Source organism: Lissotriton vulgaris, chromosome 6 (genome assembly GCF_964263255.1).
Source record: "Lissotriton vulgaris chromosome 6, aLisVul1.2, whole genome shotgun sequence".
Lineage (NCBI taxonomy): Eukaryota > Metazoa > Chordata > Amphibia > Caudata > Salamandridae > Lissotriton > Lissotriton vulgaris.
In genome coordinates, this window is record NC_141694.1 from 1,676,473,699 (window position 1) to 1,676,617,877 (window position 144,179).

Here is a 144,179-nt window from a genome sequence, read left to right on the forward strand (position 1 = left end):
CAAAGCATATACATGGTTGCCCCCTGATTTTTCGGGCACATGTTTTGCTTCCTTCCTGTTGCCTCCCACTTTTACAGCTGCGGCGGATTACCATAAGACGAGAGTTGCTAGAGGTGTCTTTAGTCAGGAAGACACTGCAGAGAAAGAGTTGGGAGATTTCTTTAAGGGTTTTCTGCCGTTCTGGGGACCGATGGCTAACAGCAGGAATATTCGCCAGTTGACGAGAGTGGTTGAGTCCACCATAGTCGAAACTGCCGGTGCCCTTGGTAACTTGACTGCTGAGCTCCAGTCGGATAGACTTATGACACTTCAAAATAGAGTTGCCCTTGATGTCAGACTAGCAGATCGAGGTGGAGTTTGTAAACTGATTCAATCGAGCTGCTGCGTTTTCATTTCAGACAACGCTCTGTCAGTTTTCCAGGCCATTTCCAAGCTACATAAGATCTCTGATTCTGTCCATTTGGACAAAGGAGATTGTTCGTTGATGGGATGATTATAGGGATTGATATCCACTTGGGGTTGGAAGATGTTGATGGTCATTGGGATGGTCTTAGCTATCCTTTTCCTGTTCTGTCTCTGTGTACAGTGTGCTCCTGCCATTTGTGGCCTCTGTGCTACTTCGTGTGCAAGGAGACCTGCCCAGAGAGAGGTACTAAGTAATAGGATGATGCTACAGCAACATATCGATGATCTGATGAATATAGATCCAGATTCAGATTGACATGGGTTTGGGTCTGTTGCCTATGTAAGGGCAAAAGGAGGGTCTGTAGTTCCGTGGTTCGTGAGTGAGGTTCGATGGTTCCGAACCCGTTCAATAAAGGTCGTCGGAAATAGACGATTTTGGTGTCAGCAGACCGCAAATGACGAGTATAGTGTGTCTGAGTGTTTTCGCATAAATCGATCAATGGCAACACTCCGTATTTAAGGATTTCGTTTGGACCTTCGGGTTCCATTTTGTGTACGGCAGCCATTTTGTGTGGTTGCCCTCACATAGGCCGATGACTACGGCCGAACGAGTCCTTGAGACACGTATGCCTTAGCTGACTTCTGAATGACCTGGCCGAACTGACTCCTTGCCCGAGGCTGACCTCGCTGAGCCAGTTCCTTGTTAAGCAGCTGGTCAGATAAAGATCGAAGAGTAGGGCAGGCCCGAGCTTATGGTACACTGCTCCCACCTTTCTATCTCACTTCCAATCTGTTTCTGTTCCTTCCTTTACGACATAATCACTGATTTGGGTTGAGGGCTTTATGATGGGTTTGTCCGGCCTGATCCGACAAGAAACCTGGAATGTGCTTGGTCATTTCTGGTGGGCTGGACAACGGAAAGTGGGATTGTCGCCATACGCTACTTTTGAATTGTCACATTGCGATTGGTCAGTTTGTATGAACCCAATGCTAATTTGAAATGTTGCCTAAGGCTTGATTTTTGGCATAAAAGATCATGCTCTGCTCATTGAATTTGTGCAGTCTCTAGCGAACCACCCGTGTGTGCTTCATAGATCTCTGTTCCTGGTTGCAGCCAATAAACTTTGGTCTTTGACGTCATCAAGAAGTGTCCCGTGTCTCTGTTTGCCAAGACAAGGGAACTCGAAGGCATCGGGCGGTTTCCCTGACGCCGCTGGGTCCTAAAACCCGGTCCTTCAACGTGTAATTGCCACGCCAACCTACTGTGGTTTTAAAGACGTTATTTGGACAGACAGCGGCATTCACCTAAAAGACAATACAGAAGAGCACTACAGGTACCAGACTCCTCTATGCCTAATCGGGCGGGAGGACACGCCTACTAAAGCGGGACCGTTTATACATTTGAATGGTGCTCAACATGCCGCATGTGTTGTCTGTGTCGTCCTGCTCTTGAGGAAGAATGTTAAATTTGAAACGCGTTGAGCCACCATATGGCTTGGCATTTCAACCCTTCTGTGCACCATTCTCCAGAGCTGGGTTGTAATCTCCCCGGAGGCCGTTCTCACCTGGGGCAACCTGTTATGAACTTTATATATATATATATATATATTTATATTTATTTATTTAGACTGAATAATAATGAGGAACTTTGGGTTCATTTATAACTCCTGTTTTGTCACTAACATTTGGTAATGAGGGGAAGAATATGAATTACAAACCAACTAATATGCCCCATTTTTACAATGAACTGCGAACCTTGCATAAATTAATCTGCACTGTTTGTGAAACCGCCCATTCAGGGCTGAATAACTAAGTCATGCACATTGAGTAATAACTTGTTGCAAAAAATTAATGGATGATGAAATCATTTTTTGCTGTGTTTAAATGAATTTATCTAATATAGTTATTGTGATTACGTTACAATGGTTTTAATGAGCACTATGCACTTTTCACTTTAGTCGCCATTATTTAGCCTGTTATCTTTAGTGTAATTTGCACATTACAAGATGGCCACCGGATTTTTTTATTAATTGTCCTTTCTCTATGCTTATGAAATGGATTGGGCCAATGGTTTTAAATAGCGACTCCAACTATGCACAAACGTTACACTGACGAAGCCTGCAAAGGCGAAACGCGTCTGTAAGGGGTGAGGGGGGTTCGGTGTTATTAAATTCATGAAACGGATACCAGTGTGCCAGCCAATCTTTTTTCTGAAAACCGGTATTGGAAAACAGAATCGTGCAGTAATATATATATATATATATATATATATATATATATATATATATATATATATATATATATATATATATATATATATATATATATATATATATATATAAGAGCACAGGTTTCCCTCTCTCCAGATCTGCGTACGCGGTCAAAGCCTCCACGCCAACCACAGGAAGGAAAAACGGACCACCAATTCAGCAAGCATATTTGTTTATTTCAGTTCACAAGCCATGTTTCAGCGACGCGTTTCGAGCACAAGTGCCCTTGTTCACGCTGCAGTGAAAGAATAAAGCAATCACAAGCCATTTTTAAATGCAGTGCACCGGTGTGTGTTACCGCCCCCTGGTGGTATTTTCTCATGTCACGTGAGTGATGATAGTGAAAAAAGACTATTGCTGCCAAGTCAATATATCAGGGGCACACTTGAAAAAGCTAATCACAGGTTAAATCCAGGATTATGTCAATGAGTTGTTGAAGTCAAAAAATAACCGGTTAAATCCATGATACCTCATGAATGGTCACAGTTTCTAAAATCAGGCATTGATAACTATCACCTCGACCTTTCACTATCATGATTACATAAACAACAAATTGTATACAGATTGATATTGCTGATGCAGTGATAGGGATTTAAAATTTTTTCAGAAACAGGAGAACCAAAGCTTAAGTGTGCAAAATTCAGCAATGTACTACTAGCAGCAAATAGACCTTAATAAAGTGCATGTGTGAAAAAAGTGCAAAGATAGTGATTGCGACGAAAAAGTATATGTACATATGAAAGTGCATCATGAGCCGCATTACCACCAGACTAGAGAAGCCAAATAAGCAAATCTCATAAAATTCAGAGCCCTGAATTAAAAATGATTATAGATACATTTAGGCTATCAATGTCATACATGGTAAAAGTTAGTATCAAAAAAGTGTAGTGTTAAAAAAGTGTTAACAAGTGTAAAAAACGGGTGTAGATATATACAGAAGTTAACAAAACTTTCAGTATTTAAAAACCAAATAGACAGATCACTTTGTCATTAATACATAGATATATATATATATATATATATTCCTGCAACACGAAAAGTCCTTCCGGGATCCTTTCTCCCCAGTCAGGTGGTGCATAATTTCGGCGGACCTCTCACGGCCGAAAATTCCATGAATTCCGAAGAATGCTTCAAAGCAAAGGTGCGCACTCGGGAAGTGTTAGCAAAATAATTTTTATTTCTTAGTTACACGCTACGCGTTTCAGCACAGATTGTGCCTTGATCACACGATAGATCAAGGCACAATCTGTGCTGAATCGCGTAGCGTGTAACTAAGAAATAAAAATTCTTTTGCTAACACTTCCCGAGTGCGCACCTTTGCTTTGAAGCATACTTTGGAATTCATATATATATATATATATATATATATATATATATATATATATATATATATTCGGTATGTTGTCGTCCCATCAACCATTCGTTCGGTAAAAGACGAGGCAAACCCAATTTCTGGTGCGTGATGATTTATTTCAAACCCAACACCATTCTGCCATGACGCGTTTCGGCCTGGCGAGGCCTTGATCACATGACAGCGTCATGGAGGCGGAATAGCAAATTGAAAGTGCACTGTGCCATTAATAATCATAGACATAAAGAAAATACTTCATGACTTAATGTCTTGACGCCAAATGAAGTGCGTAGCTATTGTTATGATCACAATTAGCGGCTTTTGCACATTATTTACACAATGTAAAGTATAATTGATTGACATTTGCAATTAAGAATAATAATAAAACATAATAAATACTGTTCTAAAATGTTTTAAAATATAAATATTCACTATCATTGCAAATACAAAAGACTAAGCTTCCCTGAAACCATGGTAAAATGCATATGTAAACTACGGTTGGTCATTGCATAATATCAACTTATCCAACTAGTTTAAAACGCATATTTACAGGGAGGCTAAAAACCAATTCCGTCACTACTACAAATTTGACCAGAAGGTCCATTAGGCCCAAGTGGGCAAACTTGGAGTTATGTGCAAAATAACGCACGTCATATTAAATACATGAATATGTCTATTAGCAATGGCATGTAAATAAATAATGTGAAATACATTTGTGTAGGTGGAATAGAAAGTGCTACCAGTGAAAATAACAAAATTAAATAGTGTGCTAAAATCTAATATGGACGGCATCATTTCATTGTAACTAGGCATTAATAAATAGTTAAGATGATGATTTACACAATTGCATACAAAATTACTCCTGTTCAGTTAACAAAATCAAAGATAGGTATAACAATCCTCGCTCGCATTAAGACCGTTAGGTATTTTGGTATCGAGCTGGATAATGTATCTCGTCTCAAGCTTACGTAGTTGGGCTTCACGGTCACCACCCCTTCTCTGAGGTGGCACTGTGTCTATTACATAGTATTTGAGCCCACTAGTATTCTTTGCATGACACTCCTCAAAATGCCGCGCAACAGGATATGCTGCATCGGCATTTGCGATGGCTCTAAGGTGTTGCAGAATCCGTTTGTACACCTGTGGCCTGGTGCGTCCCACGTACCTGAGGCCACAGGGACATTCCAGAATATATACAGCGTATTCGGTTCTGCAGTTGAGTTTGTGTCGGATCTGTATGGGATAAGAACTAAATGGGGTAGTGTATTCTTTCGTACTTATGCCATTTTTTCAGGCTTTACAAGCAAAGCATTTCAGAAAGCCCCTACTGCTATCAAGCCATGATGTGTTAGTTCTGATTTCCGGGCTGCTAGAGACAAGGCTGTCACGCATAGATCTGGCCTTCCTATAAGTAATACTAGGAGTACTCTTCATTAGATGGCCAACAACCGGATCACAAGTAACGAGTGACCAGTTGTTTTTCACAATCCTGTGAATGGCCTTATGTTGAGTACTATAGCCAAAGATGATACGTGTCACATTATCAATTACTTGGATAGGAGTACTATCCACTATAGGAAACAGTAACTGCTGCCTATCTTTGGAGTTCGCTCTGTTGATAGCTTTGGTCAGAATTGCATTGTTGTACCCTCTGCCAAGAAACCTAATCTGACATTCTCTTTGGGCCTTGTGGCATTCCACATCAGTGCTGCAAATGTTCCTAATACGGAGCATCTCCCCATAGGGTATGCTCCGTATTAGGTGTGCTGGATGCTGGCTGGCAGCATGTAAGACGCAATTCCCTGCCGTGGGTTTCCGAAAAAGTTTAGTCTCCAAACTGCCATCAACTACTGCTATCTCAACATCCAGGAAGCTGACTGACTCTGCACTAATGCTGCTAGTAAACTGTAGATTCAAATTGTTTACATTCAGTTGTTGTATAAATTCTGCAGCCTCACTAGCAGAGCCGTCCCAAATAAAGAGGAGGTCGTCAATATATCTTAACCACCTCTTTATTTTGGTGTTAACAATGGGACTAAAGTCTATGGCCAGGACCTGCTCCTCCCAATATCCCATATGTAAGCAGGCATAGCTTGGGGAGAAGCAGGCCCCCATTGCTACACCCCTGATTTGCTGAAAAAGCTGATTGGAAAACAAAAACACATTGTTGTTAAGACATAAGTTAATCATATCAATGATCATTTTGGAATGTTCACTTTGATTGGTAGGTCTTTTGTTCAAATAATATTGAATGGCTCTGGTACCGTCCCTGTGAAAAATGCTCGTATACAGGGATGTTACATCCATTGATACCAGTAAATATCCTGGTTCCCATTTGAACGTTGACAATTTCCTCAACAAATCTCCAGTATCTAATATGAAAGAAGATAGGTTTTTCACATGTTCTTGTAAGTAATAGTCAACGTATTTGCTTACATTTTCAAGGATACTGTTTCTGGCTGAAATAATTGGCCTGCCAGGTGGTTGCAGTTTGTTCTTGTGTACTTTAGGAATAAAGTAAATCACAGGCATGGTCGGTTTGTCATTCTTTAAAAATTTATACTCGTCCATACTTAATAAACCTTTACTCCTCCAGGCCATCAATTTTAGATAGATGCCATTATGTGCCATTTAAACCTCATTTAAATTAGTCCTTTTGTAGCATTCACGATCATTCAATTGACCAAGGGCCACTTCCATGTACATTTTACGCGGCCACAGGACCACGTTGCCTCCCTTGTCAGACTGTCAGACTACAATGTTAACATTAGTTTTTATTTTCTTGATTAATTTGCGATACTCCAAATCTTTGTAGTTTCTCCGTTTTGCAGCATTGGACACTTTTGTATGCAGTAATTTCAATTCAGATACAACTTTATCATGAAAAGCGTTGAGGTTGTCCTTGATCATAAGAGGACAAAATTTGGACTTTGGCTTGAAGATGCTTGGGGTCAGTGCTGATGCCACATACTGGCTAGGGGCTGATGTGGCTGACAATTCCTCCTGTTGTAGATCGAATAATTCCTGTGTAAGGGCCCCTCCCATCAATAATACTTAAGCCCCTCGGCACTCTTCCCACTTCCAAATAGCCAGTGAGAGAGCTATGCTCCCACCATTTAGCCTGTTCGCTTTTCATGCATTTCTCCAGAGCTCTGAACAGATCCTTTAAACTATTATTCTGTTCCTGCTGCGGACTTGGTGTAACTGTCAACGCAGATTCCCCAGCCGGGGAATCAGTAAACATGCCTTTAGAAGCCTCCATTCGCCCCCTTAACGTGTCAGCAGACATGGTGAGTTTGGGTAAAGGTAAACCAAGTCCGTAACTGTGGTCCAAAGTAAATCAAGGACACTCAGTTACACGCACACCCCACACGGGACTTACTGCGGTGCTCCCTGCCGCGTCTCAGGTACTCCCGATGCCGTTCCTGTCGTCGACCAGCTCACCGCCGACCTTCAACCCGGAACTGCTCCAGACCTCCCAGGCTGAAAGTTCATTCAATGTTTAATTATCGTGATTCAGAAATCAAACTTCAAGAAACAGGACGCGTTTTCGGCTTCGCGCCTTTGTCAACTGTTAAGTTTCTAATGTCTTTGACATTCTTAAATAAAGTTACACATACAATAAAAAAAAACAATGTGACTTCCTCTTAGTAATCAACAAGAAGGAAGGACTAATTCATAGTTCCATTGCGGTGGCCATCTTGTAATGAGTTTAAATTAAATACATTTTCAATTCATTTTAGTGATGACCATGTTGTTAGCAGTTTGCACAAAGTTATTAAGCCCTGGATGGGCATTTTCAGAAAAAACATCAATTGAATCTACATAATTAGCAGAGTAAATGCAAGCAATATGACATACGATTTTCAAATTTCATTGTACTGTTAATATTTTGTATTTAGACAAAACAATTATTTTTTTAGAAAAGGTGAAAAAGTAAACAAGTTTCTAAGCCCTGTATGGGCATGTGTACACATGAAATTGTGTCTATTCATGATTGCGATATTAATCTGCTGCTATAGCCAATTGGCAATTTTATCAATGTGTTGATAATTTTTATCAGATCAGTAATTAAAAAGAAGAAATCTATAGTAATACAGAGCCAGTTGTCTATATGTTCTGTTCTAGTGGACTAGATGTATGGCTAATTCCTCTTCGGAATTTAGCCCTCTGGGAATTTTGGTTTGAAGATCTATAATAAATCTAGACTCCAATCTCCGTAATTGTAATACCCTGTTTCCTCCCCTATCTTTTGTGGGAACTTGGTCTAGGCAAAAGAACTTTAGAAGGTTACGATCACTCTGATGTTTTAACGCAAAGTGTAGTTCGGGGCATTGTGTTGAATGGCTCTGGCATGTTCGAGAATTCGTTTTTTTACTGGATGAATTGAACTACCAATGTACTGAAGTTTGCACGGACATTCCAAACAGTAGACACAAAATGGGCTTGTACAGGTCAAAAATTTGTTAATACGTCTTGTTCTAGATGTTCCTGGTATAGGATAAGATACAACTTTAGAACTAGATTTACAAGATTTGCATTGTTGGCAAGGAAAAAACCCAGTAAGGTTTCCAAGTCGTGGTGACCTGACAATAGGATCAAAGTGACTGTGTACAAGAAGATCCTCTAGTGATCTATTTTTCCTGTGGGAGATTTTGGGATAGCTGGATAAATCCCTACCTATTATTCCATCACTTTTCAAAATATTCCAGTTACGAACCATGGTTCGATGGATAAGTGGTGAATCTTTGGAAAAGGTTGTAATAAAACGAGGGGTATTATCCTCTGTGTTGCTGGTTCTACTGTGTTTACTAAATAGACTTCGTCGAAGGATTTTGGCCCACATGCATCATTGTTTCATTTTGCACTTCCTAATTTGCGATTTTTAGGGAATCGCAAATTAGGAAATGCAAAATGGGATGCATGTACATTTTCGCAAAATATTTGAGAATCAGTAAAAATCGCAATTTTTACCGATTCTCAAATATTATGCGATTAGCAAAGTGCGAATTCGCAATTCCCATTCATTCCTATGGGCTAAAATGCCCATAGGAATGAATGGGAATTGCGAATTCGCAATTTGAAATCTCAATTCAGCAATGCATTTCAAGGGTGGAGAGGGGGGTCCAAATGACTCCCCCCTTCACCCATGAAATGTACTTTTGAGTATAAGTTACATACGCACATGTCCTAAGGACATGTGTGTCTGTAACTTTACAGTTTAAAAAATGCATGTTTGTGCTTTTTTAAACAATTTCGCAAATTACCACGAGGTTCAACTTCGTGGTAATTTGCACTTGCAATTTCAAATTTCGCAATTTGAAATCAAATAATGCATAGCATTTTAGAAATCGCAAAATTGCGATTTCTGAAATGCTATCGCAATTTTAGAAATCGCAAAAAAGTTGCGATTTCTAAAAAAGCATGATGCATCTCAAAAAGCATTTTTGGAATCGCAAACGGCCGATTTTAAGGAATCGCACCGTTTGCGACTCCAAAAATGCTTGATGCATGTGGGCCTTAATGACTCGGTCATAAGCTTGTTTTAATGTTTCATCCGAGTGGCCTCTTAACCTGAATCTTTCCATAGATTCTTGTGCTGCAATTTTAAAGTCTGTTTCCAATGCGCAGTTCCTCTTCAACCGCAATAACTCCCCATAGGGGATACTGCAGATGAGGGGGTTCAGATGGCAGCTACTGGCTTCTAAAGTAGAATTCCCAGCAGTAGTAACTTTTCGAAATAAAGATGTACAGATTTTACCGTCTTCAATGAATACTTTGAGATCCAAAAATTCAACCTGTGTGTCACTAATAGTGCCACTAAAGTGTAGATTCACATTGTTATTGTTCAACTGTTGGATGTATGCCTCTGCTTCAGATTTAGGACCTTACCAAAAAATAAACAGGTCATCAATATACCTGTGCCACCCAATAACTGACGAGACCCAAATTTGATTTTCATCGGCCCAGGCCACCTGCTTCTCCCACCTGCCAACGAACAAGTTCGCGTAGCTGGGGGCGAAGCAGGTTCCCATCGCCGTCCCTCTCTTTTGCCTATAATATTGCTTCTGGAACAGAAAAATGTTGTTATATAGACAAAACTTCAGAAATTCGATCAACATAGTATTGTGTTTTACCCGTCTCAACGTACGAGTATTTAGGAAATATTGTACTGCATGTATTCCATGCTCATGTGCTATGCACGTGTACAACCCCGTCACATCCAACACTATCATCAACATGTCAGATTCCCACATAATATCTGAAATAGTTCGAATAAAATCAGATGTATCTCTTATGTAAGAGGGTAGTGTTTTCACATAATCTACCAAGAAAGAATACAAATACTGGGACATATTTTCTGTTCGACTGCCTTTTGAGGAAATAATTGGCCTCCCTGGAGGCAGTGTTGCATGTTTGTGCATTTTTGGCAGATGATGAAATGTTGGTGTGATTGGGTCTTGGCATGACAGAAACTTGAATTCATTGTTGTCCAGCATTCCCTCTGAGACCCATTTGTCGAGTAATTCATGATATTTCATGATGCTGGAATTATACTCTTCTCTGCTAAATTTTGTATAGCAGGTAGTATCATTCAATTGTCTGAGTGCTTCTGAGCAGTAGTATTCTCTAGTCATTAAAACAATATTTCCTCCTTTATCGGATGGTTTACATATGATGTTTGGATTGGATTTCAATGTATGCAATGCTGTTCGTTGAGCTTGCGAGAGATTCCATTGTCTGTTGTTAACATTTTTGGCTTCCTGAACTCTTAATTTGTCCAAATCATTTTTACTGCTTCTTCAAAGACGTCAATTGCGTCATGCGGCATCGTTGGTATGAACTTTGATGGCGGCTTGAATTTAGTCACTGTCTTAATTTGTGATATGCCATACATATTTATATATACATACCATGAGAGCAATAGATATCTACTCAGAAGGTTATATATATCCCCACACAACAAGATTTGCCATATTTAGAAACGCCAGCACAGTGGGAGGGACTTTATCTTTTCCTGCTCCGCCCCAGTGGGATTTCATACCTAAGTGGCTGCTGGGAAGAGTAGTCCGCTGCTCACAGATGTTTGTGTGTCACTGTACTCCCCCAGTGGGTTGAAAGGAGGAGCATTTGGCTTGCCACATGCTGAAATAAATCACTTTGCATGAATGGAATTGGGCTTGATCATCATTTTCGTCAATACGAAATAATTGGTGATTTATTTAGAGGACTCACGCCCTCGCTCAAGCCCGCCGCCATTAGCGCCGGAGAGACTCACGAACTGAGTTGCTGTGTATATATATATATTCACTGAAAAAACCATAGGTTATAAACCATATATAGTTAGGGATTAGCATTTACAAAACCTTATTTTACTCGCATAAAACCATTGAAATTCCATATATAGTTAGATGCGCTAACTATATATCGCGCACCCGCAATCCACTGCTGATGATGTCACATATTACATCATTCATGACATGGTTAGTGACATCACTGATGACATCACTGATGACATCTCAAATGACATCACTGATGACATCACTGATGACAACATCCAGTGACTGTATGTTTCTGTAAAGTTAAAATATGTCTTACATATTGAAGAATGAGTGGATGTATAAGTGTCTGGATGAAGGATTTAGTAGCTGCATGACTGACTGTATGAGTGAGTGATTAAATGTGTCTCACTGAGTGCATGGGTTAGTGACTAAACTGTCTGAATGTGTGCATTATTATGTCTGTTGTTCTGTAAACTGTTGCATGTGTTGATAAGTAGCTATATGAGTAACTATATGGGTTATTGATTGGTTGCCCAAGTATTTGTATGGGAGACTGGGTGTGTGTGTGGGTGGCTGGGAGGTGTATGACTCTGTGCATAGATGTGTGAGCAGTTGATTCACTAGATCTATGGGTTCAAAACTGCATGTGGAAACAGCTGTATGGGCGGTTGACTGTGTGCATGAGTGTATTGGTGAGTGAATGGATATCTCAGTGCTACATGTCAAAGTAAGTACATATGTAAAACACAGTACATGTGAGAGTTGACATATATAAATAACTGTGCATAAGAGCCAGTGAATGTGTGAGTGGCTGTATGGATCATTGTGAACTTGTATCAGGGATTGTATAAGAGAGTAAATATGTGTTAGTATATGTTTGAATAAGTAAAGTTTGTATAACTGTGTTTTTGAGGAAATGGAGGTGTGATTGATTCTTTGCATGACTGACTAGGTGTGTGAGTAACTCCATGGATGAGTGACAGTCTGTGAGTGTCTGTTTACACTGATTGTATCTAAGGTTATATTAGAGTCTGAAGAGGTTCATCGTATTATCACATGAATGATATCATCAGTGATGTTATCAGTCATGTCAAATGAGATGTTTTCAGTGATGTCATCAGTGATGTCATTTGAGATGTCATCAGTGATGTCATCAGTGATGTCACTAACCATGTCATGAATGATGTAATATGTGACATCATCAGCAGTGGATTGCGGGTGCGCGATATATAGTTAGCGCATCTAACTATATATGGAATTTCAATGGTTTTATGCGAGTAAAATAAGGTTTTGTAAATGCTAATCCCTAACTATATATGGTTTATAACCTATGGTTTTTTCAGTGAATTTTCAAGGTTTTGTAAATGCAAATTCCTAACTATATATGGTCTATAACCTATGGTTTTTTCTGTGAATTTCATTGGTTTTTTAAAAGCTAACATTTGTAGCTGTAAAATGTATTCTTCTTTAAATCCAAAAATATATTTTAGATGTCTATTGATAATTTTTTTTTTTATATTTTTTTTCTCCGCTTCCGGTAAGCGAACCGGGAAGCTTTCCGTTAGCTCATCTTGATGCCGCGATCTAGTACGCGAACCGGTAAACGTTTCGTTAGCGCAACTGTGACGCGTCGCGGAAGCGCGACGTATCACGTTGTCGCGTAATGCGTCTTATGACGCGCCGCGTTAGCGCTCCCGGAAGTGCTCCGGACCGCGAACGGGAAGCTATCCGAGGCGCGGCGCGCTCCGCGTAACGTGAGCGGAACAGGTCATGTGACTTGTTTATTAAAGTTTTCATTGGTTCATTTCACTTTCGGTTTCCTAATGATGTAAAACTAGGTCATGTGACCTAAAAATAACACTTTTCATTGGTTTAGAACTATTTCTTTTCCCAAATGATGAAAGCCCCCACCTTTTTTCTCACTCTGACTTTCAACTTGACTGCAGAACAACCTTCTCCCACCATGTTTAAGGTCTGGATTGTTGGACATAGTTACATCCACTGGGCTCAAAGGTATGCTGAGAACAGAAATTTACACAACCTCAATTTACAGGATGTGGAAATTAAGTGGTTGGGCCAAAGAGGATTAAAATGTCACCAATTGATACCATTGGTGAAAACCTTTATGCATTTGCCAAAACCTGACCTGTTAATAGTGCACTGTGGAGGTAATGATTTGGGCACTTTGACTGGGGTAGGTCTGGAAATGCTTTTAAAGGACACCTTTGAGCAATTAATGGCACTTTTTCCTCAAACTGCTTTGGTATATTCCAATATATGCCAAAGACAGAAATGGAGGTGGTCCAACCAATTTTCTCCACAAATTGAGAAAGCGAGGAAGCATGTAAACAAATCTGTTTCAGCTTTCATGAGAGACCATGGAATGGGCTCTCTGTACAACAATAACTTGCGTTACTACATGCAAGATATCTACAGAGGAGATGGAGTTCACTTCTCAGATGAAGGCAACAGAATTTTCATTCTGAATTTAAGACTGTGCATTGGTACCTACTTATAAGTACCTAAATGTACCATAAACCCAAAAGCTCTTCTCAGAGCTACCCTTCATCTGATCACACACTTTTATTATTTTTTTTCTAACTTTTTTCTGTAATTTTCAACAAACTACGCTCAAAGAGCGCTATCCGGTACGCGAACTGGAAGCTAACCGCGCAAAATTTTTAAAAAAAATGTTTTTTCTTCGCACATATAGTCCTCCTCAGCCACCCTCAGAAAACGTAGGGGGGCAAACTACTTGTACCATGCCCCCTTCTACCCATTCAGAACATTATTTACCCTCCATTTTATACCTTGATGCGACCGAAACACAAAATGGTGGACTCCCGTTACGCTCCTAGTTCGCGGACCGGACCGCTTTCCGGGAAGCGGTCTAAAAAAAAGGTGGGAAAGTGATTCACAGAAAAACGACTAGAGACACTCTCACCAAATATAAATTAGCTCATACTACATAACAATCCCTTTCATTTTCACAAATTTGATTGAAATTTAATTTAGCCATTTAGCCTGTAGACCTCTCCAAGTACCGTGAGGTAAATTACTTCACAAAACACATCTGAAGTGTTGGAATTGACAACCAATGAAAATGTTACTTTCATTTTCTACTTTTATTACCTGACATTTGATTGGTTATATACTTGAATATATATAAAGGAAGAGAAGGAAACACAGCCATTTTGACTGCTACTTCTTGTTGTACATTACAATTGAATTATCACTAAACTCTTCAACTTGTTTGTAAAGGTAAGTTGTTATTTTTAAAACTGAAGTATATTGTACACTATAACTTAATATAGTAGACTTTTTCTGCTAGATATACACTATCCCTCTGTACTAGTAATGTATTTAGATAGACTTCTCTGTTATAGTTATGAATGGAGTTGACTTGTCTTGGTTAAATCACATACACTTTTTTATAGTCCTATTTCCACTCTGATACTATACACTGCCAAAAGATAAATTCACTGATAAAAAATGACTATCTAAAATTAATCCCAACAGTGCCCTATCTCTACTAATATATATTGTTTTAATCCAAATTTCAAGCAAAATGGAAGGCGAAAACCAAGTTTCTTTTGAAATGGACCTGCAAGAGAGCAGCCAGGAATTGATTGAACAAATTGACATGGAATTTATGGATGAAAGCTTGGATAATGAACTGCTGCAATGTGTCCAAGCAGTAGATGCCCTCCTTGCAAATGAGGACATGTTACAACCTCACAGCTTGCAAACAATATTTCAAGAAAATAATGACATTTCAGACACTGAAATGTTAGAAAGTTTAATAAATTATGAAAAACAATAAAAATTAAAAAAAAAATTAAAAAAAAAGAAAACAAAAAAAAACAAAAACAACAAACAAAACAACAAACAATTAACATTTAGTCTTTGAAAAGTATATCATTCTATTATCCTTAAAGTACGCTGCCTAGAACGCTTTCCGGTTCGCGTACTAGGCGCTCATCGCGAAAAAAAAAAAAAAAAAAAAAATGTTGAACCCTGCTGGGCCCTTTTAAAACCTCCACATAAAACCTAGGGGGTCAGGGAGGATCTACTATGCCCCCTTATGGAAATTTCCCCCTTTGTTTTGGCCTCCTCTTATCTCTCGATCCTACCGAGAGACAAGATGGCGGCCGCACCGGACTGTTTAGAATGTTGACAGACACCGAAGAGCCAATCAGCTTTCCGTGCGCAAAGTTCCGTTACGCGAAAAGTACGCGAACCAGATCGCTGCCCGGAGCGCTGTTACAGATATATATCTTGATTTAAACGTTAATTTCTCAAAATCCACTGGAGCACATATATTGAGACCTAGCAAAGGCACATCGGCCTAACAGTCCCTACAATTTTGCCAAGTTTCGTGCAAATCCATTCAGCCGTTCGAGCTAAAAGTGAGTCCAACCGCCCTATGGAAAACTCAATGTTAAAAACGCGTTTTGGGACCCCCCTTTTTTCTCAACCCCCCCTTGACGACCCCCCCCCAAATTTCCTGGAGCTGCTCAGAAACAAAATGTGCCATTTTCCTGAAAATTTCAGCCAATTCCGTCCACAAACGCCAAAGTTATTAGGCATAGAATTTTCAGAAATCCCATAGGGAAAAAATCCTAACTATATATACCTACTGGCGACCGCCAGTAGGTAATATATATATATATATATATATATATATATATATATATATATATATATATATATCCAAGGAATCAGCGATAGATTTCCGCAGGGCGAGGCGTCCCTCCCGCTCCACAGACAGACGCAGACACGGTCCAATTTAGTGCAAATCGTTTTAATTCAGTGCAAGCACATCGTATGACGTTTCGGCTCCGAGGAGCCTTGTTCACATGACAGTGTCCAACTAGATGAGCTGTTCTTTTAAAGAGACAGCCTCTGTTGAAAAAAAGAGAAAATTGATCACATGCTTGGTTTTAAGAGTGGACATGGAAAAAATACTCACTTTTCAAAACCCGGTCTCCCAGTGTATAGCCACATTGTTATACAACGCTAGTAATATAGCTTGAATGATAAGTCAAATACCCTGGACTGTTCAATAAAAACATATCTCCGTTCATTAATTGTGGTCAAATACAAAATTATATACTTTTCAATTTTTAGTGCAAAATTTATGTCTCCTAGAAAAATATGCATATATATAGAAAAATAGAAAAAATACTATTGCAATATATTTACATATTAACATATTTACATGATATATACTATCCATCTTGAATAAGTCCTGCTAAAGTGCTTAAATGTTTTGTGCAAACTTATGCAGTAATGTACTACGATTGCTCATATGATATCAATTAAATATCCTATCATACCCTTAGTCTAGCAAGAATTATTGCAGGTTCAAAATTTATCTATAAATATGACATAGTCCTAGGGTACACCTCAAAAACTGATATTTATATTGGTTGTCTCAACTCAACTAGTCCTATTTACATGGTGATCATTCATTGGTTCTATGTAAGCAACGTTGTATTTATATCTGTCCACGTCCACTGTAAAGTGAAAAAGTGCAATGTATTAAAAACAAGAGCATATAAGACCTATCAGCTACTTAGGAATAACGACCTTTGAGCTAGATATACTGGGCCTATATGCATACTGATATCTATATTTTTAAACTTTTTAAATTTTTGCTCTTTTTAAAACTTATTTTTCTTTCTTACTTTTTTTCTAACATATAACAGTAGCAGCTCGGCTCCACAGTCTCACAATCAGTTTATAACGCAAACATTATTATGTGTAAACAGCACAAGAGACCCCTGTCCCAGCCCAGAGGTCGTCCTAATCTTACAAGATTTTTCAACCAGTTTGTTTTATACTTCAAACCATTCAATCATTGGTCGTGATTCTGTTACAGTAAGCAAGTGTACATATCCTCAGTTACATTTAACCCTGTTGGAGCCTTTGTATTCAACATGAGGATATATCTTGTCTCCAGCTTTCTTAATCTGGTTTCCCTATCCCCACCCCGTCTATTGGTATTAACGCTGTCTATCACAAAGTACGTCAGTGATTTGTTGTTGCTTTGATGTACTTCGCGATAGTGACGGGCCACAGGGTAGGTATTATCTCCATGGGATATTGCTCTAAGATGTTGGAGGACACGTTGGTGCACCGGGAGTTTTGTACTTCCAACGTACATCAGTGGGCAGGGGCATTGTAAGATATATACCGCATGGTCGGTTTTACAAGTTAATACCTGTGAGATTGGATGTACTATGTCACTTAACCCCTTATATATATATAATTGCTCCGCAGCTTTCTTCACAGATCCCTGGGTAGAAGAAAAACGGCAGCACTCACGGGTTTCTTGGCAGTTTCCAACAAACTTTATTCAAGACAAACGCGTTTCAGGAAGCGTCCCTTCCTCAGTGTCATAAGGGAACGCGATGCATGGTGCCATTTTTAAAACAATCAAAACAGTGTAATACCAGTAGACAAAGGACTACACTCTGCACGATGATGGGCGCCATCTTGGAGTGTGTTTTGATGCGCTTTAAGCAAGCATTATCTGTATTTAAGCAAAAGCATACAGTTACACTTCAAAATTGCCGTGTATCGGCATTGATGTCTCTCCATAGAGAGACATATGTCCCTTGTAAACATAGTGTTACAATTACTGTTTATATGACTAAGATCGCGGGTGCGCGTCCAGGGCATGTCTCTCTTCATGAACCAAATATATGAAGATTATGTATCACTCATTGAATTATTGAGTGACACCCATGCAGGTAAAAGCCTGCTATTATTCTATCGCACATAACGTGCTTCCAGGAATTTAAATCTTGCCGTGGATCGGCAATTGCAGCCAAATGGCTGCTTTTCCTCAATATATAAGCAGGAAACATTTCAAGAGACATGTTCTCCAGACACACACCACTCCATCTTGTCAATTAAAATTCATTACAGGATTCTCAAAAATATACCTTCGAATACTTGCAAAAATTACATGTCTGATTCATTCTACAAATTACATTTTCTTGTTGAAAGGAGCTGTCGTAGTAAACACATCATAAGACATCGAATGACCAGGTCTAAAGCATCAATTAGCTTTGATAAAGATTCTCATACAGAGGTGATTAGATTGACATAAATCACATTTCATTGGTTTTACCCGAGATGTGAAGCCATCTCTTCCCCCGTATTGAGTCCCCCCGGTGTTTTTGTTTCAAGATCTACTATATATCGTGATTCAAGCCTTCTTAATTTTTGCAATTTATTTCCTCCCCTGATGTTTTCGGGAACGCAATCTAAACAAAAATATTTTAGAAGACCTCTATCACTATTGTGCTTGATGGCAAAATGGCGAGCGAACGGATAGGAGAAATCCTTCTTCACAATCGCTTGCATGTGCTCGAGAATTCTTAACTTTACCGGGTTGATTGTACTGCCTATGTATTTTAAGTTACACGGACAGCTGAGGCAATATACTGCATGGCTAGTGTGGCATGACAAAAACTTATTGATCCTCCTCCCTCCACTGCACTCTCTTACTTCATAAGAAAGGATACTTTTACTGGATGCGCAAACTTTACATCTTCCACAAGGGAAGAACCCTTTTGCATCTTTTAACGTCCCTGGTTGTTTTGCCATTGGATTTAGTTGGCTATGTACCAGATGGTCTCTTAATGACCTTGCTTTTCTGAAGGTGATCAATGGTGCAGGGGGAATATCAGGTCCAACGATGGAATCAGTTTTGAGAATATGCCAATGTTTGATCATAATAGATCTTAATCAGTGAGAGTCCACAGAGTATGGCGTGATTAATCTAAATTTACCATCATCAGAAGTGGGACCATTTTTCTTTTTGAATAAGTCTTTTCGAGGTAGTTTCCTCACACAATTAAGTGCATCTTGTAGCAGATGTTGTTTGTAGCCTCTCTGTAGGAATCTCTCCACACTTCCTTGTGCTGCTATTTCAAAATCATTGTCAAGTGTACTATTCCTTTTTTTTTATTTGGTCTAAATCCGTTAAGTAGTTTTTGAGAAAGAAAAAAAATATTTGTATATATAGAGACACGGATCCTCAAAGAATCCAACAGTCCTGATGCTGAAATGTGATTAGCTGTTAACACTTCACCCATGAAGTGTTGGCAGCCATCTTGGGAGTCTGCTTCAGCTGAGTCCCAGAAAATACATTAACATTTTTTAAAAAGGGGCAGGGTAGGAATACTTGACCCCATAGGCCTCTGGGGGGGGGAGGCAGAAACCCTGCCTTGGTCAAAAAGGCATTTCTTTATTTTTTATTTTTCAGCTGGATTTGTGCTGGATCCACGGCTCCCTCCAAAAAATAAAACATAAAAGAATCACAGGCTCCCGCGCTTCTCTAATATTAGGCTCCCAGGTGGGTCAGGTCCCAGAGGCATGTAGAATTAAAAAAAAGGAGGGGGGCGCAAGCGGGCCCACACCTCCCCGGGTCTTACCTTTTAATCTAGGGGGGGCGTTTGGACCCCCGAGCCCTGGGGTTGCTTATGACGTCACATATCACATCATTCATGACATGGTCAGTGACATCACTGATGACATCACTGTTTACATCTCAAATGGCATCGTTGAGGACATCACTGATGACACCATCCACAGAAGCACTCACACACACCTATACAACCTCTCATACACCCACTCAAACACCCACACAACAACTCACATACCCATTCACAGACTAATACAAATACTCACACAACCACTCACTCACACTTGGAGCCACTCACACACCCACTCACTCACTCGTACAGGAACTCACACAACCACTCACTCACCCATAAAACTACTCATACAACCAGTCAGCTACCCATACAGCCACTCACAGAGTCACACACTCATGCAAACAGCTACTCACACCCACTTATTCACCTATACATCCGCTCACACACCCACTCGCTCACTCATACAGCTTCTTAATACAACCACTCACTCACCCATACAAGTACTCACACAGTCACTCACACACCCACACAGGCACTCAGACATCCACTCACTCACCCATACATCCATTCACACAGACACTTACTCTACAATGCAGCCTCTCACATACCAACTCACTTATCCAACCACCACTCACTCTACATACAGCCACTTACACAGCCAGTCACTCACTCATACAGAAATTCAGATACCCCCTTACTCACCATACTGTCACTTACACTCCCACTCACCCACCCATTGGGCCACTCACTCACCCATCCAGCCACTGACGCACCCACTCACTCACCCATAAAGTCACTCACTCAGCCACTGATCCATACAGCTACTCCCATACCTACTTTTACACCCATTCAGGTACTCATACACCCATACTGGCACTCAGACACCCACCCACAAATGGATACACACAGTTACACATATTATATGTTCGAAATACTATCACTCATTAGTAGTACAGAAAGTATAGTATTTTAACTTTTGTAGTACGTTGGTATATATGTTTAATAGGGATGGGTGGAGTTTGTGTAATTGCACTATGCGGAATTCTGCAGAGTTGCATAAAAACTGCATGCAATTCTGCCTGGTTCCGCTTCGCCCTCGTACAAAGGGGCTTCTGCCAGCAGTAAAGGGAACTTCAGAGGTAAATAACTTGAGATACTATTGTGGAGCCTCTAAAGATATGACAAGACATGTTTCTCTTCCACATAGGGTTTGGAACAAACAGTGCACACCAGCTGATGCAACTGTTCATACGCCATACCACCAAGGGTCATGAGAAAGTAGCCACAAGCCCACGGCAAGTCATGCTCATTAAAGCCACCCAGTGACACAGCTGGAAAGATTGGTGCCTGTGTCAGAGGGTCATTAATGCCCTGTGAAGCCTGGGTCTTTCCGGGTCTCATTTAGTGTAATTATACTGTGACGCTTTCTTCGAAAACCAAAAACGGGATTCGCATAGAGTATTTTTGGAGAGACGTAGAGGGTGGGTAGATGGTTTTTCTGACCACCGGACTGCACCTCGCTTTGTCCCACCGCTGCCACAAGGCTCAAAGAAATAAGTGCTTTATAGAATTTCACATACTCTGACACGCATCAACTGTGTGTGCACCCCGCACTAAACACACCAGAACCTACAAAAACGACACGCTGCTTCTTTTCATTATTTAGGAAAGAAAAAAGTGTCTACACCACAAGCTCAACACAAGGGCACCTACTTGTTCTATAATAAATCAATGCAACAAAGCAGTCAGCCTGTCACACATACCCTGCCGCTGACCGCGTGACCCGCAGGGGAACATGGGCGGGGCAGCGCTTTAGTCCCACCCGGCAAAACTCCAGCGGACACTGGTGGGGCGCCCCGCCCCGCGTCCACCATTCACAGGCCAGGGGAGGGCCTACATATGGGAGGGGCGAACCCGCTATATCTACCGCGGTGGCCAAGGCTCGGCCTCTCTCCATCCCAGTCCTCCCTCGGCTCAAGCGCTGTTCGGGTATTCCTCCTGGACGTACAAGAGGCACGAAACAGTGACGGGAAGTAACTAGGTGGGTGGGGGGCTCTGTCATCGACGGGGGCCTCCTCCAGAGCTGTGGCAGAGTACAGGGCGATCTGGAAGCAGACGGGTACAGTAAGGGTACCTCTGCGGCAGAAGGGTACAGTAAGGGTACCTCTGCCTGGCACAGTAAGGGTGCCTGAGCCAAGGACCAGGAGCCGAAGGAGGTTCCGGGAAACCGCGACGGCGCCCCGTTAGTCCTTCGGGCGGTCGGGGGCCTGAACCGACCGGGGGTGTGCCACACCGCTCCGCCCCGACAGGGGGGGCGGGAGTATAACGAAGTTGGTAATGTGCTGCACCGTCAGAGCATCGACTCGCCGTGCAAGATGGCTCCTTAGGCATGCGGGACAGCGAGGGGCTGCCTGCTTTGGATCGCCCGTAAGATGACCCACATTAAAACGTCATACGTGTGTTGTATGAAATTAACCTGCAGCAGTTCTTTCCCATAAGTATGTCTCCAGAGTTTCATTGGGGAGGAATTGTGTATATGTACAAGCGGGCAGGAGTGAATGGCGGTGTGGGCACTATCAGCGGTGATCTAAAATCATGTACGGCACTCTCCAAGAGGTTTTCTAGACACAGGCAGTGTATCTGGTTTATTCAGTCGGTGGTTGCAAGGGATGAGGCAAGATCCTCCCTACACACCAGTGAACACTCATTTGATAAGCTCTCTCTAGCCGTGTATCATTTTTCCAGAATCAGTTTTAAGGCCACATATGCAATACAAATCTCCCAGCAGCCCATGTGTGGGAGGCGAATGGGGGTCTGCTAGGAGTATTTAGAGAGCGGTGAGTAACCCTAATGTGTACATGTACAAACCATGCCATTATCACTGAGATTGTCCCTAGCCCGCAATTTAGCAATGGTGTGTATGGGACCACCAAAGGACATTTATTAAGGGGGACTTTAAAATTGCCCAACGACAAACACTGGGGACATTGAGGGTGGGCAGGAGTCAACCACCCAGGGGTTTGCCCTAGCAGGTACAAAAGTTATACTTTCATGGTGCAGCAGAACAGAACAGTACATCAGGTGAAGGTTGTACGCCTGTTGCATAACGTGGCTTGAGGGGAGGGGTGTGTGAGCTAGTCTCGGGTACGGGCTTCAGGACGCTTGTGTTAGCCGCGGGCAGAGCCGGTTGTAGGTCTGGAGATCCCTGGAGCTCACAGCCTTCCACCAGCAACAGGCTGGGGGCTCCCGGTGGAGCCGACGCAGAAAACTTACACCAAGAAATAAACAGTACATTTCTCTCGCCCTCTGTGGCCTCTTGTGTGCCCCCCTGAAGATCATGTCTGCACCCACCACTGGGTTGTCACCTTTCTGAGAGAAATATACTGGTCATTTGTGAGTATTGGGGCTCAGGAAAGTGGGGGAGTTGTGGCCTAATGGCTCCAGCTGCAGACTCTTTCGCCTGATGTACCATAGAAGCCATGCCCCATTAGAAGTGGCTTGGTAAAATAATGCATTCACATTTTGATTCATAACTCGTCTTATCCTCCAGCAAGTCATGACCGTAGATGACATCAGAGAGAACTTGCCAATGGATAACTGCCGGCTGCTGGCATGTAATGCACTTCATGCCCTGAACGGAGGGGCTACAGTTCTGTAGCCACAGTGTGGGCATTCCATAGATAGGGTCCCCATGAAACGGGAATCGCATTCCCTCCACTCCCTTGCGTTGTCAGCCGATGTGACCTCTGTGTCATGGAGAACCTATGCTATACAAGGAGGCGACCTGACCCTAGAGGATAATACCACAGATGCACCTGAAAGGGAGCTCAGACTAAGAAGCCCAGTCTCTAAAGCAGCACATAGATGTGCTTACAGATATTTTTATCAAGAAGTATTGCATTGATATTGGATAACAAATTCCACCTTGAAAACGTGTAATCAAGCAGCTGTACAGAAAGTGAAGTAAGCCCACACAACCACAGATGATGGGTCAGATCTTATTTATTAGCCATTAGTCACAAGAGCTCCCAGGAACTGACCACACAGGAACATTGAACAGTATTCAAAGCCCAACATTCTGTATCCATAGGGATGAACAAGACATGGTAATGTTCTGATAAAACATAGAGATAGAAGATGGAAACTAGATTACTACAACATTTCCCTTCTTTCACAAAGATCAAAACCTAAAAATTTAAGAATGAATAAAAACCCAAAAAGAAGAAACAATTGAAATAAGATAGAGAAGATGAGAAGAATAAAACATTATAAAGCAAAGAAAAAGAATCAAATGGCACATGCATTTTAAAATTTCACTAAAAACGAATTACATTCAAAGACAATAGAGCATTTGTGATTTAAACTTACATTCAAAAATTACATAGCATTATAAAACTACAAATCCATGCGTTTAGGAGAAACCCTAATCCTACTGCTCCTCCTAGGAGAAACATGAACCATCTTAGAATGATTTTTATCAGCAATTTCAGCTTCTTTATTTTTTCCTCTGGTAGCACATCCCAGCTGAGAAACAACCTTCTGAGGCAATTTATAGACACAAGCAAGATTCCACCAGTTTTTGCCATTAACTCTCACTGCAAACTTTGAAACAGCATCAACTTGAACTGGTGAGCCAAATTTGGATAAACCTTTAGGAACATTATGTGGTGACTTGATCTTAACCCAGTCACCAACCTTTATGTTGGATACAAAGTCTCTCTGAATGATAGTTTCTTGATGACTTTTAACAACTTGTCCTCCTTGATGCTTATTTACATTCACATCAGTGTGAGATTGATTATTCGTCAAAAAACTCTCTTGTGTTGACTTATTATGTAAGGATGAACCCCATTCTCTTATCCAAGCTGGACACAGATGGAATGAAGCCTCTCTTCCTCTTAAAAGTTTGAACGGACTTGAACCAGTGGTTGCATTTGGAGTTGTTCTATGTGCCCACAACATACTCTGCACAGCCTCCTTGATATTTAAATCAGAAAAGACTGCCCATTGTATACACTCCACCAAAATATGGTTATTCCTCTCAATAAAGCCATTTGCTTGTGGATGATAAAGGGTCACCCTCGTGTGAACAATATCCGACTGGGACAAGAAAACAGACATTTCCTTTGAGGTAAATTGAACTCCATTATCCGAAACAATCTCTTTCGGAAACCCATCCCTAGCAAATAGACTATGAAAGAATTTGATAACCTCATTAGAATTAGGATCAGACATAAAATGGACCTCCCACCATTTGCTAAAGTAGTCAGCCACAACTAATGCAAATTTACATTTGTTCGGTAAAATGTTGAATGGACCCACAAAATCCACCGCCAATTTCAACCATGGACCATCAGGCAACGACACATGTTGAACTGGAGGAGAAACAATTTTAACTACTTTATCACTTGAATTGCAGATAATACAATCCTCCACAATAGAAGTGATCTGCTGGTCCATGGAAGGCCACCAGTAAAAATTATGAATTCTTTTCTTTGTATTAGTCTGCCCTAAATGTCCTTCATGTCCAAAGTTAATTATAGCAGACCTTAGTTTCTCTGGAGGTACACATTTCTCACCTCTCATAATCATACTCCCTCCTTCAACAGTTAACTCATCACCAACTTTCGCAAAAGGATGAAATTCTTTATCCAGCAAATTTTCTTTGGGCCAACCAGTGATAATATAATGTTTGACTCTCTTCAAAACATTATCTTGTTCCATGGCAGCAAACCATTCTTTCTCAGAGAAACAACCAACTAAACACGCATCCACAGCAGCAATCAAGCAATCTTCATCTATGTTTTCTTTGAAATCGTTTTCAGACATAGGTACTGGGAATCTTGACAAGAAATCTGCACGAGTATTCTTTCCACCTAGTATGTGCGCAACTTGAAAGTTATACTGTAAAAGTTTTCTACTAAGTCTTGCTATACGCGGTGTGTGATCTTTTACAACCTTTCCTTGCAGAATGGGAATCAGCGGTTTGTGATCAGTAAGAAGGTTTAAATTCCTACCCCACAAAAAACTTTTAAACCTCTCAATTGCCCAACAACAAGCCAAGAGTTCACGCTCAATTACTGCATAGTTCTTTTCACTAGGTCTCAAAGCCCGTGAAGCAAAGCCAACAGTAGATTCCTTCCCATCTTTCACTTGTGAAATCATACCACCTAAGCCATACAAACTCGCATCAACTGACACAGTACATTTTATATTAGGATCGAATGGTGTTAAAATGTTACATGATCCTAATTCTTTTTTTAAATTCTTGAACTCTCTTTCACAGATGTCATCCCAATTAAAAATTGCCCTTTTTTTAAGCAAGTCTCTCATATGTGCGGTCTTCATAGAGAAACTGGGAATACATTTTGAATAAAATTCACACATTCCCAGAAAAGAAGAAACCATCTCTTTTGTAGTCGGACTAGGAGCATCTACAATTGCTTGTCTCAAACCTTCCCTTGGTACTATACCTGCTCCAGAAATCTGATGTCCTAAATACTCAATTGATTGCACACCAAAAATGCATTTTAACTTATTTGCCACAATGCCATTCTGTTAAAGCCTTTCCAACACCCTAGACACATTAGAATCATGTTGAACTTTAGCTTTCCCAGCTACTAAAATGTCATCCTGATAAACAACAGTCTCCATAACACCTTCCAAGACCTTCTCCATAACACGTTGAAAGACTGAAGCCGCACTAGCTAAACCAAATGGCATTCTCCTAAATTGAAAAGTCCCAATAGGAGAAACAAAAGCTGTGATGTGTTTACAAGTAGGATCTAATTGCACTTGGTGATAAGCAGAAGCTAAATCAATTTTTGAAAAATATCTAGACCCTGCAAACTTTGAAAGAATATCGTCTATGCGAGGCAAAGGATGAGAATCTACCCAAATTTCACTGCTGACACTGCGAAGATCAATACAGACTCTCAAACTACCATTGGGTTTGCGTCTGACAACCAAGGGAGACAACCAAAGAGAAGACTCAATAGGTTCAATTGCTCCACATTCACACATTTTCCTGAGTTCATTAGCCAAATCATCCCTGACACTATGAGGTACTGTACGTAATTTATGTTTGATAGGAATAGCACCTTCTTTTAACCTTATTAATTGTTTGAAACCCGAAATGCATCCTAAACCATCACCAAACACCTTTGGGAACCTATCCAACCATGAACTACATGTATCCTCTAACCCAAAATCCTCAACCACCGAAACTTGATCTTTCGTGCCAGGTCTAAGTTCCATTTTGAATAACCCTTGATGGTACCAACCTAGAATATTGAGTCCTTTTTTAGCTACATAGACCTTACCTTCAATGGTTCTATGTCTAAAGACTAAAGTAGCTTCAAAGAATCCTGATAATTCTATTCGCCTACCCTCATAAGAGAGCGGTCTCCTGTCAGGTGGATAAAGTGACCTTTCCTTCCATGTCTTTTCAAAAAGCTCATCAGTCATCATCGTTATCCGTGCCCCCGAATCAACCAAGAGATCTAAGGGTTTATTGTCCACCAAAACTTCAATAACAGCATCTACGCAATCATCAGTTTCATCCTTCCCAACCACCACCAAATCTGATAATGAGCTCACAACTTCCCCATCACTTTCATCATCCTGTGTTTTTTCTCTGTTGACAGAATTCACAGTATTCTTTGAGTTACAAACTTTTGCAAAATGCCCTTGTTTACCACACTTATGGCAAGATGCATTCTTGGCTGGGCACATTTTTGCATTCGGAAAATGTTCAGCAAACCCACACTTTGTACACACATTCCTTTGTTTGATTTTATTTTGAAAAGGTTTAGTACCTTTTGAGTCAGAACTACCTTTATATTCTACCTTAAAAGGCACTTTTGCTTGAGTTTTTGTGCTTTTCAGACTTACCGACTCTTGTACAACACTAACAGAAGAATCTCTTTCTGGTTTCAATTCTTTTTTAGCTTTCTGTGAAAGCTCAATACTTTTCACAATTGATATGGTCTCATCCAATGAAGGATTTTTTAGGGTTAATAACTTCTCTTGGACTTTCCCAGAATTGGTATGAACAACAATCTGATCCCTTATTAGTTGTTCAGTAAATTGTTCAAATTCACACTCTGACGCTAGAATTCTTAAAGCTGCAACATAGGCAATTATGCGTTCACTTTCCTTTTGTTTTCTAGTAAAAAATGTATGTCTTGCGACAACCAAACTACTTTCAACGTCAAACTGTTTTTGTAAACTCCTAACTATTTTCTGAAATTCATCAAGTTCCTCCCCGTTTTCAACTAACTGTGTTGCAGGTAAATGTTCTAACACTGCTTGCCCTTCAAATCCGAGATTACGTTCCAGAATAAAACATTTTCTTTGTGCGTTAAATCTGCTTCCGCCACTTGCCCCTAAATATTTCTCAAAGGCTCTATACCATACTTTCCATTTTACAGGAGGGTCACCTGGGAGCTGTAGAAATGGAGGGGGAGCTTGAACATTTTGCATATTTTCAGTTAAATATTAAATTACCAATGTCTTCAGTACAATGATAAAATAAATTAATTAACTGTAGATGCAATCTTACCAAACATACAGTAGTTATAATATATAAATACAGATCAAGGCACCAGAAGTCATGGAAAACGAAATTGAACTTTTCTTTCAGAAAAGTCAATATGTGATAAATCCAATAGATGGCACTGTTACTACAAAAATAATGAAGCTTAATTTTGTATTATAATAGCTTCGTTGTTAACTTTGAACTCCCACAGAAATTATGAAGCTTTATTTTGTGTTATAACTGCTTCATTGTTAACTTCTCGTAAATGCCAGGTTGACAATCAGATAATGTTTTTGACAAAAGATAATGTTAAAACTTTACCACAGAAACAGAGAAAAGATATTGCTCTTCAAAGCTGAGAGGTTGTGCTGCTGTTTGAAGAACTGGTCCGTGCTTCACCTCTCGAGCTGGTTTATATTTAAACAGCAGACAATGAATCACATACTGTCCTTTAGATATATTGTGCGTGAATAACTGGCAGATCCACAACGTTTTCAACAATACTTGTGATTTAACACTTTCATTCTTTAGTTTTCTCCGTTCCTCACTTTCTTCACAAATAAATGAATTATTTCAATAACATGCAGCTGCTCGGTTCCGACTTGTTTAAACAGATTACCATGTTGATAAATCGTGCAGTTCTCTTCAAAACAAAATCCTCACTCCTCCTGCACTGACGTTGACAAATGACGCACTGACTCCAGCGACGTTACCTCAATGAAGCAGAAAACGTGTGACGTTGTGAAATGACACGCTGACACCACCGACGTAAGGCAGAAACAATCACCGATACTCACAGAAGATTCCAAGACGTCACCATTTACTGTAGGACACCGGAATGAAGAGATCTCAGCTTAAGGAAAAAACCATTGGGCAGCGAACGGACATGTGAATTGTTATTCACCGAAGATACGGTAACAGCACAGAGTTAATTATGCGAGAAAGTATAAATACATGAATGATGTTTTCTCAGGCCTCGCAAATGTTTCAAATAGAAGCGGTAGAATAAACACGCCTATTATTGCCAGATTTATGCTGTTAAATAGATCTGCCAAGTTTTCCTTTAAAACTGAAAATATATGAAGTTTACTCACAGTTTGTTTCACGTTTTCAATTAGACCATTCAAATGATAGTGGTATAAATCGTTTATAAGGAAGAAAATTAGAAATAAAAGCCTTCACCGTTTTTAAAGCATTCCACGGAGATTGCAATACTGTTGAAGACACACTGAGATGCTTGATCCCATCAACGTTGAATACAGTTCTTGTTACACGCTGAGATCCTTGATCCCATCAGCGTAAAATGTAAACACAGCTTTTGACACAGCTTCTGATACACGGTGAGATCAGTGATCCCATCAGCGTAAGAAAGGATATATTCCGTTATTTCTTGCAATATGACTCCAAAGACAGATGAAAAGCTGTTACACAAGTGGGTTAGGTGACTAATGGTCAGACCTCGTCGCCAATTTGAAGTAAGCCCACACAACCACAGATGATGGGTCAGATCTTATTTATTAGCCATTAGTCACAAGAGCTCCCAGGAACTGACCACACAGGAACATTCTGTGTCCATAGGGATGGACAAGACATGGTAATGTTCTAATAAAACATAGACATAGAAGATGCAAACTAGATTACTACAGAAAGTGAATTCCACATTAAGAAAAACACTTCTTGGAAGATTAGCTACGATACCAATACAGATAGGGAAACTATACATTAAAAGGAAATGACGTTCACATAAGGCCTGATGGAGCGCAATGTGCACAAAACACGTTTTGGCTATTTAAGAATTTACTACATGTATGGATTAAAAAAGTCATCATATAAGATTCTACTTTCAGACACAGTTATTCTTTGTACAGTATTATGTTCAGTCTATTTACCAACACTGGTTGGGTACCAGTGTACTGAGAGTGAAGAGTCAGGCATTATTCCTCTTACCAACAACTACTGTGATATATATATATATATATATATATATATATATATATATATATATATATATATATATATATATATATATATATATATATATATATATATATATATATATATATATATATATATATATGAAAATCCACAAGTTTTGCCCATAAGCAAAGTCGCGCACTCAAGGAGATTCAGTCATGAAAGTTTATTCCCCGGATATCGCTACGCGTTTCGACACACCAAGGTGTCTTGATCACACGATCGTGTGATCAAGACACCTTGGTGTGTCGAAACGCGTAGCAATATCCGGTGAATAAACTTTCATGACTGAATCTCCTTGAGTGCGCGACTTTGCTTATGGGCAAAACTTGTGGATTTTCATTGAAACTTTTCGGCTGTGGGTTTGCCGAATTTCCGCGCCACCTGACTACGGGAGGAGGTACCCGGAAAGACCCAGTGTGCTTTGGAGATATATATATATATATATATATATATATATATATATATATATACACATACATACATATATATATATTCAACTCTATATATGCGTTTTTCCACATTGCAGCTAACAAAGGACATAGATGGGAATTAGAATGTATAGGTTTTTTAACCTTTCATGAATACATCCTTGATAAAACATGAATTGTGATACATTTAATTGTGAAATTAGAACAGTTAGTTGGCAAAGTTAGTCACCCAAGTCCCATGCCGTAACTTGTGTAACTGCTTAGCAAATGAAATGCTTGCCTTTAGAATGTAAAACGCTAGTAATCATTGTTATCCTGATACTTTGGAAATAAGTTTAAAACTTATCGTTGTGCTCTCGCACTCATGTCCTGACCTGAGCAATCAGTCCCACCTGTGTCCATAATTCGTAATGGTACGGTTCATTCGTTTTGCCTATCTTTTAGATTGAAGGTAATTTTGCAATGCTGTAATAATTTACTTTGGCCAGTAGATGGCAGAAGCATCCTTTACACACAGGTTTTCCACGGTCCGTTCTTTAGAAGCAGCCGTGATGCGACTGTTTTTAGGTCTCGTCTAAGCCATTACATTAGCGATGCTTGGCGATATATTTAGTGGGGCTTTCAAAAGTGCACCCATAGTCTGCAGGCGGATCGGGCACAGTGCATGTGCGCCTGCCGCGCGCACCATTTGTCCGCCTGCAGCCTTTGGAGGCACTTTCGCTGCCGCTTGAGAATCGCGTGGCCACTGAGACCATCAAAGCGGCGGCGAAAATGCTCACCATTTGCCACCCCCTCCCTTATCACACTTCCTTCTTGTTAACTCGGGATTTGGATGGGGCTCAGCCTCGCAGGGCTGGCCAAGGTCCAGCCGTCAGATTGACCACATAGACCCGTGAATTGCAGTTGTCAGCCTCGCACACATTTCTGAGCCATGAGTCACAGCCATTAACATTATAAGAACACTCAAACCCCCTCCCCTTCCTCAGCCTTGCTTTCCTGCAGTTTAAACATGGTCAAAAGGTGAAAAATACCAGTAGTGAAATAAATAATATTTTCCAATTTGTTTCTTAAGCAAACTTAGGCATGAGTCTCTGAATATTCATCCTATCTTCTCCGCTACCCCCTCCAAACTAGTTTACCTATAGCTCCTCCCCCGCCTTTCTCCGCATCTTGCAACTGACCTCTGGCTTTAGTTTCTGTGAATTCCCTTTCTGCTTTTCTTACTTTTCACCTTTTATTTTCCTCCTCATGCTCCCTGTTCAAGCAAAGTGTGATACACATGTATAATGTAAAAACATATAAACTGTAATGTGTATTACTAATCGTGAAGTTACACCCCCTAAAAACAATAATAAATTATAATACAGCATGTCCACTTTTGTAGTCAACAGCTTTTTTATCTCTTAAAACAACAGGATAATCATCAGAGCTCCATTGTAACACGAGCCAGAGTGGAATCTTCTGAGCATTGCTTTATGTAGGACATTGTGTTATCAGGATATGCCAAATTGTTCGTAGACCCTCTGGTCAATTGGAGGTGGGCTACTGGACATCTAAAACATTAAACCCGGGATTGGAACAATTGTCCAACATGCTCATATAATATGGGGAGCGGGTCTTCAGGGAGCGACTGCACTCAAAGGTTGGGCCTGTGCCCTATCGTGAAGATGCCGATGTGTGAGCACCTATGATTTCTGTCTACAGACTGCCAAATCACCAGGCCACGGGACACATCCCTAACACCACTATGTCCACAACCACCATGTCCACCACCACCACTACCACGTCCACCACCACCACCACCACCACCACCACCACCACCACCACACCTACCTCCACCGCCACCATGTCCACCACCACCATGTCCACCCCCACCACCACGGCCAACACCACGTCCACCACGAGGCCACTACCACGTCCACCACCACCATGTCTACCTCCACCACCACCACATCCACTACCACCACCATGTCCACCACTAAGTCCACCACCAAGTCTACCACCACATCCACCATTACATCCACCACTGCCACGTCCACCACTACAACGTCCAACACCTTGTCCACCACCACCAAATCCACCACCACCATGTCCACCTTTACGTCCACCACCACCACCATGTTCACTACCACCACATCCACCACCACCACTCCCACCACCACCACCATGTCAACCACCACCACATCCACCACCACCACGTCCACCACCAATATGTCCACCACATCCACCACCAAGTCCACTACCACCATGTCCACCACCACCACGTTCCACCACCACCACGTCCCATCACCACCACGTCCATCACCACCATGTCCACAGCCACCACGTCCACAACGTCCACCACCACTCTCACCACCACCACCACATCCATCACCACATCCACCACCACCACATCCACTACCACCATGTCCACCACGACCGTGTCCATCACATCCACCACCACGTCCAGCACCACCACGTCCACCACCACCACACCCACCACACCCATCACCACCATGTCCACCACCACATCCACTACCACCACATCCACCACAATTACGCCCACCACCATCATGTCCACCACCACCATGTCCACCACCACCACATCCACCACCACTACCACCACATCTACCCACACCATGTCCACCACATCCACCACCACCATGTCCACCACCACGTCCTCCACCATCACCACATCACCACCTCTATGTCCACCACCACCATGTCCACCACGTCCACCACCACTACAACCACCACCACATCCACCACCACCACATTCACCATCACCACATCCACCACCACCATGTCATCACATCCACCAACATGTCCACCACCAACACGTCCACCACCACCATGTCCAACACCACCACGTCCAATACCACTGCGTCCATCACCACCATGTCCACAACCACCATGTCCACCACCACCATGTCCACCAACATGTCCACCACCACTACGTCCACCACCACCATGTCCACCACCACCACCACCACATCCAACACAACGTCCACCACCACCACACCCACCACCACCATGTCCAACACGTCCACGTCCACAACCACCACACCCACCTCCACCACCACCACGTCCACCAACACAACCACATCCACCACCACCATATCCACCACGTCCACCACAACCATGTCCACCACCACCACGTCCATCACCACCACATCCATTACCACCTTGTCCACAACCACCATCATGTCCACCACCACCATATCCACCAAACCACATCCACCACAACCACCACCATGTCCACCGCCACCATGTCAACCATCACCAAGTCTACCACCACCGTGTCCACCACCACCACATCCACCACCATGTCCACCACCAACACCACCACATCCACCACCACCACCACCACATCCACGGCTACCACCACATCCACGTCCACTACCACTACCACCACATCCACAACCACCACCTCCACCACCACAACATCCACCACCACTACGTCCACCACCACCATGTCCACCACCACCACCACACCCACCTCCACCACCACCACATCAACCACCACCACCACCACATCCACCACCACCACCACATCCATCACCACCATGTCTACCACATCCCCCACCACATCCACCACCACCTTTTCCACCACATCCACCACCACCATGTCCACCACCATCACCATGTCCACCACCACCACTGTGTCCACCACCACCACCACCAGAGCCACCACCACGGCCACCACAAGGCCACTACCATGTCAAACTCCACCACCACCACATCCATTACTACCACATCCTCTACCAACACCACATCCACCACCAAGTGCACCACCACATCCACTACTACATCCACCACCACCATGTCCACCACCACCACGTCCACAACCACCACGTCCACCACCACTATGTACACCTTCACATCCACCACCACCACGTCCACCACCACCATGTCCAACACTACCATGTCCACCACGTCTACCACCACCACCACCACACCCACCTCCACCACGACCATGTCCACCACCACACCCACCACCATGTCCACCACCACTACCACCACCACATCCACCACCACATCTACCAAAACCACGTCCAACACCACCATGTCCACCACATCCACCACGACCACCACGTCCACAACCACCATGCCCGCCACCACCACGTCCATCACCAACACGACCATCACCACCATGTCCACAACCACCAGGTCCACCACCTTCACCACCACCACATCCACTACCACCACATCCACCACAATTACGCCCACCACCATCATGTCCACCATCACCATGTCCACCACCACCACATCCACCACCACTACCACCACATCTACCCACACCATGTCCACCACATCCACCACCACCATGTCCACCACCACGTCCTCCACCATCACCACATCACCACCTCTATGTCCACCACCACCATGTCCACCACGTCCACCACCACTACAACCACCACCACATCCACCACCACCACATTCACCATCACCACATCCACCACCACCATGTCATCACATCCACCAACATGTCCACTACCAACACGTCCACCACCACCATGTCCAACACCACCACGTCCAATACCACTGCGTCCATCACCACCATGTCCACAACCACCATGTCCACCACCACCATGTCCACCAACATGTCCACCACCACTACGTCCACCACCACCATGTCCACCACCACCACCACATCCAACACAACGTCCACCACCACCACACCCACCACCACCATGTCCAACACGTCCACGTCCACAACCACCACACCCACCTCCACCACCACCACGTCCACCAACACTACCACATCCACCACCACCATATCCACCACGTCCACCACGTCCACCACAACCATGTCCACCACCACCACGTCCATCACCACCACATCCATTACCACCTTGTCCACAACCACCATCATGTCCACCACCACCATATCCACCAAACCACATCCACCACAACCACCACCATGTCCACCACCACCATGTCCACCACCACCACGTCCACCACCACCACATCCACCACCACCATGTCAACCATCACCAAGTCTACCACCACCGTGTCCACCACCACCACATCCACCACCACCACCACCATGTCCACCACCAACACCACCACATCCACCACCACCACCACCACATCCACGGCTACCACCACATCCACGTCCACTACCACCACCACCACATCCACAACCACCACCTCCACCACGACAACATCCACCACCACTACGTCCACCACCACCATGTCCACCAACACCACCACACCCACCTCCACCACCACCACATCAACCACCACCACCACCACATCCACCACCACCACCACATCCATCACCACCATGTCTGCCACATCCCCCACCACATCCACCACCACCTTTTCCACCACATCCACCACCACCATGTCCACCACCATCACCATGTCCACCACCACCACCATGTCCACCACCACCACCACCAGAGCCACCACCACGGCCACCACAAGGCCACTACCATGTCAAACTCCGCCACCACCACATCCATTACTACCACATCCTCTACCAACACCACATCCACCACCAAGTGCACCACCACATCCACTACTACATCCACCACCACCATGTCCACCACCACCACGTCCACAACCACCACGTCCACCACCACTATGTACACCTTCACATCCACCACCACCACGTCCACCACCACCATGTCCAACACTACCATGTCCACCACGTCTACCACCACCACCACCACACCCACCTCCACCACGACCATGTCCACCACCACACCCACCACCATGTCCACCACCACTACCACCACCACATCCACCACCACATCTACCAAAACCACGTCCAACACCACCATGTCCACCACATCCACCACGACCACCACGTCCACAACCACCATGCCCACCACCACCACGTCCATCACCACCACGACCATCACCACCATGTCCACAACCACCAGGTCCACCACCTTCACCACCAACACATCCACCACCACCATGTCCACCACCACAGTGTCCACCACATCCACCACCATGTCCACCACCACTATGTCCACCACCACTATGTCCTCCACCACCACGTCCACCACCACTACATCCACGACCACCATATCCACCACAACGTCCACCACGACCACACCCACCACCACCATGTCCACCACCACCACGTCCAGGACCACCACACCCACCTCCAACACCACCACGTCCACCACCACCATGTCCACCACATCCACCACAACCATGTCCACCACCACCCTGTCCATCACCACGAGGCCACTACCATGTCTACCTCCACCACCACCACGTCCACCACCACCACAACCATGTCCACCACCACCACGTCCACCACCACCGTGTCCACCACATTCACCACCACCACTATGCCCACCAACAACACCACCACATCCACCACCACCACATCCACCCCCACCACCAAGTCCACATCCACCACCACCACGTCCACAACCAAAACCTCCACCACCACCACATCCACCACATCCACCACCACTACATCCACCACCACCATGTCCAGCAGCACAACGTCCACCACCACCACACCCACTTCCACCACCACCACATCAACCACCACCACCACCACGTCCAACACCACTAGCACCACCACCAACACATCCACCACCACCATGTCCACCACATCCACCACCACGTCCACCACCACCTTATCCACCACATCCACCATCACATCCACCACCACCATGTCCGCTGCCACCACCATGTCCACCACCACCACCACCACCACAGGCACCACGAGGCCACTACCACATCTACCTCCACCACCACCACATCCACTACCACCACATCCACTACCACCACCACCAAGTCCACCACCACATCCACCACTACATCCACCACTACATCCACCACCACCACATCCGCCATTACCATGTCCACAACCACCACGTCCACCACCACTATGTCCACCTTCATGTCCACCACCATCACGTCCACCACCACCACATCCAACACTACCATGTCCACCACCACCACATCTACCACCACCACCACAACACCCACCTCCACCAACCCCACGTCCACCACCACACCCACCACCATTTCCACCACCACTACCACCACCACATCCACCACCACCATGTCACCCACATCCAGCACCACGTCCACCAGTACCAAATCCACCACCACCATGCCCACAACCACCTAATCCATCACCACCACGTTCATCACCACCATGTCTGCAACCACCATGTCCACCACCTCTACTGCCACCACATCCACCACCACCATGTCCACCACCACCGTGTCCTCCACATCCACCACCACCATGTCCACCACCACCACGTCCACCACCATGTCCACCACCACCACATCCACCACCACATCCATCACAACGTCCACCACCACCACCATGTCCACCACCACCACGTCCATGACCACCACACCCACCTCCTCCACCACCACGTCCACCACCATAACCACCACATCCACCACCACCATGTCCACCACATCCACCACAACCATGTCCACCACCACCGTGTCCATTACCACCACATCCATCACCACCATGTCCACAACCACCATGTCCACCATCACCATGTCCACCACCACCACATCCACCACAACCACCACCATGTCCACCACCACCACCACATCCACCACCACCATGTCCACCACCACCATGTCCACCACCACCGCGTCCACCACCACATTCACCACCACCACCATGTCCACCACCAACACCACCACATCCACCACCACCACCACATCCACCACCACCTTGTCCACAGCCACCACCACGTCCATGTCCACCACCACCATGTCCACGACCACCACATCCACAACTACCACCTCTACCACCACTACATCCACCACATCCACCACCAAAACGTCCACCACCATCACACCCACCTCCACCACCACCACATCAACCACCACCACCATGTCCAACACCACTACCACCACCACCACATCCACCACCACCATGTCCACCACATCCACCACCGTGTCCACCACCACCTTGTCCACCACATCCACCAACACATCCACCACCACCATCTCCACCACCACCACCATGTCCACCACCACCATGACAGCCACCACCACGGCCACCACGAGGCCACTACCACGTCTACCTCCACCACTACCACATCCACTACCACTACCACTACCACTACCACCACATACACTACCACCACCACATCCCCGATCAAGTCTACCACCACATCCACCACCAACACATCCACCACCATCACCACCAAGTCCACAACCACCACATCCACCACCACCATGTCCACCTTCACGTCCACCATCACCATGTCCACCACCACCATTTCCACCACCACCACGTCCAACACTACCATGTCCACCACCACCACGTCTACCACTACCACCACAACACCCACCTCCACCACCACCATGTCCACCAGCACATCCACCACCACATCCATGACCACCACATCCACCACCACCACGTCCACCACCACCATGTCCACCACATCCACCACAACGTCCATCACCACCACGTCCATCACCACCATGTCCGCAACCACCATGTCCACCATCTCCACCGCCATCACATCCACCACGACCATGTCCACCAGCACCGTGTCCTCCACATCCACCACCACATCCACCACCACCATGTCCACCACCACCACGTCCACCACCATGTCCACCACCACCACATCCACCACTACTACATCCACCACCATGTCAACCACCACTATGTCCACCACCACCATGTCCACCACCACCACATCCATCACAACGTTTACCACCACCACACCCACCACCACCATGTCCACCACCACCACGTCCATGACCACCACACCCACCTCCTCCACCACCACGTCCACCACCACTACCACCACATCCACCACCACCATGTCCACCACCACCATGTCCATTACCACCACATCCATCACCACCATGTCCACAACCAAAATGTCCACCATCACCATGTCCACCACCACCACATCCACCACAACCACCACCATGTCCGCCACCACCCTGTCTACCACCACCATATCCACCACCACCACGTCCACCACCACCGCATCCACCACCACCACATCCACCACCACCACCACATCCACCACCACCACCACATCCACCACCACCACATCCACCACCACCACATCCACAACCACCACCTCCACCACCACTACATCCACCACATCCACCACCACTACATCCACCACTACATCCACCACCATCACTCCCACCTCCACCACCACCACGTCCAACACCACTACCACCACCACCACATCCACCACCACCATGTCCACCACATCCACCACCATGTCCACCACCACCTTGTCCACCACATCCACCACCACATCCACCACCACCATGTCCACCACCACCATGTCCACCACCACCACACTATGTCCACCACCACCACAACAGCCACCACCGCCACCATGAGGCCACCACCACGTCTACCTCCACCACTACCACATCCACTACCACTACCACCACTTCCACTACCACCACCACCAAATCCCCCACCAAGTCTACAACCACATCCACCAGTACATCCACCACCAACACGTCCACCACCATCACCACCACATCCACAACCACCACATCCACCACCACCATGTCCACCTTTACGTCCACCACCACCATGTCCACCACCACCACGTCTACCACCACCACCACAACACCCACCTCCACCACCACCACATCCATCACCACCACATCCATCACCACCACCATGTCCACAACAACCATGTCCACCACCTCCACCATCACCACATCCACCACACCACGTCCACCACCACCATGTCCACCACATCCACCATCATGTTCACCACCAATACCATGTTGTTGGACTTGGCCCTTCTGGCAGGTTCACCCCTGAACTTTTTGCCTAGTGACTTCTGGTCTTTACGCACTTTGACACTGTGGCGCAGTGTAAAGTGCGTGCGCTCCCTGAGTGTGTGTGTGAGACTGGCCTGCTCTCCCATAGGAATGCATGGGGAATGTCTGTGTCCCTCGTAGTTCCTGATGCGTGAGGTGTGCATGGTCAAGTTTGGTATGTGCACACTCGTGTGATTGAATGCTCCGCAACGATGTATGTGACATGACTGTCTTGTGCGGAAGCGCCACTTCTAGGAGTTGGCATATTAGTGTAAAATATGCCTGGCGTGTGATTGGCTGGAGCTGGCTGGGATGCCAGGCTCCAGGAAGTCTGTGTGGGTCTGCCCCGGTGGTGAATGGAGAGATTAGCATGCTGATGTGAGGGAGGGGCTGCGCCTGTGTCCTGAATGAGGCTGGGTTTCCCCCACACAATGCTGGCTCCGCCCCCTGTGGTGCGTCTAATGACCCTAGCCTGCCTGATGAATGAAAGGGGTGGTTGAGCCATCAACAGTGCTCACAGACCAGCTGCAACTGGTTCTGCCCCCACCCTGCACCTACAGACAAAAGAAAAGGTGTATAAAAGAGGGGCTGTGACCCCATGAAAATGTTCTTGTTCTCAACTGGAATCTGACCAGGGGCATGCTGCTGCTGGGGCCCGGGGAAGGCTTGCCTCCCTGGGCCCTGCCCAGCCCCTGGACTCGGGAAGAACTTTTGCTGGACTTTAATAGGGCTTATAGTGCCTGGAAGCACTGTATTTGCTGTCTAGCGCTTTATCTTTCCCCCTCGGCGCTGAGAGCGCTTTGTTTGGCCCCTTGGCGTCGGAGAGCGCTGTACTTTTAGCCCCTAGCGCTCCATAGCGCTTTATTTTGCTGATAGCGCTCCGAGCGCTTTATTCTTGGAAGCCGGTGCCCACCCGTCATTGGCCCAGAGGTTGCCGCTGTTTTTGCCGAGCGAGTGCCCACCTCGCTTTATTGTTATTTTAAAGCCGGTGCCCACCCGGCATTGCCCCGCTGAAGTGCCACCTCGTGCCAGTTATTTAAAAGGAAAGCCGGTGCCCACCCGGCATTTGCTGCTGTCTACTGCCGGGCCGCCGCTCTGCCTGCGACGACCCGGAAGCGGTAGGGCAGCCGGCCAATCCCGGCGCGGCCCCAACCGGAAGTCCCGCCTGCCGCCACCGGCAGGTGAAAGAAGCCGAGTGATGGCCGCCCGGGGCTCCCGTGAGCTAGGGAGAGCCAAGGGCCCGCCAGGAAGCAGCCGCCGGATGTTGCGGGGCTCCCAGGACCAGGAGGGAGCCCCGGTGGAGGAGGAGAGCCGCCGCCAAGCACCAGAGACCCGGTGAGTGTGTGCGGAAGGGAGGGGGGCGTCGGGGCACGTTGCCGGTGCCCGCCCCTCCCCTCCAGAGCGAGACCCTTGTCCAGAGAGGCCCGTGAGGCCTCGAGTGCTGCCGAGTCCCCCGAGAGGGACTCCGCCTAACCCCCCACCTTGAGCCACGAGCCCGAGAGGCTCTGAGGCGCCATTATGCTTTTTGAGCCCAGGAGAGGCTCATGGGGGCATATTGGATCAGAGCCTGAGAGGCTCCTTAAGGCGCCACCATTGTTTTAAGAGCCCACGAGGCTCAAAGGGGCATTCCTTTGTTCTTGAGTCCCCTGGAGGGGGACTCCAACGATGCCCGCAATTGTGCCTACAGCCTAGAGAGGCTCAGGGCACCCCCAGTGTTCCCGGGTCCCCCGTGGGGGACCCCACCGCCCAGTGAGGCTACATCTTTTTGTTGAGAGCCCCGAGAGGCTCAGGGGGACATTTCATTTCTACAGAGCCTGTGAGGTTCTCAGAGGCCACATTTGTTTAAAGAGTCCAGCGAGGCTCCCACATTGGCCCCATTGATGTTCTTGAGCCCTGGAAGGCTCCAACGTATCCCCACCAGCGTTCCTTCAACTGCCCAGCACTTTGTGGGCAGTTGCACCGTTTAGGACCCTGACATTGGGACTGCCACAGGTTGTGGTTTACGTGACTGTGTTGCATAGTTGCTTGTCCTTACACCTCTGAATGGGTAGATTATTCATCATGTGTGTCCTGCACTTCTGAATGTGTTTTTATATGTCATGTGCTTTGCTTTTACACCTCTGAATGTTTTTTTAGGCATCATGTGTTTTCCCTCCTTACACCGCTGAATGTATGTTATGCATCATGTGTTTTGTCCCCAGGTCTATGCCCCTACTTGTATTGTGATACTTAGGTGGTTGTTCTTGCTAGTATAGGTGGTGCTAGTGAGGTCCTGGTTCCCTGCGTGACCTGTTCCTAAGGTGGTTAGGATTGCGTAGGGGGTACTTACCTGATTACCAGTAGTTACTTGTTTTGTGCTACAGTGATTTTCTGTTATGTTCTAAGTGATATTCCAAGGGCTTGATACTGAGCTCGCCCCCTGACCAGAGTCCCAGGACCAGTGGACTCTATTGTGCCTTCCCTGACAAATTGCTGGGACTTGTCTGATCTCCCTTGGGCCCCTGGGGCCTCACTGAAGTGTGCCTCGCTCACCCCCCTCGGCAGCTCGTGCACAGCAGCCCGTCCAAGCCTCGAGCAGCGCCGCTCTACCCTGAGCCGCGCCGCTTCGCTGGGTCGCCCGCATCCTGCCTTCCCCTCTTCTTCTGAGCCGCACACACTGGTCACCCCAAAGAAACGCTTGTAGCTAGCCGGCCGCCCGCTCAAGTTTACTAAGGAGGTCACTCGCATTATCCTGCGCAACCAGGACGGAAGGTACTGTCCGATAGGCTCTATGTTCTAAGTTCTAGGCCTACAAGTATTGTATTCTAAGTTCTAAAAGTGTTGATTCCTGACAGTGGTCCAGGTGGCCCTCTCTTGTACATATCCCCTGTAAATTCTGCCCGTGCCTGTTGGCACATTGTAAAGTGTGTGTTTTTATCTAATGTGTTTTGGTGTAATACAAAGGCTATTTTTACATATAACCTTGTGTGGAGTTTCCTTTGGGGTGGGCCTTGGGTGTTGTTGCTGGGGTGCGTGCGCAAATACTTAACTCATATCGCCTCCAAGTTTAGCCTTGCTGCTCGCGCCACGCTACCTAGAGGGTGAGCAGGGGTTATCTTGGCGTGTAACTCCCTTGCCCTGACTTAGGAGTGGTGGTCTCTGACTGACTTCGGCGCAAGCCCTGGCCAGCCAGGGATCCCATTTCCAACACATGTCCACCACCACCAAGCCTACCACCACCACGTCCCATCACCACCACGTCCATCACCACCATGTCAACAACCACCATGTCCACCACGTCCACCACCACCACATCCACCACCACGTCCACCACCACCACACCCACCACCAGCACACCCACCACCAGCACACCCACCACCACCACGTACACCACCACATCCTCCACCACCACATCCACCAACACTACATCCACCACCACCACACCCACCTCCACCACCACCATGTCCACCACCACACCCACCTCCACCACCACCACGTCCACCACCACTACCACCACCACCACATCCACCACCACCATGGCCACCACATCCACCACCACCATGTCCTCCACCACCACATCCTCCACCACAACCACATCCCCCACCACTATGTCCTCCACCACCATGTCCACCACATCAACCAACACTACGTCAACCACCACTACAACCACCACCACCACATCCACCACCACCACCACATCCACCACCACCACGTCCACCACCACCATGTCCACCACATCCACCAACACGTCCACCACCACCAGGTCCAACACCACCACATCCAACACCACCACATCCATCACCACCACGTCCATCACCACCATGTCCACAACCACCATGTCCACCACATCCACCACCACCATGTCCACCACCATGTCCACCACCACGTCTGCCACCACCAGATCCACCACCACCACACCCACCTCCACCTATGCCACATCCACCACCATTACCACCACCACATCCACCACTACCTTGTCCATCACGTCCACCGCCACCATGTCCACTACCACCACGTCCTCCACCACCACCACGTCCACCACCACATCCACCACCACCACATCCACCACCACTACGTGCACCACAACCATGTCCACCACAACTATGTCCACCACCACCATGTCCACCATCACCACCACCACTTCCACAAAAATGTCCACCACCACCACACCCACAACCACCTTGTCCACCACCACCACATCCATGACCACCACGCCCACCTCCACCACCACCACATCTACCACCACTACCACCACCACCACATCCACCACCACCATGTCCACCACGTCCACCACCACATTGTCCATCACCACCACATCCATTATCACCATGTCCACAACCACCACATCCACCACGTCCACCAACACCAAGTCCACCACCACCAAGTCCACCACAAACACCACCATAACCACCACCACCACGTATACCACCACTGCATCCACCACCACCACATCCACCACCACCACCACCATGTCCACAACCACCATGTCAGCCATCACCACGTCCACCAACACAACATCCACCATGTCTACCACCATGTCCACCACCACCATGTCCACCACCACTGCATCCACCAACACCACATTAACCACCGCCACCACCATGTCCACCACCAACACCACCACATCCACCACCACCACCACGTCCAACACCACGTCTACATCCACCATCACCACGTCCACCACCACCACCACCACGTCCACAACCTCCACCACCACCACCACATCCACCACATCCACCACCACTCCATCCACCACCACTACATCCACCACTACCATGTCCACCACCACCACATCCACCACCACCACACACACCTCCACCACCACCACATCCACCACCACAACCACATCCACCACCACAACGTCCCCCACCACCATGTCCACTACATCCACCACCACATCCACCACCCCCTTGTAAACCACATCCACCACCACCACCACCACCATGTCCACCATCACCATCACAGCCACCAGCACATCCACGGCCACCTCGAGGCCACTACTACGTCTACCACCATCACATCCACCACCAAGTCCACCACCACATCCACCACTACCATGTCCACCACCACCAAGTTCACAACCACCATGTCCACCACCACCATGTCCACCTTCGTGTCTACCACCACCATGTCCACCACCACCACGTCCAACACTACCATGTCCACCACCACCATGTCCACCATATCCACCATCACGTCCACCACCACCACATCCATCACCACCACATCCATCACCACCATGTCCACAACCACCATGTCCACCACCTCCACCACCACCACAGCCACCACACCATGTCCACCACCACCGTGTCCACCACATCCACTACCATGTCCACCACCAATACCATGTCCACCACCACCATGTCCACCACCACCACATCCCATCACCACCCCGTCCATCACCACCATGTCAACAACCACCACATCCACCATGTCCACCACCACCATGTCCACCACCACCACACCCACCACCAGCACACCCACCACCACCACCACCACATTTACCACCACATCCACCAATATCACATACACCAACACCACGTCCACCACCACCACCATGTCCACCACGACCATGTCCACCACCACCACACCCACTGTCGCAGGGATTCTGTGCTCAGACAGACTGTGCATAGAGGCTTGGAACCTCAGTGAATTAGGGTGTGCCAAAACTCACCTTAGTACCCAAAAATCCCCTACCAGACTAGCTACAGTGTCTCATTGGTCATCATAAACTCCCAGTGCTTAGACAAACCAGAACATGAACTTAGTACACCTCAGGTAACGTGGAACACATGAACACTCTTTCGTTATACAATCATTTCAATCCAGAACAAGGAGTAAAAGAGGACACGTGCATATTTAAAATGTTTATTCACTAATGCAGTGTTCTCAAACGCAGTATCTTAGCTACTACAAGCAAACATAATATAAGAAACAAAATAATCAGCATAGTCACTAGTCCATAGAACACAAATGGTGCAAGCATAGTATTATGCTAAAATGAATAGGGTTTAACAAAACCTAATTCTCACCCTCCCTAGCTAGTATATTATATTATATCTTAGAAGGTTTCTTTTGGGTTTTAGCAGAGCGGCCCCTTACCTCAAGATCCTAGTGGTAAGGGATCACATCATCAGCAACCAGCTCTTCTGCATGTGAAGCACCATCAAGTGTGTTTGTATGCTCTTGTGCAAAGCGATATAAAACGTGCCTAAAGCCAGAACTTGGCTGCAGCTGCATGTATGTTATGTTTAGGAACGTGCGGAGATCAGTGCTCACAATAACTACTGTGTTGAAATATCCTTGAAGGTTTCAGCACTCACTGTACAGACACAGCTCGCCAAGCAAGGCTGATATCAGTGTAACAACATATTATTCGCGTATGAATCGAAAATATTCTACTAGGCTCAAAGCTAAAGCAACAACTAAGTGTTGTGTGCAAAAGCAGCAGAAAGGTAAAATGGCGTTTAAACTCCTAAAAGGCTCATGCTAACTTAACACAGCATACAGGCTATATATAACTATATAACACCCTCCCTTGATCCGAGCACGTATCAGATAAGATAAGATAAAAAAAGGGACTCAATTGTTGAAAGCAGAGTTCAATAAAAACGTTCAGTTCGAAATTAAGTAGGTGAGGAAAAAAAATTATTTAGTGCGCTCAAAAATCGAAATCTCACCTGCATGACATTGTAATGTCCAATGTTAGTAAAGCCAATCGGTCTGATTTAAAAATAATATCCATCATAACTCGAAAAAAAATCTTGTGAGGGAGAAAAAAATCATGACACGAAAAGCCTCAATAGGAGTCAGCCTAAAACTGAGTATGCGAAATAAGCCGCAACTGCTTCCAAAAGGAAGTCACTGCTATCATCCGAAAATAACTCAGCCATCCAATTTAATAATGAGAAAGAACATACATGCTCTTCAATTACCGGAGCCTGTAGTATCATCAGAGGACAACTCTGTGGGTTCTCAATGAAGCTGTGTGCCAAGAAATCTTGCGCCGCTGTGAAAATATTCCAACGACCCAGAACTCCATGCATCGCTGCAAAGGCCATAATCCCTCCGTCTGAACAAAGCAATTCATGAGTAACTAAGGGACTCATGAGATGATCATAATTCGCTTCAGGAAACACCAAATTGCAGAGACACAAATCCAGGGCCCAATCGAAATCACAGCTCTGGCAATGAAATACAGGCTGGACACAGGTGAAATAGGAAAATCGAAACTATAATCCATCTGATGCACTTAAGGTGGCAAGTGGCAGCACACCATAGTATTCAAGCATCCTGTTGTGAAACAGTGTTAACTGCTCCCCCTCGTTTGCGAACACAGGACGGGCATCCATTCTGAATTAAGCAATACAGCAACAAAAAGCCAGCAGCCAGCGCAAGTAAAACTGGAACTCCACCAAATAGGTTGGAAAAGATCGAATGGAAGAAAGCAGGAATGACTCCCAATATCTTTTGGAAATAAGTCACTAGACCACTGCTCACTACTTTAAAAAAATGAGCCAGCCCCGAAGTGGAGGACGCGTTAAAGATTGTATGTATCAGCTCACCAAAATGTAAAGGAAGGTAAGTATTCAATAAGGCCTGCACTTCTGTGCGGGTGTTAGCTACGTGAAGGACAAATGTTTTGCGAGCAGATGTCAGGGCAACTTCTTTTTGTGACAATAAGGCTCTTATTCTGCTCATCTTATTGAACTCAGACTTCAAGGCCGGAATCCTCGGCCAGATGGAAACAACCAGGTTCCCATGCGGGGGTGGATACAGCACATTTTTACAGCAAACTACACGCTCACTGACTGTTACAACATAAGCAATGCCTTTCAATAACCCACAATAATCCTCATTATTGAAAAGCAAATAACTCCCGTTTACTAACAAAGTGAAAGTCGGGACAATGGCAGGCACCGGTGTACCTTTCAAAACACAAGCCAAATTAGGGCGGTCTTGGTTACAAGAACCATGTAATTGGATGTGTCTACAAATCAATGAGTGATCTGGTGTTTCTGTACACTCATCCCCTTTCAGATAAACCTCTTTCCCGTCTCTAAGACACCTATAAGTGAAAGGGAGTGACCAGGCTTCATGTAAGTAGGAGGTGCCGAGCTGTTCATACCTGCCAAGGGCAAAATACTTCATGCAACTGGTAAATTGAAAAAGTGCAAAAGGTAACGTTATTAAGCCGTGGATAAGCCACGTTGCAACTGTGGCCTCTGCTACCGAAAAGGGCAAAGACTCTAAGCGTTCAATTTGTAACATGGAAAAAGAAGCATCTCTCATCGAAAGCAGACATTGTTTTTCAGTTAAATTAAAAGATGCAAATAGAGATGTGACATTAATGTAATTCCAAGGCACTTTTCCATTTATCAGTTCTGCAGGGTCCACTCAAACCGCATAATAGAACGCAATTGATTTTGACCATGGTACAAAACAGACACTTCATCCTGTACAATTTCAACAACAGATGACACAATATTGTCCAATGTGTAAATTCGGGAGGAAAGGGTGTTAATACTGTTATCCATAACTGCAAGCACGTTTTCCAAGTTAGCTTGGTCAATAGCCCTAAGGCGGGTAGCCGCTTCAATCTGTGATATTTTCCAGAGTTCATTATAAACGGCATAGATTCATCTTTTAGATCTACCCTTAGCCGGACCCTTTATGAAGTAATTCAAGTCAACCTCGTCAGTCAGTTTAGACAAATGCAATTTTACTGACGCCAATGTAGAGTGTTTGAGTCAATTCTGACACAATTTGCCTACAGAGCAAGTGTTAACTGAATGGTCACTCTCAAAACGGGGATCTACTCTGACCTGTGTAAAACCTTCAGTCAGGCCCAGAAAACGATGCTGGCACAAATCAGCACTTCTGTGCCACATCAACCAACCCTTGGGATCCAAACTGGATATGTTAAAGGATGCATTTAGCAAAAGGGTCTGCAACTCTCTAATTGAAAGTTTAGTTGAATTTTCCCAACCCAAATATTCTTCCAAATCAGGGAAGGAAGGACTATTTATTTTTTTGGAAGTAGCCAATCCAAAGCATGTAGTCTGTGAAATAGTAGAATTCAAAAACAACATATAATTTGGGATGAGACATGCACGGTGCAAAGCCTCAGTGTCATGTACCTGCCAACTTTTTGAACCCCAAACCGATTTAAGGTCAATATTTTCCTTCCACAACTCGTAGCCACCAACAGCTAGCTGGTCTAGAAAGAACTTCGAATACAATAATTTAGTATCGGTAAGTCTAACTTTGGACATGGATTTGTCTGTTACTTTAAAATAAAAGGAGGCCGGATTGGACTGATTAAAGTCAGTAAAATAAGTGAACTTTTTCAAAAACGTGTCTGAGCTGCCCCTTAAAGGAGCTGGGCAATGTTCCCACTGGGTAAAATTCACAGTATTCCTCCTAGAATTAGTTTTGTTCAAGTAATGAATGCCATAATGTTGGAAACAAAACAAATCACCATAATTAGCAGATTCTAAATAGAAATCTTCAGCATCAAACTCAGCATAATACTTTAAATCAGCAAACAAAGCCTCTATGGCCTGAACATCCCAATCATCAGAACGTATGTTTTGTTGAACCACATCCCCCATGTTAACTCTAAGCACATTAGGAACATTAATAACTTCAATCGGACCATGGATTTGAAATTTAACCGCATCCCAGACTATTCCATCCAGGACAGTCCATGCGGTGATGTTAACAAAGGCCTAGTCTCTTTTCAATCTGTAAGTCTCTTTTCAATCTGTGGGCTGAATGTGAAGAGGAGTGTGGTGCCAATGTTCCATTTAGATGTCTAATGCATGTTCTCTCCTCGACATAATGTCCATTTATAATTTGAAAAAAATAAAACACAAAACCAATTGACATAAAAAGATAGAGAGCAAAACGCCCCAGCCAAATGTAAGTCCAAGGGGGTATTAAAAAATGTTTTTTAAACAACGTCACGTAGGCTCTTAACCTTGTGGGCTTCTCCGACGTATGTGAAACAGTGTCAAATGAAAATCTGGATTCTGTGGCTAAACGAGTTTGCAAATCAGGCATCGATAAGTCAGTTGTGTAGGTGTAGTCTGTATCATCAAGGCGAGTACCAGGCAAAGCACTCAATAAAGGTCTTGAAACTGCAGGCATCTCGAGGGCCACCTCTGGAGCACGATCTGAACTAGTGGCCAAAACAGAATTTCTCACTATCGAAGGACATGAGACTGCCGGTGTCATGCTAAGAAGAATCGGCCACTCTGTGTATTTTGACATTGTCAATGGAGATATACCTGTTCTCTTTACGACCTGGAAGTGGTGGTAAAATGACTGTTCTTGTGCCCTTCAGTCCAAGCACGGGACCCGGGGCACGGTATGAGGAACCAAATTCCTTTTTGTTATCGATCTTCTCCCGAACCAGTTCTCCAACTTGTGTAGCCAGCCAACTACCGGGATCTGCAACACATCATCCGAGTTGGAGGGCAAGTGTTCCTTTGCAAGACTGTCTCTGGTCTCTTGTAGAGTCTGTAAAACATTGCAATGTTCATCTACGTGAAAGGAGACAGCCGAACCGACCGCGTCTAGGCGGTCAAGGTCCGGGACATACATCTTGATACCAAAGAGCATTTCGTATGGGGTCTGCCCACCCAGAGACCTTCTAGGGAGATTATTAAGAGCACGCTGCACGCCATTAAGATGGGCCAACCAATTTCTGCCAGTGCCTATAACTCGAGCTGTCAGTGATTGCTTTAAGTCACGGTTCATTCGTTCCACAACACTATTACCCTCAGGTCGGTATGGAGATGAAAACTTGACTTGGACCCCCATCGAAGTCATGGCATCCCTATACGCCTTAGAGGCGAAAGCAGGACCCTGATCCGAATGGAAGGTACCACAGGCAAAAATCCCTACAAAGACACGCAAATCCCTGATGACAGTTTGTGAATCAGCGCTGCGATGAGGCCAGACCCAAACAAAGTGTGTGCATGAATCAACTGCTACTAAGATGTACTTATACGCAGTATCAGAAGAAAAAGGACCGCAGTGATCTAAATAAACACAACCAAATGGTTTATTATGTTATGTTATGTTATGTTATTGTTTTTTATTGTGCGCACAGCTACTCCAGCCAAGGAGCGTCCTGGCGCATAGACAAGGAGAAACATAACACAACAGGGAAAAAGAAGACTAAAAGGGACAGCTAAAACAGAAAAGTTTTTATTGCTTTCCGGAAATGAACAACTGTGTTTGGGGCGGACGCATATCAGTTGAAGGCTTAATCTGCTGGCATATGTCACATTGAAGGACATAGTCACGCGCCTGTTTGTACAGTCCCCGCCACCAAAAACGTTGTTGCAACTGAGACACAGTAGCTGAAACGGCCGCATACGCAGACGCAACCCCTTCATGGGCCGCCGTGATCAGTGAATGTCTGCGATCTGAGTTGGGAATCAATCTCTCTCCAACTTCAGGTATTTTCACATAAGGAACCTTATCGGGACTTAAGTGGTATGTGTACTTCGAAGGGAACCCCTGAGGATATTTATCTCCCTTCTCAGTGGCAGCAACAGCCGCCAAGATATCATCGTCAATCTTACTTTTGGACCGTGTGACTGCTGCAACTAAATATGTCGATACAGCTGATTTCGCTGCTTCATCAGCAAGCGAGTTGCCGACAGCGTGGACTCCAACGCGCTGGTGACCGAGAGTATGAATTACAAACACGAGTGGCAACTGCTCTTTAAGCTCAGCCACTCGGAACCCAGATCATTTTATGTTTTATTGTGCTACCCTTGGAATCACGAAAATCATTCTGAATCCAAAAGAACAAGTTTTCATAGTAAGACTGAACACAGTAGTAAGAATCACTTACGATAAGTGTTGTCACACACAGATCAGCGTACTCCAATGCAAGCATCAGAGCATGAAGCCCTGCCAATTGTGCGGTGCAGTCCCCTAGAGTCTGCGTGTGCACTACTCTGGACTTGAACTCATCGTTCACCATGGCACCTACCACAATGGCGGAAGCGGAAACGTAGGTGTGTTTAGAACCATGCGCAACCTGCGCCGAACCATCGGTGTATATGATGCAATGGAAATCCTCCAAAGGCCCCATGGCCAAAGGTGCAGGATGAACAAACTCATATTGCAAAAACTCCTTCGACTGTAAGGAGGCATAAAAAATGAACGTGGCATCCGGAGACGTCAATGATGCTGCCCATTGTATCCACCGAGGGTACAAAGCTTTAGAATTAGGTACACTGGCTTTCGTAACTGCTTCCAAAGCAGGACACGGGGTTACAACCAACATGCATTTTCCCTGTGACAGAGCGCGTTCCTTTAGAATCGCCATTTGCACAGCCGTCAAAACTTTCTCCACAGTGGAAAATCGCATTTCAGCCGAAGTGTACAAGTGTGACTTGTAAGCAATAGGTACTGTATCTCCTTCATTAAACGTAAGGTATGTGAAACCCACCGTCCCAGGGATGATTCTTATCACCAGGTTGGTGTGATTATCACGAGTCAATAAGTATTTAGAAGCGAGCAGATCAGCCTGCAAAGACTGCAGTATAGCCGAGTGCTCAGGCAGCCAGTTCGATTTTGTAAAATTTGGTTGTATCAATGCATACAAGGGCTTGATACGCTGAGCATAATCCGGAATGTATGTCCTTCCGAAATTTTTTCAGAGTTGTCGGAGCGCGCAATTGTGCACATTTCTCCAAGAAGTGAGGAGCCAATCCGCGTTCTTCATTGTTGAGCTCGTAGCCCAGGAACAACACTGTATACTCTGCAATGTGTGATTTTGCAAAGTTGAATTTGTAACCAAAAAGAAGCATCTCTCATCGAAAGCAGACATTGTTTTTCAGTTAAATTAAAAGATGCAAATAGAGATGTGACATTAATGTAATTCCAAGGCACTTTTCCATTTATCAGTCTCTGCAGGGTCCACTCAAACCGCATAATAGAACGCAATTGATTTTGACCATGGTACAAAACAGACACTTCATCCTGTACAATTTCAACAACAGATGACACAATATTGTCCAATGTGTAAATTCGGGAGGAAAGGGTGTTAATACTGTTATCCATAACTGCAAGCACGTTTTCCAAGTTAGCTTGGTCAATAGCCCTAAGGCGGGTAGCCGCTTCAATCTGTGATGTTTTCGAGAGTTCATTATAAACGGCATAGATCCATCTTTTAGATCTACCCTTAGCCGGACCCTTTATGAAGTAATTCAAGTCAACCTCGTCAGTCAGTTTAGACAAATGCAATTTTACTGATGCCAATGTAGAGTGTTTGAGTCAATTCTGACACAATTTGCCTACAGAGTAAGTGTTAACTGAATGGTCACTCTCAAAACGGGGATCTACTCTGACCTGTGTAAAACCTTCAGTCAGGCCCAGAAAACGATGCTGGCACAAATCAGCACTTCTGTGCCACATCAACCAACCCTTGGGATCCAAACTGGATATGTTAAAGGATGCATTTAGCAAAAGGGTCTGCAACTCTCTAATTAAAAGTTTAGTTGAATTTTCCCAACCCAAATATTCTTCCAAATCAGGGAAGGAAGGACTATTTATTTTTTTGGAAGTAGCCAATCCAAAGCATGTAGTCTGTGAAATAGTAGAATTCAAAAACAACATATAATTTGGGATGAGACATGCACGGTGCAAAGCCTCAGTGTCATTTACCTGCCAACTTTTTGAACCCCAAACCGATTTAAGGTCAATATTTTCCTTCCACAACTCGTAGCCACCAACAGCTAGCTGGTCTAGAAAGAACTTCGAATACAATAATTTAGTATCGGTAAGTCTAACTTTGGACATGGATTTGTCTGTTACTTTAAAATAAAAGGAGGCCGGATTGGACTGATTAAAGTCAGTAAAATAAGTGAACTTTTTCAAAAACGTGTCTGAGCTGCCCCTTAAAGGAGCTGGGCAATGTTCCCACTGGGTAAAATTCACAGCATTCCTCCTAGAATTAGTTTTGTTCAAGTAATGAATGCCATAATGTTGGAAACAAAACAAATCACCATAATTAGCAGATTCTAAATAGAGCAGAAGTGAGGAGCCAATCCGCGTTCTTCATTGTTGAGTTCGTAGCCCAGGAACAACACTGTATACTCTGCAATGTGTGATTTTGCAAAGTTGAATTTGTAACCAAAGTCCGCAAAGCTACAAATTAAGCGGTCAACTCGACACAGATGCTCCCACAATTCATCATCTGTGAGATAAATGTCATCCACATATGAACAAGCATCTGGGTCAACTCTCTCTAAGAGAGAGACTATGCGGGCAGCAAACGCTCCAGGACTATTCTTGTAGCCCATTGGCAAACGCTCGAAATGTTTATGGACACCGCCGCAAGTAAAGGAGGTCCATTGGGAACTAAGACCATCCAAATGGTGGGCATAAAAACCGTTGGAAATGTCAAGCGTGGTTTCAAACCGCTTACGCACGAGACTATCCACTAAAGCAGAGCCGTGTGTATTCTGTACTGCACAGGTACGTCAATGCGAGTATAAATGGCAGTAATCCAATACCAAACGATACGAACCGTCAGGTTTGGTTACAGTAAAAAGAGGGTTATTCATTGGTGACACACAAGTTTCAATAATACCCTGAAATTCCAATTGTTCAAGGATTTCCGCAACGGAAGCCTTCGCTTCGCGCTTCAAGGGATATTGGGGTTGAGGCTGAGGCATAGACCGCAAAGGAATCTCGTGGTGAGGGGAAAATCTATCCCATCCACAGTGAGTACGGTACAGAGCCGGCGCAAGGGCCTTAGCCCACTCTTCTGCAAAATTCAGCGCATGCTCCTTCGAGACTGTGTGCGCGAAACTAGAGAGGATTACCTCCTCCCCTCTCGGAGCTGTGAGCACAAAAGGTGGGGGCCAGTCAGCCTCCGCTAACAAAATATCGTAGGTAATCGTAAGATTCTCCCAAAATACCCCTTCTATGGTGCGTTGAATGTCACCCTCAATGAATAAGACTATTTCATAGATCCTGTTAGGGGGAGCTACTCTAGTGTCAGCTGTCTCCACAACAACATAACAGTCAGTCGCTGTCACCTTCAGTAGAGGACGCAGGGCCTCTCGTACTATGGTGATCTCCGACGCGCTGTCCAGTAAGGTCAGAGCCCATGTCTGATTCCGAAGCTGGGTTCTCACTATCTGTGGCATATCTATGTGCTGTTAAAGCAGCAACTTTCTTTTTCTGAAACTGGGGTCTTTTCAGTGTAGAATCGTCCTGCTTGCCTTTGCCGTCTTTCGGGCGGGGCTGGTCGCGTCCTTGCTGGCCGCCCGACCCTTGCCGCCTCCTCCACCACCGGATGAAAAAGCCGATGACTCCTGAAAAGAACGAGGAGAACGTTGATCAGAAACCTGAAAATGATCAGGTGATTTTATCATCGGGCGATCGCGCAAGTCATAAACACGTTCTGTGGGCGCAGGCAATGGAGACGCAGGTCGTGACTCCTGTTTCTGCTTTTGCTGTTGCTTTCCCTGTTTTTGTTTTTTAGGCCAATTTTGTTTTTTGGACTTGGGCTGTTCGTCGGATTCCGACTCCTGCCCTTGGGGTTGTTTTTCCTCTTTAGTAGAAAAAGGCTTGAGACCCTACTATTGCGGCCCATGGTTTTATAAGCCGCCACAATAATCCTCGCCAACTGCCGGGGTTTTTCGGCATCGGGAATCGCCTGCAAAGCATTGGCAACCTGAAAGTTCACCGCATCTCACTTGACATTAGCAAGTATGAGATCGGAAACCACATCAAAGGTGCCACAAAGACGCATAACCAATTCAACAGCAGCCTCCGGTCCGTGTTCATCCTGAACACGTTTAAGGACCGTCGGCAGGACAGTCATAGACAGAGTGCCGTAACACCTCGCGTAGACCGCTGCAAACGTTTTTCCCCAGGTCTCACTGTCACCGATTTCGGGGGTTAAGTCCTTCGGTAAGCTAATTGTCAGAATCCTGTGTTTTTCACCAGGAGACGTGTTAGGAAATACTGCTTCCAGTTGGTCAAACTTTTCGGCAAGCCAGAAAGGAAATTCATCCTGTTCTTGGGGACGCTTTCCCATCACAGCGTTGACCATAACGGGACTGAGCTTCATTCCGCCATGTCGGGTAGGAAGCGCTGCACCACCCGGAGCCCCGCCCGGGAGATTGCGGGTAATGTATTGCACTAACGACCTAATCACGCTAATTGCGACTACATGTAGTCGTCTTAACTCAGCTACGTTACATGCTCCATGTAGAGGATGAGGGGTAAACCCAGCCAAAACAGGCCAAGTTGCGCCTGGAATGGACAAAGGACCCAACCTCGGAGCTGCTAAAGAATGTGGTAGGGTGCCATTAAACCAAACTCGATGCTGCCAAGTATCAATAGGAATCTCCTGTTCCCTATATGGTGCATATTCTGCTGGCACAGCCGTTGGAGTGTATGCGTCGAACACACGAGTTTGTGCATTCATAGCTGGGAAGGTCACCCATGAGTAAAAAATCTCATACGGGTAAGCCACCTCTGCACTCACCACCATGATCACGGCCATGCCATCTTCAGGGACATTATAAACCTGCAAATGATTGCGCACCGCAATGCGGCTATGTTGCGGAATGTCCACCGCAGCCATAGTGACAGAAAGAAAGAGAAAAGGTACCAAGGAAACTTTGTAGCACAACTGGGTAGTAACTCAATGAAACCGTTTTAGAAAGATTCAAGTTTGAAAGGACCCATACGAATACAGGTAGGTTTGTCCGACACCACTGTTAACCGGAAACAATAGTGAAGGTGTTAAGGACTGAATGATGTACTGCTCAAGTATCATGCTATAAGACCACCAACGGTTGGGCGCCATATCGCAGGGATTCCGTGCTCAGACAGAACTGTGCATAGAGGCTTGGAACCTCAGTGAATTAGGGTGTGCCAAAACTCACCTTAGTACCCAAAAATCCCCTACCAGACTAGCTACAGTGTCTCATTGGTCATCATAAACTCCCAATGCTTAGACAAACCAGAACATGAACTTAATGCACCTCAGGTAACGTGGAACACATGAACACTCTTTCGTTATACAATCATTTCAATCCAGAACAAGGCGTAAAAGAGGACACGTGCATATTTGAAATGTTTATTCACTAATGCAGTGTTCTCAAACGGAGTATCTTAGCTAATACAAGCAAACATATTATAAGAAACAAAATAATCAGCATAGTCACTAGTCCATAGAACACAAATGGTGCAAGCATAGTATTATGCTAAAATGAATAGGGCTTAACAAAACCTAATTCTCACCCTCCCTAGCTAGTATATTATATTATATCTAAGAAGGTCTCTTTTGGGTTTTAGCAGAGCGGCCCCATACCTCAAGATCCTAGTGGTAAGGGATCACATCATCAGCAACCAGCTCTTCTGCATGCGAAGCACCATCAAGTGTGTTTGTATGCTCTTGTGCAAAGCGATATAAAACACGCCTAAAGCCAGAACTTGGCTGCAGCTGCATGTATGTTATGTCTAGGAACGTGCGAAGATCAGTGCTCACAATAACTACTGTGTTGAAATATCCTTGAAGGTTTCAGCACTCACCGTACAGACACAGCTCGCCAAGCAAGGCGGATATCAGTGTAACAACATATTATTCGCGTATGAATCGAAAACATTCTACTAGGCTCAAAGCTAAAGCAACAACTGTCGTGTGCAAAAGCAGCAGAAAGGTAAAATGGCGTTTAAACTCCTAAAAGGCTCATGCTAACTTAACACAGCATACAGGCTATATATGTAGTGCTTGTCGCGATTGTTGCCTCAGAAGCACCAGGGAAATGCCGCTAGTTCCACTATTTCCCCTAACCGGTTCACCATGTGCCAGAGTAGAATGACTGGATACAAATAGTGATGCCCGTCAGGGAAAAACAGGGAAACAAAACAAGGAAAGTGGGGGAAAACACAGGTGTCTTTATACACAGGAGGACTGGCTGATGATCCTGGGGGAACCAATAAACTTCTGAGATAAGCTGTTTTCCTATAAGTGAGAACAAGGAATACAGGTTAGTGCAGCTCTTGGAGATAGGTAAAAGAGAAGGTAAGAGAGTTGAGAAATATGCGTACTGTTTAGAGTAGATAGGGTGGACTGGTCTGATATGCAGGAATGACAGTTCTCCGTGCACCCTGTAATGGTTCCAGAATAATTATTCTAGCTACTTGTACTAAACTCCACAATATAACCAATGTGCTTTTGTGCCTACCTGTGTATGTGTTAGGGGACAAACTAAAAACTGGAACTAGAATCAATGCTCCTCTAATTCCAACAACAATAAATCACTGTCGGGACTAGTATTAATACTCCACTAGTCCCAATGAATACATAAGAAATGATCTCTGTCTGTCACAGACTTTATAATCACAACAAAAAAGACACAAACCGAAACGGTCCGCTAGAAGGGATCTATACAATAATCCTCTCAACTGCTGATCCCTTAGACATTCAGGGATAGTGAACAAAGCTCATACCAGAGCAACCAATGCGGCTTGAAGACACAACCTCGTAACCGCCAAACAAAAATAAGGAAAATAAAATAAAAGTACCGATCAAGAAACTAAGCTTGGTACCTGTTCCGATACGACCCGACGCCAGCCGCAGACCCGACAGGACCCGCTAAACCCCACCACCGGGACCCGATTCGAATACACAGGACCCCGGAACCGGAAAGGAACGCGAAGCGTTCTGAGAAGGGAAGGGAGTGGCTAAATGCCGGAACAGGAGCTCTTGCGCATGCTCAGGTCTTCGCGCATGCGTGTTACACTGCCAACCATCTGGATGTGGTGTTTGCCAACCACGATCTCGGTGACAGGCACGACAATATATAACTATATATCACCACCTCCACCACCACTACCACCACCACCATATCCACCACCACCATGTCCACCACATCCACCACCACCATTTCCACCATCACCACGTCCTCCATCACCACCATGTCCACCACCACTAAGTCCTCTACCACCATGTCCACCAACACCACGTCCACCACCACTATAACCACCACCACATCCACCAACACCACATCCACCACCACCATGTCCACCACCATCACCGTGTCCACCACATCCACCAACGCATCCACCACCACCACCACGTCCAGCACCACCACGTCCATCACCACCACGTCCATCACCACCATGTCCACAACCACCATGTCCACCACGTCCACCACAACCATGTCCACAACCATGTCCACCACCACCACATCTGCCACCACCACGTCCACCACCACATCCACTACCATTACCACCACCACACACATCCACCACTACTACGTCCACCACCACCATGTCCACCACCACTATGTCCACCAAACCAGTTCCACCATCACCACCACCACCACTTCCACAACAACATCCACCACCACCAAACCCACCACCACCACCATGTCCACCAGCACCACATAAATGACCATCACACCCACCTCCACCACCACCACGTCCACCACCACTACCACCACCTCCACATCCACCACCACCATGTCCACCACGTCCACCACCACCTTTTCCACCACCACGTCCACCATCTCCACCACCACCAAGTCCACCACCATCATGACCACCACAGCCATCACCATGTCCACCACCCCCACGTACATCACCAGTGCGTCCACCACCACCACATCCACCACCACCATTTCCAAAACCACCACGTCCACCATGTCCACCATCACCACGTCCACCACCACCACCTCCACCACGACCACCACCATGTCAACCACCACCACGTACACCACCACCACGTCCACCACCACCACATTAACCACCACCCCCACCATGTCCACCACCAACACCACCACTTCCACCACCACCACCATGTACAACACCACATCTACATCCACCACCACCATGTCCACCACCATCACGTCTACCACCACCTCATCCACAACCACCACCACATCCACCACATGCACCACCACCACATCCACCACCACAACCACATCCACCACCACAACCACATCCACCACCACTACCACCACCACCACGTTCACCACCACCATGTCCACCACATCCACCACCACATCCACCACACCCTTTTAAACCACATCAGCCACCACCATGTCCACCACCACCACCATGTCCACCACCACCATCACAGCCACCACCACGTCCACGGCCATCTCAAGGCCACTACCACGTCTACCTCCACCACGACCACATCCACTACTGCCACATCTACTACCACCACCACATTCACCACCAAGTCCACCACCATATACACCACTACATCCACCATGTCTACCACCACCCCGCCCACCTCCATGTCCATCATCACCACATCCACCACCACCACGTCCACTACCATGTCCACCTTCACGTCCACCACCCACGTCCACCACCACTACATCCACCACCACCACATCCAACACTAACATGTCCACCACCACCATGTCTACCACCACCACCACAACACCCACCTCCACCACCACCACGTCCACCACCACACCCACCGCTATGTCCACCACCACTACCACCATCACATCCCCCACCATCACATCCACCACCACCATGTTCACCACCCCCATGTCCACCACATCCACCACCACGTCCACCACACTCTTTTAAACCACATCCACCACCACCATGTCCACCACCACCATCACAGCCACCACCACGTCCATGGCCATCTCAAGGCCACTACCACGTCTACCTCCATCACCACCACATCCACTACTGCCACATCTACTACCACCACCACATTCACCACCATATCCACCACTACAGTCACCATGTCCACCACCACCACGTCCACCTCCACGTCCATCATCACCACATCCACCACTACCACGTCTACTACCATGTCCACCTTCACGTCCACCACCACCACATCCACCACCACTACTTCCACCACCACCACATCCAACACTACCATGTCCACCACCACCATGTCTACCACCACACCCACCGCTATGTCCACAACCACTACCATCACCACATCCCCCACGATCACATCCACTACCACTATGTCCACCCCACACCCACCCCTATGTCCACCACCACTACCACCACCACATCCCCCACCATCACATCCACCACCACCATGTCCACCACCACCATGTCCACCACATCCCTCACCATGTCCACCACGTCCATCACCTCCACATCTATGACCACCATGTCCACAACCACCATGTCCACCACCTCCACCACCACCACGTCCACCAGCACAACACCCACCACCACCACGTCCACCACCACATCAACCACCACCACATCCACCACCACTACGTCCACCACCACCATGTCCACCACCACCACATCCACCACCACCATGTCCACCACCACCACGTCCTCCACCACCACAACATCCACCACCACTACCACCACATCCACCACAACCACATCCACCACCACCACGTCCACCACATCCACCACACAACGTCCACCACATCCAACACCACCATGTCCACCACCACCACATCCACCACTTCACGTCCACCACCACCACGTCCATCACCACCACGTCCATCATCACCACATCCATCACCACCATGTCCACAACCAGCAGGTCCACCACCACCACGTCCATCACCACCATGCCCACCTTCACGTCCACCACCACCAGGTCCACTACCACCATGTCCAACACTACCATGTCCACCACCACCTCATCTACCACCACCACCACAACACCCACCTCCACCACCACCACATCCACCATGACACCCACCACCACCACATCCACCACCACTACCACCACCACTACCACCATTACATCCACCACCACCACCACATCACCACCACTACGTCCACCACCACCATGTCCACCAGCAACACATCCACCCCACCACATCCACCACACCCACCTCCTCCACCACCAACTCCACCACGACTACCACCACCACCACATCCACCACCACCATGTCTACCACGACCACCACCACCATGTCCACCACCACCACATCCTCCACCACGTCCCCCACCACCACATCAACCACCACTACGTCCACCACCACCATGTCCACCACCACTACTTCCACCACCACCATGTCCACCACCACCACCACACCCACCTCCACCACAACAATGTCCACCACCACCACACCCACCACCACCACGACCACCACCACTACCACTACCACCACGTCCACCACATCCACCACCACGTCCACCACCACCATGTCCACCACCACAATGTTCACCACCACCACGTCCATCACCACCATGTCTATCACCACCATATCTTCAACCACCATGTCCACCACCACCACCATGTCCACCACCACATCCACCACCACTATGTCCACCACCACCATGTCCACCACACCCACCTCCACCACCACCACGTCCACCACCACTACTACCACCACCACATACACCACCACCATGTCTACCACCACCATGTCCACCACCACCACGTCCACCACCACCATGTCCAGCACCACCACCATGTTCACCACTAAGACATCCAACACTACCATGTCCACCACCACCATGCCTACCACCACCACCACAACACCCACTCCCACCACCACCACGTCCACCACCACACCCACTGCCACGTCCACCACCACTACCAACACATTCACCACCACCACATCCACCACCACCACAACCACCACCACGACGTCCACCACATCCACCACCACGTCCACCACCACCATGTCCACCACCACAATGTTTACCACCACCAAGTCCATCACCACCATGTCTATCACCACCATATCTTCAACCACCATGTCCACCACCACCACCATGTCTACCACCACATCCACCACCACTATGTCCACCACCACCATGTCCACAACACCCACCTCCTCCACCACCACTACTACCACCACCACATACACCACCACCATGTCTACCACCACCATGTCCACCACCACCACATCTATCACCACCATGTCTACCACCACCACGTCCACCACCACCATGTCCAGCACCACCACCATGTTCCCCACTAAGACATCCAACACTACCATGTCCACCACCACCATGCCTACCACCACCACCACAACACCCACTTCCACCACCACCACGTCCACCACCACACCCACTGCAACGTCCACAACCACTACCACCACCACAACATCCACCATCACCACATCCACCACCATCATGTCCACCACATCCACCACCACGTCCACCGCCACCACATCCACCACCACCATACCCACCTCTACCACCATCATGTCCACCACCACTACGACCACCACCACCATGTCCACCACATCCACCACCACCATGTCCACCACCACCATGTCCTCCACCACCACCACATCCACCACCATGTCCACCACCATCACATCCACCACCACTATGTCCATCACCACCTTGTCCACCACCACTATGTCCACCACCACCACCATGATGCTCACCTCCACCACCATCACGTCCACCACCACTACCACCACATCAACATTTACCACCACCACATCCACCACCACCACATCCACCACCACCACATCCACCACCATGTCCACAACCACCATGTCCACCACCACCACCACGTCCACCAAAACTAGGTCCACCACCACCACCACCATGTCGAGCACCACATCTACCACTACATCCACCACCACCATGTCCACCACAACCACATCCACCACTACCACCATGTTCACCACCACCACGTCCATCACCACCACATCCACCACCACCATGTCCACCTTCACGTCCACCACTACCATGTCCAACACTACCATGTCCAACACTACCATGTTCACCACCACCACATCTACCACCACAACACCCACCTCTACCACCACCACGTCCACCACCACTACCACCACCACATCCACCACCACATCCACCACCACCACATCCACCACCACCATGTCCCCCACATCCCCACCACATCCTCCACCACCACATACACCACCACCACGTCCACCACCACCACGTCCATCACCACCACGTCTATCACCACCACGTCCCTCACCACCATGTACACAACCACCATGTCCACCACCTCCACCACCACCATGTCCACCCACACAACACCCACCACCACCACCACCACCACATCCACCACCACCACATCCACAACCACAACGTCCACCACCACCATGTCCAACACCACCATGTCCAGCACCACCACTCCCACCACCACCACTCCCACCTCCACCACCACCACTACCACCACCACCACAACCACCACCACCATGTCCACCACTTTCACCACCACCATGTCCACCACCATCATGTCCCCCACCACCATGTCCATCACCACCATGTCCATCACCAACACGTCCATCACCACATGTCCACAACCCCCACGACCACCACATCCACCACCGCTACTTCCACCACCACCACTACCTCCACCACCACCATGTCCATCACCACCACCACCACCATGTACACCACAACATCCGCCACCACCATACCAACCACCACCATGTCCACGACCACCACACCCACCTCCACCACCACCACATCCACCACCACTACCACCACATCCACCACCACCATGTCCACCACGTCCAGCACCACCATGTCCACCACCACCACATCCATCACCACCATGTCCATCACCACGATGTCCACAACCACCATGTCCACCACCACCACATCCACCACCACCACATCCACCACAACCCCCACCACGTCCACCACCACCGCGTCCACCATGAACACATCCACCACCACCACCACCATGTCCACTACCACCACGTCCATCATGTCCACCACCACCACCATGTCCACCACCACCACAACATCCACCACCACCATGTCCACCATTACCACGTCCACCACCACCATATCCACCACCACATCCACCACCACCGCATCCACCACCACTGCGTCCACCACCACCACCATATCCACCACCAACACCACCACATCTACCACCACTACGTACACCACCACCATGTCCACCACCATCACACCCACCACCACCACGTCCACAACCAATACATCCACCACCATGTCCACCACCACCATGTCCACCACCACCACATCCACCACCACCACACCCACCTCCACCACCACCACAGCCACCACCACCACAACCACATTCACCACCACCACCACCACGTCCATCACCACCATGTCCACCACATCCAACACCATGTCCACCACCACCTTGTAAACCACATCCACCACTACATTCACTACCACCACGCCAACCACCACCACCACCACAGCCACCACCACCACCACCTCCACCACCACCACGTCCACCACCATAACATCCACCACCACCACATCCACCACTACCACGTCCACCACCAGGGTCGGATTGGGATTGAAAATCAGCCCAGGCACACACAAAAAAATCACTGCTTTGGCGTAATTGCATTAAAAAGAAGGAGGGGGGCTTAAAAAATGCATGCATTAGTTTACACTAGTGAAACACAGCTGAAAACAAGTGAGGCCACTTCTACTGGGGCCCCCTGCCCCACTCAGTATGTGCACACATTAATGGTCCGGCCAGTGAGACAAAGGGAGTGATACATCTGCCTGTTGCTAAACCGGGGGTGGGGGACCGGCGGTGTTGATGGCAGGGGTGTTAATGAGCGCCCATCTACCCGCAGAAAGGGCACTCAGCCACCCACTGGGCCTCTGGCTATATTCCAAAAATAGAGACACCCCCTAAATCAGCCCCACACTGCTCAAAAAAGCAGCCCACAACAGGAACTCAGACACCGGCCCCATGGGCATTGCCTGAGTGCCCGCGTTACCAATCCGAGGCTGTCCACCACCACCACATTCACCACCACCATATCCACCACCACCGTGTCCACCACGTCCTCCACCACCACCACCATATCAACCACCAACACCACCACATCCACCACCACACCAACCACCACGTCCCCCACCACATCCACAACCACCACCACCACCACATCCACCACCGCAACCATCACATCCACGACATCCACCACCCCTACATCCACCACCACCATGTCCACCACCATCATCACACACACCACCACCACATCCACCACCACCACATCCACCACCACGTCCACAACCACAATGTCCACCACCACCACGGCCACCACCACGTCCACCACAGGCCAACTCACTCTTTCTATCGCCCTCACTCTATCTATTGCCCTCACTTTATCTATCGCCCTCACTCTATCTATCGATCGCCCTCACTCTATCTGTCACCCTCACTCTATCTATCTGTCGCCCTCACTCTATATATCTGTCGCCCTCACTCTATCCATCTATCTATCTATCTATCTATCTATCTATCTATCTATCTATCTATCTATCTATCTATCTATCTATCTATCTATCTATCTATCTATCTATCTATCTATCCATCGCCCTCTATCTATCTATCGCCCTTATTCTATCTATCTATCTATCTATCACCCTCACTCTATCTATCTATCTATCTATCTATCTATCTATCTATCTATCTATCTATCTATCTATCTATCTATCTATCTATCTATCTATCTATCTATCTATCTATCTATCTATCTATCTATCACCCTCATTTTAACGCCCTCACTCTATCTATCTATCTATCTATCTATCTATCTATCTATCTATCTATCTATCTATCTATCTATCTATCTATCTATCTATCTATCTATCTATCTATCTATCTATCTATCTATCTATCTATCCATCGCCCTCTATCTATCTATCGCCCTTATTCTATCTATCTATCTATCTATCTATCTATCTATCTATCTATCTATCTATCTATCTATATATCTATCTATCTATCTATCTATCTATCTATCTATCTATCTATCTATCTACGTCCACCACCACCATGTCCACCACCATCATCACACACACCACCACCGCATCCACCACCACCACATCCACCACCACGTCCACAACCACCATGTCCACCACCACCACGTCCACCACAGGCCAACTCACTCTTTCTATCGCACTCACTCTATCTATCGCCCTCACTTTATCTATCGCCCTCACTCTATCTATCGATCACCCTCACTCTATCTTTCACCCTCACTCTATCTATCTATCGCCCTCACTCTATCTATATATCGCCCCTCACGTTATCTATCTATCTATCTATCTATCTATCTATCTATCTATCTATCTATCTATCTATCTATCTATCTATCTATCTATCTATCTATCTATCTATCTATCTATCTATCTATCTATCTATCTATCTATCTATCTATCGATCTATCACCCTCACTCTATCTATCTATCTATCGCCCTCTATCTATCTGTCTATCTATCTATCTATCTATCTATCTATCTATCTATCTATCATCTATCGATCTATCGATCTATCTATCTATCTATCTATCTATCTATCTATCTATCTATCTATCTATCTATCTATCTATCTATCTATCTATCTATCACCCTCATTTTAACGCCCTCACTCTATCGCCCTCACTCTATCTATCTATCTATCTACCTATCTATCTATCTATCTATCTATCTATCTATCTATCTATCTATCTATCTATCTATCTATCTATCTATCTATCTATCTATCTATCTATCTATCTATCTATCTATCTGTCTATCTATCTAAGGTAATCAGTCAATTGAAGGAAGTGGAGGGTTCACTAGCGTCCCTAGAGAGTGAGGCTGCAGGCACGAATACACATTTCACACCACTACAGGATGCTCACATCCTACATTAGACATGCAGAGCTACTAGAAGACCTGAGGCTGCTAGACTATAGGGAATACACGAATAGGCAGCATACGCAAGCCGATAGAGCAGGCCCCCTACTGGCCCGTCTTATACGTGACTCCCCAGTTTGCCACCCGATTCTGGAAATACAAGATCAAGCAGGCAATCCGACCTCAACCCAAGCAGGGATTAATACGGCATTCAAAGACTATTATACTACACTGTACAGCCCCCCCGGCCCCTCTCAGAGGCCGCCTTCGAGGCCTTCATGAGGGAACTGGACCTACCCCAACTCACTGACAGGCAAAGCGAAGTCCTGAAGCGCAACATCTCAGTAGCGGAAATTAGGCAGGCAATACGAGCTCTCCCGAAGAGCAAGGCCCCCGGAACGGATGGCCTACCGGCCGAATTCTATGCAACGTTCCTTGGTCTTCTAGCCCCACGATTACACACTGTCTATTTGGAAGCTCTGCGGACAGCCTCCCTACCGCAATCATCCATGCAAGCGTTAATCACGTCCCTCTTAAAACCAGGCAAAGACGGACTGCAGCTGGTCGACTACAGGCCCCTATCCCTCCTCAACACCGATTACAAGGTTTTGAGCAAAGTGCTGGCGACGAGACTAGTGCAGTACATACCACAGTTGATCCATCCAGACCAATGTGGTTTTGTACCGGGCCGCAACACGGCCATGAATCTCAGGCGCTTAGCCCAGCTGATGGGCGCGGGCTCAGAGGGCTGCATATCGCTGGATCTAAAGCAAGCCTTCGATTCCCTTAGATGGGACTACATGTTTGCCACACTTTTGAAATTCGGGATACCGCCCGAATACATCGCCTGGGTCAGACTACTATACTCCCTCCCCACGGCTAGAGTGCGTACCTCCAGGCACATTTCAGGACCCATAGCTATAGCGAGGGGCACCCGACAGGGCTGCCCACTCTCCCCTCTCCTATTTATCCTGGCCCTAGAACCATTGCTCTGTAGGCTTAGGACGGCGCCCCCCCGCTGTGGTATTCAGAGGCACGGGACGGTACACATTGTGTCCGCTTATGCTGATGATATCATTTTATACCTTCGGGACCTGCAGGGCGACCTGGGCCCTATACCCCAAATATTTGAGGACTTCAGGTCGATCTCGGGCCTCACCATAAGCGAACCTAAGTCTTATGGATTCACCTTTAGGGATGCGGGCTTGTCTGCTCCCCTACCCTTCGCCCCACACGAATTCCAGATGGCGGGAACCACCTTCCGATACCTTGGGATGCACATCTACAGGGAAGCTGACATGATGATAGACGGCAACCTTGAGAGGGCCATAAGAGCACTGAAATCGCAAATTCAATTCTGGCTAACATTGCCCCTTTCAGTAGCCGGCAGAGCGGCCGTCTCTAAGATGGTGATGCTCCCTCGCCTCATTTACCACTTCACCAACCTACCATTCCTGATCCCAGCAGTGACCTTTAAGACTCTCGACACACTACTTACGGAACTTGTGTGGGGACACGGGTGCAGACGCATAGGCCTCGCTAAACTACAGCTCCCCTCTGGCTCCGGTGGTATGAGCCTACCGGGCTTTAGGGCTTACAACTATGCGTGCCAGCTGCAATGGCTGGCCTACTGGGTGGCAGGTCGCAACCTTCATGAGATCAACATGTCGGAGGAGGAGCATGCAAAAGGGGGAGTACACACATTGCTTTTGCCCCGATCGGATCTGCCGGGAGACACCCCTCCGCTCCTCCGGCTGGCAGTGACATACTGGCGGAAGGCATTAAAATACACGTCCCCCACGACATCTTCCACCCCCACGATCCCGCTTTTAGGTATCCCACTGGGATCGGGAACACTTACGACGAACAAACTGATGCCCTGGCATGACGCAGGAGTGTCGCATGTGGGTGACCTGTTTGCTGAGGGGCGCCTATTGTCCTTTGAAGACTTCAGAGCCGCACATGGCGTTCCTAGGGGCTCATTCCTTTTACACGCAGGCCTTCGCCATTATATAGCACACAAGTGGTCACCTGAGGGACGAGAGCCAGATGTAAACCCCTTAATAACAATGCACTACCTCATGGGCACGGGCGGCCACCTGACCAAATTGCTCACTGCTAGCATCAAAACGGGGAGGGCGATCCCTCTGTCACCTCTCAGGGCGGCATGGGAAGGAGATATAGGGAGGCCACTGAGAGACAAAGAGTGGGAGCGTATCCTCCAGTTTCCCAAGTAGGTAGCTAGAAACCCCAAGTTTAAGTTTATTCAATTGATGTTGCTACATAGAGCCTACCTGACCCCACATTGCATACACATGATGTTCCCTGATGCGGATGGTAATTGCCCCCAGTGTGACACTAACGACGCATCACTAATACACATGCTATGGCAGTGCCCTAAGTTGGGTTATTACTGGACCACTATCAATGAATTGCTTGAGGGAGCTGGCACCCTGTCCCAATCACTCACCCTAGAATATACACTGTTAGGGCTAGGACCGTCAACACGTACAAGAAGCGTAGCGACACGTTTTACAGACATGGCCCTATTACTAGCGAAGCGAGCAATCACTATGAGGTGGAAGTCACCCAGACCACTCAACCCTGATTTATGGAAAGCAGAGGTAATACGGTGGGGCAAGGCGGAAGGCGAAGCACTACAGCGAGAGGAACGCAGAGGTCTCAGGAAAACACTGCTTTCACTGGATTGGTTTGCCATAGTGGGAATGTTTGAAGCAGGGGATGATGGGGACGATGGGGACACAAATAACTCGCTGCATGTAGGATGAACATGTCCAGCTCTCCTTGACATTTCATGTATCGTCACGGACTGTGGTGCACTGTAAGGTGGTACGAGGGACCTCGTGCCATCGATCATTCTACCCCTGCCTGCCTGTGTGTGTGGACACAACTGCATTTTACGATGACATGGGTGACTCAGATGTGAACACTGCAGTTATACGCATTCGAAGGAGTGTCGGGAGGGATTCTTGAGGGAGGGGGGCGGGTTCAGGAACAAAAAGGGATTGTTATGTTAAAATGGTTCTGGAAAACAAAAAATCAATGATAATATGTACTTGTACGCCCTGAGCAAGCAGATGCATGTGACATCCTGATTATTGCTGCGCTCGAATTTGTATTTATCTGCTCCAACTACTATGCCAATAAACAGATTTTCAAAACAAATCTATCTATCTATCTATCTATCTATCTATCTATCTATCTATCTATCTATCTATCTATCTATCTATCTATCTATCTATCTATCCATCGCCCTCACTCTATCAATCGCCCTCACTCTATCTATCGCCCTCACTCTACCATTTATCTATCTATCGCCCTCACTCTATCTGTCTATCTATCACCGTATATCTATCTATCTATCGCCCTCACTCTATCTATCTATCACCCTCACTCTATCTATCGCCCTCACTCTATCTATTTATCGCCCTCACTCTATCTATCTATCTATCGCCCCCACTCTGTCTATATGTCTATGTATCTATCGCCCTCACTCTATCGATCTATCACCCTCACTCTATCTATCTATCTATCTATCACCCTCACTCTATCTATCTATCTATCTATCTATCTATCTATCTATCTATCTATCTATCTATCTATCTATCTATCTATCTATCTATCTATCTATCTATCTATCTATCTATCTATCTATCTATCGCCCTCACTCTATCTATCGCCTTCACTCTATCTATATATCGCCCTCACTCTATCTATCTATCGCCCTGACTCTATCTATATATCGCCCTCACTCTATATATAGCTCTCACTCTATCTATCTATTGCCCTCACTCTATCTATCGCCCTCACTCTATCTATGTATCTATCTATCGCCCTCACTCTATATATCTATCTATCGCCCTCTATCTATCTATCTCTATCTATCTTTCGCCCTCACTCTATCTATCTATCGCCCTCACTCTATCTATCTATCACTCTCACTCTGTCTATCTACCTTTCGCACTCACTCACTCTATCTATCTATCTATCTATCTATCTATCTATCTATCTATCTATCTATCTATCTATCTATCTATCTATCTATCTATTGCTATCTATCTATCTATCTATCTATCTATCTATTTAGTGGAGAAGTGTGGCTCAGTGGTTAGAGGCGGCAGACCTGGAGGCTGAGAGCGGCCGTGGACCAGGGTTCGATTCCCGACGCGGCAGGGTCTCGGGCTCAAAAAATTCCATGGACTCGTTAATTCTCGCGCCAGTGCCTACTCAACTCATGGGGTCACACTCTGCAACTCTGGGCAATAGCTTGCTTAATCTCCACTACGGCCCCTCGCGGCGGGATGCCTGGCTTTCACCTTGTGGATACCCTGCCGGGGGTATCTCACAAGGGAATACCAGGACGGGTTCCCTAAGCAAGCGCCCTGAGACCTTCGGGTGATTTGTGCGCTATATAAGTCAAATTACATTACAAATTACATTACATCTATCTATCTATCTATATCTATCTATCTATCTATCTACTGATTGCACCTCCAAGGTCTGCCCTTCTTGCCGTTTTGGGTTCCACCCCACCACAGCTGGCCCTGTCCAGCAAATTATCAACCATTCCACAATTTCAGCTGCGTTAATCAATGCCCGGTCCTTGGTTAAACAAGCGACTGATGTCTTTGAGCTTCTGGCAGATGGCCAACTTGATCTACTCTTTATCACTGAGACATGGCTAAATGGTTCCAGTGCCCCGGTGGTGGAGCTCGCCATTCCCAGAGGCTTTAAAATTATGTGGGCGGACCGCTCTGTGGGGAGACGAGGCGGCGTTGCTGTGGTAATTAGGGATAATTGGGCCTTTTCCTATGAGCCATCAGAAGATCTGGGTGAAGGGGAGGCTCTTCATTTCTCTCTTGCTCTCACCCCTCATTTTACGTTGGGAGGTTCGCTGGTGTACCGGCCACCAGGATTTGCAGGGCCGTTTATTACTGCTTTGGAGGACGTGATTGTGCCTTGCGCACTGAGGTTTCCTATGTTTCTCCTTCTCAGGGATTTTAATATCCATGCAGACGTTCTGGACTCTTCGGAATCAAGATGCTTAGTTGACTCCCTGAATCTTGCTCAGCTTAAACAATGGGTTAAGTTGTCGACGCATGTCTGGGGGCACCTACTTGATCTAGTCTGCTCCAATTTTAGCATTTCTCTGTCCTGCCCTGAAAGTGTGACATGGTCCGATCACCATTTGATCAGATTTTCCTGTCCACTAGATAAACCCGCTGGGGTCTGTGCTATCTCCGCTAGAGCTTACCCCCAGAGGATTAATCTATTTGCACTCTCGGATACTTTATCCGGGAGCCGACCGCTCTTGGGCTCTGAGGTATCAGATGCAGTGCAGAGTTTTAATGCCTGGATTGGGAGGGGAGCTGTGTCCTCTATGAATCAGGGCTCTGGTCATAGAGGGTGTTCTTCCCCCTCTAATCCATGGTTTTCTCACGCTCTGCGCAAAATGAAATTGGGCAGTAAAAAACTTGAACGGTGTTGGAGACTTGGCTATCAGCCCGCTGCTAAGACAACTCTCCGTGCCACCCAGAGAGAATATTATGCTGCCATTAGGACAGTAAAAGGCATTTATTATGCTGGAAGGATTGCCAAGGCTAATCATAACAGCAAAGAAATGTTTGCCATTGTTAAGAGTTTTCTCTCTCCGTGTGCTGAGCAACCTCTGTTGCCTTCCTCTGAACAGTGGTGCGAGGATCTGTCCTCTTTCTTTACAGATAAAATTGTGAAGATCCAGGACAGCCTGCGCATAGCATGCCATAATCAGAGGACCTTGCCTTCGCTGCCCTCTTTGCCTTCCCTTAAATTCCCCAACTGTCAATTTGGGGAATTTTCTCCCTCTCCTGAAGCAGACATACTGGCCGTTTCGAGGTCCATGAAATCTGGGTCTGCCACTGATCCGTGTCCGGTCTGTGTGTTAGGAGGGGTGGCAGTAACGGTATGTGCAGAGGTTACTCAGATTGGTAACCTCTCCTTTACAACTGCTACAGTTCCGATTTGTTGGCAGCAAGCCAAACTATTGCAGCTCTTAAAGAAATCAGGTCTGGACCCATCAGTTCCGTCTAACTATCGACCTATTTCCCTGCTACCGGTGCTAGCCAAGGTTTGTGAAATAATTAAGTTTCGCCAGTTGGAGGCTTTTGTGGAGGCCTCTAATGTTTTACACCCGGCTCAGTCGGCTTCCGTGCTGCTTATAGCACTGAAGCAGCACTGGTAGAGATGGCAGAGGCTATTCGGGAGTGCCTGGATGGAGGCAGCAGAGCGTCATTGGTTTTGTTAGACCTATCTGCCACCTTCGACATGGTGCCCCATCAGCTTCTTCTCGCCAGGCTGTCTGCTATCGGCATTGCTGATTCCGCCTTACAGTGGCTGACGTACAAAAGGGGGTGGTGATGGACGGAGCATCTGAATCAATCAAACACTCACACCCAGTCAAAAGATCTGGGTTTAATCCATCACCGTTCTTTAGCCCACTCTGCCACCCCAGTTCAGACATGGCTATATGCAAATCAGTCTGACCCTGTGCCTCATGGGAACAGTCCAGCCCGAACTGCCAAGCCATGTCTTCCCTGGACCGGAAACAGGCACAGGGTCAGACTGATTTGCATATAGCCATATCTGAACTGGGGTGGCAGAGTGGGCTAAAGAACGGTGATGGATTAAACTCAGATCTTTTGACTGGGTGTGAGTGTTTGATTGATTCAGATGCTCCGTCCATCACCACCCCCTTTTGTACCGCTTTTGGCCGCTATAAGTGTGGCAGGGTATGCTCAGACGTGAGTCCCTTGCTCACTTTGCCACTGGATTCAAGCAAGCCGGGCTGAAGACGGCTGGAATGCCAGAAACCGGTCCTCGGAAGCTTGTTTCCGGTCCAGGGAAGACATGGCTTGGCAGTTCGGGCTGGACTGTTCCCATGAGGCACAGGGTCAGACTGATTTGCATATAGCCATGTCTGAACTGGGGTGGCAGAGTTGGCTAAAGAACGGTGATGGATTAAACCCGGATCTTTTGACTGGGTGTGAGTGTTTGATTGATTCAGATGCTCCGTCCATCACCGCCCCCTTTTGTACCGCTTTTGGCCGCAATAAGTGTGGCAGGGTATGCTCAGACGTGAGTCCCTTGCTCACTTTGCCACTGGATTCAAGCAAGCCGGGCTGAAGACGGCTGGAATGCCAGAAACCGGCCCTCGGAAGCTTGTTTCCGGTCCAGGGAAGACATGGCTTGGCAGTTCCGGCTGGACTGTTCCTATGAGGCACAGGGTCAGACTGATTTGCATATAGCCATATCTGAACTGGGGTGACAGAGTGGGCTAAAGAACGGAGATGGATTAAACTCAGATCTTTTGACTGGGTGTGAGTGTTTGCTTGATTCAGATGCTCCGTCCATCACCACCCTCTTTTGTACCGTTTACAGTGGCTGACATCATTCCGGAACAATCGGACCCAACAGGTGTGGATTCCTCCGCACACGTCCTCTGCCAGGGCACTTTCTACTGGGGTGCCTCAGGGGTCTACTCTTAGCCCCCTGTTGTTTAATATTTACTTGACCCCTTTGATTTTCCTGGCAGAGCAATTAGGTGCAAAAATAATTGCCTATGCCGATGATACCCAGCTTTTGTTTACCAGGTGATAATCTGGACACCTCCCGTGTCCAGCTTTGCCTCTCATCGGTCTTTCGTTGGCTTGCATTTGCCCAACTGAAATGCAATGAGGAAAAATCTGAAGTCCTCCTCTATGGTGATTTTCCTTTTTTTTAAATTAAATTTGTACTTTATTGCACCATCGATGGAAGCACACAGCACTCAACGCCTACAACCCGGAGGCCGGCGGCAACAATAAATAACATCCAGCACAGTGATCAGTAGTATCATACACAGCAATAGTGCCAGCAGCCCGAGGGCCCTGCAGCGCCAACAGGAAAAGCGTTTCACAGGTAGAACTTTGCCGTGTATCAGGAGTGAAATAGTCAATCCAGGCATCGACTCCCATGGCCACGGATTGAAGTACAAATACAATGCAGCAAGCGTGAGTGTGCAAACGAAGTCTCGAAGCCATGTGAACAAGTTACCTAAAAAGGAAAAAGTGCAAGAAACCCACAGCCTAACAAACCCCCTACCACCCAAACAACCAGCCTACCCGTACCTGTGTCCACCCTCCCACCTACCATGTCTGTTGAATCTAAAATTTACATTGCACTTATAGCCAAGGACCCATAGGCCCAAGGGTGCAAGAGAGCACTTTAAGAGAGCCACCAAGTACCACCCTCCCTGCGTAACCTCCTTAGGGACACTCTCCCCCAACATCTCAGCTAACAGCAACAAGGAACCAGGAGACCACCTCACGAAAAAGAACAGTCAGATGTGTAGCATGTCAACCTCCAACGCCTCCACCCCACCCTCCTGCAACTCATCCAACTCCTCCCCCTCAGAGTCTGACTCGCCGCCCCCCTTGGCACACTGATAGTCCCTATATAGCCCCCAGAAATTCTTAGGACGACTCTTCGGTGGAAGCAGTTCATTATACACCTCAGATTGTGTACAGCAATACAGTAAGTCCGCCTCCCAGCATTTTTTAGTGGGAATCGGTCCTCTCATCCAGCACAACGCCACCAGGCGCTTGGCCATCAGCAGCGCAATATCCGCCAAGCGCCGCACTGCTACCGGCAGCGGTTTGGAAAACCCCAGCAGCGCCAGAGCCGGGCACGGCAGGACCTCCATTCCCAACAGCACACTCAGTTCCGAGAATACCCCCTGCCAGAATGTATGAATACTAGGGCAAGTCCAGGACATGTGTAAGAAATCAGCAGAGGGAAAGTGGCACCTCTCGCACTCCGCCGACTCCCGCAATCCGTACCTGTGCAGTCTTTCCGGGGTGTAGTAGACCCGTTGCAAATATTTAAAGTGTATCAAACGATGCCTACTATTAAGTGAAATCTTTCTAGTGTTCATACAACAGTAGTGCCACATCTCATCCGAGATCGTCAACTGGAGATCACACTGCCAAGCTAATCTGGCTTTGGAAAGCGGGTACTGCCTGTGGCGGTCCCCCAATTTCTTAAGAGTCGTAACCAACTTGCGGGATAACGGGCTCTTAATAACATATGTGAGCTCCAGCACCTCCTGCGGCTCCGACAGTTCCGGGCCCAGCAACACCTGCAACGCCCTACGGACCCGATGATATTGGAAACTGTGCAACAGCGTCATCCCAGAGTGGGATTGCATGACCTGCTGCAATGCCTTTACCGTGCCGTTCGAGAAGAAGTCCCCCATCTTTTCTATGCCCAAGTCCCGTAATGCCTTAAGGACCCCCTTCTCTGTCAGCGGGGCTAACCACACCGCCCATTCCACCCGCATGAGGGGGGAGTACAGCAGCTCGCTATCCCGAGAGCAGACTAGTTCATGCCAAGCGTGGTTCGTGGCTGCAATAGAATCTAAATTACCAACCCTGCGGTCAACAGGGCAGCATATTGTGGCCGGAAGCGGAGTGGGATCTGCGAAGAGGCGCTCAAGCTTCATGTGCGGGATACCAGGATCCCCATGGATCCAAGTGTGTAGATGAGCCCCCTGCGCTATTCTGTAGTACCGTTCCAAATCTGGAGCCCCCAGGCCCCCTCGTTCATAGGGGAGCATTAAAGTTTGCATTGAACCCTCGGTTGTTTGCCCCCCCACGCAAGCTTGATGAGCGTCTGCGTGAGCTGCCGGAAAAAAGCCATCTAGAGCACTACGGGGATATTAGCAAAGAGAAAGAGGAACCTGGGGAGGACCACCATCTTCATTATTGCTATTCTGCCCATAAGGGACAGCGGGAGCCTGCACCACACCTCCACATCATCCACCAGTCTGGAGTACGCAACACCATAGTTTTCGCGCACCAGTATCTCAGGATCAGTGTGAACACGGATCCCTAAATAGCGGATAGAGTCCGTGGTCCATTGCAGCGGGTACTCCGAATCAAACGGAAGGGTCACCGCAGTCAGAGGAAGCGCCACAGACTTGTTCCAGTTGACCCGTAATCCAGACAGGGCTCCAAACCTCACCACTTCCCGCAAAACAGAGGACAAGTTCTCCTCCGGTTCGCGAACATATAACAGGGTGTCGTCAGCATACGTCGAAATGCCAATTTGGTAGGTAGGGAAGTTAATCCCCTCCAACCCATGGTATTCCCTAATAGCGCACGCCAGGGGTTCCGCCACTAAAGCATACAGAAGCGGGGAGAGGAGGCAACCCTGTTGGGTGCCCCTGCTGATCTCAATCGGGGCAGTGACCGAGTTGCCTATCTTCAATCGTGCAGTCGGCTTATAGTAAAGGGCCCCTAGCATCTGTAAAAACGGTTCGCCGAGCCCATACTTACGCAGAACCCTGAGCATAAACGGCCACTCCACTGAATCAAAGGCCTTTTCCATGTCCAGGAAGATAGCCACAGCCTTATTCTCCTGCCGAACATGTTGAATGGTGCCTAGCACCGTACGAATGTTGTAGGTCAAGTTCCGAGCGGGGACAAACCCAGCCTGCTCCGGTGCAACTAAGCCCGGGACTAGCAAAGCCAAACGCGCCGCCAGAACTTTTGCGTATAATTTAGCGCCCACGTTAATCAGGGAGAGCGGCCTGTACGAGCCACACTCATTGGGGGGTTTCCCCGGCTTCGGGATGGTAATGAGAAGTGCCTCCCTCATAGATTTTGGCATACTACCCTGTTGACAAATGTCATCAAAGAGCAGCATCAGGTAAGGTACAAGTTTGTCTTGGAAAGCCTTATAGAAGGCCACCGTAAGGCCATCAGCCCCCGGAGCGCTGCCTGATCTCATCCCCTCCAGCGCCTCCGTAATCTCTTCTCTATGGTGATTTTCCTACTAACTTTAGAGATCTCCTGTGGCCACCGGACGCTCTTTGTCCTAACTCCATGGGTAGCCCGGCAAGCAAACAATTTGGGAGTGTGGTTTAGTGAAAACCTTAAATTTGAGGACCGGATAAAAAAATTAACAGGCGTCTGTATTGGCACTCTTAAAGCCTTACGCAGATTCTTTCCCTTGCTCCCGAGGGAAGCCAAAGAGTCAGTGTCACGTGCCCTTATCCTTTCTTGGCTAGACTACGCGAACGCTCTGTTTATTGGCATTCCAGCTTACCTGATCAAGCGTCTTAAGATCATCCAGAATACAGTGGCTAGAATTCTTTTTAACATCTCGAGGAGGTCCAGCATACGGCAATATTTGCGTAGTCTTCACTGGCTGCCTGTGGCTCAACGGATTCTATTTAAATCTCTGGTTCTTTCTTTCAGAGCCACGCATGGTCAAGGTCCTCATTACCTGAGAAAGCATTTTTCCATGTATGTTTCCAACCGCTGCCTTAGCTCAGCCAACCAGTGTCGGATGGCCCTTCCACGATTCCAGCGTGCTCGGCTAGGCGGTCAATATATCTCTGTAAAAGCAGCTAGAGCTTGGAACGCACTTCCATTGCAACTTCGTGCCATCCAAGATATTTATGTCTTCAAAAAAGCACTAAAAACACATCTCTTTACCATAGCATTCTAATTTCCATTTCCACCCATTCTGCCTCTCTGCACGAGCTCGCGCCAGGATACTCTATAGTAATTGATCGCGCTATAAAACGTTTTATAACATATAACGGAGAACATCCTTTTCAACACAACTTTTACAACGCATGTCTTTACATCGCAAGCCTTACAACGCATGCCATTACAACACATTGCGCTGGGGGGCGCTCTAGGATAGGGAATAGATTTAATTTACTATCCAACTCCTTCCCTACTATCCACAGGGACTGGAGTTGGAATAGTAAATTAAACTATTCACTATCCAGCACCCCTCAACACTATGCGTTGTAACAGCATGCGTTGTAAAACCTGTGATGTAAAAGCATGGGTTTTAATGTCATACATCCCATATAACATAACGTAACATAACATATCTATCTATCTATCTATCTATCTATCTATCTATCTATCTATCTATCTATCTATCTATCTATCTATCTATCTATCTATCTATCTATCTATCGCCCTCACTCTATCTATATATCTATTGCCCTCACTCTATCTATCTATCGCCCTCACTCTATCCATCTATCGCCCTTACTCTGTCTATGTATCTATTGCCCTCACTCTATCTATCTATCACCCTCACTCTATCTATCTATCTATCTATCTATCTATCTATCTATCTATCTATCTATCTATCTATCTATCTATCTATCTATCTATCTATCTATCTATCTATCTATCTATCTATCTATCTATCACCCTCACTCTATCTATCTATCTATCGCCCTCACTCTATCTATCTATCTATCGCCATCTATCTATCTATCTATCTATCTATCTATCTATCTATCTATCTATCTATCTATCTATCTATCTATCTATCCATCGCCCTCACTCTATCTATCGCCCTCATTCTATCAATCGCCCTCACTCTATCTATCGTCCTCACTCTATCTATCTATCCCCCTCGCTCTATCTATTTATCTATCAATCGCCCTCACTCTATCTGTCTATCTATCACTGTCTATCTATCTATCTATCGCCCTCACTCTATCTAACTGTCTATGTATCTATCGCCCTCACTCTATCTATCTATCACCCTCACTCTATCTATCTATCTATCTATCTATCTATCTATCTATCTATCTATCTATCTATCTATCTATCTATCTATCGCCCTCACTCTATCTATCGCCCTCACTCTATCTATTGTCCTCACTCTATCTATCGCTCTATCTATCTATCTATCTATCTATCTATCTATCTATCTATCTATCTATCTATCTATCTATCTATCTATCTATCTTTCTATCTATCTATCTATCTATCTATCTATCTATCTATCTATCTATCTATCTATCTATCTATCTATCTATCGCTATCTATCTATCTATCTATCTATCTATCTATCTATCTATCTATCTATCTATCTATCTATCTATCTATCTATCACTATCTATCTATCTATCTATCTATCTATCTATCTATCTATCTATCTATCTATCGTCCTCACTCTGTCTATCTATCGCACTCACTCTATCTATTGATCGCCCTCACTCTATCTATTTGTCTATCTATCTATCGCCCTCACTCTATCTATCTATCTATCTATCTATCTATCTATCTATCTATCTATCTATCTATCTATCTATCTATCTATCTATCTATCTATCTATTTATCTATCTATCTATCTATCACCCTCACTCTATCTATCTATCGCCCTCACTCTATCTATCGCCCTCACTCTATCTATCTATCGCCCTCCCTCTATCTATCACCCTCCCTCTATCTATATATTACCTTCACTCTATCTATCTATCGTACTAACTCTATCTATCAGATATCTGCAGATCATACACTATGCATTAGATCGCCACCTGGTGTTGGGCTCGGATGATTGCAGGTTGTTGTCTTCTTGGAGAAGTCTTTGTAGTCGCGATATAGGTGACTCCTACCTTGGACAGTAATGCGCATGGGCATCGGCTCCATCCTTAGATTTTTTTTTTCCGCCACTGGGTTCGGATGAAAGTTTCTCCGCTCTGGCTAGAAAAACTTTTTCAGCAACTTCGAAGTGCAAAAACTTCCTATAACTAATAGCGACATCGAATATACAACTTTCAACGCCATCGCCTCGATTCCGGTTCATCGACGCAGGCCGCTGGGCTTATCGACGCCGTGCGGCCTACACCACATGGAAAGAACTCCGTTCAAGAAATGCCCGGTATACCGAGCGAAATTTCCACATAGCGATCATCACAAGGTTTGCAACCTCTGTCTATTGCCGGATCACAACGAGTCGACCTGCACAGCTTGTGCATCCTTCTGATCGAAAAAGACCATCCGGGATCGGAGGGCCCGTCGACACGAAATGAGGAGATCAGCCCCAGCACCGGAGGTTATCTTCAATGACAAGGTTCCGCTCATTCCGGAAGAAGATTCGCCTGATCTCCAGATCATATCAGAGGCAGAGGACTCAGAAGACTCGACTCCATCACGTCAACGCGTGAGTACTTCTGCCCCTGCACCACATGCACTGCCCAAGCCAAAGGCGAAGGTCAGCACTCCGCCCAAGGGGCCCTGTCAAGACCAAGTACTTCCTCCTAAAGCCCAGCCTTCGAGCTCGGCTCTGAGGAAAACAACTACGCCTTCAGCTGCTTCGGCACCGAGCAAGCCACGCGTGCCGATTCCACCACCTCCATCGGCACCGAACCACAAAGATCCTTCGACACCGAGGCCGAAAGACCCTTCGGCAACGAAGGCGAAAGATCATTCGGCACCGAAAGCGAAAGATCCTTCGACGCCGAAACCTAAAGAGGTACAGGCACCGAAAGAAGCTTCCAAAACTAAAGAGGGAAAGCCAGCGCCCAACGCCACAAAGCCGACGAGGCCAGCTTCCACTCCGATGAATGCCGCTCTGGTGCCAACACCCACAAAGCCTGATTCCGAGGTTCCTAAGCCCTCGGACATGCCTGCCAAGCCGAAAACAACACCTTCGGCATCGAGAACTTTGCCACAGCACGCTGTAACACCTCCCAAGGCAAAACATCAAAAACAACCTCTGTTGGAACCGAAAAAGCCGACGCCGAAGAAGGTTGTAGAGGAAGAAGAACTGTTTAGACCAGATCCTAGACAAAAGAAGATCTACATACACCCAAAGACTGGACATGTAGGTGCTATATCTCATAAAAAGAGACCAGCAGAAACACCACCTCCATCTGTGGTTCCTGCCAAGAAGAAGGCCTGTGCAACCTCTCCCATGCACCCTCCCTCTCCAGTGCCTCCTTCCTCTCCTGTCCCTCCTTACATATCACCTCAAATCTCTCCTGTCCCCTCTCCTGCATCATCAAATTCACCACAGACTGATGAGGAGTATGACTTAGGTGGTGGGGAGGATCCACATGCAGACCCAAATACATATCCTCTAGATGAGGATGTCTATACTTTTCCACCACATGATGTGCCTTATATCCCTGATCCACAGTTACACCCGTCAAAGCCTTCTCCTCCAGAAGACAGCATTTGTTCTAATCACCTCTTACACAGAGCTGCTCTTTACCACAATGTCACAATGCATTCTGATGACATTGAAGAAGATTTTCTGTTAGATACATTTGAGCCATCACACAGATCTACTCAAATTCTTCCCATGATCAAAGGAGTCATTAAGCATGCTCCAGAAATATTCAAAGATCCTGTACGTACTAGGGTACTAAATCCAAGAATAGAAAAGAAATATAGGCCTGCACCCTCTGATCCAACCTATATTAAAGGACACCCTCAATTAGACTCTTTAGTAGTGTCCAATGCAAGAAAACAAGTGAATTCACAGACTTCTGGTGAAACGCCCCCATCTGACAAGGAATCCAAAGTTACTGATGCGTCAGGTAAAAGAATAGCGGCACAAGCTACAAATATATGGCGCATTGCAAATACGCAAGCCCTTCTATCGCGTTATGACGGGGCTCAACACGACCAATTAGAGACACTACTACAACACCTTCCAGATCAAGATAAAGATCAGGCAACAGAGCTCATACAAGAAGGCAAATTAATTTCAAATGCCTCAATAAAATGTGCCCTAGATGTCGCAGACACAGCTGCTAGAGCCGTAAATACTAGTGTCATACTCAGAAGACATGCGTGGTTGCGCATTTCAGGGTTCAAACAAGAGGTGCAAATCACTATCTTGAACCAGCCTTTTAACCAAAACCAATTATTTGGCCCAGAAGTAGACACTACAGTGGAGAAAATGAAAAAAGACACACAGACACTGCAAAGTCAATGGGAGCTCTACAGTCCACACAGACTAGAGGTTCTTTTCGTCGCTCCTTTTATAGAGGAGGCTCCAAACAAACTGGAGCAGATACAACAACATCTTTCAAGACGCAAACATAAACATCCTCTAACAGAGGGTATTTTAGAGGAAGATACAGAGGCAATAATAACAAGGGAAGAGGACGCGGTAATAACAGCAATCGCTCCTCCTCCACAACTAAACAGTGACTTCCCTCTGCTCTCCCAACAGCATTCCACTCCTGTGGGGGGCAGATTAACACAGTTCCTGCCTGTCTGGAACTCCATCACTATGGACAGGTGGGTGAGACAGATTATCCAACATGGCTACTGCCTAGAACTTACAGCAACCCCCCCAAATATACCACCCAGGCAGCATCCTATGTCTACAGATCACCTGACTCTGCTTCAACAAGAAGTTCTAGCACTTCTACAAAAAGATACTATTGAACTAGTCCCATTAGAGGAACAAGGGACAGGGGTTTTCTCGCTGTATTTTCTAATTCCCAAAAGGACCGGACACTGAGACCAATTCTCGAACTCAGGCCCCTCAATCATTACATACAATCAGATCATTTTCATATGATCACTCTGCAACAAGTGCTCCCACTACTGCAACAAGGCGATTTCCTTTCAACACTAGACCTAAAGGACGCCTATTTTCACATCTCAATACATCCTGCTCACAGGAAGTACCTACGGTATGTAATACAAGGACAACAATATCAGTTCAAAGTCCTTCCGTTTGGTGTCACAACAGCACCACTGGTGTTCACAAAGTGCTTAGCAGTAGTAGCAGCACATCTCAGAAGACAACAGATACACGTCTTCCCTTATTTGGACGATTGGCTCATAAAAGCCAAGTCATTCCACCAATGTGTACAGCACGCTCAGCAGACAATTCAACTGTTGCACAACTTAGGGTTTACGATCAACTACACAAAGTCGCACCTAGAGCCTTCGCACGTGCATCAGTATCTAGGAGCTACCATAAACACGTCTACAGCTCTAGCGTATCCCAGTCTAGCCAGGATACAGAGCATTCAAGCCTTAGTCTCCACTTTCCAACATCAACAGTCTCTCCAAGCAAGAGTGTTCATGAGGTTAATAGGGATGATGGCATCTTGCATCTTCATAGTACCACATGCAAGACTGCAAATGCGCCCATTACAGGAATGCCTGGCACAACAGTGGAATCAGGCTCAGGGTCAGCTCACAGACCTGATGTTGGTAGACAGCCGTACGCATCGCTCTCTGCAATGGTGGAACACCAAAAACTTGACAAGAGGACCGCCGTTCCTCGAACCTGTTCCACAGATAGTGCTCACAACAGACACATCCCTCACAAGATGGGGAACCCATCTCTTATACCATACTACTCAAGGTCGATGGAACAACCAACAAAAGCTGTTCCATATCAACCATCTAGAGCTGCTAGCGATATTCTTAGCACTCAAAACTTTTCAGCTTCAAGTACAAAACAAAGCTGTCTTAATCCGGATGGAAAATATGGCAGCAATGTACTATATACAAAAACAGGGGGGACACACTCTCTGCAACTGTCCCAGCTCGCACAGAACATTTGGAGATGGGCCATTCCTCAAAACATATATCTGTTAGCGGAACACCTTCCAGGGGTTCACAATCAGATAGCAGATCTGTTAAGTCGTGAGTCACAACAGATTCACGAATGGGAGCTACATCCACAAGTTCTTCAGCCATTCTTCCAACAGTGGGGGCACCCACCCATAGACCTGTTTGCCACCCACGAAAATGCAAAATGCCCAACCTTCGCCGCCAGGTTCCCACACCCACGGTCCAAGGGCAATGCAATATGGATGAACTGGTCAGGCAGATTTGCGTACGCTTTTCTGCCTCTCCCCCTAATTCCACTAGTGGTACGCAAGCTTAAACAACAGTCTCTCAAGCTCATGCTGGTAGCTCCCACATGGCCACGCCAGCCGTGGTTCACCACACTACTAGACCTCTCTCTGGTTCCACATCAAAAGTTACAGCTCACACCCTCGCTGTTAACACAGAACCATGGAGAAATCCGACACCCAGACCCAAACCAACTGAATTTGGCAATCTAGCTCCTGAAGTCTTATAGTTTGGTTATCTCAACCTACCACCAGACTGCATGAATATGATTAAAGAGGCCAGGAGACCTACTACCAGAGCGTGTTATGCCGCTAAATGGAAAAGATTTGCAATTTATTCCAAACATAATCACATTGATCCACTGGATGCTTCCATCCAAAATATCATCTGTTACCTTTTACATCTACAAAGGTCTAATTTGGCATACTCTTCCACACGCCTACATCTTGCAGCAATTGCAGCCTATTTACAAAACATATTTACAACAAGGGGTGGTGAGGGACAGAGTCTCTGAATTAAGCAGAAAGCTCTCACCCAGACATGAGTCCCTTTCTCACTGCTCCATCAGGATTCAAGCAAGCCGGGCCGAAGACGGCTGAAATGCCAGAAACCGGTCCCCGGTAGCTTGTTTCCTTTCTGGTGAAGAATTGGCTTGGTAGTTTAGTCTGCCCTGTTCCCATGATGCACTGGGCCAGGGACAGACTGATTTGCATATAGCCAGGTTCTGAGCTGGGATGGGGCAGTGAGATAAATAAAGGTGATGGATCAAGCCCTGATCTTTGGACTGGGTAAGAGTGGTCTGCTCAATTCAGACACTCTGTTCATCACCACCCCCCTTTTCTGAATCGTTTTTGGCCACTATAGGTGTGGCAGGGTATACTCAGACATGAGTCCCTTTCTCACTGCTCCATCAGGATTCAAGCAAGCCGGGCCGAAGACGGCTGAAATGCCAGAAACCGGTCCCCGGTAGCTTGTTTCCTTTCTGGTGAAGAATTGGCTTGGTAGTTTAGTCTGCCCTGTTCCCATGATGCACTGGGCCAGGGACAGACTGATTTGCATATAGCCAGGTTCTGAGCTGGGATGGGGCAGTGAGATAAATAACGGTGATGGATCAAGCCCTGATCTTTGGACTGGGTAAGAGTGGTCTGCTCAATTCAGACACTCTGTTCATCACCACCCCCCTTTTCTGAATCGTTTTTGGCCACTATAGGTGTGGCAGGGTATACTCAGACATGAGTCCCTTTCTGACTGCTCCATCAGGATTCAAGCAAGCCGGGCCGAAGACGGCTGAAATGCCAGAAACCGGTCCCCGGTAGCTTGTTTCCTTTCTGGTGAAGAATTGGCTTGGTAGTTTAGTCTGCCCTGTTCCCATGATGCACTGGGCCAGGGACAGACTGATTTGCATATAGCCAGGTTCTGAGCTGGGATGGGGCAGTGAGATAAATAACGGTGATGGATCAAGCCCTGATCTTTGGACTGGGTAAGAGTGGTCTGCTCAATTCAGACACTCTGTTCATCACCACCCCCCTTTTCTGAATCGTTATTTACAAAACAGGCAACACCTGTCTCTTTTTAGGGTACCTGCAATCAAAGCATTTATGGAAGGATTAAAGAGAATAATCCCTCCCAGGCTGCCACCTTCTCCAGTATGGAACTTAAATCTTGTCCTTACGAGACTCATGGGACTCCCTTTTGAGCCTCTGCATAAATGTGAACTGCAATTTCTCACATGGAAAACTGCTTTCCTTGTTGCCATCACCTCTCTCAGAAGAGTAAGTGAAATACAAGCGTTCACTATACAAGAACCATTTTTTCAAATACATCCCAATAAAGTGCTTCTCAGATCTAATCCAAAATTTCTCCCAAAGTTTATCTCCCCTTTTCACCTAAACCAATCTGTAGAGTTACCTGTGTTTTTCCAAAACCCAGACTCTGTAGCAGAAAGGGCCTTACACATGTTAGATGTTAAAAGAGCTCTCCTATACTGCATAGATAGAACTAAATCCTTTAGAAAGACAAAACAATTGGTTGTATCTTTCTCTCCTCCACACAGAGGCAACCGTATCTCTAAAGGTGGGATTGCCAGGTGGATTGTAAAGTGTATACAGATATGCTATCAAAAAGCTAAAAGCACACTAACAGTTCCTCCTAGAGCACACTTCACTCGCAAACTAGGAGCCTCTATGGCTTTCTTAGGAAATATACCATTGGAGGTCATATGTAAGGCAGCAACATGGTCTACACCACACACCTTCACTAAACACTATTGTGTTGACGTGCAAGCCAAGCAGCAAGCTGCAGTAGGCCAGGCTGTCCTTAGAACACAATTTCAGACTACTGCAATGGATACAAGTTACAAGTGACCACCGCTAGGGGAGACACTACTGCACAATCTATGCATAGTGTACGATCTGCAGCTCATAAGCCTCGAACGGAAAATGCTACTTACCAGTATGCATCTGTTCTTGGCATGTAGAGCTGCAGATTCGTACACCCTCTCCCGCCTCCCCGGACTTGTATCCATTCCAGTTCTCATCTTACTTAGATGCACATGCATGGACATCCCTATTTTTCTCTTGACTTATACTAACTCCATCATTTCCAATCATGGCGAAAAACAATCTAAGGATGGAGCCGATGCCCATGCGCAGTACTGTCCAAGGGAGGAATCACCTATATCGCGACTACAAAGACTTCTCCAAGAAGACAACAACCTGCAATCATCCGAGCCCAACACCAGGTGGCGATCTAATGCATAGTGTACGAATCTGCAGCTCTACATGCCAAGAACAGATGTATACTGGTAAGTAGCATTTTCCTTCACTTCTGTTCTTGGATTTTCGGCACAATAAGATACACTGAACATAATCTTCACAAAAGTTATTTACAAAAGTTTAAGCTATTGCCATTATAAATTACAATAGCTTTTATTGAAGTATTAATTATTAAAAGAAGTTAAAAGCCATTGTTATTTGTCTCTACAGTAAACTTTATTTGATCCAGACCTCAACTGAGATCAACAAATACAAAATTTAGAATCATTTTAAATACTCATAAAAATGCTTAGTTAAAACACTTTTGCTTTTTTAGGCTTACTACGAGATGGTCAGTAACGATGTTAAACCACCGACTCAAACAGCATTAGAATTATTTTGGTAAAATAAAATCTTCGAATTGTACTTCTTGCTTAAAACAACTTCATAAAGCTTTTGAAAAACTTAAACAGATTATGACAGACATATTCAATAACCGGAAAGTTACACAATGTAATTAAATCTTGAGCAGAGAAAGCGTTATACTTTAATTGAATTGGGATTATATAACGTCGTTGGGCCTTAACTATGCTCTCATTAGGACAGATTAATAAAACGTGGAACAAGTCTTGTTGGCCACCTTTGCAGAGTTCACATAAACCTTTAGGGTTATTAGTACCATCCCAGCTAGCTAAAAAAGTGGCTAAAGGGAGTATACCCAAGCGTAAAAGTAAAATACACCGCCTTACCCCGTGCTCTAATTGAAAACGCAAGTAAGGGACAGAAGTTGTGAATTCTGTTTGTTCAGCAAACCGTTTATAGTGCTTCAATTGACAACAGTGATCTTTATCAGATTCAAAACTGATTCTAGGGGCTGAATGTTTTAAAAACAATTTCAGGTGTGCTTGGGACCACTCCTGTAAAAGTGCAACTGTGCATTGTGAGACCTCAAAGGCCTGTACCATATTCTTATTAAAAGTCTACCTAGACGCTTCCTCTCTAAAAGTCTCCAATTTTAACAAATATCTTAAGGTACCTGGGGCTGCATGTAGTAAATTGTTATTTGTAATATCAATACATCTAAGTCACGTAAATATAACACATATTGCATTACAAATGCTATAGGTGTCACATTTGCGAAAGTCAAAACTATTGGCATTGTAAATGACAAAGCTATTAATTTCGCTATTTTCAAAATCAACACATAAAAAAATGTGTCATTTACAATACCAATAGCTCAAACTTTCCTAATGTGAGACCTATTGGATTGCAAATGCTTGTTATGTTTTTTCAGTTTTTCAAAATTGGAACACTTTACATTGAGGAACAGCAGTTATATTGCCCAAGGACCCACTTATGTTTTTTGTGAGGCACAGGGAGGTTAAGTGATATGCCCAGAATCCCAGGATGCTAAGCGCACGTCGAGACTCGAACCTGTTTTCCCAGCTACATCCGCGTCCCTCACAGACTGAGCTGAGTGCCTGTGCTACAGCTTCGAAAGCGCCCATGAGAAATGTATTATTTCAGAGCCATAGACAAAGGAAAGTTGCAACACTCCAATGATGACATATTTTGTTATGTGGAAATAACGCTTCAATGTGATAGGTCATCAAACTTAGCAGGATGTATGTGGGGAGAGGAGCGAGGAGTCTCAGGTGTGGTGGAAAGAGTGCAGGGTGTGGTTTGATAGGGCATGGTAGAATGAATGAGGGGAGTGACTGGCCTGATCCAAACAGTCACCCCACAGGCGTGCCTGTTGGGTATTGTTAAGAACCCAAGCAGGGGTAAGATGCGTTGGACGTTTCTGCGGCTGGCACTGGTATTGCCAAAACGGAGAGTGACCATCGGATGGTTGAGCTTGAGAATATCATCTATAGAACTATGGCATAAATTGTAATGGAATGGGCTTGGGCATGGAAGTACACAGTACATGACTCGCAGGTGGGGGTTCGCGCAGAGGGGGGGTGTTAAATTTTTTTTTAAACTCACCTTACCGGGTCTCGCGCCGCCTCTGCTCCTGGCTGGGTCCCGCGTTTTCCTGCTGCTTTCCTGCTCTCCTTACTCCGGCAGGAACAGGAAGCAGGCAGCCTCCCTCCCCTCTCCTAAGCCAATCACAAGCCTGCATTAGCAGCATTGTGATTGGTGGGGCCAACGCCCAGCTAGGCGCGTATGGGGAGGTCATTATGTCAAGAAAATGCAGAGTGCGCATGACTGGTTTGATCAGCCACAGAGGGCCAACCAAACAGTCAGGGCCCACAGCATTCGGCAAGCCACTCCGCCCCAACTCGACTCCCCGCTCGCTCCCAACCAGGCATACCCTTCTGCTATGCAGTGCGAGAAGCACAAACATAACATGGTATTTAAAATACCATTTTATGTTCTGCTTGTCGCACTGCGAGAAATAAGCGGGGCGACTCCCTTCCGCCCTACTGGAGGAGCTGCACTGGAAGTACATATGAAAAGGGCCCGTATGTTGTATATAATAACTGGTGTAGCAGCCTAGCAGAGCACGCCCAAGGTAGTTGTGAATACCACCATGAAATAATCACACACACTCATAATGGTGGCTCACTAACCCGGTCCACACCCCGCGTTCCTTTATTTAACCTCTCGCATCCCTACATCACAGTTAAGCTCTCCTTTTCACGTTGAGAGTAAGCACGTTCAGTCTGAGATAGACTTCTGCTAGCATAGGCCACAGTTTGTCTCTGTGCATCTGGCTGTCCATTGTGTTGGGCAAGGATTGTGCCCAACACCGAGCTTGCATCTACTTCAATCTGAGTGTATAGTTTAGGATCAAAAAAGGCCATTTCAGTGGTATTTTCAATTGCATGTTTAATTTTCCTAAAGCTTTGGGCACATTAAGAAGACCACCTAAATGGAACATTCCACCTTGTTAAGTCTCTCAGTGGGGCACTCACATTGACAAAATAACAAATGTATCTGTAACAGTGACTGGCCATGCCTAAAAAGGATTGCAGCATGGGCACATCTTCTGGGGGACAAGTGGATGACAATGCTTTTACTTTTTCAGGGTCAGGGGTCGTTACCTTCTTAGAAAAGATGTGTCCAAAGAACTTTAGACTATTTTTGTGGAACTCACACTTCTCGGCAGTGTGACCTGCATCAGCAAGCAGACAAAAAACTTGTGTGACTGCTTTTTCATACTCCTTTCCTGTAGCCCCTAACGTCAGGATATTGCCACTGTAGTTAAAAGCATGTGTGACAGTTTGAATCATTCGACTAATAACATCCAGAAAGATTTCTGCAGCTGACCACATACCAAAACGTAGTCTTTTATACCTGAACAAACTAACATGAGTTGAAAAAGTAGTAATGTACCTACAGTTTGATTTCAGCTTAGGTAGTCTTTGTTCAAATCAAGACAGGAAAATAATTTGGCACCATTCAGTTGTGCGATCATGTCCGCGATGTGTGGACTTGGATATCTCTCTCTCTCAATTACTTTCTTAGCCTGGTGTAAATCAACACAGATGCGCACTGAACCTTCACTGTCCTTTTTTTGCACCACTACAATGGGTGAGACCAAGTCGAGCATTCGATGATTTTATGCTTCATATTGCTTCCAGTTCCTTCTCAATGGCTTCCTGTAAGTGGAAAGCAATGCGACGGCGCTGGGGGCAACAGCGCGAATATCTTCATCAATGTGAAGCTGCACCTTCATTGTCTGAAGTTTTCCCAAATCCATGAAACAATGAAAGGAAATGACTCACTATTTAAAAGTGCATTTAAGTTTTAGTTAATAGAGATCTGTCTCATGTCAGCAGCAGTGCTGAAAATGAGTAAGCATGCACTAGATGGAATACCTTGCAGGACATGAATTGGCACTTGAACTGTTGTTTTATGTCGCACAGTCGGGACAAATGATCCTTGACTCAGCAGTGGTGTAGAAACTGGCCATGTGCACACCTTTGTTACGATAGTGTAAGATGGTGTAAGACGTGATGTTGTGGACAGTTCATTGTATTTTTCTGCTGGCATGATGTTTATCGATGCACCACTGTCTATAACAAATGTTATAGGGCACCCACTCACCTTGAGCTTGATCTTAGCGCAATGCCCAGATGAGCTTGGTTGCTTCACATGGAGATTCTTTTTAGATTTTTGCTCCTCTCCTCAATCGGCCAGTCCTACATGTGCACATTGACCTTTATTGACCACACCCAAACACACCCAGATACCTCCCAATCATTACATAATGCTTGTAAGGAGTCCGCTGAAGACCACGAGAGCACATGCACATTAGCTCATGACTCGCGAGCTGGCTTGTAAATGTGGACCCTGGAGCAGCTGAATCTGCAGGCTCTGGATTTCATGAATTACTCATTCTCTTTTGTTCCATTCCCACCAACAAATTGCCACTGTCTCTCACTCTGGTGTGGTTTGAGCATTAATAAGGTGATTCACAATACATACTCCCTTCCCGTCTCCAGTTGTGGTATGCGTCCCCTTTCTCTCTATTTAACTCATGTCTTGAAGATGCCAAACATCAGTTCAAAAGCCCTTTTCACATTCACCAGCAATTCTGGAAACCTATCCAACCCATTTCCAACAGTGATGCTCCCACTGTGGGTTGACCAGCTCAGCCTTGCTGCCATTTTCTGGCTCATCCTTAATCATACAGATCCACATTGCACCCACCTAAAGTAAATCCCTATCCACCAAAAATTGTTATCTTACCAACCTTTGTGCTGGATATTTGCGCCAGCTATCCTCTCAGCCTTCATACCTTAAGTCTTGACAACCTAGGCTCCAAGACTTAATACTTCCCTTCAATCTCCAGTCATTTGTTAACTGATACTTGGCATTCCTTTTTCTGAGGCAAGGGCCAACCTTGACTTCCCTCAACAATATATGGATAGCTAACTAGAGAGAGGGAGAAGATCAATGAAATTATCGAAAGGCTTAAAAAAAAGATGCACTCTGCTTCTCTCTGTTTTCTGTTTCTAGTAGCCATGTTTGGCCAGGCTGCACCTCACCGACAAAGCCTGAATGAGGTCCAAAACCTGTCTGGTGTAGCTTGTGTTCCTTTGCAGATGAGAGGACATGCAGGCTTAAATGTCCCTAACAAGGCCTGGCCGAGTCTTATTGTCTTCTTCAGAGGTAGACTAAGCAAGTGAACTGATGAGCTAGAATATGAACCAGATACTACATCACAAAGAAGTTGACAACCTCCTTTCTTCCTTCTTTTCAACCTCTTAACACCCTCCTCCTATACCTAAAATATTCTGAATCACTTTGCCGAATGTCTACAATCTCTGAAATAGAGGTTACTTTCTTTCTGTATCAAGCGTTTTCTTGTTCTACTTTACTGTCTCTGAAAAATTCAGTTTCTCATCACTTATCAAGCTACACTAACAAAAACAAATTCACTTTAGCAGGGTTCCTGATTCATCGAACACCAGGCCAGTCCGCTGACTTTGTCATTGCATTGGCCAATATTCTGCTATGAATAAACGTCTATGATTAAGAATAGTTTGCTCATGCTAAGCAATATCATGGCAGGCTTCTTTTAAAGGAAGCGGCGGGGCAACTGCGCACAAGTGCCAGAGCCATGCTAGATTTTTATTGTAATATACCCATTTTTTAGTGCTGGTGGACCTTAATCTACATGTTGAAGATGGTGCCTGTAAGTCAGCGGCCACCTTGGTTGAAGAGTTAGAGACCCTTCAGTATGTGCAACTGGTACATGCCCCCATCCATAAAATAGGCCATACGCTGGACCCAATTTTCTCAAACTGTCCAGATTGGTGGTTAATTCTCTGTTGCTTTAAGCTGGTCTAATCACTGTGCCATACCTTTTTGAGATCTGCTTTCCTCCCCAGACATCCACTGTTATAGTGGATAGACAGATTAGATCACGTAAATGGATTAAGATTATTCCAGCTGCTTTTACAGCAGCTCCAACTGTTAACAGCCCAACATGAAGTTTTTTAGGGGTTTTGATCTCCTGTCCAGGGCGGATGCACCTTGCCCCCCTGCACATGACAAGGCTGATTTTGGTATATCTAATGATTTCTGCTGTTTTAGCCTTCACTGACGCTCTCTACCCCAAACATCAGCTTCATATATTTAACTTTCTTGTGTATGCTGATCCAAATGCGTTTTTTTAATCCGAAACATGGCTTCATTATGGGTCCTTGCCCGATGTGACCACTGCTCTCCCTGATAATTTTGCGCTACTAGGTTTTAACAGAACCCATAAAATAAGCGGCTGTATTGCCATTGTTTTTAAGAAGCTCCTCTTTGCAAAATTGAGGAACTCCAGATTCCTATTTGCAAAGCCATGCTCGTCCCCATTCCTTTCCCCCCTAAATTAACTTTTTAGGCTGCCCTTATTTTTCTTCCCCCTAAGCCTTTTAACAACTGGGGCTCAGCCCTAGCTGACTCATTGGCCCCCCATATCCTTTGGGTGGCACATTTCTCTGTGATTGGAGACCTCAACTTTCATCTTGAGGACTCCAATAATAAATCAGCATTAGCTCTTATAGAAAACCTGAATACTCTCAACCTCCTGCTTATTAATTCCTCACCTACTCACTCAGCGGGGTACCTTTTGGACCCCATTTTTTCCAATCTGTTAACCTTGTCTGTTGCACTTCCTATTCAACTTGGCTGGACTGACCACTTTGCAGTTCCTTTTACCATCAAATCTTCTCTGCCCCTTTCTACCCAATGGACTATAACGCCTAAATCTAGGAACTGTTCCAAACTTGATATGCCGACTCTTAACGAGTGGCTCTTAAGCAAAATCCCTATCCTCACATCCCAACCTGACCCTGACCCAATTTCTCACATCGCTGGCTTTAAGAGACTATTGATTCGACCCTCCTTCTGTTAGCCAAACATCAACTCACAGTGCACCCTCTTGTCCCTTGGCTCACCGACTCCCTCAAACTAGATAAAAAATGCTGCAAAGTCCTTGAGAGGCAATGTTGGATGCACTACACTCCAGAGGCTAAGTTAGTTTACAGTTTGATTGGTCTCCCTTAGGTGGCATAATACATGCTTCAACCCATGGGAGACCCATGATATACCTATGCCCTGGGTACCTTGGTATCATATACTAGGGACTTATAAGGGAACACCAGTAGCTAATCTGGGGTGTACCTTAGTACTTATCAAGCCACTTTATGGGAGAAAGCATACAATCTGATGTCCTGATTAGCAGCATCCCAGTCAAACTAGTCAGAAACAGCATCACACCAGGCAAAAAGAGGTAGTAACCATGAAAGCTGACCCTGATGATGCAGCCCAATCACCTGGACATTTAGGTGCATGCTGGTTATACTTTATTGCTCGTGTAAATGGAGAACGAGGAAGATAAGGCCATTGGCCAGTGCCTTGCTGGTATCCAGGTGTGGATCAGGAGAATCATGTTAACAGTGTCTAGAGCAAAGACAGATTCTAGGGTAAGACATGCAAAACGTTTTAAACGTGGGAAACACTCTGATGTGAAAAGTCACAAGGTTTGTGGCTATTACCACAGGTTTTGATATGTTCTCAACCTTTATTTGGAGTCTGTAAACTTCTGTTGACTCCTAAGATGGGTTTAGAAATGGATCCTGAATCACAATTTTGGAAGGAATGTGCTGTGGGTGACTTATCCAAGTTGTGGTTTTGCAAACAATTTACCAAGTCCTAAGTTAGCGTGGTAACATTTGCAAAATGTAATGGGTCATCTTTGGACCCTTTCTCCTTAGGAAATTGTGGAAAACTGGTCTTGTGGAGTAGTCTCAGAAAAACTATTGGAAAAACATGAGAACTGTTTTTAAAGCAGTCCCATTCTTGAAGTCAGGCTGCTTAAAAAAAGGTCTATTTAAGTGCACTGATAGACATTGTGGTGTATGATTGCATTTACATAATGGTTTCTTTATGCAGTCATAGACATGGGGGTCTGCTGACCCTTACAGGCCTCCGTCTCTGTGATTCTATTCAGTCAATTGAGTCACCATTTGCGATCTACCTAATGAATAGTTGGTAGGTAGGATTATGACACACTCCGGTTCTGAATTTTACAAACCAATCTATTAGTATTTAGGTCTGTTAGCAAAGTTCAGTACTAGTCCCAAAAATGTTGGCTGCAAATCGTGACCAGTTTTTGCAATCAGCATCATTATATTCATTTCATACATTGTTACATTGGCCCCTAGTTATGTAATTAGGGTCTCCAGCCCGTCCTCCTTTTTTGTTGCTGAATTCATTCGTTCCTACTCCCTCTACACCTAATGCAATCATCAGTTTGTGTGATTTGAATATTATTTATTGATTAAGAAATAGGCTTCTGTAGTGGTCCAGGCCTGTAACCACCATCACCACAGTTCCAAAAACATGACCCTTTTCGGATATCAGAAAAGAACCTCATTGCTCAGGGCCACCACTGTAGCCTGTATAAGTTCCTTGTACTCAGGGTGCCTGCCTACTTGGTGTAAAGGCTCCTGATGTTCTACTGATCTGTCCTGTCTCTGGTGGAAACTTTTTAAATACTAGGACTTCTAGTCATCCACTGCCAGTCATTGATAAGGTTTCTGATTAGTCTTAATGACTGTCCCAGTAAGAGGTAGCTGTGCTGTCAGCTGCTTGCTGAGGCCAGCAGTCCTCCCTGGTATATCTCTGACAATTGGGACATTCCAGGAAGCTCCATCTGATTTCTTCAGCTTCCAAATCAACACCAACTTCTGTGAGCCCTCACAACACAACACCTCATCCCTGACAAGAAGAATTGGAGGCTAATCCTCCTCATGACAGGTCAAAGGCTGGTAAAATGCACAAAGCCATGAGTAGATGCAGTAACTCATAATTTACTTGAAAGAAGTGAAGCTTCTAAAGTGTATAGTGCCTGCAGGGGGAATGTAGGGCCCTAGGTGTAAGCAGTGCCTGCAACCTTCTGACCCTGGAGCACACATAAAAAAGCCTACAACAACAGATTGAATATCTAGTTCTAGGTCTCACCAAATCTCCAGAAACAAGTTAAATCCCCCTGCCCCACCTCCACCATCCAGGATTATTCTGCTGGTTGAAAGCTGCTTGTGAAACCGAGGCACCCTCTTGGACACCAACAATTGCCTCAATGCCAAATTGGAGCAGTGGTTAAGTCAGACTCACACTAACTTAAAACCACTCAAGACCATTCCCTTTTATTCCCACAACCCATGACTCTGCTGTGAGTCCCCCATTGACTACTGCAGCCCATTTGAATGGCTTACCAGCCTACCAAATAAACTTAAAATATCATAGAATGTGTAAGTCCTATTCATAAAGGATTGAAAAGAAAATTAATGTACCACGTACCACCACAGAAATCTCAACTGGCTCCTAGTCAGAGAAAAAATTTTCTTCAAGATCCCAAGCATCATCTTCAAATGCTTGTGTGTCTCAGCCCATATAGGTATATAGACTAAAAGTACCAAAATACGTCCCATCCAGACCCTTATGTTCCACCAACCCCAATCAATCCAATCACAACTCCAGAGGTGGCAGAAGCTTGAGCCCCCTCCCCGCTCTGGTGGAACGGCTCCCTACCCCACCTGCGGATCTCCAACAACCTCCCCTCCCTCAGAAAACCACTGAAAACCTATTTGCCCCTTTCTATTATCAATGCTCCTCCTTCTCCCATGCCTAGAAGAATTGAGGTATAGAGGTTGCACAATCAAATATGAATAAACAAATAAAATAAACGTCTATGATTAAGAATAGTTTGCTCATGCTAAGCAATATCATAGCAGGCTTCTTTTAAAGGAAGCGGCGGGGCAACTGCGCACAAGTGCCAGAGCCGTGCCAGATTTTAAAGATCATTTAGATTAGTTTAGATCAATGTATTTTCTCCTGATAGCCAACACCTTTATCTTGCCTCTGACCCAATGGGTCATTGTTGGATATCACTGATTTAAAAAGTTGTAGTTTAATGGTTTTCCCAAATAAATTATTATTTTTCTCTTTCATGAAAGGCATTAGTGAGGAGAAATTGTATATCCCTCTATAAAAATATTTTACAAGACGAAGACAAGCTGAAAAAGTCCTGATCTCCTTCAATTTAATAAGTGTAATTGATTCCACTTTTAATTTAGAGCACTGGTGGATCTATGCTTTATAGTTTTGATTAGATATAGGATTTTCTTTTGTCTGTGAGTGTCTTGTTCTCCGAAATCAGGGTCTTAAATTACAGTATCTGCCCAAAACAGAAAAAAACATGGAACAACCACAAAAGATTTCATGATTAAACTTCTGGTACTGCAATTCAGCCAGTGAAACACATTTTACTACATTTATTTAAGCAGATACTTGCAAAGATGCTCTTACACAAAAAGGTTTCTTTGTCTGTCTCGAAAGACAAGCTTTGGCTGCATTATTTTATTTATTTATTTGGAATGCGAATTAGCTTTCTTAGTAGCACTCACCAAAGACGTTATAAGGAATTGGTCAAATGGGCCCCGTCCCAGGGCCCCAGGCTTTCAGGACCCCACAGAAAAAGCCTGCTCTGTTCTGCATAGAGTCTTGACCTCATGACCTTTAATAATTCTTAGATTTTTTTTAATGCAATTTTCCTTTAATTTATTTTTAATGTGGATGAGGCCTGAGAGTCTATTACAGACATTTTGCAGAGGAATGCATGCTTATGTTTTATGCAATACCCATAAAAAATGTTTCTTTCACATCAAAACAGGACCTTACAAATGTGAAATGGGAGAGGGTCACTAACATTATTTGCAGTAATATTAGTGAGCTGCTGCTGCATTACGATAATGAAAACACACATCACTATCCCTGAATATTAGATGTAAATACCGAGCTGAAATTGGATCATAAATTGAAAGTTGTTCTGAACACGCGGCTACAAAATACATTTAGCCCAGGGCCTCAAAAATCCTTAAAATGTCCCTGGCGCTCACTGAATGTTGTGAAGTGGATTATTAGTAGTGGTAAATATATATCTACCACTGGCAATAAGGCCACTAACAAAATATAGGGCTTGGTATAGGTCTCAGAAAGTTATACCCATGCTCAACCCTTGGTAGCTTGGCTGTGAGCAGTCAGGTTCAACTTCGGAGACAGGTATGTAAAGCATTTAAAAACACAAGTTCAGCAAATAATTAAAACAATTAAGACACAACACACAATACAAAATCCAACACCAATTTATAAAAATAGGAAATATTTTTATTGTTAAAAAGAAACCAAAACGAAAAAAATCCAATGTAGGGAACCAGAGACCAGAGATATGATTTTTTATAGATTTATCACTATATAGCACATAGAAACCTATAGCACCAATTGGGACATCTGGTCGTGCTAGACTGGGACTAAGTCCAAATTTCTGGCTGACAGCAATAGAGCCCTGTGCGGCTACGCCTTGCGGTAGGCCTCGGTCAAAATTTTTACCTTCTGACTTGAAAACTTTTCTGGAGCTTTCCTTCCTGGGGTCTCTTGAAGCTCTCAGCCAGTTCAGATTCGGTGAGGGTTCGCCGGCTTGCCCTGTGATGAGCTCACGGTCAAACCTATTGAAGTCAGACCTCCAGAGCTTTCCAGCGGGACAAACGAGAGATCCACGCCAGCTCGCGGTTGAAGGGGGGCACCTAGATTCTCACGGTTGGTCCCAGTCACCTTTTCTACGTTCAGACTTAGAAACCTTTACAGGTCTTTTTCTCCCGAAGTCCCTCAATGCTCTTCACCAGGCCAGATTCGGTGAGGTTTTGCCAGCTTGGGTTTCCACCAGCTCCTGCTCAAACGCTGGAAGTCAGACCCCTGGAGCTTTTCAGCTGGACGAAAACTGGAGGGCAGGCCGACTCGCCGTTGAGGGTGGCTGGCTTGTCTGGCCAGGTCGAGCCAGTCCACTTATGGAGTTTTTTTTCAAAGTTGCACCAAAGTTCTCCAAACTTCTGAAACTTCTTCCTGAAGTTCCCTTGACGGTCCCAAAGTGTCCAAAACGTACTGCAAGGGTCTAGAAGCTCCAAGATGGTCCTTGAAAGTTTGGGAATTCAATTCCCACAATACACTTGAAGAAAACCCTTACAAATCCACTGGTAGTACTCCAGGTTGTGGTGATGGTTCAGGTGAGCTCTGGTAGCCTGTACCTTGCAGGAAGTCTACTCTTTAGTCCTTTTGATGCTGGTTTTATCCAAAGGGCTATAGTTCCCGATTGTGCAGCAGGCGCAGTCAGTCAGAGGCCAGGGCCAATCCAACTTCTCAGCATGGACCCTTCTTTTTCCTCTTGTCTCAGGCAGCAGATCTGAGAGGCACTGCCCCTCTCAGATATTTATTCAGTGTTCTCTGGGGTCGCACAGGAGGGCAGTCCTGCCCAATGAGGTGCAGGGCAACACCCCAGAGCATGACTATTTCCTCCAAAGTGTGGCACAATGTTCTCCCGGAAAGCAGTACTTCTCCAATATTCAAAATGGCTGAAGTCTCAGCAAAGAGGCAAGAGCTGTCTAAACAAACGTCCAGGATGGCTCATCTCCATATTCTCCTTCCCTCTGGCAACTGCACATGTCATTCTTAAGCCTGCCATCTGGTTGGGTTCAGAGAGTAGGGATGTAAATGAAACTGGCTTCTACTGCCAGTCTCTTCCTTCTTTTGAAGATCATGGTTTACAACCCCTCCCCCTTGTTCTGGCATTCCTATGCAGCAGAGCCCTCTCCTCCCAGAATGGTTCTTCACCCCAGGGGCTACTTATCACGTCATCAAAGCAGCCTGGCTAATCCATTTAACTCTGAGCAATCAAGGCAGATCACCGGAAGGCTAAATGTAGGCTTACAAACAAGAAAGTCTTATAACTTCTTGTCTGTACATTTTAGGATAAATTCAACAATCATATATTCTTGGATTTATCAATACAATTCTAGTAAGTCCTTGAATGATATATTCTGTGTTTCCTGGTGGGAGTTATTAACAACTTCTTGCCAGGTTAACCTATGTGGCTGGGGTTCTGCAATAGGGAAAATGAACTTGGCAATTCCTCCAACAACAGGGCTTATAAAACATATTTTATAAGGACAGTGCCTATATCTACAGGACCCCGATCCCTAGAAAACATAGGGGAGACTTTAGGGGTTCTGAATATGTAAACATATTGCACATCCTCACTCCGCAGTGTCCTAGCACAAAAGTCGATTTTGAGGAGCACTTTACTACAATGTGGGAAGTGAAAAGTGTAATTCCATTAAACCCAAGGCATATGAAACCTATTTTATAATAGCCCTTCTCATAAGTACCTGACCCCCACCACTAGGGAACCTAGGGTGACCCTCGGGGTACCTAATATACCAAACTATTGTAAATTATTAATTTTTAGGTGCCCCAAACACCAAAGTCAAGTTTGGGCACAATTTACATTTTAAAAGTAATCCAGCAAGACAGGACTGCTTTTTAACTGACCTCAGGCCTCAGCAGTGCACGCATGCATGTGCAGAAAGAGCTGCCGGCCTCTAAACTGCCAGGCCCAATTATATACCAGGGACTTAAAGATAGTTTTGATCCCCTTGCTCTATTATGTACTAGGGCCTTAAATGGGAGGTCATGCCAATCATCGGGTTACCCTAACCCACAGTGTACCCTAGTGTATGTATGTGTTTTCACTGTATTCTAAGTGTGTTTTCATCAGCCCACTGGCCCTGGGCCTGCTTAAGGTGAGCCCAGGGACAGTCAGAGTCAGTTACTACCAGTATCAGTCAGCAAAGAATGTGGGTGACCAGGGCATGGGATGACTTTGCAACACTGAAATATGCAGCCTTATTCAAATCTAAGGATTGGGTCCTACCTTGATTAGAATGAATCCACCTACATTTTCAAGACATTCACAAGAATACAAGAGGAAATTTACATTTAATGGATTTCATGCCATATGATTTGCATTTTTGTTGCTCATTCTGAAAATATTGGCTATCGGTCCTAGTGAGTGATTTCGGATTACAATGGGTGACTTTTCATCTATTGCATGGCAGGTCATGCTCTTGAGTCGGAAGCCGAGAGCAATTTTAGCTTTTAAAAAAAACTTTGTCTTGTGTAAAACTGTCACCTTATTTTGTGTGCACTTGCTCTAAGACACCCTCGGCTGGTCACACGCAGCGGATTTAGCGCTGCTGAGGCCCCCACCACCTCCAATTCCTCCACGCCGTCATCTCGGCGAAGACCGAGGCAACTCCCCTTTTCGAGGCCACGCCCCCCCCGACGTTGCCTTATAAAGCGCTGAATACAAGCGCCAGGCACCTAGACAGATCGCGCTCTTGAGGCGGAAGCCGAGAGCAATATTAGCTTTTTAAAAAAACTTTGTCTTGTGTAAAACTGTCACCTTATTCTGTGTGCACTCGCTCTCAGACAACCTCGGCTGGTCACACGCAGCGGATCTAGCGCTGCTGAGGCCCCCACCACCTCCAATTCTCCACGCCGTCATCTCGGCGAAGACCGAGGCCACGCCCCTTTTCGAGGCCACGCCCCCCGATGACGCCCTCCTCGCCTACAAATCATGTGCGTCTTTCGGACGCGCAGCGGACGAGCGCAGCGGGCGCGCCGCCAGCGCGCCGAAGGCGCGCCAAAGGCAAGCCCGTCTGCGCCCGTCCGCGCCCGTCCGCGCCAGGAAGGGCCTTAGGGCATGCCACGCTGACCATCCCATCAGATATTCACCTCAATCACTTAGAGATCTTCAGAATACAGCCACCACGCTATCTCCCACAGCTATGCGTCGCATCTCTTCTGTTGACCTCATGCGCCCCGACCAACTCCATCCTCGTGGACGCTTACCTCCAGCTATGCCGATCAGCAATACCACGTCCATTAGGGTATCATATTTGAATACCCGCTCGCTAGTAAAACACTCCGAGGACATCTTCATCCTGTTATCCAAATCTAATCCTGACATGCTTTTGCTCACGGAAACGTGGCTCACATCAGAATCCCTATTGACCAAAGAGCCGCCTTTAAGGTGGCATGCCTTACCTTCAAAGCCCTTCACTGCTCTGGCCCCATGTTCCTCAAATCTCTCATCCGCCCTCACTGCCCATCACGTAACCTCAGATCAGCCCACCGTGATCTGTTAATCACTCCCAAAAGCAAAACTAAGAAATTCGGCGGCCGCCGTTTCTCTTACCTAGCTCCGGTGTTCTGGAACCTTCTTCCTCTCTCAATCAAATCTTCCTCTTCCCTCTTCAAATTCAGGAAACTGTTAAAAACTCATCTCTTCCCCACCCTCTGCTAGTACCCCGCCTCCTGTGCTCCCCCTCATTTGCCCTGTCTATCAGTGCCAGGAAGCTTCGGTGTCAGTGCGCTTTATAAATTGCACCTAAGATAAGATAAGATAAGGGCAGAGATGCAATATCCAGCTACCATCTACTGGCAGTAATAAGCCTTTGGCAGTCATTTGCTCTAGGCCAAGCACACTCCTTAGACAAATATAATGATACTTAATGTATTTCTCTTGTGTTGAGGAACACTTATCAGATCTATTTCCCTCCTTTTTAGTGTTCGAGTTTTTGTTTACTTGTTTTTTTTAAAGAAATTGAGGATTCTTGATCGTGTTAAATAACCTTATATTTATCTCACTTTCGAGTGTATTGACATGTTGGCCTGCAGCGAATGAAGAAAGAGAAAAAAACGACATTCTATCTAATGAACGACCCTCCTAAATAAATAGGAAGACTTGACAATTACCAGATGCTATCAAATGAGGCATACTAAAATTCATTTAATTCAAGTTTTGTTTTTGAATACAATACAGAGACACTTTCAAAATGTCTATTTTGGTTTCATAAAAAGTTCAAATCCTTTCCGCGGGACAAATACAGAGATTGTATCATAACTACATTACTTAACTGTTCCCACGTGGTTGTCATGCATATTATGAGATGTTCTGTCAGAAACCATGGCTACAGTTTCTAGGAACTGTTGTGAGGAGTTTGATGCTCATAACAAACACCCGCAATTACCAATTGAACCACTAGTGGTCAGTGTTCATCTAAAAATACATTTGACATATTTGCTCTGTTTTCACTTTAGAAATTGTGGCACTTGGAACATCATTTTGCTGTGTAATGGCCGTCTGGAAATAAAACCGGAGTAACCTTTTGAAAAAGTAAATGCAAGAGTCACATGGCTGCTGAATACACAGAAACCGCGTTGTTGTTTTTCATGGTCTGTTTTGAAGTTGGGAAAGCCCCGTCTCCTCCCTTCTTACAGGCGGTCATGTGAGCATGTTGTGCTGTAGAGCAAGGATTGCATAATAATGTTCTGGAGGCTGCCTGGTTTTCGAGCATTACAACACTTTCCGTTTTAGGTCTGGCTAGAAAGCGCAGTTGGCAATTTATGTGAGCAAGAGAAAACGAGGTTTCAGACGTTTTACTTACTGATAGAGGGGCTTGTACTCCTGACAAATGTTGGTTGTTTTGAAAACAGCATTAGATAGGGCAGGAGTGAAAAAGAGTGCTAATATTGCACTTTTAGCCTTCTTGGAAAGCATACTCTCAACAAGGGCCGGCTTTGCTTGTGACGCCCCCCAGTGCGCATATATTTGTTCCCCCCCCCATGACCTCCTTTTCCATGAATTCCCTCACTACCACCCTTTAACCATGACCCAAGTCTTCATAACCTCTCTCTCGCACATGCTTTTCTTTTGTTTTACAGCGCTACTCATATCAGTGTAGGACAGAGGTCTTCAAACCTTTTGATGCCTAGACCCCCTCGTTAAACTTTTTTAGATATAAAGACCACCTCGTGACAAACTTTTCTAGAATCTGGTACTCATCATCGACAACCATAAATGCCCCCAACCCCACAGCAAATCATTTTTACGGTGGGGAACTAATAATAAACAGTGGTTAGCCAACCAAAGCAATGGTCAGTGAGCGTGGGTGCGTGGTCAAAGGTGTAGCTAAAAAAAAAAGGACCTCATTTATGAGGAATTGATGTAGGGCAGCGCTGCAAGTCTTCTTGCTGCGCTGCCCGGCGCCAATGTGAACGGGCAGGAATGCACCATATTTGTGAAATACAGCGCATTCCTGTCCTTTCCCCGTGCGGTGACGTATAAATTGCTGCCTAGCACCAACATAGGCAGGATTGTTTTTGTGCAAGAAGGGGCACCTTACTTCACAAAAACAATCCCAAGAGGCGTTTTCCTCTTTCTATGTGAGCTGCAGAATGTAGCACACATGGAAAGAGGCAAAAACGAGGAGAAATGAAAAGATTTCTCCTCATTACACCTCCGCTGGGGAGGCGTACGTTTTTAGCACTGCCCCATGTTTACGTGATTTTGTAAATATGGGGCAACATCAAATTCCATGGGTGTTGCGTGGGAACCCCCACGCAATGCCTATGGAACACCTCCTTGATGCAGAGTAAGGCAACGCAGTGACTTGTGCTGCGTTGTCTTACTCTATATGAGGCCATGCAAAGCCATGCAGGGTGACTTTGCGCCACGTCATAGGTAAGGTTGAGACACTTGCGCCGCTGGAGCATCAAAAAAAGTGGGGCTCTGGTGGCGCAAGCCTCTCATAAATAAGTTCCAAGATATTCTGTGTGTTTTAGGTCTTTCATCATCAGGTACCTAAATATAAAAGAATGGGCAGTGTAAATGAAAAATAAATGTTAAAAGTTGTTACTCTGTGGGAAATGCACTGTAGTACATTATAAAACCTCTATTAGTTAATGCACTGCAAAGGTCTGTGAGTAACCAGGGAGCCACAAAATAAGATCTTGGTTGATGCTGTGCAGTGGAGAATAGTGACGTGTATTTTTAGTGCTATGAGGTCACAGTCTGTGACAGAAAGCACTATGAATATGCAAGTCATTATTTTATACTTGCATTGCATTACCCACAGTATAAGATACATTGATACAAAATGTGTAAATAGCTTTACAATAAAATGGTGCTTCCGAAATGTAGATTTTAGTAATACCAGGGTGTATGTAATGCATTGTTTTTTTACATAACTGTCCCTTTAACAATGCCTAAAGGCTGCGTAAATACAGTTAGGATTAAAAGCAAGCACTTCACAGCCCAGTTGTTAACTCTTTGCACTACCACAAAAAAATTTTTTAAGTCACCGTAAAGCCTGGAGTGATTCACGGGGTCCCAAGCACCCTTTGCACTTGCAGATTAACTAATGGGGCACATTTGCATTACTTTCAGGCGACCAGGCACCCTGGCACGAAAGCTTTTCACAGCACAGGACACTCAGCTGAAGTATTTTAATGAGCAAAATTAGCTGTTCCAGGAGGCCTGTCTTAATCCAAAACAAAAACAAACGTTTTGGAATCCAGGCACAAGTGATGCTGGGGAATGCACGCCCCCTTCCCAGGACTCCATGGCCCCCCGGGGGTCACGCCCCTCAGATTGAAGACTGCTGGTGTAGGGTGTCAGAGCACTTTACATCACACACAAGCACAGAGACAATCAATCATGCCTGTGTAAATCAGTATATAGGAAATGTTACATAAGACAGAGGGCTACAAGGTGTAGCAGTCACGTCATCCATAGTGGTAGGCCGTATACTTTTAGAGTGCTTGATCTCGAGGAGCACAAACTCAGAATTTAAAATGTACCACCATGGTTGGGGTTGCCTTGACTAATAAAAATTGATTTCTACACAAATTAACCCTTTTTGAAACATTAGGATAATGACAGACTGGGAGAAAAAAATCATAAAGCTCTAATCTATACTTTGGAGTTTTTATGCAGCTCTTTGATGACAGGATTTAAGTTATAAATTGCAAGTAGCCAAAGGATCTCTCCGACAAAAGCAATAACCGACTGAACTATTTATAATATACTTACTTTATCAATCGGTATGGTACAATTGGTTTGCTTTGCAGCAGGCATATTAACCCTCTACATTACTTTATGATGAGTCAAAACTTCCACTAGACAAAAATAGATCTCTCTCCAGCAGGACCATTAATCACCATTGTTATCTTGACATTTTTATTGTTGCCTGAAAACTGCTGCAGACAAAGAAAGCTGCCGCAGGTGCTTTTAAATCCACAATTTGTTTGACAACACAGCACCCCCTGAAGTCATCGCTGGCGCCGATCGCACCGCCGGCCCTGCGCTCAATTGTTGGTTATGGTGACAAGCAGATGATCATGGCTAGAGACCTGATTTGATTATTAAAAAAAGTTAAGTTAAAGGCAGTAGGTCTGGCATATTTATTGTAAGAGCCATATGTTAAAGGCAATAGGCATTTAATGGTGGTTTGTTGTTATGCTATATTAGAACATTGGGGTGTGGAGCACTCCATTGAAGACAATGGACTGCTCCGAGCTTCCACGGACCAGGAAAGGCCCGCAAGGCAGCATTCCAATGTTGTTTTCACAAAGGCCTCTCAGAGCCCGAGGGGACTTAAACCCCCTCAGACTCCGAGAGGCCTTTGTTGTATTTGTTAGAACATTCTGCCCTTTGGTAGCAGAATGTTCTAATAGCCTTAAAGCCCTTCATATCTGGGCTATACCGGCTATTAAAGTCCTGCTCCCTTGTTAAAGGGCGAGCAGGAGCGAGCCTTTAATAACCGGTATAGCCCGCTACGGGGGGCTATAAGGCTATGCTAAAACCTACAAAGAGATAGTTTGTTAAGTAAATTCTTTACTGATTACCGTAGTAGGCAAGGGTTTCAGTTTTGGTTAGCCACTGTGACAAACACTGGGCATTGAAGGCACGCACTATGATGATGCTTGTAAGGCCCTCTTTGGAGAGATAGCATTTGGCTTTGCCAAAATGTAATTTTGTACACATTTGTAATGTTATCTCTGTGTGCCTGATGGTTACCTTGTGGGAAAGCGTATGCGTGATACAGGAGTACTGAGTAGATTATAATGGCAGTCCAGTGATAAAGGCTGGAGGTCTGATTGGTTCACTGAGAGAAATGATGTCCAATGACATAGGTCTGATCTGTCTATTATGAAAATTTATGACAAAGGCTTGTATATTATCAAAAACATTTGTTAAAGCCAGTTGATCTTTATTCGCGGATTGTTTTCACACGGTGTTACAGTAGCGGCTGGCAGGATATTGGGAGGAGGAGCGGGGGGTATGGGAAAATAAATGTTTTTAAAAAAACACTTACCTCCTCACCGCGCTGTGACTGTCGCTCCACTACCGTGTCTCCTTCTCCAGCAAGTCCCAGAAGCAAGAAGCACACAGGCTCCCCTAAGCCAATCACAATGCTGCAAAGCAGCATTGTGATTGGTCTGAGTGCTGTAGTTTTGCGCTCAGATGAGGACTGCAAGCCTGTGTATGTTCCCCACCAAGCTGTGCAATACAGCCTGGTGGGGAACATGCAAAGTGCGCATGACGGTTTGGCCTGCCCAAGACTGCAGACCAAACCGTCATGCGCACTTGGAGTTTGCAAACTACTACTTTCCCTGTGCCACCAGCCCCACCCTGCGCTAACCCAGCCCTGAACTTACGAAAAATAAAATTATAACAATGTTATTATCATTTTATTTTTACTGCTCTGAAAGCAGTGGGGCTACACTCTTCCACTTTAGTGGAGGAGCCGTCCCTGCTGTATTACAGGCTGTAGACGCATTTTGTTACATGAAATGTCACAGATTACAATAGTAGGCAAATACCCAAGCCCAACCAACCCTAGGGATAGAAGGATTTCTCTGTGAAATTCTTTGGCCTTTTTGAGAGGGATTATGGAATTGTCTATTGCTTTTCCACCTGTAATATTGGACATTTTTGTAATGTTATGACTGTATGCATGATGGTTGTCAATTCATGCATTCACCAGGCCTATGTTGGTTATGGTGACACGTCAGTAATAAAACATATAGGTGTTATTGGTTCATTGGGAAAAGTTATGTCAGATTTCATTGGTTTGGTCTGTATATTATAACAAGTGATACCAACGTCGGTAGGCCTAACTTAATAATTGTGAAAAGGCATTTGTTAATGTTAAAAGGCTTTTTAGGATGGATTGTTATTTCACTTTTATAAAACCAGTAGACTGGTATTTTCTTACACAGAATCTCACAGATTACAAAAGCAGGCAAGGATTTTGGTGTTGATGACCCACTCAGACTGTGTGGGGATAGAAGATTTGCACTATGATAATCCTTATTACACTGTTTTAGAAGGGATTTTAAATAGTTTTGACAAGTGTAATTTTGTACATATTTGTAAATTTATTTTAGTATACCTGATGTTTGAGGGAACGCTTATGCTCAATACAGTCTGCAATATTTATTGTGATACACCTACGATAAAGGGTATATGCCTAGCTGATTCATTGGATATTTCAAATGCCATAGATCTGATATGACCCTTATTACTAGTTAGAACAAAGGTAGTGGACCTGATTTATTTATTATGAAAGCCATTCAGGGTAGAATGTTATCGCACTGTGGTAAAGTCTGCAGACATTGATTTAGTTATATGAAATCTTACAGAGTACCACTGCAGGCACAGATTTTGGTGTCGATTACAAACTTTGCCCAACCGTAGGGGTAGAAAATGTGCACAGTCATAATCCCTAGAGAAGGCTTGAGAGGCTTGGTTGTCTGCCAGTATGGTGTGATAAAAATTAATTAAGATATATAAGTTTATGTTTTGTTGCTTATAAAGCGCTCGAATGCCGAAGCGTCTTGGCGCTGGGGTGTGAGGGCAGAAAAAAAGATTATTGACGAGGCCTTGGGTCAGGCCTTTTATGCCATTGGTCCATATAAGTATCATTTACATTCGGTTTCCATCCATGTTACAGCATGGGGAAATTGGTCTGATCACATGTTCACATCTGGGAGTGCTACATTTTAGAACATACATACATGAGTCAAGTTCTGCATCTAAATGTATTATTTACAAGAAAAACATAAATTTCATGTGTTGTTATGATACAATACTGCCTGGTACCATAAGGTAAAATATTAATAAGCATCTTACATTTACAGCCCTGATGACGTCCTATCTCTAGAACGAAACGCGTCGGCTGTTGGCAGTATAAGAAATACATCGAGAACACAAGAATAACATTGTTTTTTGAGAACTATTGCTCTATAATTGTTGACTTTGTTGTGCCAAATGTAATTAAATAACTGTACTTTCTAAAATTTAGCACTCCCAGCTCATTCTTTGAGTATCTATTGGTTAGTTTAGGGTTGGACGGTGCCCTAGTAGCTGGTAGAAGTGTAAAATAAGGGAATTAATTGATGAAATTGTCCCTCAGAGTGCACCAATAATTATACCCTTCGTCGTCCATTTTCTCTTTGTCAAAACATGGTCACATCTGCCTGAATGTTAGTTCACTTCAATGCGGGGTTTGGTGCGCCATCCTTTAGTTTTCCATTTTTTCCTTTTATACATTAAGTTATTTCTTTCTACTATGACAGGCTGCTTGCTTTCGGCTCTTCTCATCTGCAGTGTGCCTCATCCTGCATGGACATGGCTTCTAAAACAGGTGACCATCATAAAATGGCATTGTTCATAGTGTATCCTTGTTTTAGCATCCCAAAAACGGCTAACATATTGGTTATAAACCTGGTGGCCATGCCGGAACTTTAACACACTCATCCACTATGTTAGTACCATTGGAAGACTGACACCCACTGCTATGCTTAATTTTATTTGTTAATGTAAGCAATTTTCTTTTTTCTACTTTTAACCTTTTAATGTATCTTCCATATGTTGTTGAGCTTCTATGTGGGTTTTATGTAGTTGCTTAGTTGGGTGAATGGAGGAAAGATTCAGAGGGTAGATGAATGGATACATGAGTGCATGGATGAGGGATGGAGTTCATGTTCAGTTACTTGTAGAGTGCATAAGTCCATCAATACCTGAAGCAGCATTTTATTTATAAGAAAGACATGGTAGATTTGCCAATGCTTGTTTTCTTCTTGTTTTTAAATACATGTGAAACAGTGTGAGATAATTGGATGAATATGCCAATGGTCTAATCGTGGCAGGCAGACTAAAGTCATCTTCCTGGCATACAGAGACACTAAGAATTTACTAAATTAACTGTATTGCATTTATTTGGTTATTTTTCATCAAGGGAATGAGCTTGTGTATGGAACACAGGCATCCTTGTGCACCAAGAAATAAAGGGTAAAACGGGAAACTAAATGAAACAATTCCATAACGTGACACTCCTTCTCCCACATTGCAGCAAGGACCTGGAACAGCCTCCCCAAACACCTCCGGACCATCACCTAACTATTCCGAATGGTCTCAATACCTGGCTGTTCAAATAAGTCTCTAGGACCTGCAAGTGCCTGGATACCATATTGGGTAATTAGCAGCGCTTTATAAATCCTGATTGATTTATTGAATAACAGACAACACAAACCCTCCTGCCAAGCATTTCTTTTCCGACTAGTTTTATCTTGTTCGTCCTTGACATCTCCATACCTTCAGCACTTGCATGTTGCATACTCTCTTTCTTCCTCTGCTCTCAACTTTAAAATGAAAATTCTGCTAAGGTGCCACTCAAGCCGTCCGGCAGTGCGTACGTGACTCCTCAATACTCTGCTTTTGTTGATTGTATTTGACTATTTCTTAGTGGTCCCGATCACTTGAGCCACATTGCACCGTATGGGTAGATCAGATATTGAATGTATAAATTATTATGAAAATTGTGAAATGGGGTGATGGTCTTTTCCGCCTGTCGCCAGTGTGTACATGACTCCTAAGAATCCCACAGTAACAATAGGTTTTGAGCAGTGCTTAATTTGTAAAAAAAGGAGTGCAGCGCTGAAAATTTTGCTAAGGATGCAGCCGCTCACTTCTTCCTCCGGTGAGCCCCACTTTCAACACTCTCACTGCCTCAGTCTCTATCTTCTAACCTTGATCCGTTATCTGTCCCCTAAGTCTTTTACCTCTCTGTTTTCTATCATCTTTGTCACACCCTGTATTTCTGATTTGCCCTCTATTCATTTTAGCCCTGCCCCTTTTTCTCTTCACTTTTATCCATGCTCTGCTCTCTCTCCCTTCGATCTCGGCTCTTTACCATCACTCTCTAGCAGTGATTAGCTGTGTCTCCGTTTTATCATTTGTCTGCTTTGTTTCCTCTGTCCTGTCCTCCACATCCTTTCATTCTATTTTCCCTCTTCTTAATGCTCTCTTCTTCACATCATGGCTGCTTTCTCTTTGTATCTGATTTGCTTTCCTCCTTTTCTTTTACTTTTCTCTGTTTTATCTCTCTCCTCTCTTGTTGTTTCTTCTCCTCTTTACTCTTGCTGTCTCTCATCTCTAACACTACAGCTGCCTGTGACCCCTGCCGTCAGCCTGTACATGTCCCTGCTATTTTGAACTCTGCATTTTTCTGCTATCATTCCTAAAGAAGCGGAAGTTGACGTGTTTTACTTTCTTACCTACACCGAGTGCAAAAACAAAATGTACACCAATTGAAAATGCTTTTTTGCATATATTAATCAGTGTGGTATGACTGGGTCATACCACACTGTCTGTCATAGCACCCTTATACAACGCCTCAGCAATGTCGGAATACAAGGAAAAGCATTGGACTTGATCATCTCGTTCCTCGCCGGACGAACCCAGAGAGTCCGCCTCCCCCCTTTTAAATCAGAGGCCACCGAAGTCATCTGCGGCGTACCACAAGGATCATCACTCAGTCCCACCCTCTTCAACATATACATGAGTCCCCTCGCATCCATCGCACGTCAACACAACCTCAACATCATCTCCTACGCAGACGACACCCAGCTGATCCTCTCCCTCACCAAAGACCCAAACACCCCAAAAACCAACCTACACGAAGGGATGAAAGAAGTAGCCGAGTGGATGAATAGCAGCCGTTTAAAACTGAACTCGGACAAAATGGAAATCCTCATCTTAGGTTCATCCCCCTCCGCCTGGGACGACTCATGGTGGCCACCGGCCCTAGAAAACGCACCCATACCTACGGACCACGCACGTAACCCGGGCTTCATCCTGGACTCCTCCCTCTCGATGACCAGACAAGTCAACGCCGTCTCATCATCATGCCTCAACATCCTACGCATGCTCAAAAAAATCTTCCGTTGGATCCCCACCGAAACTAGAAAGACGGTCACCCACGCACTGGTCACAAGCCGACTAGACTACGGAAACACCCTTTACGCCGGAACAACAGCCAAACTACAGAAAAAACTCCAATGCATCCAAAACGCCTCAGCCAGACTCATACTAGACATACCCCGCCAAGCTCACATTTCCGGCCACCTGAAAGACCTCCACTGGCTCCCCGTCAACATGAGAATAACGTTCCGTCTCCTCACCCACGCACACAAAGCCCTCTATGACCTAGGACCCGAATGCCTCCACACGCGCCTGTCCTTTTACACCCCCACCCGCCAACTTCGATCGTCCAATCAAGCCCTCGCCGCAATCCCACGCATCCATAGATCCACCATGGGGGGAAGATCCTTCTCCTACTTAGCGGCCAAAACCTGGAATTCTCTCCCCACCCACCTCCGCCTTACACAGAACCACCTCTCCTTCAGAAAACAACTAAAAACTTGGATATTCGATAAGTAAAGTACCCCCCCCCCCCCTCAAGTGCCTTGAGACCCTCTGGGTGAGTAGTGCACAAATGTTAAACTTGAACTTGAACTTGGTTTTATTGCGGAACAGGCGGCTGCTCGAGCACAGCAGGTTGTGTCACTGCAAGTGCTGCCTATAATTAGTAGGTCCAGGGATGGCGAGGGCATCGGCATCCACTGCTCAGCTTGCTGGGACCCTGCCTGCTACAGCACAGGCATTGTCCACAGCAGTAATGTTGCCAATGCCGATAAGTATGGCTGTGGTGCCTACTGGACTCACTCACACTCAGCAATTACCATTCTGAGGTGCAGCGCACAGATTATACAGGTGACGCCATGGCGCACAAAAGTTGTGTTGGGCCACAGCGGCATTGAGCACATTGAGGATAGCAGCAATGTAGGGCTGCCGGATATGCTACTCTGGCTACGCAACAAGTGGAAAGTCCACACTTACTTTCATTTATTCTTCCTCAAGAGCCCAAACTCCGAAGTTCCAAATGCGCTCGTGCAGCTTCCTTGCCTCAACTGCGTCATGAGCCAGCCCCCAGCTACAATTATCCAATGGGAGGTTTAGGCTCAGGCAGTGGCAGGGTGCAGCAGACTAGAATGGAATGCAAGCCATAGTTTGTCGATGATTTCTTGGATTTGTGATCAGCATGATGGCATCATCACTAACGTGGTGATGCACAATCATGCCTGCCTGTACAGGCGTACGCCGGCCTGCCTATGAACATTTACCAGCCCGTCACCATCCAATGTATGCTATTCTTTTTATTTTGAATTTGAACAATTAGTATTGAGACCACGACCTGCAGGGTCAGAAATTTTAGCCCCGGCCCTGTGAAAGAAGGGCCGGTGCTGAGCACCTAAAAGCACCTGCTCAAATTAAGCACTGGTTTTGAGATAGTTGTAAAACCTTATTTTGCTTGGTGGACAATATTACTCTTATCAATTCTTCCACCTTATTATCTAAAAGAAACTCTGCCTTGAGGACCTCTAAAGCTACTTTCTCACAAATCACTGTAAAGGTTTTGCACTATATCATGTCTGGCTCATTCAAGGCAATCCCTCACCACTCTTTTCATTCATTCCTGATGTTTGAGCCCTCTCTTGGTATGATGATCTCTGCATTGGTCATGCTGGACTGTAGATACCCAATTGGTGTACATGCTTCAGAGTGCCCCGAACTGCAAAAACAACTATTGATTCATTTACCTTTCATGGTCTTGAGAGTGTACCCGTTAATGCCAGGGGTGGCAATCGTAAACTTGCCCTTAGACAGTCAGAGGCACACTGGATAATTAGATTACATGCTGTTGAGATGGGTATCAATATTGATAGTGAACTACAATATTTTTTGGGCAATTAATTGGATGTAGTATGTTTTCAAATTAGAGCTGTATCTCTATACATGCATGTTTGATTGTACTAATGTGGATAATAGGCTCTTTCCTTTTATCACTCCTCAACTGTGTTTCTGATGATATGATATTTAAAGATGTTGGTTACTGTAAGGCGATTGCATTTGTGTCATCTTATGCTCACCTTAGAAGTGGGTTCAGTTATTATGCTTTGCATTAATTGTATAAGAACATTGTAACTGTTCCTTGAATGTACTGTCTATTTATGACTTTGTCTGTTGTATTGGACTTTTGATTTGACATGTCAGACATTTGATTGATTGTACATAAGACACTTAGGATTTGCTTTACTTGGTATATACAAATTTATCTTTCCTCTTTGCCTTCCTCTGTGCTTCTCTTCCCTTCATATTCTTGGTTGCTCTACTATGTTTTTTTCAGGCTTTAAGATGGCTGCTACCCCTTCTCTGTTCTGTTCTAATCTCTGAAGGAGCTATCCATTTCTATTATTGTTACTGTAATATTCCTTTTGGGAGCTGTGCTGTAGTGACTATTTGACATTAACTTATTTTGATTGAAGTATGCGATGTCAGGTCATTTTATTATTTTTTATAATACACCATTCCTTAGGTGTGATACTGCTATTGTTATGGTTGTGTCTACCTTTTCTAATCACTTTGCTGGTTTTATGAAGCCTGACGCGGTTGAATGGTGCCATAATACATATTTTGTGCTCCTTCTGGATTTATTGTATTAATGTTGTTTGTTTTGGGCTGCGAAACGCTAATTATGACTGAAATGATAATGGTTTTGCCTCGCTGTGCACTTGAATCGCTGTTACTATGTTTTGTTCATTGCTGTCACTTTGTTGCGCTTTTTACCAGCCTCTCGCCATTTTGGGCCGTTTTTGATCTCATCTCTGTGTGATGCTCGCTCTTTTGTTTCTCGAGTAGCGCTTACAATATCTACTTTTAGATGGCGCTACTTTGAACTGTAATCCGCAATCAGTTCTTATGACGATTGTGTGTATTACTGTGCACTCAAAGATTGCGCTGGTGCTAGATGCAGATCTAAGATGTGCGTTTTTGACTGCTGTTTCGCTGAAATTAGGTATGTTATACTGCCCGCTTTTTCGGAGACCTCCTGATAATTTTGTGAGTTTACTTTTCAGTCAGCCTACGCTTAGTAGAGTTGGTTCTTTGTATTCGGGTAGTGTTCTCAATATCCATTAGAAGATGGCACTGCTCCAGATTTGCAATCCGTCATCGGTTTTGATGACGATTGTGTGTATAAATGTGCACTCCAAGATGGCGCTGGTGGTAGATGCCGATCTAAGACACCTGCTTTTTGACTATTGCCTCGCTCTACTTTAGGTATGTTAAACTGCCCGTTTCTTCTTGGACCTCCTTTATTCTTTTGTTAGCTTATTATTTCTTACTTTTAAGTTTTGTTAGCTCAGGACTTGTAGGATTGGTTTTAATATTGTATACTGTGAACTTTAGACGTGATGCTTTGATCGTTTCTTGTAGTGAAATACCACCCGCTTTATTGTGTTTTTGTTTTTTCTTATATATGTCCGAACTCGGTGTACTTTTACCGAGATTTTGGACATTTCCACTTGGTCTCCCTTATTGTGTGAAGTGATGCCCTGAATTTGGAGGTAAAATAAAATAATCTTAAGACTTTTAGATCTTTGACTCTTAATATACTTTAGCTTTTACATTATAGTTGAGCAGGTTGGCCCGTGCTTTCTCCCTTGTATTTTTGTTTATATTTTGAAGGTGTCCAATATATTCCAAATCCTTAGCTAATTTAACTGTCTATTCCGACTTTCTAATACTTACGATTCGCAGCCCGCATTGCTTAACCATTGGTTGGTGCAGTCGGTTGCCTTTTGCTATTGAATAAAGTTGCAGACAACTAGGACTTTTTCTATTTAAGTATTCCTTTTGATCTCTAACTGTTCTTGTCTTGATATGATTTTCCCTTACCCTTTATAGATGAGGAGTGTTGATTGTTGTGTAGTCTTTCTCTCACTTTTAAGCAGGTGCAGCAACTAGAAGTGTTGTTGTTGCTTGGTTTAAAATTTATTATATGATTTTTGAGTATACAATCTTGCATTTCATCGTTGTCTGATTCTGGTATTAGAAACTTTGTGTTTTTTTGTTTAGGAATTTGACTTAGTTTGGGCATATGGCTCATGGACTGACCACCGTACTGTTCTTACATTACTAAATATATATATATCCTTGGTAAGTTTTTTTGTTGTTTCTTTTTTTGGTTACTTGAAAGTGCTGGTACTGTGGGTTCTGACAGGGGTCTAGATCTATATATTTCTCATATTCTCTCTGGTTTTCCAGTGCTGTGTGTTCATGCACCTTCCTTTCAGAGCACTATTGGTTTTGTATGATAGCACCTGCTTTCTTCTTACCCCTTACCTCGTGGTAATGGACTTGACTTTCTATTTCTTGAGAGTTCTTGCTTCTGTTACCTACCTCTGACCTAGCCATGTGATTTGTGATGGTTAATGTAGGTTTTTTTTGATGTGTCATTAAGGCTATCCTATATCTGTTTTAGCCCTGATGAAGTCTTTGGAATAAAAGCCTGACGAAACACATGTTGGCAAGATCTTTTGGATATCCTTTGGCAGAGGAATCTTCACATTAACCCCTTCGATGCTCATGACGGAACGGTTCCGTCATGAGCATCGCTTGAGCTGTGCTCATGACGGAACCGTTCCGTCATGACCACGCCCGTTTTCGTTAGGGCTCAGCACCGGCGGTAAATCTTACCCGCACGGATGTGGTTAAGAACTGTGGCAAGAATGTTTTGGTTAGCCGGTGGTTGGAGTATTTCCAAATAAGAACTGTTCACTCAGAAGAAATCATGAAAATGGAAAAATAAAGAGAAGAAAAGAAACTCAATACCACTGAATAGAGTTCATTATTGATATGTACATTTATTTTGCAAGCGTTGCGCAGGTTTGACACATGGTTCATCCTCCCTGCTAAAATAGTGCAGCATGAAGTGTAGATTTATAGGTTGATTTGGGTTAAAAGACTGGAAGGACTTAGCTTAACAGGTCTTAATTTCACCTTGCTAAAAGCACTATAGAAAGCTACTGAAAGAACAATATTGTCTGACAGTAGTTTGAAGAAAATATCCTGAAAAAGTTAAAATTCTGCAACAAGAAGAGCCAGAAGGACTATAAGGTATATCATGATCAGTATCACCAGCAACGTTTTTGGGGAAAGAGTGTAAACATAACTACTCAGACTAAAGAGGACATGAAGGAACTGTATATCATAAAAAATATATATTTCAAAATATTATTATTAAAGCAAGAAAGGTGTAGGAAATCCATGTGTCTGTGTATTTCTTTTGGATATTCTAATTTGCACTTATGTGTCTTTTTAGGACTATTGCTGTACCTGCCGCTGTCAGGCACCAATCATAGCTCCTAGGTTCACTGGCATTTGTTACAGTGTTCGCAAGGCATTGCTCTTCCTAGTGCATGCTGTGGCCCTAGGCTAACACTGAGTGAGGTACAGATATTAAGAATTGGACCTATCTATGCCAAAGGTATGAAACTCCCTGGTGGCACTGCCTGAGTACCGACTCTTGGCTTGGGCTCCCAGTTGAGCCAGGAATTACTCTACTGTTGCCCATCTTTACATGGAAGTGGAGGGTGGAAAAGAAGCAGATTGACCAAAAATCTGAAAATTTACCCATATTGGATTTAGCCTTACAAAAAACTTTGGGAAAAGAAGTGGCTACTAATACTAACACATTTGTTATGGTACGACTGATAGAGCGACGGCTCGGTGGGAGGGTGAATGCTGTTAGCAAAGGACTATCCAGAGACATACTTGCGGGATGTATAAGAACCCTTGTTCAAATTCTCATCCTTCACCTTCAGAAAGGATGAAGATGGACAGCCCTGGCCTTCTGTGGGAAGCAGGGCCGGACTTGCAGTAGCAGGCACCAGGCATTTCCCAGTGGGCCGGAAGTGTGGGGGCCAGTTTCGGAGCAATGAGGGCGTTTTTCTTGTTACTGGGGCCGGTTTTACAGAAGTGCTGCAATGGCGGCCCCTTGTAACAAAAGCAGCAGCAGTGATTCCCACTAGCACCCCCGGGGCCGGTTTGACTTAATTGCCAATTCTGGTTTATGTTTTCAGTCCGGTCCTGGTGGGAAGTCTGTGGGCTAAATCCTGAAAGAGCATTAGGAAGAGTAGGTTCCTTCTTTTAACTTTGCTTCCAGGATTTTATTCAAGGACTAGGCAACCTGTTTCATGATTTTAATTTAATTCCAGATTTGTAAAGTGTGAATTTATCACCCTTAAGGGTATCCAAGTGCTGGGGGTCGTCAGGGAGATTAAGTGACCTATTACTCAGAGTCACATGATGCTGGGCTGAGCTGCCGCTGGTGCCAGGGATCGAACCGTGAGCCCCGTGATCCGGAGTCTGCCGCTCTGGCCACTGCACCACACCTCTCCCTAGGATTTGACCTTCAGGCCCAGAATCGGCTTAGTCAGCTTTGATAGGATTCTGAAACTTCTGAGGAGAGAGATTCCAGCTGGGGGGACAGACACTGGAAAAAGAGAGGTTAGTGCCTAAATGTAGTCCAGACCCAGGGTGCCGGTAAATTGCTCGAAGAAGTGCAGAAAACTTTAGACCCGTTATTTGGAGCCCCCTGTCACTCTTTTCCAGTGGAGTGAAGTTGTGACATTAGTTTGGAAGTGATCAGCTAACACACCTGCTTGAAAACAACTGACACTCCCTGCTGGACTGCCAGCCCTCATAGACTTTTGTAAACCCCTCAGAGAGGTGGATTCTGTGCCCAGGTAACACACTCCGCCTAACTCCATCCGATTTTATGTCCAGGCCGGAGGTGAGGATTATGCACAGTCATTCTCACTTTATTTATCGGCAGCCCATCACACAGCTTTACCAGAGCAATAAAAACTTTACTGGACTTGACTCTCAAAAGGACCAGGAACCAGAAATACAGTTGAATTTTGTTCACAAAATCCCCCAAAAGAGGCAGCACTTCCTCATTAAATGCAGGTCAGCAGCAAATGATAAATGAGGTCACTTCTTCTAGAGGACTGTGTAGTAGAACATTTAGATCCCATTCACCCCACCTTTGTTAGTACACCGCCGCCCTACATTGTAAACTATGAAAGTGCGACCTCTTTGCTCAAGTTCAGGAAGGCTTTAAAGACCTGGCTGTTCACTCTGGGTTTCTGCCTAGTTATCTTGGAAGCCTGTGAATCTCCTTGGCTCCCTTCCGGTCATAGGTAGCGCCAAGACGCCTCCGGGCAATCCTTTCTGCTTTACAAAAATGAAATCAAATCAGATCAAGGCCTTTTTAGGAACTTGCAAAAATGTGCATGTAATTGAGAATGCAAATTTGAGAAGACAGTAATTCCATATCTGGCATGCTAAGCAGGGAGAGTTCAGGAAGTGAAATCGTATGCAAATGAACACTGCAAGTCTTATATAAACTCTTTCCTCGTGACACTGTAATGGTAAGAATTCGAAGTCATGTTGCATCACAAAGTTGTAAAACAATTATCTATGTTTTCCCCTGTAGGAAGCACGCCACTGAAACCTTCATGTAGTTGCCTTGGTTGGCCACAGAGGGGCATCGGAGTATGAAGCAAAGTAAGGGAAAGCCTTCGGGATAGAGGTGTAAGAGCCAGGTGGGAATGAGAAGATTAAATGGCCTTGTGAGCTGTTGGCATAAACATGATGCACAGAAAATATACTCCGGAGTAAAGGAGATGCCTGTGTGCATCTCAGGTTTACTCAACCCATCTTATTCTGCCTTCAGGCATTTATTATTGCAAATCTGCTGCCACTTTTCTGTATGTTTTAGTGTTTAAATAGCACAATTGCAGTGCAGTGAGCTAAGGTGCGGGATGTTGGCAGGTGGTGTAAGATTATGTGCAGCAGGTGGGGATTGCACAGATTTCCAAATGACATTACATTTCACATATTTCATATACCATTACCCATTCTTTCTGTTTTCTATATTACGAGCTCCTCGTTGACTAGAAGGCTACAGAAGAAGGTGTGTACTCTATACAAATGAAAATAAAGTTAAACCTAATATAGCATTGTTAGACCTCTCAGCCTTAGAGTGATCTTTTTCCAAACCTTTTGCTTACGCCTCTTATTTTTGCTGAATTCGTTTTGGTTGGACTTTGCGCACTTTACCACTGCTTATCAATGCTCTCTCCTTTAGACTTGGTACAATTGGCTTAGCCACAATTGGCACATATAATTTACCTGTACGTACCTAGTAAAGTAGTACTACATATACCCTGGGCCTGTAAATTAAATGCTACTGGTGGGTCTGTAGCACTGATTGTGACACCCACTTAAGTAGCCCTTTAAACAGGTCTCAAGCCTGCCATTGCAGACTTTGTGTATATTTTTAGTCTGCCATTTTTATCTGACAAAATAAACCTTTTGCCAAGCTTAAACCTTTCTTTTTTATTCATACAAGTCACCCCTAGGATAGGCCGTAAACAGCCCATAGGACAGGGCAGAGTATTTGAAAAGTTGGATAAGTGCTTTTAACTTTGACATGTTCTGGTAGCAGTGTCATGCATACGTAGTGGGGCAAGCAAATCAATCATTTTGACCCACTGACAGGCACTGTGAGACAGTAAGAATGACTTTAGGGTCAACACCAAACCTTTCAATCATGGTTCGTTATAAACAGTATATATTGTGGACCACCACTGAGAGTTCTGGAGTTGAGGCTGAAGGCAGTGCAAGTTTCTCACAGTGTCTTTCAGTGGGTCATAAAATTAAAAATAAAATATGTACTTACCCATTCACTTTCCTCCTACGGCCCCCTCAGTGTTCTTCAGTTCATCGGTGAATGCAGTTTCAGAGCCAACTCCCCTAACCAATCCAGATGCTGTTCTCATGCTGCTTGTAATGTTAAGCAGCATGATAGAAGTGCCAGGATTGGTTGGAGTGGGCTGGTTCGATGCTGCCTCAGGCACTTGGACCTATGCCTGCTCTCCACCTAAATGTCTAAGACAGCTCATGTTGGAGAGGTTTAAAGTGCGAATGTCAGGCTGCCCTTCACAAGACAACTTAACAAAGTAATATGCACACTTTAAACTGGAGAAGGTACTACTCCTTCGCTGCTGCCAGTCATCAGCAATGGCCCCACCCCAGCCTAGTACTCGCCTCAGACTGGAAGCAGTGAAAAATAAAATGGTAACAAATTAATTTTATTACCATTTTATTTTTCAATTTTACAACATTTTTAGCAGTGGGGTAGTGCTCCTCCGCCCTATTGAAAGAGCTGCAGCTGCCCGGCAGTGAAAACATTTCAAATGTGTTTTTCACTACTGCAAGGCCTGCCTCTCCATAGGAAAGCATTGGGTTACCTTAAGTATTATGCCATGGGTTCAATAAGTGATAACTTTCAGTTGGGAGCAGGTAGGGATGTCGAGTTTGGCCTCTAATGTATTGTAATTTAACCCCTTCGATGCGTGTGACAAGGTCAGCTCGTCATGGGCGTTACCTGCTCTGTGCGTGTGACGAGTTGACCTTGTCACGTAACGCGGGATTTTTAAAATCGCAGCGCTCAGCGGGAAAACTGCTAGCGCGCATGCGGTTAAAATCCTCTTTAATGGTAAAGTTGGATTTCAAGTCACAATTCTGAAAATGTCACTTTTAGAAAGTTGGCCTTTTCTTGTGTCAACCATTTGGTGCCTGCAGCCTGTATCCTCGGTCACATAACTAGGTGTAGCTAGCAGTTGTTTTTGTGTATTGCTCCTAGCCATGAGATAAAGAGCAAATTAATAGTGCCAGGTTGGGCCAACCCTGTCAGGAATAGGGGGAGGAACTGTCATCCACCACACTTGCACATCACAAAGACTCTGCCTCACCACCCTCACAAAGGGTTTCACACAAGTCTTTTGTGTCCCCAGACAAGCTGGGACCAGGGCAGGGAGGAAAGGAATTCCAGACACCTTTGTGTGGGGAGGACTATAGAAGCTTCTCCCACTTCAAATTGGGCACCAGGTACAAATAGTGAACCCTCAGACCAAGTCTTCAGATCATCTCTGAGCCTGTGGTCTTTACCAGGAAGGACTGCCCAGCTGTGAAGTCTACCCTGCTGACCTGCTTGTTGACCAAGGACTGCTTTGCTATGCAAGGCCTGTTCATCTGCTGTAAGTTGACCTGCGGAATCCAGCCTGTATGTGTGGTCCCAGGAGTCCAAGGAATCACCAAGGCTCAGTCAGCTTGCCCCCTGTTTAATTGAAAGCTCCCGTTGACGGCTCATCAACTCCACCACTGTACGACTTATCCTGATGCAGGAGACTGCATCGCAGCTCCTGGTCGATGGCTGCTCTAGAACGGCCTGCGCAGCATGACGCAAAGACTTGACACCCAGGACACAAGTTACTTTTCAGCAGAGTAAACTCGGTCCTGTATCCAGCCCAGGCTTCATCGCGGTTGGCCTGAAGTTGTGACTTGGACCCAGTCTACTGCGACTAGATAACCACAAGTGGTGCTTTTTGCTTCTTACCACTTGATTTCCCAAAATAATTAAAATTACATATCTCTGGTTCTACTAATTGGATTTTCGTCCTTTCAGAGTCAAATAATGTGTTCATGTTTACTCAATTTTTTTTAATTGGTATGGGATTTTTCTTGTGTTGTGTTTTCACCTTATCACTGTTTGAAGTGCTTCATAAATACTTTACACCCCTAACGCTCTATCTATCACACTTCCTTCTTTGAAATCCTGGTGTGAAGATCTTTCCAGCTTTTTTAGAGAAAACATTTTGGCAATACAGGCTTTGCTTATATCTTATAATAGGACGCCAGGTGCCCCTTTGGGTGAAGGACCCACATCATCTCTTCCTTCCCAATTTTTAACCACTTTTTCCCCAATTGATTTGCCCAGTTCTCTTAAAATTCTTAACGGACTGAAATCAGGTTTCTCTTCAGACCCCTGTGCGGCCAGACTTATGGAGGCTATAGCAGACACCGGTAACCCAGAAGTTTACAGACTTATTAATATGTCTCTCCAGGAAGCTCTCGTCCCGACAGCCTGGAAGCAGGTCAAGATCCTGCCTCTATTAAAGAAACCATCACTTGACCCTCTGTGCCCTGTGAGCTACCGCCCTATCTCTTTTCTGCCCAGTGTGGCTAAGGTGTGCAAAAAGTGGTTACCAGACAGCTGACTGAGTTTTTTGAAAGGTCAGGCCTTCTAAACCCAGCTCAATCAGGGTTCAGGGCCACTCATAGTACCGAATCCGCTCTGGTGGAGGTTTCGGAGGCTATCTGCGATTGCTTGGATGCCGGTGGGAGGGCAGCCTTGGTCTTGCTTGACCTCTCATTGGCATTCCATATGGTCCCCCACTCATTGCTGCATACCCGACTTGCCGAGATAGGTTTGTCCTGCTCAGCACTGGGTTGGATTAAATCTTCTTTGGAGGACCGGACGCAACATGTTTGGCTCCCCCCATCATCCTCTTTACCACATAGAGTGTAAACAGGGGTCCCTCAGGGTTCTTCCCTGAGTCCACTACTTTTTAACATTTAGGAAACCCCTTTGGTTCAATTTGCAGGGGATTTGGGGGCAAACATAATTGCCTATGCGGATGATACCCAGCTCCTTTGAAACAAAATGAGAGCTCTACCTCTACAGTTAAGAATTGCCTGATCGAAGTCTTTCAGTGGCTGGCTTCGGCCGAACTTAAGTGTAACAAGGAAAAATCAGAAATTCTACTCTTTGGCCTATTTCCCCCCCAATGGTTTCGAGCTACGCTTTGGCCCTCAGACTCTGTTCTACCAGCTGCACAGGGCAACCTGTTAAGAACTTGGGGGTTTGGTTTGAGGAGAACCTTAAATTCGCATCCCAAATTAAAAAACTGTCCGGGACCTGCTTTTGTATATTGAAAACACTGAGGAAATTTCTTACCCTTCTTCCCAGGGATGCCAAAGAAACAGTCACCTGAGCCCTTATTCTATTGCGCTTAGATTATGCTAATGCTCTGTACACTGGTTCTCCAGGCTATTTGCTCAACAAATTGTAAGTGGTTCAGAACGTGGCAGCCATGCTCCTCCTGAACATCCCGATCCAATGTAGCGTGAGACAACATCTTCGTGCTCTTCATTGGTTGCCCGTTACTGATCGAGTGAAGTTTAAATCATTAGTACTTGCTCATCGTGCCCTTTATGGGCTCTGTCCAACCTATCTTCAAAAATGTTTTTCCTTTTATACTCCCCCAAGACTTCTGCGCTGTTCAGCTCAACTGCTGGCATGCGTCCCTCGTTTCCGGTTGCAAAGGACGGGGGACTGCTCTCTTGTGGTAAAGGCCGCTTTAGCATGGTATGCGCTGTCTTTTACCCTTCGCAGCATTCAAGATCCTCTCCAATTTAAGAAAAATCTGAAAATGTTCCTGTTTGTTTAATCGGCACCTTCCATCTCTCAAGGTTGCGCAGGGTCACTCTTTGAGTATCTGTGCGCGTTTATAAATGTAAAAAAAGTTAAGCCTCACTGCTTTGTGCCAAGCTACCAGAAGGATAAGCATAGTTTTATTTGAGGTTTGATTGTATTTCACCCTGACAAGAATTGTGGTTGCTGCTAGAGTAGGGGTTCACCATCCTCAACCAGCAACCCGATTTCCTATAAGCATTACCTTTCATATATTTACATTTGTATGAATTTGTCAAAATTAATGACTCTTTCAGAATCACATTTTTCAACCAAATGCTAAAAAGCCCGGATGTATATGGTCCAAAGTTAGTAGTTTAGCCACTAGCTTATATCCCCTATCTGGGTGCAGTAGGGTAATCCTGATGGCTGTGGTATAGCTTCTCCTACTCATTTCTCTTTAACAACCCTCAATACAAACAGTATTCCTGCTAAAATCCTTTACTATTGTGGTCAGCAAGGACAAATGGAAATGGGCCCCAAAAGTTTTCAACAAGCCTTAAAAACCTAGCCTCTCACTCAATACGTGCCAGCACCTGGAGACAATTTTGGAGTGATAGCCTTCTGCCACCAAGTATGCCTACAATAAATAAATATATAAAACTCTACTTCTGAAGACTGGTGACTCATACTTCTCCTTTCGGATAGGTTTCCTAAGTCACTGCATTTACAATGTACAATTTTCTGAGTGCCACAAGTTACTGATCAATGGTAACCTTAGCAGCTTAATGTTTTCTAACTGGAGATTCAATCTTAGAAATGCTTAAGGAATGACTTACAGCTGCCCTCCCCAATCAGCCGAATGCAGGATCTTTTCATAGCCCACCGTTCCTAAAACGGGCCTATTTGTTGACAGACCAACTGGCTCAAAGGCATCTAAGCACCATTGGTAGATAACAAGGCACTAACAGTAGATCATAGTTTTACCTGATCAATTCTACCTCTGAGATCACTGAGATCGGATAAATGGTCCAAAGCAAACTACACCAGCCTGCTCACAGAGACATGTCTGACACATAATCAGCACCAATGACAAAGATGGCTTTCTCTCATATATAGAGGCCTCCAGGAATGTTCCAAGGAAACGTAAGAAAATCTTTCCAACAAACACCTTTTGGCAAACCAGTAGACTATGGGCCTGAATGAGACCTCTGCAGACAGGTCGCAACGGTGACGGATATCCCGTCCACTGAAATGTAATTTTATCCTATGGGATTTATATTTTGGCAGACGGGATAGCCATCACCTTGGTGACAGAGTAACCATTCCGCCAAGATCTACATCAGGCCCTATGACTTTAATAGAGAAACAAGGAAACTAACAAGCAGTTTGCAGTTCCACAAAAACAATGCAGGACTGATCATGGTCCGCTGAGTGTCTTTTAGTCACAAAATGTTATAATTCCAAGGTTTTTCATGGATGTTATGAGGAGTAGACTTTGGCACAGTCAAGAGTCCCAGAATCTCAGGAACAACACTTGGGGGTCCAGACAGCAGATGTGAAGAATCAGCAAACAGAACCCTTTGTCATATTCAGACCACAGGCTGGTCTCTCTGAACTTAATAGTTCCCATTCAGCCCCAACCCAAAGACCTAACAATTCATAAAGTGCATATTTATGTAGAAATATCCATAGCAGATTATGGGAGAGAGAGGGTCACAGTAATGATGCAAGCTGTGAGTGAACTCTCAAGCTACCCAACTAGGAGATTGCACAAAGGCAAACCGGTTTCAATATTGTAAACCTTGATCACTTTTGGGAGATAGGTCTAGGCAGCAAGGCAGTATTTAAAGAAAAAGTGAGAGATTTGTGTGTATCAAACTAAACATATAAGGATATAGTTAAATAGATGCAGGGGTGCACTCAAAGTTTAAGTAAAGTTTAAGTAAAAGACTATAACGAATAATAAAATATAAAACAAATAAGGAAAATCAGACAAGGAGTTTAAATGTGGCTCAAAAAGGTGTAATATCCCATTGAAAACAAATCACACAAAGAATTGCATGGAAAATGGATAAAAGGACATGAGGTCTCAGTGAGAGCTAAGCACTTGAAGTTACTGGCGCATGAGTACATGCAGTCAAATTAAGCTGGTGGTTGGGTTGGGGCCGGACAACATTTGTTTTTCACTGGCATTTAGTTTTGGAGAAAGAAAAAGTGATGCAGGACCAACATGGAGAATATATCCACACAGGGGTCTCTACACATTTGAATACACAAAATTAGAACACTCGTCCTTGAGTAGAAGAATATCACAGAGGGACTACTGAGGCCACTCAGCAAGCACTTCAGAGAAGCATGCAGAAGTTGGTCCCAATGAAAAGTTCATCTTTCTGGTTTAGTGACTGTTTTGGAGCTTGAAGAGTTACAGTGGCACTTTATCTGCCAAGGACTCATTGAAGTCAGCTTGGCATGACTGTAAACCCCCATGGACACAATTTGTGGGAAAAGAAAATCTCCTAACTGAATTGGTCATTGCAACTTTTGGATGAAGTTTTGCCCTGGCTGCATGATTTCTCACATCACATCCTAGTGAACCTGAAACTAATGTGGAGCATTTAACTCACAGAAAAGGGAAATAAAATGTTTTTCAGGCAAATTGGAAATTCTAAGTAGGTTTTCAGGTCGGCTTTTTTTAAACTGGCCTTTGGTGTTCCAGTGCTCTTTAAATCATTTGGAGTGGAGTGTTCAAATCTGGTCCTTGTCATTTATAGCCTCCCACAAGGGCTAGTTGAAGAATTGACGGTAACGCAGAGATTGTGCTTGAGTGGGGTAATTTCTAATACGTAAATTGATATAGCAAAACTTACAGTAATGTAGTGGGCTGTAATTAATCTCTTAGAAGAGTTTTGTTCTTACCATTTGCTTCAATGATTACAGTCTTATATTTACAGGTCTCATTCGCCTCTGGTGTGCCCTAAATCCTCTTCTAGACAACACAGTATAGGTTGGTTTGGGATCGAGGTCCTGAGATTCTGAAAGGAATAAAGTGGAAATCAGCTGTCCTGATTGTAGAGTCTATACGAGACTCATCAGGAGAGGGGGTTTGGCTCCGCCCAAATGTTTTGATTGGGCAGAAGTTTTGGGCTTCTACAAAAACAGTGCTTGACCTCTTCACAGCTGTAATCATTTTGTTTATTTATCCAGCTGTCTAAGCTTGAACTTACGGGGCACGCATATGACATTGTAATTCTATTAAAGTGTCTTAGATAACTAGATATTTTATGGTATTTTTCTCTGACAGTAGCACTGATGAGAGGAGAGAAACAGTCATCTGACCATATGTGCTCAACAAAAAAGAGTTTTTAGAGTCCTACTGAAAGAGGGGCTTAGGCTCCACTCCTATGTTTGTCTCCCAGAGTCCAGGATTTGATTGGGCCAACTTTGTGTGCTTCTACTGAAAAGACTGCATGTATAGCATCTTTTGGCCTGAGGCGAAGTTTATATTCGATTGATGCAGTAGGACTGAGTTGGTTATGGTGGTAAGCTAATGATAATGGCTATGGGTCTGAGCTGTTTACAATGAAATGTTATCATAAACGCACCAGGACTGACGTTTTCATTGTGAAAAGTATATGTTAATGTTGATGGGCATTTAGGAATGAATTGTTATTACTCTAGCTTAAAGCCGACAGATGGATATTTTGTTGCATTGAATTTCACAGATTTCAGAAGTAGGCAAGGTTTTTGATGTTGGCCACCCGCTCTGACAAACCCTGGTGGATTTCACTGAGTGATTATGGGTTGGCCCTGTTAAGAAGGGTTGCCTATTTGTTTTGCAAGCTGCCTTTTTCTGCACCTTTGTAATTTTATAACTCTATGCATGATGGTTGGCAGTGCATGTGAACTTGAATAGGTCGGTGTAGGGCACACCGTAAAACCAATATGTTAAAGGGTAAAGACTTTTTCAGTTCATTGGGAAAAGCCTGCCAGATTTCATAGGTTTGATCTGTTTATTATGAAAAGTTATGATAAAGTCAGTCGGCCTGACCTACTCATTGTAAGAATGGGGTAAAGACAAAAGGCTTTTAAAGAAGGATTGTTATTCCACTGTGCTAAAGCCCATCAAGTCACACCTAAGCCATTGTGTGTGACTGTCTAGGGGGAAAAACAAAGCCCAGTTGTCACCCTTCTCCAGGCGTCTATCAAAGACAGGCAGCAGGCATCAAAAGGCTAAAGTAAGAATATGCTCACTTTCTAAAAGTGGCTTTTTCAGGAATGCAATTTAAAATGCGGCTTCACCATAAGTTTGGATTTTAAATTGTGACTCCAGAGACATCAAACTTGAAACGTCCATCTCTTCACAATTGAGAATTACACTTATAAAATGTAATAAAAGTAATCCCGAATTTTGAGTTTGATGGATGGGAAGCATTATAATGCACTTGTAATAAAGTGGAGGAGATGTCCATCATGTTTGTGATGGAGGCCCTCCAAACTCTAAATCATGCCTTAAATGCTCGTGCCAGACCTGACCAGACCACATTTGACATGCATCACCTCAAATGCTCACTGTAGCTGCAGTAAAAGCCAAAGCAAGCTTATTATTGTGGCGTTGTATTTGTCCTATTGGGAACTGTTTCCTCTGGAAAATTTACCGAAATATGAGTGGTAAATTAAGATGCAGCATTTGCTGCTGTTGTCGTACGTAATTCCTTGCTCCCCAGAAGAAAAGTCAAAATACATGGTATTTACCCCACTCTGTAAATACTGCACCAAGGGGCAACAGTATTTACTGGTTGCATTACACATTACAGATTACACCCTCTAAGACCCCACATGGTACCATGGGCCATAGTGATGAAACCTTATTTTCTTTAAGATAAACAACAGCGTTTGTTCTAAAATAATTTTCCCTGGGCAGTGAGGTTGTTTTGGTGTTTCATAGAATATTATGCATTATAGGTGTCAGTGTGGTTGCCAGGCTGCCCATAAGCATTCATTTTTGGGGACTGGCACATATTTTTCCTCGTCAGATATTGACCGCAGGCAAAGAGGTGAAAATACACAAATGGGAAAGAAAGGGAGAAAGCTGGAAAAATCTCCACAAAGGGAGGAAGCAGCGAATGACAAGAGTGGAAAATTGGCCATGCAGTGTCTGCTAGTGCATTAAAGAGGCCTGAGGTGAATTCAACACTATACAGCCGTGGCATTCGGCGCGCCTATTTATAATAGCGCCACTGGAGCAGACATATGAATACCAGCACGCTTTCTTTTACAAATGAAGTACTAACTAGTGTGTCCTAGAATGATGTGCGTTTATGAATGCAAGTGGTGTGCATTAAGCATGTACTTATAAGTTAGGTAGGATATGGTCTGACGGCTAGACTGCCGATCTTGGAGTTGGGAAACCAAGGTTCGAGCCTCTGAGTTGACTCCATGTCCTATGATTCTGGGCAAATTTCTTAATCTCCCTGTGCCTACCAAAAAAAATTATGTACCTGTGCGTAACATAACTGGTGCTCATGTAAAGCGCTCCAATACCTTCGTCAGTGGTCGAAGTGGGCGGTATTGGAAGGGCACGGCATGCCCCTACTTCTTTTATTAAAAAGATTCCATTCCCCTACTTTTTCTTTTTACAACTGTGTCCCAGGACAGCATAAATAGCAAAGGCATTCAGATAAGGCTTGGCTTGCTTTCGTGGACGTTCGGGGAAGGGCAGAGAAGGAAAAGGACTCCGTCTCTTCCTTACTGCCCAGAGACGACACAAACAATGTCCTCTTCATTTCTGTGCTGACATCTTCCCCCACACTCTTCCAATTATTCCCTCTCTTTCTGTCTTCCTCCTCACTTACTGAAAACCGTGACTTGAAGAAACGGTTCACAACCTCTCTTTCCTTCTTTAATTTAGTTGCTTCCCTGTGAAATGGATCCAAAAAAGAACAAGCATTTACAATGCAACGGTTTCGCCTTTGGAGAAGTTAGAGCTATTGGCATTGTAAATGACAACATTTGTATTTATGTGTTGGTTTTCAAAACAGATAAATAAATGGCATTGTCATTTACATTTAACACACAAAAAAGGAGACCAGGTCAATGTATGGTGTGCTGTCCTGAATGGCGTGTAGGAATCACAAGGACACCCATGTGGATGGATGTGTTAGGTTTCACTTGGCTGAAAAAGTCCCATCAGACCACCCTCTCGGCGGTATATCATCATTTGGGGATGGCAGTTATTCCATAACCCGCCTATGTAACAGTGCGGGAAAGGAAATCAACCGTATTCTGCCAACGTAGTGCCCAAAATGAAATGTGTATCGAAGGAAAGCAGTGCTGTGAAATAGGTGATAATTAAAAATGACTACCTAGACTACGGGGATAGCTTGACAGCGAAAGTGTAGGTGTCATGATTAAAAACACGCCTGGTAGCGAAAGAGTAGAGCTACATTATGGCGCTACATGGAATGACCATTACACATTTCATTTTGGGCACTACGTTGGCAGAATACGGTTGATTTCCTTTCCCGCACTGTTACATAGGCGGGTTATACACGCCATTCAGGACAGCACACCATACATTGACCTGGTCTCCTTTTTTGTGTGTTATATGTATTATTGGGGCATAAGTTGACAGGTCATTAAATTATACCCCCTTTTGACCCTCCCCACATTTGTTTTCAATTGTCATTTACATTGCCAATAGCTTAATCTCTCGCAAATGTGAGAACTATTGTACCCTACGGACGAGCTCAGCAGGCAGCAATTACTACCACCCACACACACACCCAGAGCCACACACACACACCTAGAGCCAGCCACACACACCCAGAGCCAGCCACACCCAGAGCCCCCCACACACCCAGAGCCCCCCCCACACACACACAACCAGAGCAGTCACATAGACACACCCACTGGAGCAGTCACACACACACTGGAGCAGTCACACACACACACACACCCACACACACTGGAGCAGTCGCATACACACACACACACACTGGAGCAGTCACATACACACACACACACTCTGGAGCAGTCACATATACACACACACACTCTGGAGCAGTCACATACACACACACACACACTGGAGCAGTCACATACACACACACACACACTGGAGCAGTCACACACACACACACACACACCGGAGCAGTCACATACACACACACAGACACACTGGAGCAGTCACACACGCACACACTCAGGATCCCTCATGTGTAGACAGCGGGTGAGATCGTTGGTGTTTTCAAATATAGAAGAACGGGCAAAATGGAAGACTTTATTAAATGTGAATCTTTCCTAGTACTGATAAGCCTGGCATGTGCTAAGCTCTCAAAATTATGTTTTGAGGAATGAGGGCAGGACATGGGCCCCCAGGGTCTTAATCACATCGGTCACAACATGAGGCCCTCAGCAGTCTGCTGTAACACCGCCCGCCATTATTGGCTGTTAGAAAACAGCATTCTGGGACTCGTAGTTTTCTCTGCACAACTAGAAGTATGACATAAGAATCACACATAAGCTCTCCTGAGTCATGGGGTCATTGGTCTTTCCGTCCTGATCTGTTCAATATCCCACAACTCATATTACTCTGTGCATAGCACTTTAGCACAAGAGTGCAGACAATCCTGGGCAGTGGGACCCCCTCCTATGTCCTGGTATGCCAGTGTCCACAACTGCTTGACCTCATATGTCAAAGCTCTTGGTAACACTGCACCCCCTGCTAGTCACACGCTTGCCCTGAGATCACTCGATTCTCTGCCCTGCCATGCTTGAGCATCTGATGGATTGCTACTCTCCCATGCGTTTTACTTTCTGCCCTGTATCTCCTATGCCTTATGATGCAACATTATTGTACTCTCCCGAGCCCTCCACTCTCTGCTCTTTCCTGCCAAAATTCGATGTATGCCACTCTACCCGCATTCAGCACCCTCCGTGGCACTTCGTGCCCCCCGAGAACCCTTTGCTCTCTGCCCTCCAATGCCCAGAGCTCTTTCACGTCATATGCCCATATCACTCCGTCTTCTATTGGCACAGCTCTATGCCATGCCCCTCATTCTGCACGCTGTCCTCTCTGCTTGTCACTCACTTGATCCGGCAGTCCATGGTCATCACATCGCGCCTCAGACCGGGCAGATGGAGAAGCCCGTGCAGCCGGCGCCGAAAGCCTCTCAGTTAAGCCGGGCCCCCGCCATGCCCGGTGTGCCCAGCTGGCGGGCGGGGGTACGGGAGAAGCAACCGCTGTGACGCTCCCGCTCCAGCTGCTGCCCTGGCTCGCACCCCGTCTCTCTCCCTCCTCCACCTTCCTCGAACCCGGAAGTGCCGCTGCCTGAGCGGTGCGTGACTTCACTCCCGGGCTGCTACACCTGGGCCTGGCCCAGCACAGCAGCACAGACAGACGGAAGTGGGAGTCACTCGGGAGAGCGATGCGCCCGGGGGCTAGCTGTCTGTTAAGAGTGTCAGACTTGTGACCGTTAAAGAAAGTAAGCGTCTGTCTGTCAGTGCATCCGGCAGGAGCATGGCGCTCATTGTGATTAAGTATGTGCCCAGACAGACTTAGTGAAAGTGTGTGTCTGCGAGTGTCTTTGTTGGTGTGTCAGAAGTGGGACTGTTAGAGTGCAGAGATGCCGAGCTTCCCAATTCCATGCCTGTGTAGCTCACTAGGGCCACGGTTCTTTTATGTGAATTTTGGTATTTACAGCTCTCTTTATCCGATTATACTTGCTGAATTCTAAGTACCATCCCGCAAATAAGAAATAGGCTGCATCTGTAAGTGAGTGTGTTTACTTTTCAGTGTATCTCCGAGAAAGTGCTCGGAACGCAGATAAGCTCCAGACGGCAACAAGTCAGGTCCCGGGCCGGCAGCCAATCACAGCGCGGCCCAGGGAATGACGTCACGGGGGTGTCCCGGCTGGCAGATTCGGGGGCGTGTTTTTCACGCTCTCCCCTTCCCATTGGCTGGAAGGTAAAATTCCAGCCAATGGGAAGAGGAGAGGGCGGGACTTAAAAAAAGACACAGAAACGCCCCCGAATCGCGTTTTCACGGGGAAAGCGTGATTGACAGCCATCTCTTCCAATGGCTAGCCTCCATTTATGGAGCTAGCCAATGGAAGACAAGGCGGGACCAAAGCCTCATATGCAGAGACATAAGATTTCGCCCTGGGCGGAGCACCTGCTTTGCAGGTGCTACGGCCAGGTCGAAACCTAAAAATATTCTTGCAGGAAATGCCCTTTTCTGACATTTTTCTATTCCAAGTGCAGCCTCGGCATGGAGAGAAATAAAAGGTTTTAAATATGAAAAATAAATACATAACTAAATAAAGCAAGACAGAGTGGTTGCAAAGTGGCCAGATTGGTTTTATTCACATCCAAACACATCAGCCTCACTTTACAGACGTTGCAGTGAAGCACTACTTTTGTTTTCTCGTCTTTCTTTGAGCAGCATTTTTTATCCACAGGTGGGGAAGTGCACCATGCCTGGATGTATTGCAATACCCGGTTGATGGGTGGGTTGGAAAACTAAATATTTACCATGGCTCTGTGTTTATGGATGTGGTCTTTTTAAACCATACTGCTTACGTTTTGTAAGGATATAAGCAATGGACATTGAAATGGGTCCCTTCAGGGCCCTGTAGTCATGTCCTTAACTTTTTAGGTAAAACCACTCGCTGATTTCTGAATAGTGAGTGAGAGATCGGTAAGGTAACCATGCTGTTTCTACTTACATTTCACATGCTTTACTTAATCTTGCATTCCCTATCAGTGTTTGCTTTCACTTTTTTTTGGCAGCATATTACTCTTATCAAGTGCATAATTTGAATTGAGCCACATCTAAGTGTTTATAGCAGGCACAATTAGGTTGAAGCTGAAGGCAGTGTGAGTTTCTCTCAGTGGGGCAGTATGGTGTTCAGTGGGGGAGAGGATGTGGAACTATGGCCAGAGCTGTCGAATTTGGAACTGGGGAATGGGTTCAGCCTTCATGACCAGTCCACCAGAGCACTCTCCTGAGGGAGCATATTCCCAAGCTAGACCTTAGAAGGCCCCACTAGACCTCAGAAGGCCTGATGTCTTAGCACAGGCAGGTGTACCCTAGTGGTGTAAATTGGGGGTTAACCTTGAAGGCCTGTCCACCACAATCCATACTGAAGTTCATCTCCAGTCTTGCAGGCAGGCCTACAAAGCAGCACACCCTATAGCAACAGTGATCCAGTCACTGTGACTCTGTCACTGAGGTCACATGAACATTGAGCAGTTTATTGCGGTGCGAACAATGTGACCGCACTGGGTACCTATTTCGGGTGGGTGCGTAGTGTTTGTAGGTATATTATTGTTTTTAAAAAACTTGCTGCCTCTTTCCTAGTCTCCAGCAATTTTCAGCAACAATAAAAATGTCATGATAACTTCAGTGATTAATGTTCTTCCTAGAGAGAGATCAGAGTTTTGTCTAGTGGAAGGGTTGACTCCCGGAAAGGTAGCACAGACGGTTAATGTGCCTGCTGCAAAGAACACGTACCATGCAGATCACAAAGTGCACATAATGTTAACTAGGTTAGTAGGTTACAGATTTTGTCAGAGAGATCCTTTGGTTACTTGCAGTTTATAAGTTAAAATCCTAACATAGAACAGTGAGCTGTTAAACTATGCTGCCTATTAGTATGGTTGTCATGTGGCTTCTACACCTTGTAGTCCTTTGTCTTATGTAACATTTCTTAAACCGTGATTTACACACATATAAATGATTGTCTCTATGTAGTGTATGTGATGTAAAGTGCTCTGACACCGTACACTGGTATGAGAGGCGCTGTAAATCAAATTAAATGCATCTGATAAAGAGTGTGGTTATAGAGACTTGAGGGGGAATGTTAAAGGGTGGTAGTGAGGGAGTCCGAGGCGAAGGTGATCAATTGGGGCACCAACAAACATTGTTGGACAGGGCGCCACCAGCACTAAAGCCAGCCCTGCCATCGAGGCAAGTCCACCTCACCCATTGGTACCTTCATTGGCCTTGTTTCAGCAGTAGGAGCTGCAACTCACCAAGGATCGGCAATGCAGGATTTGCACGCACACCAAACTAAGTTTGCAAACTTCACAGTCTCTCTGCTTCATGCACAAGCACTTTTAGTTTTAACATGTGCCGCCTGCTCTGGAGCCACTGGAATTATGCAGCGATGGGGGACAAAATGATGCTGCAGTGTTGACTAAATTATGCAACAAAAAAAAGGCTGCAGCGTAATGCAAAATATTTTCTTATACTTTATTATTTAGAAATTTTTACACATGTTAAGTCTCTGCAAAGATTCTGCCCCATTAGTATCAGTATAACATACAAATGCAGCAGTGAGAAAGGTGATCAGTCAACCTTAACAAAGGGCCGTCCACTTTGCAGCAACTCAAGTCATGTGTTTTAGTAACTTTTTATCCGTTTGAGCTACAAAAAGGATTAGTTAAAACTGTAAGATTATGCAGTGGATTATGTATTATGTGGCAAATATGGCAGAGCCATAATGTTATAGAAAACATTTGCAAACTCGGATATTTTGCCATCCATGTTTGAACTGCTCTTGTGGAAGAAGGGAGGAGAAGTGCTAATGAGAGAAACTGCATGGCTTGGAGACAAATGGCTTGTGATTCCACTTTTAAGCGTATTTGGGACATTGTGTGATTGGAAATATATCCCACTTTATGAGGGGGAACCTCTGTACCTAAAAACGCTCTTGCTGCCCTGAGGCCTGTTTGAACTGCTGGAACCATCTGGATACCGGTGCTTGCCCTCCCGCCTCCCGCTGCCCGACTCCCCTGCCATCTCGGAGTACGGTGGTAGCCGAGAGGAGTGCGGTCGAGGGGGGAAAACTACCATACCCAGAATCCCAAGCGGCGCACGCCGCGTCATCTGCGCGCCAGGAGGCGCTGAAATAGCGCGTCTCCCCGGTCGAGGGGGGAACCTCTGTACCTAAAAACGCTCTTGCTGCCCTGACGCCTGTTTGAACTGCTGGAACCATCTGGATACCGGTGCTTGCCCTCCCGCCTCCCGCTGCCCGACTCCCCTGCCATCTCGGAGTACGGTGGTAGCCGAGAGGAGTGCGGTCGAGGGGGAAAAACTACCATACCCAGAATCCCAAGCGGCGCACGCCGCGTCATCTGCGCGCCAGGAGGCGCTGAAATAGTGCGTCTCCCCGGTCGAGGGGGGAACCTCTGTACCTAAAAACGCTCTTGCTGCCCTGACGCCTGTTTGAACTGCTGGAACCATCTGGATACCGGTGCTTGCCCTCCCGCCTCCCGCTGCCCGACTCCCCTGCCATCTCGGAGTACGGTGGTAGCCGAGAGGAGTGCGGTCGAGGGGGAAAAACTACCATACCCAGAATCCCAAGCGGCGCACGCCGCGTCATCTGCGCGTCAGGAGGCGCTGAAATAGCGCGTCTCCCCGGTCGAGGGGGGAACCTCTGTACCTAAAAACGCTCTTGCTGCCCTGACGCCTGTTTGAACTGCTGGAACCATCTGGATACCGGTGCTTGCCCTCCCGCCTCCCGCTGCCCGACTCCCCTGCCATCTCGGAGTACGGTGGTAGCCGAGAGGAGTGCGGTCGAGGGGGAAAAACTACCATACCCAGAATCCCAAGCGGCGCATGCCGCATCATCTGCGCGCCAGGAGGCGCTGAAATAGCGCGTCTCCCCGTCTCGCGGGACGCCGGGCGAAGCCCGGGCCAAGGGCGGGCCCGTTTTAGCCCGTTCTAGACTGTGAAAGACTGGACTGGGCCACCCCTCTTGTGATTGTGGTAAGGTGATATATATATCTTCGGGCTCCACATAAGACTGTTCACTACTCTTGTCATCTAAATCTCATTTCCATTTAGCTGCTGTAGTGTACTGGGCTTGATTGGCTAACATGTCGAGACAGAAAACCCCCGTCACTCCTGCCAACACCATGGACAATTATTTAGTCCAGGTGGTGGCTAAAATTAATAGCGAACGGAGATCTTCGTTGGGACTTATGGACTCTCCACCTTGTGCCCAAATTGAAACACTAGGTGTAACCCAATCTGACTGTGATGATACAAATGCTATTGACCTTATTGAGGAAACTAACGATTGTTCAATGTCAAATGTTTCTACGGCATCTATCGCTCCACAATCCGATACTATTGCCGACTTATTAACTGTGGAAGAGTTAAATATTTCTTGTAACGGTGTAGAGTTAGACAATGAGAGTATTTCCCCACCTACTCCTGTTCCTGCACCAAGAGCAAAAAGAGGGACCACTAAGGTTCCTCCTAAAAGAGATGGATTGCGGTCCAGTAAGAACAAACCAGCAACCCCTCCCAGAAGTAAACATAGAAGGGCTATAGAAGGAATAAGGGAGGAAGGGAATGACAGTACAGGTTGGGATGATATGATTTCAAGTAAGCTCATGGGTATGTTGGAATCCAAGATATCTGGGTTAATAAAACCTCTTATATCCAAAATAGACCACCTTACTAATAAAGTCAATAAATTAGAGACCCTCCTGAAAAAAAAAACGATAGTGTGGGGGAAATTCCAAATCTAATAATAAATAAACTCGAGGAAAAGCAAGACACAGGAAACATACCAGGGGGGAATATGATTGAAGGTGCAGAAGATATACTAGCCCCAATTCAGCTAATTAGCTCCAGACCTGGTGATAATCCCAATAACACCACAACCACAGAACCTGTGCAAATTCAAGGCAATACTACAACCGTCGATCCCAATACAGAAATAAGACCTGTTGAATTAATTGTTGAGGCCTCACCATTGATCCTAGTGCTTGCTAATGTTCCACCACTGAAACTAGGGCAGATTGAGTCTCCAGATTCTCTATTAAACAAGGCACTACAGTGGTTGAGTAATAATATGCATATATCTCCCTGGGGCAAAGAAAAGCTATCAGATGATTTGCTAACAGCGAGACGGGTAAAGTGGATAGGGACTAAAACCAAGAAATTCCAAGGGGATTGTGTGGTTTAAATTTCAAGGGCCCTGAAGTATTACCAGACGTCTTGCGTAATATTTTTCCTCCTCAGCACAGAACAGCGGAAATTATTCCACTAACGTTGGATTTCTTTTATAGTAGAAGAGGACTTGTAGCAAAACCAAGCATATTAAGAACCAAGTGGACAGTAGTGGGAAATAGAAGGGCTAGGGATGGCCCCATATGTGAGTGGGGGCTAAACTTGGAAAATCATTATTCTGCCCTATCCGACCTAAACGAATGCGACTGACTCGTAAGCTGTGAACCTGCCCCTCCTAAAAGACAGTTGCCCCATAAGAATGGAAGGACAGGAAACTTGAATGAGTACTTAGCAGGCAAGCAGATAACAGGTTCTAGGGAATCCCAAACTCCCGCTCCTGAAGATCTAAATACAGACATAGAGGGTTCAAATAGAGCCACAGAGGTGACTGAGAGGAACTCAAAATTGAGGGATGGAGAAATAGTAATCGTAGAAAATGAAGAAATTGCAAATGAACCTGAGAAGGGCCAGACACAACACCAACAAGAGACATTATTATTGTCCCTTGTCTCTTGGAATATAGCCGGCATAGTAAATAAGATAAATACTCCGGAATGGGTTGATTTCATTGATCAATACGACATTATTATGTTGCAAGAAACTTGGTCATTGACCCCAATCTTCCGGCAGGGGTATTTGAATTTCCATATGCCTGCAATTAGAAATCGAGTGGGTCGTCCCTCTGGGGGCCTGCTAATTTGGATACGTCAGACATTGAATTGTACTATTAAACAAAGGTCCATACCATCCAATGACATCATAGCTCTTAATATTAGTTGGGAAAATGGCCAACAACTTGTCCTGTTTAATGTCTATGCCAGGGGAGTTGGTGGTGGTAAATCCTCAGAGGTCATAACAACTCTAGAGCAGAACATTGAAATGTTATCACCAACGCCTCACGTAATAGTGGGCGGGGATATACCACCTTCGAACCCTTGGGTGAAGAGGATAGGATCCTGGCCGAAGAGGAGGATGCTAAATGGGGAATACCTCACCTGGAGGTGCCTGCTATCAGGAAATGGAGCACAGTGGCAATTCAGCTAAAGAGTCTCTGTCTTTCAAGAGGGTTGAGAGCAGTAAATGGGCGTTCACCCTCTGATTTAATAGGGAAAAATACATTTGATAATGGCCGAGCAGCTAGCAGAATTGACTACCTATTATTGGATGTAAGGGTTTGGAGCAAACTGGTAGATATGGTAGTGAAAGACAAACTAGAAAGTGATCATAACCCCCTATGCCTGACCCTTCACTCCTACCAAGAAGCTATGGAGCTCTCCAGAAAAAATGAAATGGTGACGCAAGATGTTGTATGCTCAAATAATCATCGCCATTTGAAGTGGAGTATGTTACTAGAAGATGTATCTAAATTGGAGATCCTCAAACAATTAGTGGCGGATGAAGTTAACAAGATCAAGTCCCACTGTGGGAAGTTTAACTTCAAAGACTACATGATGGAGGCCCATGAGAAGCTTTTCTGTAAAATCCAAAGCTTCTTTATTAAAACAGTAGTTCCCAACAAAAAGAAAAAGGATCAAAATAGTCAAGGATGGTACGACAAGAGTTGTAGGTTAGCACGACATAACCTAAGTACGGAATTGAGAACTGGAAATGCAATAACAGTTAGGATGGCCAGAAACCATTATAGACAGACCCAAAAACAGGCCAAGAAACGCTGGGATGAGGATTGCTGGTATGACCTAAAGGAGGCCTGTGCTGCCAAGGATTCTAAACGTTTCTGGGCCTCAGTAAAATGGGAGAAGGGAGGGATAGCTGCCCAGCCTTTGAACCATGTTGCGAAAAATAATTGGATAGAGTTTTTCCAACCACAGTATGCCCGAAATCCAGCTTTCAACCATGACCAACCCACCCACATGTTTTTTTCAAAAATCCAAAATTTGATGAAAAGGATGTAAGTAATGTATTGGATTGTGTAGTGGGGGGAAAAGCTCCGGGCATGGACGGAATTCCGGCTGACATATTTTTATCGGACCGGAATTCCTGGTGTAGTTATTTTACAATGTTGGCCAATGCTGTGGCAATGGTAGGGGAAGTACCTGCTTCATGGAAGGGAGCTGAAATTATCCCCATATTCAAAAAAGGCGATAAAACTCTGGCTAAAAAGTATAGACCCATTAGTCTCATCGACACAGCCCAAAAACTGATGGGCCGCTAGTCCAGAATAAACTGCAACAATGGATCGATGAAAAGAACATTCTGTCACCATACCAGGCAGGGTTTCGCCCCTTAACCAGTAGCGTAGACCAAGTCCTACACTTCCTAACCATCTATTGGAGAAACGTTACACTAAAGAAGGGGACATTGTATGCAGTTTTTGTGGACCTAAAAGCAGCTTTCGACCTGGTCCCCAGAGAAAAACTGTGGCAGACCCTGGCTGATGCAGGCCTAAGTCAGGAACTCCTCACTCTCCTTGTTCGTCTCCATGAAAATAATTTTGCACAAATCAGATGGGGCAAGCAAGGAGAAGTAACAGATCCCTTTCGAGTAGAGCGTGGGGTGAGGCAAGGGTGCGTCCTAGCACCGACACTATTTTCAATTTATATAAATGGTATTGTCGAATACCTACAGAATTCCCCTAGCGACGCCCCAATCATAGCAGGCTCCCACGTCCCCGTCCTGATGTTCGCGGACGACACGCTCTTACTTTCACGCACCCCGAGCGGTCTCCAAAAAGTGGTTGATGCCTCTGGTGAATTTTGTGATGGCAAGGGCCTTGAATTGAATACTACCAAAACCAAATTCATGTGCCTTAACCAACAGTCCACCTTCAAAGGTGTAATAAAATATAAAGGTACTCCCTTAGAAAGAGTGGACTCCTTTTCCTATTTAGGCATCATCCTACAGGAAAATATGAATTGGAAATCGCATATTATTACAACAGTATTGAAGTTTAGACAGCTAGCAGGCGCAATTGCTTTAAAACATCGAGCCTCGCTAACTAAGCCGGTAAATTGTGCACTTGAAATTTACAACATGAAAGTATTGGGTGCCTGTTTATATGGACCCGAACTATGGGGGTTTTCAAATTTGGGAGAACTGGGACGTGCAGAAAATAGATTTTTGCGAGGGCTTGTAATGGTCCCACAAAGCACACCCATATCTCCTCTAAAATTGGATCTTGGCAGGAAAAATATAGAGGACATAGCCAGGCTACGGCCTCTTTTATACTGGAGACGTCTGATGGTGACCCCTGAATAAAGTCACTATGCTGCAGCCCTGACGGATGTTGTTAAGTTCGATTGTTTTCATTGTATCCCATGGCTAAAGGAACTACGGGGACTTCTTGTAAAGCTGAAATTGGAACATCTATGGGATACTAATGACGTGGCTAGTTTTCCCTCGAAAGCAAAGTTGAAAGAACTATATTGGGAAATGGTGTACCTTACAATGTTTTGTAATGGATCCAAATCAAAACTAACAAATCGATTTTTGGATATAAAAATGTACCCCTCATGCGAACTATTTTGGGACGTAATTGAACGACCGCATGATAGAAAATTATATTTCCAATTTCGTATAGGTACATTACCAGTGAATGCTTTTAAGAAACACTGGTCCCCAGCATGGGATGAACATTGTCACCATTGCAAAGATCAAACTGAGCACATTTCCCATTTGTTGTTCTGTTGCCCACTGTATTCGAGTCCAAGGCGCAAATGGCTAAAGCCAGTGTGCCTAAACATGGGCACTCGTAGCCAATCGGTAGCCCTCAGGATACTGGAATCCGATTGTTCCACTCCGTTTGTGGTTGCTGTAGCAAAATTTCTTGCTTGGGCATGGACAATCTGTACTCGCTCGCTAATGTCAATTACAACATAATGAATTATGTCTATTACTATTCCACCATTCCGTCACATGAATTGCTATATTTTTTTAGAATAATACTTTATATGAATTGTGGAAATCTTTTTGTATTTTAATATGTATTTTATTCGACTATCAATATTTAATATGTATTTTAAAAAGTATTTTATCTGTAGTATTTATTGTATTAGGGTTAGGTGAATGCTTTTATGACAAATGTCGAATAAAGCTTTGAAATGAAATGAATGTATTTAAATGCCAATAACTCCTATTAAACCTTAAATAATCAAGTGTATCCATTGGTTGAATTAAATAACACAGTAAGCTGTAACTGGTCGGTGAAATGCCAAACAAATACTAAAAATTGGGTTGTTTGGCACATTCTGGCCACACCTCTGACTCCGCCCACTGATCCTATCCTTGGGTATCCCCGCCCTCGGAGTCTCCGCCCACAATTCCCCTACTTTTTTCCCCCCACTTCGACCACTGACCTTCGGGTTGAGTTTGCGCTATATAAATCGCAAACAAAAAAAATAAAAAGGTAAGGTGTGATTTAAAAGAGCTGTTCGCCTGGGAGTAATGGAAGAATGAGTCTGCACTTCCCTATGTGGCCA